The following is a 144179-nucleotide window of genomic DNA, read 5'->3' as shown; positions in this document are numbered from 1 at the left end:
TTTGATTTTGTAATTTGCCCAAATGGCAAAGTCTTAAGTGTGAGAGAATTTGATGTAACATAACCACCAAAATATATCAAGATCTCAAAAATTTATTTTGGTGTAATGGAATAAAAAAGGATGTAGTTAGATTTATGTCAACCTGTTTATTATTTCAAAAGGCTAAAATATAACATCAAAAGCTTGCAGGATTCTTAACACCCTTAGACATACCAAAATGGAAGTGGAACAATATTTCCATAAATTTTGTAGTTGGTTTACCTACAACCCTGGTTGGACATAACTTAATTTGGGTTATTGTTAACAGATTAACTAAATCTACTTATTCCTAGCTATAAACATTAGGTACTCTATAGAAAAACAAACCCAAATGTACATAAGAGAGATTGTCATATTACATGGTATACTTTTGAGTATTATATCTAATGAGATCCTAGATTTACTTCAAGATTTTGGAGAAGTCTTCATGAATCCTTAAGAACCAAGCTAAGACTAAGTTTTGCATATCACCCACAAACAGATGAACAAATTAAGAGGACCATCCAATCTTTAGAAGACTTGTTAAGGGCAGGTGTCATAAAACACAAAGGGAATTAGAAGCAATATTTGTTATTAATAGAGTTCACTTACAATAACAACTATTACTCTAGCATAGGAATACCTTGTGTTAGTTACAAATTTGAGAGAGGTTGTTCTTAGGACCAATAATAGATAAGCAAACCACTGAACAAATGGGAACTCCGATTTGTATTACTGAAAACTGGAAATTTTTGCCATAAGTTTAGCAGATTTGGATAGGGGAAAATATTTTCCCAAAAATTATTAAGTCAAAACTTCCTATGTTGTGATGGAGCCCATGGGGAGCATGACAAACCATGCATTCACCTTTTTCGTAACAGAGAATGGGAAAAGGCGAAACTTAATAGCATCAGTGGTGACCTCGTTATACTTTATAATATATATGAGCTAGAGGAATTTTATGAGATGGAGGTTGGGGTCTTCATTAGGCATTCCTCCAAACTATGTAGAGTTATGAACCATGGTAATAAATGTTTGCTTCAACTCAAAATTGTTGGCCTCTACATTAGGGACCGCGATACTTCTAGAAATACCTCTAACAATAGATGTGATGAAATCTTGAACTGATCTCCTTCCCTCTGTCATTTTTTTCTTTCTCAACTCTTTCCTTTGTCTTCGCATAGTTCTCCCAATCTCTGGATCAAATGAGTAAGTTGCTAAAGATTTAAAATGAGTGAGTATACACTAAAGAAAAATTTATAAAAGTAAAAATAAATAAAACAGAATAAATAATGTAAAAAAATAAACAAAACAAAATTACAATAAAACAAAACAAGAATTGTTCAAATAAATTAAATACGAGATTTTCTTAATATTGGAAAAATAATCCCTAGCAACTACGCCAAAAACTTGTTCGTGTACAAATGTACCTGTCAAAAAATAATAAATGGTTCTAAAAATAAGTTCATAAAATATTATCCACAAGGATTATTTCTAATACTAAGAATTTCTTAATTTAATTGTTTGAACTTAAATGATATGAAATTAACTAAAACAAGAATTTAAATATGAATGTGATTAAAATAGAATTAAAAATGACGCGACCTTTGACATTAAACTAATTAAGAAGAACCTAGAGTGTGTGGTTTCATCTTCACAATTCTTTATGTTCTCTCTTAGATTAATTATAATTTCAGTTTCCCTATAATTTTCAATCACTCGTGTTAAAGCTATTACCACCCAATAGTAACAGTCTTTTTCCAAAGCTATTACTCTCATAGTCATGTAAGGTAAAAGAAAGAAAAAACATAAAGAACTTATGATCTGTTAATTTAATAATGATTGAAAGAGAAAGATTAATTTGATCCACCTAATCATTTGTCTCGTTTTACCATATCGATCCAATAACTATACGTGGTTCGATCGACTATGATATAATTAATTATAATATATTTAAGAGTTGTTAATTTCAAATATTCAAATATAATTTTTTTTATTTTGATAAATTATTTCTCATATGCCCTATTTTAAACATTTGTGAGATAAAAGAAATTATCTACTTTAAATATATATGGATCACAAAAAATGACTTTCATTACCTGAATTATCTTCTTACATCATTATCTATTTTAAAATTTGATAAAATACTTTAAATGAAAGTTTATTTCATTCTAAGTATAAAATACAATCATCTTATTAAAAATGTTTGATCCATAAACGCTTTTTTCTTTTATATAATTTAATATGGGCTTTACGAATTCTATATTTTATAATTAATTCAACAATTGAAAGTAAAAAATAAATAAATACACGAAATTAATATTATTTATTTATCCGTTGTGGTTCATATATGATATCCAAAAAAGGAACCCCGGTTGAAATCAAGGACAAAACGACCTCTGTGATGTCTTGTCCAGCGGTAGTGCAGTACTCCACAACCAATTTACTCAATGTAACAGCCAATCAACTACTAGACCCAGTAAATAATTGGTAGATATCATTCATTATATGATATTTTCTCCATCCTTTGATGTCGACCAAGGCGTAAAAGGCTTACTCATAGACCCGCCACTCAATTATCATAGCCAGCTAAAACTAGCACTCATTCCACTTCGACCATTACAATGCTCTTCTAGTGTAATTTATTCGATCATTATCTGTTAGATAAAAGGAAACAATACAAGAGACTAAAAACTATCTATTGTCACCCTTACATGTTTACTGTCTTTTTTATTTAACTAATCTTTATTTAAAATATTTTTCTTATTTTTAGTTAATCAAATTAATCATAAAATATTTTTAAAAAATGATTAATATAAAAGTGGTAATGGGCATGTAAGAGTTACAATAATCACTCTTAAGAGATTAATTATATATCATTTAGATGCTTAAACTATCTTAAAACTCACTAATTAATAACTTCAATATGGCAACTATATGGAAATATACCAGAAATATACAATATGGGTCTAATCAAAACTTGTAAGTACTCCAACAAAATGTGTGCGCGTGGTTAAAAGTAAATCATGCTCTTCATACATTGTGGTTGTGGTTGCTGGTAGGACATATATGGGCACTAGGGGTTGAACGAGACTAACGAATGAAGAGGAGTGCAGGATTGTTTACTTTCGAAATATTTTTTTATTTTAAATTATAATGTTAATATCTTAATTAATTGGTACTAAAAATAGTGAAAATAACAATTTCATTATAAACGGCAGCAGGCAGTAGAGGCTGAGTAGCGATGTATCTATATTTTTCATTCCCGATTCTTATTTCAACGTACAAGTCTTTTTCTCATAATAAGCCCACCACTAAAAATTCAGTTAACATATATATATAAATAAATAAGGGTAAAATCTTCTTACACGGATGTAAGTTTAAAAATTCTAATACCTAAATTTTTATTTAACTTACATTTAATGGGTTATAATTTATTACTTCATTGGCCGTTAAATATATACGTGTGTGTGATAATTAAGTATTTATATCTCTTACATATTTTTAATATTTTTTGTATCTATGCATTTAAAATATATACCCCCAAAATTAAAGAGACAACCTTTTGCTATCCAATTTTTGTGTTCAAAGAATATTTTCCTTTGTCAATTTTCACTTGAAATTAGTTTTCAGGCATTTCCTCTAGAGAAAGGACAATATTGATAACCCTACAACTTTTGTGAACATTGTATTAATCTTAAAAATCTCTTCAACGGATAAATAATATTTGTACATTATTAAAATTGTGACTTCGAAGTTGTTTAACTAGTATTTCTTACCCCCCGACCATATAGAAAGAAAAGTTCAAAAAACAAGTTGTGCATGAACCAATTCTTTGTGGAACAAGCACTGACAACCAATATCCAATAAGACGACAAGGGTGAAATACTAAGGTAGTGACTAATGAGGATGAAGAAAGAAATAGGCTCATAATTTTAGGAATGTTGCTCCCTGGGCCTTATATGGATGCAATTCGCCTTTTAAGTGGAAAGTTGTTTTTCAACTCTTATCCACCAGACCCAGAAATGGGGCATGGCTTGCACCAAGGATAGAGGACGACCGTGCTTCCACTTTTACTATGTGCCATCAACCATGTTCTTCCCAACGCACTTAATATTTTCTTTCTTTCTTTTTTATGCTATATAATACCTTACCTAAAATTGGTCCAAGTACTGCCTTGTGAATATAATTAATGGTATCATTGTACAAGAATTTGAGGCCAAAAAAGGCAAAAGAAATTGAATCCAGAACTAGTTGTTTTGGTTGTTGAAGACTAGTTTGGTTGAGTTCCATTCTTACCTATGATTTACATCCCCTTCGAAACACAAGGATGATAAAGAAGTAACATTGAAATTGGATATAAACATTGAGAAGGATGATAGTAAGAGTGCTTTGACAAGGATATCAACAATTTAAAACTAGGATGGTAGATGAATTACTGAGTTTGTTCTCAATTAATTTTTCGCGTACAAAATAAATACAAAGTTCAAAATATTTTGTCACTGATAAATGCTTTCTATACTTGATCCTCTATTGTAATTCATGAATGATAATTGAGAGTTTTAAGCTATTCATTGAGAAAATTTACTATTATTAATTTCATTTTATTTATATTTTAGGAAAAAGGATTAAGAAGTGAAAACTTTAAAAGATATTAAGAATTGAAACACACAAAGAACGAGAGATATACACGGGCAAGTACATACCCGTGTATATGAGCGTGTATCTCACTGATCGCGTCAATTGAAGTGTATCATCAAAACTAGAGATATACACGGCCAAAGTACATGGCCATGTACATGGGTGTGTACTTTTCAAGAAAGCTGTGAAGTGCAATTATTAGAGACCAGAGATGTACACGGCCAAAGTACACGGCCATGTACATGAGCGTGTACTTTGTGGAAAGCTTTGAAGGGCGTCTTTTAGAAACCAACGATGTACACGGCCAAAGTACATGGTCGTGTACTTTTAACGTGCGTCAGAATTTAAATTTCTGTGAGAAGATGAGCCCTTGGGCCACTCATATAAAAGGGAACTTGGCATAGAAACCTAAGGGATGCAGTTTTGAAGGGAAGAAAGACTCAGAGATGGCTAGAGGATGGGATCAAGCATTGTATTTCATCTCTTTTGTAATTTTAGTTTGAAGATGTTTAGGTTCTAATTTTATCTAGACGTAATGAGTCCTAATTGACTAAATTTTCTGGAATTCTTCTAATGTTATTTCATGTTCTTTTCTCTTGGGTTTAATTGAGTAGTATCAATTTTCTTCTATCTTGTTTTCTTGTTTGAATTTGAGTAAACTTCCTGCATGAATTTAACATTGCTCAATTAAAAAGACTTGAATGTATTTCTAGAGATAGAAAGACGTGAGTTTTCTGTATTAGGATTAACCCTAATTATGGAATTCATAATGAACTTAATGCAACCTAGGGGTATTAATTAAGGAAGAGATTCCGATTGATCAACTGAGGGTTAGGAATCATTATCCTTGAGAAAGGTATTGATTTAATTTATAATTTCCTGTAGCGATAAGGGTTTGGAACTAAGTAGTTGAAGAAGAATTTCAGTTATTTGGACACTTAGGAGGATTTACAGTCTAGATACTTGCCTATTTCCCTTAAATACCTTTAGTCATACTTTTCTATAATTTATTATTATAAGAAATCTGTTCCTTTTAATTTATTATTCTTTTATTTTTAGCAATTTCATCAACAAAATTTATTTTTCATATTCATTAACAATTGCGCAATTAAGGAAGTAATTCTTAATAACAGTCCCTGTGGATACGACACTTGGTACTCTATTTTTCATAATATTACTCTGACAACGGGTACACTTGCCTAGTAATCGATTTTTACACATCAGTCACTCTATGAAGTATTGGGTTACCCATAAGGAGAACAATTATAAGATTGTCACAAAATACCTTTGATAGACGATGCTGAGTCATCAAAACAACTAAGTTTTCTCAAGATTCTGCAAATATAGAGTTAAACCTATATCGATTCATAGAGACATATTTTCAGTTAAATTTAATTTTAGGTTTTCATTTAAGGAATGCTTTAGTAAAATTTTGGGGGTTTGAAATCTACAAATTAATTAAATTAAACTACAAACAGAATAAAATTGAGTAAAAACAAATGAAGAAATATCAATTTATAGAATACCAAATGCATGTAACTCCAATTATCATAGAATCTAAAAATTTTAATATGAGTTTGAACGTTTACTCAATTTAATTATTAATTTAATCGAATAACCTAATTGAACTAGATCACGAATTCAATTAAATTATCATTTAACCTAACATGAATTAATTATCAAATTAAAATGTTAGTCGAATCTTAATTCGAATTCTAACAACAGAAAAGTTAATCATGATCGTAATAAACAAATCTGAGGTTAGAGAAAAAAGAGAATAAACTCGGAACAATTTGACCTAGAACTCAAATCGGAATTACAGCGTTTGGATTCTGTAAATTGAATGGGAGGTTTAGCCTTCCAAATCCAGCAATCCATATATGACTTTTGAATTCTTAGATGTGTAGAATCCAATGCGATTAGAATCAGCCAAAAATGATATTTGTAGAAAATGTAATGGCCAAAAGGGTAGTCAAAATTCAGAATAATCGAAAATACGAAATTAAAACATTTCTTTGTAATAAGCCCAATTTATTCAAATAAGTAGAAAATGGTAAAAACTCTAAAAGCAAAGCATATTAAAAGTGTTTATAAATTAAAATAAAACTCTAAATATAAACCTAAAATATGTTACATCAACCTCAAGTGTCTCAAACTTAATGCCAAGTCTAAGTGAGAACAACACTAGTATTTGATGAAATCTCTTAACAACAAAGAGCTCTTTATGTTTCTGAAAGGTGCCATTAGCATTAAATTCGGATATGAAAATCCATTTGGATCTACTATAGTCTTATTAGGTGGTAGTTTAACAAAGAACCAAATTTTACTATTTAGTACTCTATCATATTCACCATTCATTATATTCAACCATTTAGGTCGAGATAAGACCTCTTTTAAAAAATGAGGTTCAATAGTATAAGTGAAAAGAGTGAAACAAGTCTAATGTGCTTGGAGTTTTTCGATACTAACTTTAGATTTAGTGGTCATATGATGAGTATTAAGAGGAATGGTAGAGGAAAATGAAAGAAGAGAAACAAACATGGTTATTAATAGGATAGTGTTTGTTGAAGAACGAAAGTTGATGTTGTAGACCTTGAAGAGTGTCTTATAGCTTCAACAAAAGAGGATATATATATATATATATATATATATATATATATATATATATATATATATATTGCCCTTAAAAGCTAAGCAATGATATATGAAAAGTCTTTATTTTGACATGCTTTTGTGATATATTTTTATGTACTTAATCCTTAGTTGAATGAAATTTACATTGATTCTATTAATTGTGCAGTTTAAGATAAGGTCACAATTGAGTTTTTGGTGCATTTTGAGCCCCAATTGGAATTAAAAAAATAAAAAAGGACAAACATGTCCATGCTTCGAAGCATATGCACCATACATAATAGTGTGCACGATTGTGCTCTTTATTGGGAGAAACAAATTTAGAAGAACTTTTAGGGTTTTAAGACATTCTGTAAAGAATCTTGTGGGTTACGATTTGATTATCTTGGTTTTGACCAAGTGTTGTGGACTTCTAGAACTTTGGGAGCATGTCTTAAAATAATAATAAAAAAACTATCTTTATCTCTTCTTAATTAGAGATTCTTTTAGCTTGCATTTACTCCTCTAATGACTATGGATTGATTTATTATTATTTTATGTTTCTATTACATTATGTCTAGCTAAATCCATACCTATGGCTATATTGTATCCTTTGTATGACTTTATGTGATTTTTATGATTAATACTAATTTTAGTTTTCTTTCTTGATTAGTGTTTATTCTATTATGCTATAATTTGTTTGTTCAGAATTGACAACTCTTAAACATATCATAATTTATATCATAGGCGATCATATCACATATAGTTAATGAATCTATAAGATAAAACAATACAAATAATTGAGTGGATTAAACTTGGTTTTTCTCTTTAAATAATTATTAAAATAACAACCTCATAGGCTTTTTATGTTTTCTCTTTATTTTGCCTTGCATGACCATTGGAGGTAATAGCTTAAGGAAAATATTGTTAACATTGCATGACTATTAGATATTAATAGATTTAGTATGAGTGATTGACAATTATAAGAATATCAGAATCAAGATTAATCTAAAAGTGAACATAGAGAAGTGTAAAGGTACATATATGCCTAGAATTCATCTCAAACAGTTTATTGTCATAGGTTGTGTTGTTTTATTTTATTTGAAACACATCTTTTTAGTTAAAATAATTAAATTAAAATATTCTTAGTACGTGGGAACAATACTTATAGGACAATATTCTGGAAACTTATTTTAGTACCTTTTATAACTTTTCAACGGGTATACTTGTAACGCCCCAAATTTTGTAATATTGATTATTGATATATATATATATGTATATGTGTGTGTGTGTGTGTGTGTGTGTGTGTGTATGTGTGTATAGTGTGTATGTGGCTGGATTTGGAAAAAAGGCTGAGTGCCTGGTGCAGGGTGCTCTTGCTGTAACGAGAGGTTCCTAGGAGGAAGGGAGTTAGGGTTCGAGAAAGGTTATTTCTCATCCTCCCTTCAAAATTTCTTCGATTCTCTTGACCCAAAACCCTATCCCACCGATTAAATTGCCTCCAAAGCCGTTTGAAAGCTTGCTTGAAGGTTGAATTCGTGTTGAAAACGCTTGAAGGTGAGTTTTAATGGTTCAGGGTTTTCGTTTTTCATCCCCTTTCTCTATTTCTCGGTTTCCTTGGATTCTCATGGAGTTTTCCCATGTATTTAGGTCGAAATCCGTGTGAAGGAGCACTTCCATGATTGAATTCGAGTGTGGGTTTTCAATCCAAGGTAAGGGGGACTCTACCCTACTCTATTGTGTGTGAATTGTCATTATTTTGTTGAATATTGTGATGTGGCTAAGTTAGAAAATAGGAAATTCTTGTGAAATGTGATATGGGCCATGTGTCGTGAGAGGTGAACATTGTGTGTGTGGATGAGAGAATGTGTGGTTGCCCGAGATTAATGAATGTGAATTATATATATATATATATATATATAATGTCGTATGATAGGATAAGGACATGTATGCCAAGCATTGTGAATAGGTGTGGGTCCAAGGGCCGTGTAATATATATGAATATGGGCTTCATGTCATGCACTGTAAACGAATGTGGGCCTAGTGCCATGTATTATGAATGACTGTGGGCTTTGTGCCGTATACTGAGAATGAATATTGTAATGTGTGCAAATAAGGTGTGATTAACGCCGATGTAATGTGTTATGAATGGTTCAGCGATACACTGGGGGTGTGGAAGATGAGGACGGTAGAAATACCTTGGGGAAGAGAGAGTGGTGGTGACACCAGCAGTGGAGCAGGTGCACCATGGGCTACACACTCTCTTCCAGACTAGACCTCTGACCACTACCTTTACTGAGCGACCCGTGACTGCCCACGTGGTATCCGTGAGGCAGGGGTAACCAGCGACCATCCATAGTGAAAAGCTGTGATCACAGTGCCACCGTGAGCGTGGCTAGCGTGCCATGCGTGCACGGAATTATTGTTTCTTAATTTTGTGTGTGTATAAACTGTTTGATGTCGTGAGTGCATCGGTGTTTGAATTAGATTGAATGGAGTAGTATTGCTGCCTGTGAATATATTTCATGAATTGTGTTAGAAATGATGTAGAATAGGTGCAAGGTGAGATTCTATGCTTGTCCGTGTGTTTGATAGTGTAGAGCACGGGCCACACACTCTCTTTCTGACTAGACCTCTGACCACTACCTTTACTGAGCAACCTGTGACTACCCACGTGGTATCCGTGAGGCGGGGGTAACTGGCAACCATCCATAGTGAAAATCTGTTATCGTAGTGCCACCGTGAGCGTGGCTGGCGTGCCGTGAGTACACGGGATTATTGTTTGTTAATTTTGTGTGTGTATAAATTGTTTGATGTCGTGAGTGCATCGGTGTTTGAATTAGATTGAATAGAGTAGTATTGCTGCCTGTGAATATATTTCATGAATTATGTTAGAAATAATGTAGAATAGGTGCAAGGTGAGACTCTATGCTTGTCTGTGTGTTTGGTAGTGTAGAGTACTCACCCTTACATTCATTTTTCAGTTAATTAAAACGATAAGTATCAAACTCAGTGAAGGGTTGAATGGAACTGCTATAGACTTAGGATATTATTTTAAAAATGTTGTATTTGAAATGGTTCTGTAGCAGTTAATTGATATAAACTTGTAACCCTTTTCTTCATTTTGAAATATTTGTGAAACCATGTGATGAGAAATTTTAATATCCTTAATTTTTGTGAAATTTATTATTTGGAAATTAAATTGAGGTGTTACAATACTTGTCTATGAACAATATCCTTTGTGCTAAGTATTGTAACCAAGATATAGCTATTGGGTTAATCGGAGTTCAAATTTAGAGTAAACTCATAAATTAGTCCCTTAGGTAGTAACAATTGTACATATAGTCTCTCACTTAAATTTTTTTATTAGTCCCTCACATAGTAAGTCATTTGACAGTTAGTTCCTCACATTAACTAACAACTAAAAAATGTTTTTTGTCATTAAGTAACACATAGATACTAAAACAATGTGGTTTCATACAAAGTCAAGGACTATTTTAACTGATTTTGCATAATTGTTAGAAATGACAATGGGTAAGGTATGGAGAGGGTACTATATTACCCATCCCCATACCTTCGTTTTAAAAAAATACTCATACTCAGTCCCACACTCACGTGGGTAGTAACTTTAATCCTCATAATTGTCTCCTCTGAGTACTCGCATACCCATACCCACACCTATTACCCGCAATTGTTTAGGAAAAAAAATTTATAAAAAGAAATTGCTTATATAACTTCACATAAGTAGTATAATAATACAAATATTTAATGCGTAGTTACTTAACAAAGTCCAAACGTAGATAAAGAATAAATATTTAAAGATCACATCAGCTTTCTAAACTAAAGCACTTAGAAATTATAAGTGGAATTAAACACGTTATTTTCCAACGATGATCTTATCTCGCGTTAGATCTGATCAAACAATGATGGAACTGAATTGGGCAACGACGAAATGGATATGTTAAATGAGTGGCTTTTCGTTTGGGATATGGACATTGGTTGACCTCTTGTGGTGGTTTCGACGACAAGCTTTGTCCATTCATGGTTGTTGCAAGAAGTTTCAATGATTCAGTATTTGAAAATGAGAATGGGGTTAGGGCAGATAAGCTTAAGTATTAAACAATAACGAAAAGAGCACACACAACATTTTTTTTAATCTAAAATTGAAAAGAAATAATAAAGTTAATATATACACTAGTATTTTTATGTCGTGCATTACATAAAAGTATTTTATCAAAAATAAAAATTTATTTGAAAAATAATTTTAATGAATTAAATATGTATAATATATATAAATTTAAAAAATTTAAAAAAAAGATAAACAATTACAATAAAATCTTGTAAAAAAAATTAAATCTGTATCTCAGAAAAATTATACTCTTTTATCCAAAGAAAAAATTATTTAACACATAAATTATAATAAAAATATATAATATACTCAAGAAAACAAAACAATTAATAAACAATACTTTTATAATTTATATTTTTTCAAAAGCTTCTTTAAATGTAATAAATGATCAGAATAATATTATTTATATTTAATAAATTATATTTATCCTTGTTATGCACATGTTGCATAGAAAATATTATTTTAAATTAAAATATAAAAATAAATTTAAATATTATTAATAAATAATAACTGTAGGTGATTATAAAATTTATAAAATATTTATAAAATATTTATTATTTATTATTCATTTTATGATTTAAATATTAATATAATTTTATTTAAAGAAAATATTTGTGTAAAAAATATTTTACATGTGTGATGAAAAGAAATTTATCGTAAATCCTCATCAAAATATAAACAAAAATTAATGTAATACTAGAGTGCTAACCTAGGTCGACTCCAACGATAGCGGTTGAGAATATGCATCAAATATGTTAAAAACATTAATTATAAAAGCAGTTAATTAAGGGGAGTTTGTGTAGTTCCAAGGTTGAAATTAAGAACAAGAAGCAGAATTACAAAGTTCAATCAATAAAAAGTATTAATCCATAGTTTATTCATATGGACTCTATCCTCATTACTCTCAAGATTTTAATACTTTTCCTTTCCTCCTAGAATTAGGTTAATTTAACAAGTGAAAATCAACCTTATGTTTTCATATGAATTAAGCAATCCAATGAACTCCAACCTCTCATTCCTTCTTTACGCAATCTTAGAATTAAACAAGAATTAAACAATTCAAATTTAAAATTTCATTAAAACGAATTAGGATTCATTACGCAATGCTCCCCTCATTCACTCATTAATTCAATTCAAGATATTAGGAAGAGAAAATTCATGAAAAGAAAAGAATTATATTAACATTCAAAACCCAAGAATCACTACAACAAAATCATCATTTAGTGACTATTTTTAGTGACCGAAAATTTTGTCACTATAGTGACCAATTTAGAGACCGAATATATTATTAATAAGGATAATTATGGTTTGTCTTTTAACGACTGAAGTAGAGATTGATTTTCTTAAAAATTTAGTGACCGATTTATCTGTCTCTATTAGTGACCAATTTAGAGACTAAATACATTATTAATAATAATAATTATGTTTTGTCTTTTAGCAACCAAAATAGAAATCGATTTTCTTAAAAATTTAGTAACCAATTTATCTGTCTCTATTTGTTACCAATTTAGAGACCGAATACACTATTAATAATAATAATTATATTTTGTCTTTTAGCGACCAAAATAGAGACCGATTTTTAAAAATTTAACTAATAATTTATCTGTCTCTATTAGTGATCAATTTAGAGACTGATTTCATATAAATTTTAAAAATATTATTAAATTTTATTTACTAACAAATATAATTTTTATTTTATATTTCATAATTTATATTATTTAAAAGTTATACAAATTTTTTTTGTTAATCAATAGTTTTATTTATTTTCTTAAAGAGTCTTAAGTTTTCTATTTTATTTTATCAAAATATTAATCTTAATTTTTAATAAAAATTTTAATCTGTGAATTATTTCACTTAATAAAAAGTCATATATTAAATGTGTAATTGATACAAAAAATGTTTAAAAAATTAAAATAAAAAAATGCTTTAAAAACTCATGTTATTTTTATAAATATATTAATTTATTTATTATTGTGTTGAATAAATTATTATAATAAAATAAATAATTTAATATATACAATTTTAACTTGAAGTAAGACAACTAATTCAACAAAAATAATCAAATAAACATGTAATTAATATAGTACAATGTATGAATCAAATATTTTAATACAATTGATTAATAAAAAATTAAAGTAATTATTATTTTTTGCTTTTTAAATTTGATAAATGAGTTTTTTTATTACTATTTTATTTTTATTTTTATAATTGTATTATTCAAATATCCAATAAAATAGAACAAAATTATAATTAAAATTATATAAGTAATACTTTTTTATAAAATGAAATCAAAATAAATAAATTATCAAATTTAATTTTTTATTTTATTTTTCTCTAAATACCTATCTAATAAGCTTAGATAATTAGTTTGATTAGTATAAAAATTATAAAATATTTCAAATTGCAAAAACGCAGTAACACTTCTTAAATTATATTTTTTATTTTAAATTTTAAATTAAAATAGTATACCTATACATCCAAATAAAAATTTTAAATTAAGATGTGTATAATATTGAAAGAAAAATCAATGAATTAAATTTGTTTTATTATTATTTTTAGATTAAAATTATAAATTATTTTAATTTTTACTCTTATTATTTTAATGTTATCTTAAAATTTTCATTTGTTTATAGATCCAATAATATAGAACAAAAATATACATTTATAAAATAAAACTTTCAAACTTAACTTTAGTATAATTATAAAATACAAAAATTATTCAAACAAAATTTAAAAAAATTAGTAATTTATAATTAATAATATTAAATTAATTAAAAATAGGGTAAGAAAAATATTAAAAAAGTGAAATTTATAATTTTAGATGATTTATTATTTAAATAATTATAATAAAATAAAATAGTATAATAATTATATAGAATAATATCTTTTTTTTTACTTACCAGCCTGAACCCTATGTCCCAAAACTGATGAATCCTTTGTCCTGCTATCCTCCCGCTGCCCACTTCGTCTTTTGCGTTTACTCCATTAGCTTTTCAGGCAGCAATCAAGGTTTCTTATTTCTCTTTAAGCTTATCACTGCATTTCTCTTTAAGCTTATTGCTGCTACCCATTTACCAGCACTCTCTTCATTCTCAATAGGAGTTCACAGTTGGGAAGTAAGTTTCATCTCTCAATATAAGGTAATAAGATTATACCTTGTAATAACATCGCTCATCCGTCTTAGGGTTCTCTTTGTTATTCTCTCACGTCCTTTACTCTATCACTATGTTCTTCTCTCATGTCCCCTACCAGGTACATACATTGTTATTTTTTTTGCTAAGAATCAAAAGAACAATGTTTGATAAATATTTTGTACTTATGAAATACATATTTCTATGTGATTGAAATCAGATTTACACAGATTTAACTCTGCAGAACTTCATTTTGGGACTTTGGGATTTTACATCAGAGTGGTGCCTTGAGTTGATTGACCCGTATTAAGAGATTTTAGCAGGTAAACCTTTTATTTTATATTGAACACAAAGTTGTTCTACTGAATACAAGTATGATATATTCTCAAAGTGAAACAATTCCAGATTTTTGGTGTTCCCATATGAAGTAGAAACGCAATGGTTAGCTCTTATGGTGTAGTTTTTCCAAGATTCTTATCATGTATGTATATTAATAGAACTATGATATATTCTCAAAGTGAAACTAATTCATATTTTTGGTGTTCCCATATGAAGTATAAACGCAATATGTCTGTCATTTTTTGGAGTCAAACTCTATTATTTATATATTTCTCACTTGACGTTATATTTTTAAGAGTTTTAAAAGTTAGAATAGCATTTTATAATGGCAACATAAAACAGTGTTATTTTCTTGTATTTAAGTTGATCATCGGTGTTTCTTCTTATTGTTTTGGCATTTTAATTGAATTCATTTTTAGCAATCATATTTCAACCAGCGTATGCTGTAAGAATGAATAATCATATTTTACATTGGAGTTATCTTTCTGTGTTAAAATGTGTATTTGAATCAATAGTTTTGAGAAGAATGAATATACATTGGAGACTCAGCTTTCTGTGCCTTGATGAGAATATTAATATAATTAGTATCACAATTTGTTTCTAATCTATTGGTATTTCTTGTATAAATGAAGTTGACACGATAATTACTTCCCCTAAACCCAATCCCAACTGCTGAACTTCTTACTTTTCCCTTTATTCATTTAACAGCCACTGAATTTCCCTTTTCGCTTATAAAGTTTGTTTCTTCTACCATTATATTGATAAATAACTAATCATCATTTATCAATCACCATGTTGTGTAGCCTTATTTATGTTGCCACTTCTCTATCCCTCGTTTAGAAACAAAACAAATTACGGAAGCATCTCAAATGCAACATTTTACATAGGAAATATCATACAATATTTGCTTCGCACCTTTTTATGTTGTACAAATTTTATGGATCTCCTAACTTTGGTTTAAGATATGAATTTTCTGCTTTCTTCATGATGATTGTTTTGTTGCATTTATCTCCAAATAATTAATTGATTCTTCTTTCCTGAAGTTAAACTAAAGAATGTTTAACTTTCAAGTGATGTGTTCATTCATTTTGGTGGTTGTGTTGTAATATCTCATGATGATTGTCAACTCTATGTTTAGAGTGTTAACTCTAGAAAAACCTTTTTAATTCAACTCTATGCATATGAACATAAGTATGTTTCAAACCTTAATATATACTTTTCTGGCATGTAGGATATTAAGAGAAATTTTGAAAACGAAACAACATCAGCCAATGTCGTGATAGTAGCATTGCATACCCATTCATTATCAGATCCCTTAGTTAATTCTGACCAGACAACATACTCCCTTGTAAGTGTATTATAAGCAACATATGAGCCGTAGATTCATAGTTTATTTTAAAACTAAAAAAAATAATAGTTGTTCAGGAAATTATGAATATAACTTGATTTATTGTTCATATAAATTCTTATTGGTTACATTTTTTACAATTTAGCAACAAGGATACAATGACATCATCTAAATTAAGTAAAAATAAATATTAATTAAACAGAATTTCAAGTTTACAAACATGTGTAGATTACTAAGATTTTTTGTTGTTAAATGCATGGTTGTTTGATATAATTATTTTATGTGTATTTGAGACAGAATTTCAAGTTTCAATAGAACTTAAAGGGAAGCTGAAGAGTTGTATTATATTGTACATGAGGAGATTGTTCTAAAAGGTTAGTTATAATATCAATTTTACCTTATTATTTAGTATAGTAAAAAACGTGTTTATTAAACATATTTATTATAATATCATGATTGTATTTGATTATATGACAGAATATGGATATTGACAAACATCGTAGTTTGATGTATAGTAGACTTTTGCTAGGACGAAAGGGATATACTAATGTATTTTTAAATGGGATGGCTGAATTTGTGTCTTTTGCATGTCAACAAACATACTTGTCCAATGGAAATATTAGATGTCCTTGTTGTAAATGTAAAAGTCTAAAGTTTTTAGATCCTAAAGAAGTTAAAGTTCATCTTTATCAAAAGGGATTTATAACAGATTATTGGTATTGGACATGTCATGGAGAAAGTGACTCAACTTTATGTCAAGTATTTAACACTTATCCTCACACTACAAATAATGTGGAAGATGGTCATTATGAACACTTGAGTAAATTTGAAAGCATGATTTATGAAACTATTGGTTCAAGGTATCAAACACATTTCAATGAAGAAGTGAATGAGTCCTAATATTGATGCTAAAAATTTCTATGATCTACTAAATGCAGTCCAGAAGCTGTTATATGGCCAGGACGTAATGATCACATTGAATTATCTGTTGCTATTAGGTTATTGACAATTAAATCAAAAGGAAATATTTCCCAACGATCTTTTAATCAAACAGTGGCTCTTATGAAAGATACACACCTTGCAGATAACATTATTCCTAAAGATTATTATAGGACAAAGAAAATCATTTCAAAACTTGGTCTTACTGCCAAAAAAATAGATTGTTGTTCTAAGGGTTGTATGTTGTTCTACATTGATGAAGATATAAAATTAAAACAATGCAAATTTTGTCAAAGTCCTCGTTACAAGTTGACAAAGGTTGGTAGGGAAAAATACAAAGAAGTACCTGTCAAAAGAATGCATTACTTACCTCTTGTTCCTAGACTTAAAAGGTTGTTTGCCTCAATGAGTTCTGCCCCGTATATGAGTTGGCATTATGAAAATAGACGAGCAATAGGAGTGTTATGTCATCCGTCTGATGGAGAAGCTTGGAAAGATTTTGATCAAACATATCCTGATTTTGCAGCTGAACCAGGAAATATAAGATTAGGTTTATGTGCTGATGGTTTTACACCGTATAATCAATCTGCATCACCTTATTCATGTTGGCCAGTAATTATCACCACTTATAATCTTCCCCCAGAATTATGCATGACAACTCTCTATATGTTTTTAACTTTGATTGTTTCTAGGCCAAATAATCCAAAAGGTAAAATAGATGTGTATTTGCAACCATTGATAGATGAGTTAAAATTGTTGTGGAATGAAAGTGTGTTGACATATGATATTTCAAAGAAACAAAATTTTATCATGAAAGTTGCATTAATATGGACTATCAATGATTTTCCTGCATATAGAATGTTGTCAGGTTGGAGTACATTAAGAAGATTAGCATGTCCATATTGTATGAATCAATCAAAGGCTTTTTGGTTAGATAAAGGTGGTAAATGTTCATGGTTTGATTCTCATCATCAATTTTTGCCTATGGATCATGTATATAGAAGAAATAAGAATGCATTTTATAAAAATTGAGTTGAAAAGTCTCAACCTCTACATAGGATGTCTGGGGATTGTAACACCTTAAATTTAATTTCAAATAGATAATAATTTCGCAAAATTTGAATAATAAATTTCCATAAAATATTTCAAAAACGAGGAAGGATTACAAGATCATATCAAACAACTGCCACAAGGCTAGTTCAAATACAACAAATTTCAAAATATTATCCTAAGCCCTATAGCAGTTCATCCGTCCCTTCACTGTATTCGGTCTACCTGAAAAATGAATGTAAGGGTGAGTACTCTATACTACCAAATACAATCAAACATACAGTCTCACCTTCAAACCATTTAAATATATTCAGCAAGTAGATAGTACATTCACCAGCAGCATTTCAATACAATTCGTTTCAATTAAAATACTGGTGCACTTACTGCACCTACAGCAGTTTATACTCATCATTCACAACATATTCCACCGATGTTAGCACACCCCCCTTCACAACACATTACGTCGGCAATTACTCGCCCCTTTTCACAGCATTTATATCGGCGACAACTCGCCCCATCCTGAGTGTTTAAACCGGCGACAACTCGCCCTATTCTTAGCATTTATACCGGCGGTTACCCGCCCCATTCACTTTATTTCACAATACATAGCTCTAGGCCCACATTCATTTATAAAACACGGCACATAGCCTACCATTATCCATAACACACAATAATTTATCCACAGTTATGTCATACCATACGGCACCTAGCCTATGTTCAGTCATAATTCACGGCACGTAGCCCACATTCGATTCTATTATACGGCACTCGGCCCACACTTGCTCACACATCATCAAGCACAACAAATTTCATCAAATACTAATATTCTCATCCATGCACATAATATTCACAAGCCCCAGCACATGGCCCTCATGACCTTCTACGACCATTTCCCTTCCCTATACATTTTCTACCCTCCAACTCAGCCACATTTTCATATTCAATCAATTTCGCAGTTAATTACACATAAAAAGAGTAGGATAGAGTCCCCCTTTACCTCGGATTGAAGATCCACACTTGGATTCAATCTTGGAAATGTTCTCCACATAGATTTCGACCTACACACATGATTAATTTCATGAGAACCCCCGAAATTACCCCAAAACAGAGAAAAAGGAGAAAAAATGAAACCCTAACCATTAAAACTCACCTCCAAGCATTCCCCACACGAATTCAAGCTCCAATCTCACTCACAAACGGCTTTGGAGGCAATCAATCGATGGGAAAGGGGTTTGGGGTCGAGAGAATCGAAGGGATTAGGGAGAGGATTTTAGAAATAACCTTCAAATCCCTAAGCCTTCTTTTAAAACCCCTCAGATCACGACACTCTCACTACAGTGAGAAATTCTCGCTACAGTAAGACATCTCTCGTTGCAGCGACGTCCTCTGTCGCAAACAGCAAAAATCTCAAACGAAACTGCATCCTGGTTTTTGCAGAATCTCGCTACAGCAAGCCTTCTCGCTGCAGCGAGCCTACACCCAGAAATGCAGTCCCTACTGTCGTTCTCTCGCCATAGCGAGACACCTCTCGCTACAGCGAAAAGGCGACAGTTTAGCCCTCTTTTTCCCAGGGCACTCTGGCTACAACGAGAACACTCTACACCAGCTACTTAGCCTATTCTCGTATTCATTCACATACACATACATATATACTCATACATTACTATCACACATTAAAATGTCATTCGCATTCCATCATTTCGCACTCGAGTGCACATTCCAACATTCATTCATATAAATACTCACATATCTATCTACATCAACAATAATGATTAATATTATCAAAATTCAGGGCGTTACAGGGATAATGTGTGGAAAAAAGTTGCTCATCTTCCAAAATAACTCAAGTCTATCCTTGTGTTTATGGTTATGGTAAAACTCATAATTGGACAAAACAGATTATTTTTTGGGACTTGCCATATTGGAATACCAACTTAATAAGGCATAATCTTGATGTAATGCATATTGAGAAAAATGTGTTTGATAATATCTTTAATATAATGATGGACATCAAAGATAATATTAAAGCAAGAATAGATTTGAAGAAGTATTGTCGGCGAAAAGAATTAGAATTGCAAGAACTTCCAAATGGAAAAATTGTTAAGCCTAAAGCAAAATTTACTTTATCTAAGGACCAAAGAAGGGTTGTATGTAAGTGGGTGAGTGACTTGAAAATGCCTGATGGATATGCATCAAATTTGCATAGATGTGTAAATATAAAAGAATGCAAACTATTTGGAATGAAAAGTCATGATTGTCATGTATTTATGGAGCGCTTGTTACCAATTGCTTTTAGTGCATTACCAAATCAAGTATGGAAGCCTATAGCTGAGTTAAGTAAATTTTTTAAGGATTTGTGCTCAACAGTATTACGAGTGGATGATTTGTTGTTGATGGAACAAAATATCATTATTACAACATGTAAACTGGAACGAATCTTTCCACTTGGATTCTTTAACTCCATGGAGCACTTACCAATTCACCTGCCTTATGAAGCAAGAGTAGGAGGTCCTGTTCAATATTGATGAATGTATCCATTTGAGAGGTAAATCTTTACATAACTAACTTTGTAAATTTTTTATATATTTTTTTAATCTTGATGTAATCTTATGATGTTATTTTAGGTATTTAAATAAGCTTAAACGAATGGTTAAAAACAAATCGTGTGTGGAAGGATCCATTTGTGAGGCTTATCTATGTCAAGAGATTTCTCATTTTTGTTCATATTATTTTGAATCTCATGTGGAATCACTGAGAAATAAAGTTCATCAGAATGATGACGGAGGTGAAGATGATGGATTAGAAAAAATCTTATCAATTTTGAATCATTTTGGTCGTTCAGTTGGTGCTTGTATGAGTCGATACTTAATGATAAGGAATTAGCTGCTGCACATTTACATATCTTATTGAATTGTGAAGAAGTTCAACCATATATTTAGTAAGTAGTTGAAATTACTTTATTTAATTCTTTGATTTTTACATCATTTAACATTTTATATTATTATTATAATCAACTATAGATACTTTGTGAATCATATACAAGTTGTTATTCCAAATATTTTTCAAACAAATGTTGATGGTATAATTGCATCTGAACTTCCAATTTGGTTTCGAACATATATAAGTGTCTTCTTCTTCTTGTTGTTGTTGTTATCATTTATATAATGACAAAGATAATAAGTTTTAAGTATTTGTCAATGATTTAGATCCATAATAGAGATAACTTGGTACACAATCAATTTTTGCACCACTTGGCATGGGGTCCTAAGAGAAAGGCTCATACTTGGCCTAAATACTTTATCAATGGTTTCAAGTTTCATACAAAAGAATGGAGTGTTGGAAAGAAAACTATAAAATCTGGAATTTGTGTTAAGAGTGATGATGAAGATGATGAAAGTTATTATTATGATGTCATTAAAGAAATTATGCAGCTTGAATATCCAGGAGAACCAACCAAACAATTAGTTTTATTTAATTGTGAATGGTTTGATGCTATAATAAATTGTGGTGTGAAGGTTCATAAAGAATATGGCATTGTGGAAGCTCATCATTCTAAAAGGTATTCAAAATATGATCCATTTGTACTTGCAACAAATGCAATACAAGTATATTTTTTGCCTTATCCTGAAAAAATAAAAGACAAAGTTGATTGGTGGGTTGTCATTAAAACCAAGTCAAGAGGCACTGATGATGATAGATATACATTAGAAGTTTCATTTCAAGATACAACAACAAATGCGAATTTTGTACTTAATGATAAACTACTTGACCACTTAAGAGATGAAGAAGGTGAATATGAGGAAGTAGCAATTAACATTGATATGAATAACATTGATGATATAGAAGAAGATGACATAGAAGAGGACAAAGAGGAAGATGACTTTGAAGATGATTGTAAAAATTACTCTGATTCTACTAATAATTATAAATCTGATGATGAGGAGTTAAGTTTTGGAGCTAATAGCAATGATGGAAATGATAGTGAAGATAATAATTATGATATGTGATGTTTGAATTCTGGTTTTCATTTCTTACAATAAAATGTAAGAGATTTTTATTCTTATTGTATTTTACTTTCATTAGTAATTTCATTATGTTATTTGTTTTTTATGATATTCATTTTTGTGTTACTTATAAATATCAGACAAGGATTGAGATAAAGCAAAATCTTCAAAAAGTCATCCAACAAAACAACCAAGATGACTACCAATAAAAATTGCTCCCACTACTTTTCTGGCATCAATTTCATCACCTGTTGTCTCTCCTACTACAACTTCATCTCCTAGGGCATCTCCAGTCACTCCACCTTTCTTGCAACCATCTACTTTTAGTCAATCTACTAATCATGGAGTCTCAAGCACAAAATTCTCCACATAGTTTTCAATCTTCTATCCCTTCAACATAGAGAAGTTGCGCCTGAATCAAGTGAAACTCATGATGTATCAGAGACGCAAAGTACTAGTACCAAGCTAATTTAATACCTTGATGGATAAGGGTAAATGTTAACTTTTAAGTTATTCTAATATGTTGAATAAACTTGTAATTATATTTATATAATATTTGTTCCAGATTTTTACCTTCGCACCCTGCAGCTAATGGTATAACTGATATCTTCAAAAGTCATTACACTAATCCATGGCCATCATGGAAGATGGTGCCATCTTCGATAAGAGACATGTGGTTTACAGAGTTTATGGTAAGTGTCTTATATGAATTGTTATGTTCTAAATTTGATGTTTGTATTTATTCTAATTTGCTATTCATATTTTATTATTGTAGAGAAAATTTTCTATTTGTTCGCCGGATGATAGATGGGCTATAAGAAATTTTGAAATGCGAGGTGCAGTATTATTGAAAAATTCTCTAAACAAGGTCCGTGCTCCAATGAATAAACCAAATTAGCTTGGAAATCATGTTTGGGATAGACTATGTGAACATTAGAGAAGTGAACAATTTAAGGAAAAAAGCACACAAGCAAAAATAAATCGAGCATCTGATTGTGGAGGATTTGGAGGGTCACTCCACAGTAGTGGTTCCATTACGACTTCTCAACATAGAGCTAATTTGGTTAAGTTTTGTCTTTATACTTTTAAACTTTATTATAAAATTTGTTTTGTATCATGAAGTAATTAGTATTTTATCTCTATACACACTTTGTATTAATATGTGTTATTGTATTTGTCTTAAGCAAAGTTAACTGGAAATGCTCCTACTCCATCAGAGTTATTTCGTCACACACACCAACGTAAGAAGGATAAGACATGGGTGAATAAGAAATCTGCGCATATAGATGTAAGTCACACTTTTGTGTAATTCAAATTTGTTTTTAATGTATGATTTTAAGGCTTTTATCTTATATTATTGTTTCTAATAGGCAGAATTTACATGCACGTGGGAGGAAGCGACACAAACATCATCTTCTCAAGGAACCCCTCCACCAAGTGAGTTAGATGTGTGGCATGACATAGCTGGAACAAAAAAAGGAAGCATATATGGCCTTAGATTGGAGTCCATTATGATAGCTAGGAGACCTTTTTATCATGGTTCAAGTTGTTCATCATTTGTGTGGGTACGAAGAGAGGAACTTCAAGAATTGAAAAAAAATTAGAAGAAGTTCAAACTAAAAAGGATGACCTTCGTACTAGGTGGCAAATACTGAGAGAGATATTCAATTAAATAACCAATTGTTATGAAAAATAATGGAAAAGATAGACTTCCAACCTTCTGGTTTACAATCAATGCAACCTAATCGTGAAGAAGCAACAAATGGAGAGTTAGAATCAGAATCAGAATGAAATATTTAATGTTTGTTACTTTATAGTACTTGACATATATTGTGTATGAGTTAGAGACTTATGTAATCTGTATGCAATTAAAGACTTTAACAATTTGTATTGTGTTTTAGTTATTTATTATGTATTATTATGTATAGTAAAGATGTCCTTATGTTTATGAAAAATAGTGATTATTATTGATAATATCTCTCTGCCTATCAGGTTTAACTATGATTAATCAGTTTACATATTTTAAAATTAATAGTATATTATTAGTGACCAATTTTGACACTAAAAATTAGTCTCTACACCAATTTTGAAATCGGTTGCTAAATCAGTCTCTAAAATCCGTCACTTAATCAGTCTCTAAAGTTAGTCTCTAAATCAGTTTCTAAAGTCAGTCACTAAATCAGTCTCAAAGATTAGTCACTAAATTCGTCTCAAAGTTTGTCACTAATTTCATCACAGAATTAGTCTCTAAATCAGTTGCTAAAGTCCGTCACTGGTTCAGTCTCTAAAGTCTGTCACTAATTCAGTCGCTAATTCGGTCTCTAACTTCAAAATATCCTCTTACAAAGAAATTGCTAATTGTTATTGTGAACAATGAAAAATAGTAAGTCTTCTCAGTCTTATCAAATTTCTTAAGTTTCTTGCTTAGATACATTATTAAAATTTCACAATTTTACAATGGATTTTTGTCAAAGAATTCATCACAAACCTATTTGTAATGGATTTTCTGACTGTCGCAACCGGGGGCACGACGGGACGGCGATGACAAGGAGTCGCCACCAAAGTTTATTAAAGAAAAACATTGGAAAAACTTTTAATAAAATAATCTTTGAAACCATGTTTGGGCTCGAGAGTTGTTTACACATAGGGAAGGTATTAGCATCCTAAGACGTCCATTGATTAAAACGGTTACTTTCTAACTAATTGTGCAAAAATCATTTCAACTTTAAAAATTATTTATTTCATTTTTTAAAAAAAATTATTGATGCTTTTTTTATTTTCTCATTTTTCATTTATTTTTTTTATTTTTAACAATTTTTTTTAAGTTTTAATTTTATATATATTTTTTAGAAATACAACAACAACAAAAATTGAATTAAAGAAATGAATATATATAAAAAAAATACTATTTTTCTTTTATTTTCGTATTAAATAAATTTAAATAAAATATGACATGATTTATTTTTTTATTTTTCTTAAAGTAAGATTTTCCTTTTTTCTTTTTTATATTTTTTCATTTTTGAACAATGAGCTAAAAATCTAACAGAGAAAGTGAAATATATATAAAACATTACTTTTTCATTCTCATATTAAATAAATTTGAATAAAAATCAACCTCATTTTTTATTCTTAAGTAAAAATACATTTTTTGTATATTTTTTGTAAAGAACTAAAGAATTTAGTTTAATTGGGAAAATGGATTATTTACAACATATTATTCTCTTTTTTATTTTTTAAATTGGATAAATTTAAACAAAATTTAATTTAGTTTTCTCTCTTTTTTTTAGTATAAAATTCATTTTTTTATATTTTTCTAATAAAAAATTAAAAAATTAATTTAAATTAGGAAGATGGATTATTTATGAAATATTATTCATTTTTTATTTTTTATATTAAATAAAATTTAGCTTGATTTTTTAGTAAATATTTATTTTTTATTTTTTAAATAAAGAAACATAAAAATTTTAATTTGAATTGAGAGAAGGGATTAATCATAGGATCTTATTGCTCCCTCTTTTTTCTTTTTCTTTCTTTTTTTTTACATTTTTGGCATTAATGAAAATAATCTTAAAACATTTTTATTTTATTTTATTTACTTATTCTCCTTTTTTAAATAAACATAGAAATTTTGTTTTCCTTTTTTATTATATTTGAATTGCTTATAGTAAAAAAATTTAAAATTGATTTAAAATTAAAAAAAAATTAAAAATTTTTTGGACTTGACAGGTCAGGTTCCCGCTCCTACATATCTCACGTATGTAACAAAAGAATCAAAGCTGTCACGTAGTTTTTTAAAAATTAGGTTTGAAAGAGTTTTTTTCAAAATTAGGTTTGAAAGAGTTTCAAAAGTGTTAATTTTTTTAGCTTGATTTTTACTTTATTATTATTATTATTATTATTATTTTTTAAATCCACTCTTGCACGGGGTTCAAGTTAGTACACGACTACTCAATAAACCCTTACGATCCAAGCGATGTTGAAGGTGGATCGACCACTCTATCAAAATTACTTGGCCGTTGCGTAGATTTAAAAGCCTTTCTTTTTTTTATATATATATAACCAAAAATGTCTTATCGATATTGGATTTTTTTTATATATATACAATAAGAAATAAATGAGAAATATAAAACAATAAAAACAAACACAAGAGCAAACAATATAACAAGAAAATAATTATTGTTTGATCTAGGAATTATTATTATTTTTAAATTTGTAAAGAAATTGAAATTTTTAAGATTTACAAAGAAAGAAATAATTTTTAGGGTTTGAAAAATTTAGACTTTTATAATATGTGAAATGGTTAGGGTTTAAAAAAAGGTTCTTTTTTTTTTTAGATTTTTTGTAAAAAAGGAATACTTGAGATTTGTAAAATTTTATTTCTAGGGTTTTCAAAAAAAAATAACACTTTTAGGTAGAACATGCTTTAGGGTTTGCAAAAAGATACTTTTAAAGTTGAAAAAATGTTTAGGGTTTGTAAAAAAGGAATACTTGGGATGTTTCAAAAAAAAAAATCTTTTTAGGGTTTGCAAAAAGATACTTTTAAGGTTAAAAAAATGTTTAGGGTTTGTAAAAAAGGAATACTTGGGATATTTCAAAAAAATAAATAAATAATAAAAAAAATTATTTTTAGGGTTTGTAAAAAAGGACACTTTTGGGTAGGAAACACTTTAGGGTTGGCAAAAGGCAAAGCAAACAATGCTTGTTTTTTTAAAATTTTTTAGGGTTCGCAAAGACTATGGTTTGCGAAAAAGGGACAATCTTTATTTTTAAAAAAATGATACATTCAATGTGAACTAACCAAATAAGGAAAAGATAGAGATGCAAGCAAAGTACACGTAATAAAAACAAAGAGATTTTTGTTTAGAAATAAAAATTTAGACTTTTAATATGAACAGAAGGAAGAAATGAGAACAATATAATAGATGCAGAGGTATTTCATTTAGAAACAAAATTCGAGACTTTTAACACAAAAAATATATACAAGCAGAAACGAGAGCAAATAATAGAGGAAGAACAAGCAACAAAAGGAAATCTTACTTGATTCGGAGAACAAGAATTTTGTTAGCTTTAACCTTTAACTCTTTAGGTTTACTCTCTTTATTGACCTCGGGTGCACCTTGGTATGCTCTCGGTTGATTTCTTTTCAGCTTTCTCTTCTTTTTCTTCATTTCCCAAGCTCTCTCTCGCTAGAATTCTCTCTTTTTTCTCTCTATGCTTTCAAAGTGTCACATAAAAATATGAAGTGTAAAAGTGCCCTTCTAAAGACCTAAGATTCCTATTTATAGCCTCACCTCCTAACCCTAGGTCTTATTTAATCTATTTATTTTTTATTCTTTTTATTAAAAAAAAAAAAAGGTTCCACCTTCTTATTTTTCTGATGGCCACCTCTCACATTTCCTTAAACATCTCACCCACTTCCCTTAAAATCTACTCACTAACCTAAATATCTACATATTTAAAATTTGAAATTTAAAATTTAAAATTTTAATCTCTTATAGGCCTAAAATTTAAAATCTTATCTAAATTTTTTTTATTATTTATTTATTTATTTATTTATTTTAAGAGGGGACCCGCATAAAATTGGGTATTCACAGTTGCCCCTCTTTACTTATTTCTTACTCAATGATATGAATAATAAAAATTTCATATTATTATGGTAAGAAATGGGTAAAGAAGTGAATCAATTTTATCTGTGGTCCGAAAAAGAGGGCCAGTCAGATCCTAGACTTTTAACAAAGAGTAGACGTGTCAGTCAGATTCTGGACTTTAGACAAAAGGTAATTATGCCAATCAGGTTCTGACCTTTAGCAAACGATAGACATGCCAGTCTGGCTGTAGACTTTGGACAACAGATAAACATGCCAGTCAGGTTCTGGACTTTTGGCAATAGGTAAACATGTCAGTCAGGTTCTGGACTTTAATAAACGGTAGATGTGCCAGTCAAGTTCTGGACTTTTGGCAACAGGTAAACATGCCAGTCAGGTTCTGGACCTTAGTGAACGGTAGATATGCCAGTCGGATTCTGGACTTTGGACAAAAGGTAGACGTTCTAGTCAAGTTCTAGACTTTAGCAAAACAGTAAGAGTTCCAGTCAGATTCTGGACAAGAGTGTTTGCCCATGCATAATGGTGCATCATATGAAAAGTGGTATAATGATGACGCAAGAGTAATGCATGATGTGAGACTTTTGAAAGCAATGAAGACGCGTGATGCGAGACTTTTGAAAGCAATGAAGATGCATGATGCAAGACTTTTGAAAGCAATGAAGATTCGTGATGCAAGACTTTTGAGAGTAATGAAGATGCATGATGCGAGACTTTTGAAAGCAATGAAGATGCGTGATGCAAGACTTTTGAAAGTGATGAAGATGAAAGTCTTTTCAAAATTACAATAATATTTTCATTTTGAATTTGGGATCTGTCATCCTTACAGAATCGTGTGTCTTCTAGTTCGAAATGAGATTAGACTTTCTGACTCTTTTTGTTATTCGAATTCTTATCAAAGTGTATTCCAATTTGACTGCAATTGATGATCCCCAACAATAGTTTGTAGGGAGATTAAAGCTATGGAATTTCAATGAGCTTACTGCAATTGCTAGATCTATCAAGACACCTTTGATGCCCATTTCTTTCTTTCTCTGATCATTCCCTTTTGTTTTTGTTTTTTATTTTCGTTTCCTTTTGATATGTGTTTAACAAAATGCACAATGAATTAACCATGGTTAGGTTTAAAGAAGATAACTCTATTTACTCAATAAGGAGAATGTATTTACATGAACAAGCTTTGTTGGATGAGTGGAGAGGGTAAGAGTACATAGCTATTTTGATGAACACTTTCTAGATGAACAATGCTAATATCGTACATGAATAACTTTGACTTCTTCTTTAAACAAACCATGAATTGCCCCAGTTTAAAGCTTCAAATATACGTTTCTCCCAGAGCTGCAAGCACATGACTGTCATCATAGTTGTGAATGACCCTAACCACCCTTTTAGCCAACCATAAGTTACCCCAATTTAAAGCTCGAGGCACATGCTTCCTAGAGTTTCAATTTTTCATTTTGGAACCTCAAAGGTTTGGATGACGCTTCAAATGTTCGTTTAGACTACTTTTTTGGGTTACAGCTTAATGGTGAGTTATCTTGCCCTAATTTTTGCTTAGACCGCTTGCTTGGATCGTAAGGGTTTATTGAGTAGCCGTGTGCTAACTTGAACCCTGTGCAGGAGTAGATTTACTTAAAAATGATAATAATAAAGAAAAATCAAGTTTTTTTTCACAAAAAAAAGAAAGAAAGAAAATCTTTGAAACTTATTCAAAACATAATTTTCGAAAAAGAACTACGTGGTAGCTTTGATTCCTACGTTACACATGAAGGATACGTAGGAGCGAAAACCTGACCTGTCAAGTCTATTTTTTTTTTTAAATGTTTTTTCAGGTTCAAAATATTTTTAAAATTGTTTTAAACTAAGATTAATTTCTAGCACATTTTTTTTATAAAGATTAAAAAAAGAAATTTTTATTTTATAGAAAATAGAAAATAAAAAATAAAGTGTTAAGATAAGTTTGAGTCACGACGGGACGGCGATGACAAGGAGTCGCCACCAAAGTTTATTCAAGAAAACATTGGAAAAACTTTTAATTAAAAAAAAATCTTTGAAACCAGATTTGGGCTCGGGAGTCTTTTACGTGTAAGGAAGGTATTAACACCTTACGACGTCCGTTGGTTAAAATAGTTACCTTCTAATTAATTGTGTAAAATTTTATTTTAACTTTAAAAATATTTATTTCACTCTAAAAGAAACTAATTAATATTTTTTTTACGATTTTCAAATTTGTTATTATTATTATTTTTAGATTTATTTTTAAGTTTTACAAATTTTTTGAGAGATTTTAATTTTATTTTTTTAAAATGAGGAAATACAATAAAAATTATTTGAATTAAAGGAATGAGTTATTTGTAAAAATATTATTCTTTTTTTTTCATTTTTTGTATTAAAGAAATGTATAGTAAAAAAAACTTATCTTAACACTTTATTTTTTATTTTTTATTTTTTATTTTTTATTTTTTATTTTCTATTTTCTATTTTCTATTTTCTATTTTCTATAAAATAAAAATTTCTTTTTTTAATCTTTATAAAAAAATGTGCTAGAAATTAATCTTAGTTTAAAATAATTTTAAAAATATTTTGAACCTGAAAAAATATTTTAAAAAAAAATTGGACTTGACAGGTCAGGTTCCCGCTCCTACGTATCCTCCATGTGTAACGTAAGAATCAAAACAACCACGTAGTTCTTTTTCGAAAATTATGTTTTGAATAAGTTTCAAAGATTTTCTTTCTTTCTTTTTTTTGTGAAAAAAAACTTAATTTTTCCTTATTATTATCACTTTTAAGTAAATTCACTCTTGCACAGGGTTCAAGTTAGCACACGGCTACTCAATAAACCCTTACGATCCAAGCAATGTTGAAGGTAGATCCTCTACTCTATCAAAATTACTTGACCGTTGCGTGGATTCAAAAGACTCATTTTTTTATAATAATGCAAAATTGATATACCTTTTAATATGAGATTTTTGCACGCAAAAAAAAAAAGAAACAAACGAGAGACATACAAAACAAATAAACAAATACAAGAGCAAACAAAAATGATGAGGAAATAACTCTTATTCGATTTCGTAATTAAGTTTTTTTTTTTTAAGGTTAGGATATGCAAAGAAATTAGGGTTTTTAGAATTTATGAAAAGAAAGAATTTTTAAGATTTAGAAAAATTAAATTTTTATAATTTGCAAAATTGTTAGGGTTGAAAAAAATGGTTTGTTTTAGACCTTGCAAAAAATTGAATGATTTTGAGTTAGAAAAACAAATATTCTTTTTAGGGTTTGCAAAAAAAAAAAATTAGTTAGAAAAAAAATAGTTTATTTTTAGGGTTTGCAAAAAGGCAATACTTAGATTTAGTAAAAAAAAAAAAAAATTTTATGGATTTGAATTTTTAATATTTTTAGGGGTTTGACTGAGAGAGAAGTAATTTAAGGTTAGAAAAATTACTAGAATTTATAAAAAGGAAATTTTATTGAATTTTCTCATTTCATATATTTATTTATTTACTACACTTGCAAAAAATGTTAGATTATGAAGAAGAAGAGACGAATGTATAAAATAAATAAACAAAGAAGGAGAATCCTTAATAAATATAGGGAGGATGAAAAATGAACAAAGAAGAAAAATTCTTATTAGAAAAAGAGATGATGGAAAATGAACAAAGAGGAAATTCTTTATTAGATAGAGGGGGATGAGAAACAAACCAAAGAATAAAATGTAGAACACTTGATGAAAATTTTTCTTTTTCCCCTCATGGTTGAATCTCTCCTTCGATTTGTTCTTTCCAATTGATCTTTAGGACTATGGTTTAATCTTTTTAGCTCTTTCCTCTTTCTCTCTGTTTCTCGAGCTCTCTCTCTCTTGAATATCCTCTTTCTCTTCATTTCCTGAGCTTTCTCTCTTAAATTCTCTCTTTTTTCTCTCTGTGCTCTCAAAGTATCTCCGTAAAAAAAATAAAAGGTGTCTACTTGCCAAGTCCCCTCCTCTAAAGACCTAAGCTTCTTATTTATAGGCATTTTCTAAAACCCTAGATCCTAATAAAGGCTCCCTTATTTTCCGATGACCAATAATTAGTTTTTTTTCTTTTTTATCCATTTTTCTAAAAATCTACTAACTACTTTGACCATTTCAAATCTGATTTTACATTTAAAAATTAAAAATTTGAATTTAAATTTTAAATTAGTTTTTTTTATCTATTTTCTTAACCTCTTAAAAAAGAAATTATTATATTTAATTTTTTATTTTAAAATTTATTTTTGACAAGGACCCGGATAAAATTAGGTATTCACACTGACTAAACTTACTTCTTAGTACTACTCATCTCAAGAACATTGTTTATAGTGAACTTTATAATTACTAGATATATTTTATTAGAATGAGCCCTATAAAGGCAACGGAAGATTCAAGTATGGAAACTTTAGGCTCATTCTCAGTAAGAGTAACATTAACACTAGAAAATAGCAAGGAACAATTTAACAGAGTTAACTCAGTCCTCATAATTAGTCTTGTTCAAAGTTTTCACCGAAGTGGGTATAGATACTAATGTGGGAAACAACAAAATTTAATGTATGCAATTAATTCAACTGCAACAATAATATGCCCATCACAAAATTTTCTTACTCATTATGATCCCGCCTAAGGGTCCCAGATCATAATAAATAAGAAAGACAAATACAATGCACAAAGCTTCATGTCACAATAATTCTAATACCGATAGGGTATCAGTACAAAATTCATATAAGTAAAACACAACTGCATGGTATTTTCAAAACACATTAATAACAATACATCAATAGGATATAATTACCAATGTAATATATAATTATATAATTTACACAAGTCATGTATAAATGGTCTCACGATAGGTGGGATGACATTTATATAGAACAATCATGCATTCAGAATTAATTTAAATATGTATGTTATGCATGAAATCATAATTATACCACAATTACATCAAATAGTTTATATAAAACCAAAAAATAAAATTTAACATATATAACATTCAAAAGGAAAGTGAATAGTATAAAAATGTCATAAATAATAGTATAATCATGTATATATAAAAAAATTTGGACCATAATTCCATCAATACAGTATCCATTTTTTTTTTAGTACCCGAAAAAACTTATAAAAATTGTCCAACATATCTGAAATTTAATTTCAAAGGGATTAAAAAAAATTGGGTCCAAAAGAGCCCCTAGAGCATCCTTAACGCGCCACACTCTCTTAGCCCCGCGAGTAGGCTTTGTGCACCCAGAAAAAACCCATCAACTGCAAAACGGGTCCAACAAACCCAAAAATATGACCCAGTTCAATCTTCCATTCTAGAGCACCAATTCATGTCATTCTGAAGACGTTTCAATCGTCCATGAATGCTATGAAGAAGCCCCATAGTAATTGTTCCAATCATTCAGCCATATGGGTGTATTTTGAACAAAAAAGGAGAGTTTTGAAGGCTAAAACCCATGCAGTCATAGAGGACTCAAAGTAAGAATTCAAGCAACCCAAACAATTTCTTTCAATGAGTAAAGATCCACTATGTTCTTTGTAATGTGTACAACAAAGGCTCTATGGCTATTTGTTGAAAAAGATTTTCATTTAAGGGAATTGAATCAAAACAAAAATAGGGCAATGACAAACGCAAAAGGAAAAAAGAACAAATTCTTAATCTAAATTGAACAAAATAATGAATTAATTATTAGGTTATGTTCATCTTCAATTTATCAACAAATTTCCTTAATCAATTTTTTAAAAAAACTTTTTCCCTTTGAGAGAATTTGAAAGAAAATGTTTATAGGGTTCATAATTTAAAAAATTAAGAAACTGCGTAATTCTCTTAACATACTAAATGAAAATTAACAATTTTTAGATATGATATTTATGAATATAAGAGGAACAAAAGCCCTAAATCATTTTCCAAATCCTTACACAAAATTATAGCGTTTTGGTTACTCAAAGGTGGAAAACTACGACGTGTATTAAGTGGGCTTCCATGCCAATTGCAGAATTTTAAATATAAAATTAAAGATACCAATGATCATATATAACACATATCATAACATCTCAATATAATTCTAACAATATATGATTGAATAATTACATTAAACCCGTACCTGATAAGAACCCACGAGTCATAAGCAAACCTTATTTTTAAGTGAGCGTGTACTACTCTTTTATTCTTTGATTGCTATTATCCCACACTAGTCACCGTCTAATGGGGTAACAGTTATAAATAAGCCTAATCATATGAGAGTAGGAACCTCTCACTAGGCACACAGAATGGCCTAACCAATCACAAGCCATTTACACGAAGAGCCCGGTCACAAAATTTATATAATTAATAGTAATTATACACATTTATTTTATGTCATAATTAATAACAATATAGTTATAATCATTTAATAATTTTAATCCATAAATTAATAAAAATATTAATATTAATGTTAGAAAATCTAACAATCTAAGGAAAAAAGAGACCCATTGTGGTTCATGATTAGTTTGTATGTGTTCCATTTGTGGTGGGTGTGGATGAGTATGTGCATTCAATTCGTGGTAAGGGGGTTGAGGAAGATGATGGAAACAACGTCTTTAACCTACAATTTGTGATCTCTTTTTAGCAGTTAGACGGGGTTCTTATGTTTTGGGTCTTGATGGTAGTTGAAAAGGATAATAAGAACACAAAGAGAGAGAGAGAGAGAGAGAGAGGAGTTTGAGAAACAGAATTGTGAACCACCATGAGGAATACACTAGTGTGGCTACAAGGAGAGGGGTAAAGAGATATAAATATAGAAGCTCTGAGGGTGTTGACTACTGTGAGTAGTAAAGCAACAAGGAGATGGGAAGAAAGAGAGAGGAGATGGTGGAGACTTTATAAGTGTCAACTACTATGAGCAACGTAACTCTAAGAGAGAGAGAGAGACAGAAGGAGGAGAAGGTGTGAAACAACATCGTTTTAGCATTTATATGTCACTTAACAGAAAAAGTTAACATTTTTTAAGTGTTTGTTAATAGCAAAGACTTAACTGTCTAACGACTTACTATGTGAAGAACTAACAGAGTAATTTAAATAAGTAAAGGATTAACATATACAACCACTATTCTATCTAAGAGACTAATTTGTGAGTTTAAACACCTAAACACCTTTAAGAAATGGTTGTTTGGAGATTTTTTATATAGTATGTAGAAAAGACTTATATTGTTCAAAAAATGTTTAAGAATTGGATTAATTAAAATGTTCTAAGGAAAGCTTCACCCCAAAACTTTTAAGGTAAAGAGGTTGCAACTAACAAAGTAAGTCCTACCTTATGACATGGTAATACTTTCTTTCAAGGTTGTCATTCTCTTGATGTGTATATGAACATGTAAGTTTGTAAACAATACCATGTTAGTTAAGATATGTTGTAAATTTAAAATATTCTTTGGCATCATCATATTGCAATGCATTAATTTTAGTGTTAAGTTATAATTTGATAATATTCTTAAATTGAATAACTGCATAAAAATCTTATGATTTGAATTGTGGTAAATAAATCTAAGTAAACTTTGAAAATGCAAAAGTATATTTATTGACAAGTAGTTGACGATACTTTTTCATGACACTTCTTAAATTTAAAATATTTATTTTTTGATTTTTGCAATTTTTTAAAAGGTTTTAATTTTATATTTTTTAAATAAAGAATGCAATTAAAAATTTATTTGAATTAAAAGAATGAATTATTTATAAAAATGTTAGTCTTCTTTTTATTTTTGTATTAAAGAAATGTATTTAAAAAGGAACTTGTCTTGATACTTTATTTTAAAAAAAACATAATAAATTCATTTTTTTAGTAAAAAAACAATTAAAAAATTAATTTGAATTGAAGGAATGAAATATTTATAAAATTCTATTCCTTTTTTTCTATTTTTATATTAAAGAAATTTATAAAAAAACAAATTATCTTGATATTTTATTTTCTTTAAAGTAAAACTCATTTTTATATATTTTTTATTTATTTTTAAATAAAGAAACACAATTAAAAAAATTAATTTGAATTGGAAGAATGGATTATTTATAAAATATTATTTCCTTTTTTTTTGCATTTTTCATATTAAAGAAATGTATCTTGAAAAATTTTATATTTGTATTTTACTTTTTTACTTTTTTACTTTTTTACTTTTTTTTTCTAAATAAACATAACAATTTCTTTTTTTAAAAAAAATAATTATTTGACATTTCCTTTAGTTTAAAATTTTTTTAAAAATAATTTAGACTTGAAAAAAAAATTAAAAAGATCATGGATTTGACGGGTCAGATTCCTCTGCTCATACGTATCCCCCGTGTGCAACGAAAGAATCAAAACTACGTAATTATTTTTTTTATATATAAAATTTATACAAGTTTCGATGATTTTTTTTTCTTTTTTTTTTTAAAACTTGATTTTTACTTTATTATTATTTTTATAGTAAATCCACTTTTGCACATAATTCAAGTTAGCACACGACTACTCAATAAACCCTTACGATCCAACCAACGTTGAAGGTAAAATCGCTTGGTCGTTACGTGGATTCAAAAGGCCCATTTTTTTTTTACATAATGAAAAATTGATGTACCTATTAATATGGAATTTTTATACTCAAAAAAGGAACAAATAAGAGACATATAGAATAAATAAATAAATAAATAAAAGAGCAAACAAAAATGACAAGGAAATAGCTCTTATTTAATTTAGGAATTAACTTTTTCTTTAAGTTAAGATTTAAAATTGTGAAAAGGAAGAATTTTTAAGATTTAGAAAAATTAAATTTTTATAATTCGCCAAATTGTTAGGGTTGAAGAAAAAATAGTTTGTTTTAGAACTTGCAAAAAATCAAATGATTTAGGGGTTAGAAGAAAAGCAACTATTATTTTTAGGATTTGCACAAAACATTTAGAATTAGAAAAATTAGGTTTTTTTTAGGGTTTGCAAAAAAAGGGAATACTTGGAGTTAGAAAAAAAAATATTTTGAAGGTTTGCAAAAAAAGGAATATTTCGGGTTAGAAGAAAAAAAAATTCATGGATTTGGATTTTATTTTTTAGGTTTGATAGAGGGAGAAGAAATTTAGGATTAGAAAAATGAAAAAAAATTAAAAAGAAAATTTTATTAAATTTTCTCTTTTCATTTATTTATTTATTATACTTGCAAAAAGTGTTAGATCATGAAGCAGAAGAGCACGTACAAAATAAATAAACAAAGAACAGAATGCAAACAAATGAGTAAAAACAAGAAATTTTTCTACATAAAAGAAGGATGAAAAACAAATAAAGAACGAGAATCCATATTAGATATAGGGAGGATGGGAAACAAACAAAGAACGAGAATCCTTATTAGATAAAAGGAGGATGAGAAACAGAGAGAAAATCCTTACTAGATAAAGGGATGATGAGAAACAAACCAAAAAATAAAAAGGAGAACAATTACTTGATAAAAGTTTTTTTTTTTCTCATTGTTGGATCTCTCCTTCGATTTGTTCTCTGTAATCGACCTCGAAATGTGCTTTAGGATTTTTGACGCTGTCAAATAGCTTTCTCTTATTTCCTCCCCTCTTTTTGCTTTGTGTTTCCCTAGTTCTCTATGAAACTCTTGCTCAAAGAGGTTTCAATTCTCTCTTTTTTTTTCTCTCTCTCAAAGAGGTCTTGATTCTTTCTATTTTGTTTTCGTATTCAAAAGTTGTCCTCCTTCTTTAAAGACCTAAGCTTTCTATTTATAGGTATTTTTTGAAACCCTAGATCCCATTTAATATACAATTTTTTTTTATTTTAATAAAGATTCCAACAACTCATGACCCCTTATTTTTCGATTTCTTCCTCATCCACTCTCCTAAAAATCTAACTACTTTGACTCTAAATTTGATTTTAAATTTAAAAATTGAAATTTTGAAATTTAAATTTTGAATCTATTTTCTTAAACTCCTACAAAATCGAATCATTATATTTAATTTTTTAATTTTAAAATTTATTTTTGAAAGGGACCTGTATAAAATTGGATATTTACATAAATGAAAAGGTGTCATAGATAGATGAGGAAGAACAAAATATAGATTTGTCAATATGAGCAATACATAAACCTAAACCATTACCAATTTTTACTTTGTCTAAACCATTGTAAAAGGTCTTGCTAGTGAGATTTTCATCTAGACTAAGATGATTGAAAGCTCTAAAGTTTAGGTACCATAAAGGATCAAGAACTGTGGTTGGCATGGCTAAGAAATTATGATTGATGTTTTAATTTTGAGAATTAAAACTAAGTGCTATAAACCTAAATAGGTCTAGAAAAGTTCTCATCGAATCTATGCCAACATGTAGTATGACATTTTGCTTTTACATCCAAAATTTTCTTTTAGCAATACTATTTTGTCGAGGGATTTCTACACAACTTCTTTGGTGTAAAAATCCCTTTAGCTTTTGCATCTAGAATGCAAGCCCATTGTCACTCCTCAAACATTTTAGTGTATTTTTAAGTCGAGTTTCTATATAAAAGGTAAAATTGATTAAATTGTTGAGTTTCTCCTTTGATATTCATAAAAATAACCCAAACAAATCTAGAATAATCATCAACCAAGGTCAAAATGTAATACCCCCAAATTTTCACCACTTTTTTATGATTATTATATTAAATTAATCTTAATGAATTAGAAATAAATAGTGCATAGAGACTTGAAGATTAAAATAACCTTAGCAAAAATTAATTGAAATGAGACTTATCAATGAAGAATCGAGTAACATAAGTAGATATTAAATACCCAAAAAAAATTAATAATAATTTTAGACCATCCAAAATGGAATTATAAAAACTGTGTGAGGTCTAAAAATATATTAAAAAAATATAATTGCAAAACTTGACCAAAATGATCAAAATATCCTTAGAAGGACTTACAATGAAGGCCTATTTTGGACAAGTAAATGAATGAAATAAAATATAAAGTTTTTAAGATAGTTAGTGCATATGAAGAGCCTGTTGGACAAGCCAAATGGGAGCCTAAAAAGCAACAAGAAATATTATCCAAACGTCTCTCAAAATAGCCAAAAAAAATCACGTGAAATAGGTAGAAAAATGGCTAGAAGCCATGCAATCCATTAGAGTCCAAGTGCACCTAATCATGCTTAAGAGATAAGTTAAGTACAAGATAATTATGGCCAAACCCCAGCTGGACAAGCATATTCTATGAAAATCAATCAGGTCAAGTCAAGTCAAGTCAATGGTGTAATGATTAGGAATTTGCTAATGATTCAATTAGTTCTAACCCAAGGAAGCCATTTGAACTATGACATGCCCCATCCAAATGGAACTATAGTGGCTTTAAAAAGCAACTAAGGTAGTCAGAAAGCAACTAGGAAAGTTGAGATGCAATTGGATAAGAATCAAAGGACAAAAGTCATGATGGAGGACATTTTTTACTTTTGCAAAAGGAACACATGTGTAAGCTTGTGAGAGAAGTTTAAAATGGACCAAAATAAAACTCATATTGTTAGACCTATATATTTTTATATGTATTATTCCTTTTAAATTGTGTTGTGTATGCTTCAATTATATGCATTTTCATATGTTAGAGTATATATATGAAAGTTGTATGATTGTCGAATAAAGAGTTGTGTATTCGTAGTGCTAAGTGACGATTTTGTTGAATATGATTAACAGAGCAGGTTGTGATCAATCATTAAGTGAGTTACATATGTAATAACCTAAGAATTATAGCCAAGGACTTGTATTGCCTCATTAAGGAGTTCTGGGTGCAGGGTGTCTTGCACAGGCGAGGTAGTTCTCGCTCAGGCAAAACTGAATTGTGCTAAATTGGGCATTCTAAAGTGTTCTCGCTCAAGCGAGATCAAATAAGACCATCCAACTATCCTATTCGCCCAAGTGAAAAGGGATCTCGCTTAGGCAAAAAATGACCTCGCTAAGGTGAGACAAGCTCGTTCAGGCAAGGAGTCGCAGGAAAAATGGGTAGCACTCTGGACCCATTCTCACTCAGGCGAGAATGCTGCTCACTTAGGGAATAACAGAAATTTAGGTAGTTCCATAATCTAGTTTCCTCGCCTAGGCGAGGATGAGCTCACACAGGCGAGAGCAGAGATCGCTCAAGCGAGAGTTGGCTCGCTCAAGCGAGAACACACAGACCTGGAGAGGTATTTAAAAATCCTCAACGCAGAAAAACCTTCATTTCTCACCAGACAATCTTTCTCTCTCATTTTGCCTCTGTTCTCTCACCTTTATTCCTTAGAGAAAACCTTCTCAAGGCCAACCTTCTTTCTGATCCAAGTGGAAACCTCCATTTAGTGCAGATCTAGGTGAGCTTCTGGGACCTTGTTCTTCGACTCTACTTCTTACTTCTTGGGTTTCTCTTCTCAAAGGTTTCTATTTTCTACTAGTGAGGAGATTTGAGTTAGCCTTATATGCTGAGATATTTATATATATAATTTTGTTTTAGCTGAGAATGAGTTGATGTATGAACAAACCCTAAGGTAGAACACCAAGTATCTATGTGCTTGATTTTGAAAGTTGGATTGTTGTATTGAGACATGTTATGCTAAAATATTTAATAAAGGTTGTGAAATGTTTAACATGTATTGCAAACCTCATATGCTGAAATAAATGAATATGTGCTGATATGATGCTATAACAAAAGTTGTAAATGTTGAGCAATTGCTATATTCCGCTAAATATTGTTGAGATTTTAAATGCATAATTGTGGATGAGTTGTATTATCATGAAATATCATTATTTTAGAACCTAGTTACATGATTAGGTAGGATAGGCATGTATCGATTAGATAACACACTGAGCTGTATTATGTTGTACATTAGGATCCAAGTACCAGGATGAGTCACTCCCAGACCAAAAAAATGTAGGTTCCTTCTATATTACTAGGGTTGTAAAACTAGTTAGAACAAAGTCATTGCATTTTGCATTAGATGGACTACATTGCTGCATTATGTGCTGAAAAATATTGAAATAATAAGCTATATAAACAGTTATATTCACATTCTTTTTTTTTTTTTATAACCGTGATTGTTATTTCGTAAGTTCACCCTTACGTTTTGTTTATCTTGGTGTGTGTGAGTGTGTTTTGCAATGATCGTAAGGTGGTATGTGAGTAGATGTGACAGGTAATGCGTCAACTTCTCATATTAGGAGGTATAGCTAGGGAAAAGAAAGAGCATAAGGAGAGAAAGAGGACTCCACAAAGATCAAGTTAGAAGGGTATCACTCATAATAAAAAATGATACTATGCCTAAATGATTTTTGAGTCATAGGGAAACCATTAACCTTTTTTGGTGTATTAAACTTGCATGAATTTAGTAGATCTATGAATATGATCTTGATTAAGACAAGTAACTACTTGAAATTTAAGATAAACCTCAAAGAGTGATGCATTGGTTGATGACTTTGCTTGTTATGTGTTATTTTCATGAGATCATTATGTATTCATGTTGATATATGTTTTATGACTTGATTTTATCTCGTCTAAGTTGGATCTATGATTATTTCTTTGATTTAAATCATTTTTTAGTCCAAAAAGTATTTTTGATGTTTTTAATAATGAACTTTTAAAAAGAAATGGACTAAAAATGAAAAATGACTATGAGAATGAACTTTGGAACCTTGAACATATTTGGACCCTTGGACTATATGAAAAACATGATGAGGACAAAGTTCTAAGAATAAATTTGGAAGATTGAATCTAAAAAAGGTAAAGTACCATGGACTTCGCTCAAAATTTTCCTTAGAACTGCATGACACTTGACCACATGTGTGGTAGGACCAAAACGATAATTTGAACCTTATGGAGACATGAAATAAGAACCATAAAATCATAAGACACTTGCTGGACAATCTAAAATTTACCAAATTTATAAAAAATGACATTTTTGCAAAAACTGTAAAGTTTAAGGACTAAGCTATAAGATTTGAAAAATATAAAGATTTCTTTGTAAAAAATTTGTTAATATATTATTCACATTGATAGCTAGTTTATGAGAATTTTCCCATTGGTCTTGCTTAATTTTAATTAACTTGAATTATTTGTGATTTTTTTAATATTCTATTGCATGAAAATGGTTTTCTGGAAACAACTTGTACTAAATTGGTTTTGTTTTTAGATATATAAGTGAAGTTATTTTATTTACATTTTTTTCACGAACAAATATTCCTTAAGAGAAATATTCTCACTAGTTTCACTTAATTTAGATCTTAAATGAATTACTTATGATTTTTTTCAATATTCTAATGTGTGAAGATGACGTGTTTGTGTATAGTATAATGAAAAGTGTTTTTGATTATACAGGAATGGTTTTTTTATTTGTATTTTTTTATAAAAATAGATGTTATAAGAAAGATATCCTCACTAGTTTTATGATTTTTGGACTTAAAATAAAATAGTTATGATTTTTTCATTTAATTGTTATAAGAAAGTAAATTTATATAAATAACAAAAAGGAAAATATAAATTGTTTTGAAATCTATGGATGATTAATTTTCAATTGTATTTTATTGTGAAATTAAATGTATAAAAGAAAATAATGCCACTGATTTCATGAATTTTGGTATTGAATTGCATCATATATATTTTTTCTAATATGTTGTTGCTGAAGTATGATCATTTGTCACATACAGTTAAAATTTTAATCTTGAAATTATATCTACAAGTATCTGAATCATGAAGTATTTTCATCTAAAAAAAACATATTAAAAAGAATAATCTCACTGGTTTCTTGTTAGAAATGAATTTGTTATGAATTTTTCTGCGTTGGTTTCTAAGGAAGATGATTTGTGAATAGTAGAGAAAATTTGAGACTCATGTAACTCTCTGAAAGTGTCTGAATTTTGCTTGTATTTTTATATTATAGTATACACTTAAAGAAAGAAAAAATCTCAATGATTTCATAATTTTTGTACTTATATTTATTTAGTTATAAATTTTACAAGTTGGTGCATGAAATCTAAAAAATTGATTTTGGCTATGTTCATATGATTAATTATTGTCTTGATATGGAGCTGTGATAATGAACTTGTTGGACAAATGATAGTTGTGATATTGTTGTGTTTGTTATTTGTGAATATGAAAGAGGTTGAATATGCTACAATACAGGAGAAAGACAAAAAGTGTTGGTCGGTCCACATAAGATAAGAGAGTGCCCAACGCTCATCCGCTGCAACTAGTGAGGGTTCAGTTGGAGCAGTTACTATAGCATTTGTGGTTACAGGTGATTGACTCTTTACTAAATGAATAGAAGAGAGAGTCTATACTTGTTAGGGATAGGAATATGAAAAATAAGTACTTCCTCGTAGATGAGCTACTTCTTCTTATAAAGCAGTTTCTACTCTAGAAAGTCTTCTTCTTTGGAGCATATCCATTGCGAATCCCTTACTCATTGGCCCAGACTCTAAAAGAGAAGTATAAAAGCAAGTTAAGCAGGCTAGTCAAGTACTTCTGTAAGCCATAAAGTAAGGAATGACTTACCCATGCTAACTTTCAGTCGTCTTTCTCTGTTTACATTCTCGTTTGCTTTCATTTATTCCCATCTCTCTTCATTCTTGACATACTATTGTCTATATAGGTGATTGTTGAGACTTTTCAATCGAACATGGCAAGTGTACCAGATCTGTTGCAAGTAATAACCGGTAGAGTACCGAAATATTGTCCTCAGATAGCAATTCAAAATGTATTAATTGTTAAGATAAAAAATTAATTGAGCTTATATACAATAAAATAGATTGATGATTTTTATGAAATTTTGAGTAACAATTATAATATAAAACGATAAGAGGGAGAATAAGAGGGAGAAAGAAAAACCAAATAAAAAAAAAAGACCTACCCTTGACTCATTGTACAGATTCTTGACTGAGTGAGAGTGAAATGTGAGTGACTTTTGGTTAGGAAGAAGACTTGAGAGGATTTAGGGGAAAAGGGAGGGTTTAAAAATGTTAAAATGGCCCTCTTCTCTGCAATTTAAAAATTGGGTCACACAACTCTAGCTACAGCGACGTCTTCTCGCTACAGCGAGAGCCTTCTTGCTGTAGCAAGAAGACAACAGTTTCACTAGTTTTTTAGGGGGCTCTCTCACTACAGCGAGGAGTCTCTCGCTGTAGCAAAAATATCATAAAAGTGTGTGCAATTTTATCTATTTTTTTAGCTGTAGCAAGAGGAGTCTCACTATAGCAAAAGTGTTCTTGCTACGACGACAGCCTTTTGTCTCGCTATAGGGACATGCTTACAGTCTAAGCTACTTCCTTCGCTCATTTCTTCTCGCTGTAGCAAAAAGCACACATAATGCTTCCCCAGACTTATTTTTACACTCATCTAACCTTAACATTCTCTATTCTTTTTCACCCTTTAATTACTTCACCTTTCAAAATCAATTCATCTAACATCCAATGCTCAAATTCACAACAAAACAGGAATAGATACATTGAATCATACGCAGAGTCACAAAATACCATATTAAATTCCTTAAACAGCTAATAAATTCTGAAAACAAACAACATACATGATAGAATTGCACAAACAAACATTGGGTTGCCTCCTAGGAAGCACTTGTTTAAAGTCTCATAGCTTGACTCCTGTTTCTTTAAGGATTATGCAGTGAAACAAACTTATGGCCTAACACTACGGCATCAGTCACCATAAAATGACATTTTTTCCAATTGAGCACCAAATTTGTTTCAACACACCATTTCAGTACGGTGTCCAAGTTTGTCAGGCAATCTTCAAATGATGATCCAAAAACTGAGAAGTTACCCATGAATACTTCTATGCATTTCTCCACTAAGTCTGAGAAGATGGCTAACATGCATCTTTGGAAAGTAGCTGGTACATTATACAATCAAAATGGCATCTTTCTATAAGCAAAAATACTAAATAAACATGTGAAGGCATTTTTCTCCTGATCTTCTAGATCTATAGTGATCTGATTGTAACCGGAGTATCCATCTAGAAAGCAGTAACAGGCTTGTCTAGCTAATCTCTCCAGCATTTGATCCATAAATGGTAAAAGGAAGTGATATTTCCTAGTAGCTTGATTAAGTTTTCTGTAATCAATACACATTCTCTAACCAGTAACTGTTCTTGTTAGAATCAATTCATCCTTATCGTTTCTGATCACAGTCATTCCTCCTTTCTTTGGGACTACCTAAACTGGACTAACTCAGGCACTGTCTGAAATAAGATAAATCATTCTTACATCCAACAATTTCATTACTTTCTTCTTCACCATCTCTTTCATGTTAAGATTTAGACGTCTCTAAGGTTGAGCTATTAGTTTGAAATATGCTTCTATGTAAATCTTGTGCATGCAATAAGAAGGACTAATACCTTTAAGATTTGATAAAGTCCACCTTATAGCTCCTTCATTTGCCTTCAACATTGAAATCAATTTTTCTTCATCTCTTTTTGGTAATGCACTGCTAATCACTACTGGCTTCTTCCTTCCATCTATGAGAAACATATATTTAAGATATGATGGTAACATTTTCAACTCTAATTTCTGCTCCTCTATCTTCTCTTCCTGAAGCAAATTTTCATGATGAGTTTCATATGGAGGTAGTTCTTTAGAGGATCTAGATTCTTGAAACAATCTTCAATCTCCTTTTCCTCTTCTTCATTTAAATCTTGATAAGCTTCAATTCAAGCTTTTTCCAATGGACTGGCCTTGTGCAATTGTGTCTTTTCCACCAAGCATAACTCATCAATTACATCTATCCTAAAACATTGTTGTTTATCTTTAGGATGGTGCATGGCTTCAAAGACATTAAAATTGACTTCTTTATCATAAACTCTCACCTTGAGTTTGCCATCATCTACATCAATAATCACCTTGGCAATCTTCATGAAAGGTCTTCCGAAAATTAGAGGGACTTCCACATCTTCTTCCATATCATGATTACAAAATCAACAAGAAATACAAATTCATTCACCTTCACTAAGACATCCTCTACTACACCATAAAGAAATTTCATAGATCTATCTGCTAGTTGCAAAGTCATTCTTGTAGGTTTGATCTCCATCTCCTCAATCCTTTTCAACATGGATAGTGGCATTAGGTTGATACTTGCTCCGAAATCCAACAAAGCCTTTCCCACAGGCAATACACCTATGGTTACTAGAATTGTGAAGCTACCTGGATCCTCTATTTTTTGAGGTAAAGATTTATGAATTATTGTATTGCAACCTGTCTTTAACTCCACTGTCTCTTCTGATAATATTCTTTTCTTTGTGAGCAACTCTTTCATGAATCTAGCATAGGTTGGCATTTGCACCATAGCCTCCATGAAAGGAATATTAATTCGTAATCTTTTAAAATTGTCCATGAATCTAGCAAATTATCTTTCCTTGTCTTTCTTAGAAGGAATCTTAGGGTACGGTAGGTCTTTCAATTGTGGGAACTCACCCTTATCCTTCCTTCTATCACTCTTATTTTTTTTCTTTTTCTTTCTTTTTCTCACTATATACACATCTCTCATTATTTTTTTCAACTTCTTCACTTCTACTCTTTTCTTTTTCACTCCCTTTTCTCTCCTTCTCTTCTCTCTCCTTCACCTCCTCTTCATTTACTAAATGATCACCAATCCCTCTTCCAATCTCCTTACCACTTCTTATGGTAATTGATTTGTAATGCTCCTTTGGGTTGGTTTGTGTGTTGGGGGAGGTGTCCTGATGTTTGCTGCTCTAAAAGCTGTTTTGTCAACTTGGTCATTTTTTTAGTGAAGGCTTCAATCTATTGAGTCAAGATTTTATTTTGAGCAAGAATAGCATTAGATGTGCTCAAATCTAAAACTTATCTTCTCTGCACTACCCTTCTATTATGCTAAGCTTGTCTATCATTGGATGAGAGAGCATTAATTATTCTTGTGGCTTGCTCTGCATCTACTGTCATCATTCTTCCACCAGCAGCAGCATCCAAAATCATTTTAGTGTCAAGCTGTAGATCATTGCAAAATATGTTCAACTGATCCACATATTCAAACCCATGGTTAGGACATTTCCTAAGTAAGAACTAAAAACATTCTCAGGCTTCATAAAATGCCTCATCCTTACTTTGTCTGAAAGTGGAGATATCTGATTTTGCACTTATATACTTGTAAGGTGGAAAGAATTTAGTAAGAAATTTCCTTTCCACATCACTCCAGCTTGTCAAACTCTGATTTGGATGTGATTCTAACCATTACTTTGCTTCCCCAATAAGAGAAAATAGAAATAGCTTCAGATATGCTACCTCCTCCTCCTTATCATCAAAACCCATAGTAGACACCAATTCATAAAAAGTATCAAGATGGGCATAAGGATCTTCATAGTCCTTTCCTGAGAATTGATGTGAATTAATCAAATTCAGGAAAGCGGGTTTAATTTCTATAGCTCTTGCATTGGGTGGCACTACTATACTTGAATAATGCCTTGGACCTTGATGCATGACATAGCCACCGAGAGTTCTTCTTTGTGGTAGATTTTCTCTTGGTCATCTATTCCTTCTTTGATTTCCACCATTCTCATTTCCACCTTGGTTATCTTCCCCAGCATCAGTCATTTATTCTTTCTCTGAGTCTGAGTGAATTTCCAATGGTTATGAAGTTGAAGATGCTTCTTGTTGTACTTGCTTCTTTTTCTTCCTTGTTACGCTATTATTTCTTCTGGATGTCTTTTCAATCTCTAGATCAAACAACAACTGATCTGCAGGGGCTTTTCCTTGCAATATCATAAACAAGGAACTTGAAACAAAATTAGTAACAAAGAGTAATCAAATAAACGAATATTGAATAAAACTAATTATAATACTTAATTAACTATACTTAAAAACTAATACAAATTGCACATTACTCCCTGGCAATGGCGCCAAAAACTTGTTAAGACTTTTTCTTCAAACACAGCAAGTGTACTGGGTCTGTTGCAAGTAATAATCGGTATAGTACCGAACTATCATCCTCAGAGAGCAATTCAAAATGTATTAATTGTTAAAATAAAAATTAATTGAGCTTATATACAATAAAATTGATTGATGAGAATTTTATGAAATTTTGAGTAACAATTATAATGTAAAATGATAATGTAAAATATAGTAAAATTCAAATTAAAGAAACTGAGATTGAATTTTATCTATCTCCCTCTCTGTACTCTAGTAATTCAGTGACAAATAAAGTAATCATTTCTAATGAATTTGATGCAAAATACAAAAATCATATATTTCAATTCCTTGAAAATATATTTCTAAGATAATTTCTTAAATGTTGATTCCTCAAACAATTAACAAATTATTTAGCATTAAAATCAGGATTTAAAAGCAATCAATAACTTAAAACTTATTCCTAGAGTAACCAATTATTGAGTAATCTCAATTAGATATGAATCTAAGTAATACTTTTTCAAATATAACTCAGATTGGAGCTCAAGAAACTATCAAATAGATAGATTCAAATATTAACATGAATTGAAATCACCAAATCAATAGAAATGAAGAAGAAACAGTTATATTTATATAAATTATTAAGAATACATCAAGTTTGAAGATTTACAATTAATCCTAGACAAATTCTAGCTGCTTATTGCAACCATAGTATCAAGAAATGAGATACAAAAGGTGTAGAACATCAAAACTTGAGTATTCCTACTCTTTTCCTCTGTCCTGCACTGCTCTCTCTCTCTGAAATTATCAAATAGAACAGTGTCCCTCAAATACATAAAAGTCGTCTTTTATACTGGTCTGCACAAAACTTCTCTCGCTACAACGAAGAGGTGTCACTGTAGTGAGACATGGAGATAAAAATTAGGTTGTAGTGAGAGGAGCACAAAATCTCCCTCATTAAACTTAAGCATTCTCGCTGCAACAAGGATATTTTGCTACAGCGAAAAACCTCTAGAAGCCAACTTTTTCTGCAACTTCTTACTTTATATGCTCTTTTTCTTACTTTTCCAATTTTCTTCAACTTTGAGTGATGTTTTTCTTTTGATTCCAACTATAAAATAGATTAAAAAGGAACAAAAACTCTTACAATTGCATTCTTTTCCTGAAATATACAAGTAATTGTAAAAGTTCCAAGTTTAGGAGGAATTTAACAAAATAATTTAAACTTTTAACATGAAAAGTGCTCAAGTCATCATCTAAAATTACTCATTTTATACATTTATCGGTGATGTTGTAATTTAAGGGTTTAGGATAAGGCCTGGAGTTAGCACTTTCTAGCTTTTAGAGTTTAGAGATAGAGGTCCTTAGTTTGCCTTTGTCTCATTTCTCCTTTCCTTACTACAAGTTTAAGCCTTCCTCGCTCTCTCTTTTGCTTACTTCTAACTCCTTGCTTATGGGTACTGGCTTAAAGGAGAATATCCCAGCCTTACTAAAAACTTTCTTAGCTCGCAGGACTGACTTTAAGCCTTTCTCTCAGATTCTGCTTGAACTAAGAATGAAATATCCCATAGGACAAGACTTATAGGGAATCAAGCATGGGTAACTTGTGTCATAAACAGTGGAAACTTTGCTAGCTTATCATGACAAGCATTAGAGCATAACAAGATTGGTTTAAGGCTACTAGTAGTGATCATAAAAATAAAAATTATGAACTTATGTTTTGTCTTCGGTAAAAGGAGAAGATATACCTATGACACTAGCCAGATTGCAGACACAACTCTTAATTTCAACCCAAAATTGATAATATTGGATAATTAATTAATAACTCTATGGAGAATTTACAAACAAAGACCTTGAATTGATTGATTGATTATTGTGTGATTATATAATTTTTTAGATAAGAATTATTTCATTTATGCATAAATATTGCCTTATATAATTTTTATAAATGTTTGTATTTACCCTTTTTCTATGTGGTGTGTCCAATATGAGTATATGGATGCAAAATGAGTGGAAATACTCCAAACACTCTTATGCAAACCTTGACATTTAGTATAGGAACAGAAGAATCTAGTGACTCCAACCAAACCATTATATTTATGGATTTTATTATTTTAACTATAATTGTTGTTAATAATTCTAATGTTAACTTAATAGTCATACAAGGAGAAGCTAGAATGGAGGTACCTTTTTCTCTTTGCTTTGTAGTTGCTTATTTGGGACTTGATGATGACTCTCCGTCAGATGGATAGGATGATTAAGAAAGGGATCAAGTGGAGAAAGAATTCTAACTTGTTTATATGTCCATGTGTTTGTTTTCTTTAGTTGCCTTCTTTTCCTTGTAATGTATAATATTTAAATAGGAAAAATTTTGAAGGTTTGTAATAATTATTCATGCATTGTGGACATGATGCCTTTATGGCTTAGTTATGTAATATATTTATGTTGGTGTGTCTTAATTGGGATAATGTGTTTGTGAAAATGTTTTAATTTATCCCTCTTTCACCATGAGACTTTGGGATGACAATTGAGAAAGAACTATTATAAAATAAGAACATCTCACAAAACATATTTATGACCGAAAAATGAAATTAGAGAGTATGAACCCCAAATGTTAGCATGCAAAATGAAGAAATACCATTCACAATTGGGGTTCTTGTAAAGACCAAATTTATAGCATGCTACTTAGTTTACTTTGACTACTTTAACAGCACAAGAACAAGATATATAACACTTACAATGTGGAATGAGTCTTAGATTCTCTAAGTCCTCCCATAGAGTCTTGAGTTTGGTAAGATACCCAGTGACATCTAAATCTCCTTGTTGCAATCTATAAGTTTCTTTTGAATATCAAAATTCAAAATATGTCCCTAAGTACAAAGCGGTCTTTCTAATATTTCTGTGTATCCAAAGCAAGTTGTATCCAAAGAATAGATTTGAGGATTAATTCTTCCACTAAATTCTAATCAAAGAAAGAACCATGTTATTACATCTTTTCTATGGACTAAACAAGGAATAAGTCTTGGATGGTTGTTTAAGATTTCTATTGATGAAATCAACCTTATTCTTGGTATCCAAGGGGAGTCTCATGTTTGGAGCCCAAATGTGATAATTTTGCCACTTAAGAGTGGCAAGACCAAGACAAGAGTTGGGTTCTCATTTGGATGCAAGTAAAAAAAGTTTGAGGGGTTTTTGTTGTAATCAGAATAATCTAAAAAAGACATGATTGCAAGAAGGAAGAAGGAGGATAATAGAAGTATAACGAACCAGAAGGCTCACCATACTATCTTGATGAATTTCAAAAAGAGAATCCCATTTTTGGAAAGCTTTTGAGAGAGGTTTTGAAAACAAACAACTGAAACTAACTTATATCTACAAAAACTTAAACAATACAACAACTAAATCCTTTATATAGCTAGGAGTTAGATATTAACTACCCACCTTCGAAGGAAACAAATAAAAAAGCGAAGCTAACAACCAAACTAACAAAAACCAGCAACAAAATTAGCATGCAACAATTACAATTCATTCTTTTTTGTGTATCTTAAAATGCTCTACTTAAGCTAGAGTAGAGCTTCAATCTCATCAACTGTATATGGATTGAATTTTGATGTTATTGATGTAACAAAAGGATCATAATCTTTAGGGAGCCCATCAAGAACGACGTTAATGTGTTTGTTGGCAGAAATTGGTGCTTCCACCGAAGCAAGAGAGTCTACAATTTTTTGGTTTGTAATAAATAATCATTGATCGAGTTTTCTCCTTTCTTGATAGTTCTAAGTTGTAACTTCAACTTGTTGACTTTTGCACAGATTTGAGATGCAAAATATACTTGTAATTTCTTCCAAATCTAGTATGAATTATCCAGTCCAACCATCTTAGTTAGAACTCCTTGTGACAACGATGTCAAAAGCCATGCAACAAGGAGTTGATTACTTATTATTCAGGTAATCTTGACTAATTTCTTTTTCCTTTTTCTGTACTTGTAGATTTTCTTGATTGACATCACCTTGGGAGAGATATTTCTCTCTTAATTATATGGATTCAACAAATATGTATTTTGAAAATTTCAATATTTTGATTGTTGCTAACACTTGTTATTTCCATGTTAGAAAAATATTATCATCGAGTTTGATCTATATTGGGCTATTGAATGTCTGAATTAGAACAAACCACGAGCTCTATTTTCTAAAACTGAGTCCTGTGAAGTAATTTTTTAGAAGCCATGGATGAGCATAAGAGCTCTTATACCATCTAAGGTATCATGCTCATAATAAAAGAGAATTAAGAAATGATTGTAAGACTAAATTGATAATGAAGGTTGAAAAATGATTCATATATTGACTTTTGTATATCTTATATATATACTGTACAAGATAACTAAACAAACTAATGTCAGAGGTAGTGTTGTAACGAAAACTATTAGCTATGGTTTATTGGGTCAATGCAAGGAAAAATGTACTTAGGTACCAATTATGAAGCATGATAGTGTAGTTAATAATGAAGACTTAGAAGAAATACCTTGTACCGTAAATAGTAACTCTTTTATATTTAACTCTTAATCATTATGATTATAGTTGGAGTCAGATCGTAATATAAAAAGTAAAAACGTATATTAGTCATCAGAAACAAAACAATGATGTCTAGTTTAACGGAATAAATATTACTGCCAACCTTCTGAATCAATAAAAAAATCAATGTCGACATCGTTGGAGTGAAAAAATAAAAATGTAAATAATATAAAAATGTAAATAATTCATGGTAGAATAAGTTATAAGGAAGGTACTTCATTGTTAGTGTAGTTTAATGCACTTGTTTCTTTCTTATGCAAGATTTAATAAATAATTATATAAATAACGTGGGGACTTCCTTGGCTCCACCAATGACCCAAGTGAATCAGTTAAACTCCCCCTTCCAAAGAAATCATTGATTGCTTTGTTTCATGTGGGATGTATGTGCAGTTCCCACTGGGCTACTCCTACTAATTCATTGATTACAAAGCTAGGCAGAAGCAAGCATATGGGTAGAGAGTGAAACAAAAAGTTCTTGTTATATTTAAATAGAAAAAAATAATAAGGTGATTGCTGATAATAATTATGAAGCATATATAGATACACCCCAAGAGGTGGGTCACCCCAGTTCAATTGGCTCAAGACCAAACCCATACTAATGTATGCTACATGGACAACCGCAGGTGGATGATATCAGCATGAAGTGTGATGATGACCCATACCATCAAAGTCTTCACTTATCCTTATATATTCATACACACACTTATATATAACTGCAAAAATTAAAAATAAAAATGTGTTGTCACACTACATTGAACACTCTCCCACCAGCCACCCTCCAAACACACTGTTGAGATCCCGTTTCTTGAAGAAGTATCTATCCATTCCAATTTCCATCACGTTTACCGTTATCCGCCGCCTTGGGTGCTATTGCGTTAAGTCTTTCCGTGCCAAAAAAAATATTATGAAATATTTTGATAAGATATATCTGTTCTGTACGTGATAAAAGCCATTTTCTATTTCACGTCAAACCCTGATATATATCTATCTGTCTATATTTATTCCTGTTCTCCCTAAGTCTCTACCTTCTCTATCTCTTTGCACTATAAATACCGTCCTTTCCAAACCCACCTTGAACATTAACACCATCTTCATCCTCATCGATCCCTATTTCATTTGTTGTGCCTTCAATGGGAGATAACAATGTTAATCTTCCACCCGGGTTTCGCTTTTATCCCACAGATGAAGAACTTGTAGTTCATTTCCTTCACAGAAAGGCATCGCTTTTACCTTGCCACCCTGATGTCATCCCTGATCTTGAGGTCTACCCCTATGATCCATGGGAACTTGAAGGTACGGTACCATTCTTTATTTGTTTTGGTTTCAACTTTCAATACAGCTATTTGTTTCAATTCATTTCATGCATGCCAATCAATTTTAACTGTTAGGATATATAAATGGAAAATTGAACGTTGGTATATTGTATTATGTATATTATTGATGGACAGGTAGAGCTTTGGCAGAGGGAAACCAATGGTACTACTATAGCAGAAGGATACAAAATAGGGTCACTGGCAATGGGTATTGGAAGCCAACGGGAATGGAAGAACCAGTGGTTTCTAGCACAAACAACAAGAGAGTTGGCATGAAGAAGTATTTTGTGTTCCATGTTGGAGAATCCCCTTCTGGTATCAAAACCAATTGGATAATGCAAGAATATCGTCTCTCAGATTCTGCTTCCTCCAGCAGATCATCCAAAAGAAAGCCACAACAAAAAATAGTTAGTATTTATAATGTATACGTATGATATAGTTAAGAAAAGTTTCACCACAAAAATATATACAGTGACAATTTGAAAACAATCGTACAACACTTTGATTTGATTGCTGATTTTATTTCCTCCCCTTTTTTGTTTGATTCAGGATCACAATAAATGGGTGATATGTCGTGTTTATGAGCGCAATGGAGACGATGACAATGGAGCAGAACTGTCTTGTTTGGATGAAGTTTTCTTGTCATTGGATGATCTTGACGAAATAAGCTTACCAAATTAGATCATCATGCAAGGGATTCAATTAGCTTTCTAGCCAGCTAGTTGCAGTATCCAAATGGAAAATTAAGTAAAATAATTGTTGCTTGTTACTTATCGTTAATGTTGTTTACTGGGTCTAGTTAAATCTAGTGTAGCTGCCATTGTAATCAGGGAAATGGGTGTAGCTAGATCTCCCTAGTAGCCCTTCAAGTGGGGCACTATATGTAAAAAATTCATGGACAAACGATATGCAGAATGACGTCATGCTTTCAAAGATCCAATTCACTAATCACTACCATAGCCCCTCAAATTTGTTTGCCCCTTATTCTGTATAAGAACACGTGGATAATCGCCAGCACAGTGTCCATTCTCAGCCATTAACATGGGTCAATAACCCAGTAAATCCAGATATGGTGGCGCTTAATTTACGTTTCATTACATTATTTTTTTGCATCACCACTGTCGCATTAAAGTTGGTGCACGTGAGGGTATTTTCTTAATAATAATAATAATAATAATAAACCCATTAACCCGTATACCAGAGTTTACTTTCAAAAAAAAAAAACATTTCCGTTCTACAAAAAAAAAAAAAAAAATCTTCGTAATTCGTTTGTTATACACCTATTCTAAAACTTTTTATCTTATTATCTTATATAAGTTTTTATATTGTTCGTAAATATCTTTTATATTTATAAAATTATCTTATTTTTTTCATTTTTTCAAATTTAAAATTTAAGAGTCTCATCACATAAAAGTTATTAATATATATTAATTATTGATATTTAATAAATCTTTTATACTGTACAATAAAAGTATTATTTTAAAATGTTATTAATTTTTATTATTTGATACATATTATTCATAGTTATAGAGTTAAGTTAAAATAAGTTAGTCAAAATAATTTGTAAAAAATTATTGTTCAAAATATTTTTATTATTTATATATAATTATTTCAAAATAATTTTTTTAATTATTAATTATATGTATATTTACTATATAAAATAAAACACGTGGACATTTTACAAGCTACTAAACTAGTAATAATAATAAAGTGGTTTTAATGAATCAAATAGTTGGTTCATGTGATATCTATTTAATTCTCTTTAAGTAAGGTCTTGAGTTCTAATATTATATATAGAAAAAAATATTAAAAAATTAGTTTATCTGAATGCTGATGTTATTGATTCTATGAGAACTACATCTTAGCTAGGAATGGTATTTATAGTTTAGAAGAAGAAAAAAGAGAGAGACTTTAATGAGAGAAATATTATGCTAATAATACTTTTTTTTTTGTTTAAAAATTACAAGCTTATTTGATTTAAATTAAAAAAATGAATTTTCTGATGAAAAATTTATTTTAATAGGAATTAATGTGTAGTTTATAATAATTCAATTTATATATTTATCTCAATTATATTCAATGACTCAAAATTAATTTTATTTAACTTTAAATGCCAGCTTTATGTACGAATTAAAGGTGCATTCAAATTGTTTTAAAAAAACACAGGTGAAATTTCACTGAATAACAAAAAAAAAAAGTATTAAAAACATGTGAAATGTCATCCCTACAATTGGGAGTTGGGGCTCTCATGTGCAGTGATCGTGGAGAGAATAAAGTTATAATATTCACGAAACGTGAGAAGAGGAAGAGGACTGTGGAGCCCATTGAGCACTGTAAGGGAAGCTTGCAACTGAGCAATGGGCAATAAACCTATTAAGCTTTATAGCTTTTGCCTACAGCGATTGTTTTTGGTAGCTAGTTGTCTTGTGTCACAATGCTAAGGAACATTTTCTCTTCTTTCTTTCTTCTTTTTTTTTTTTTTTTTGGTTTAATTTTTTAATAAATATGGGTGGCTGCTTAGGGAAGCATCAAGTCATGTGTGATGCAAGCATTGGCATGCTTTCAAGCCCCAGCGTGAGCACTATATTATATGCACATATTGTCACCAAAGAGTGACAGACCATTACATGATGCTTACCATATTCGCATGGGGTTCTTTCTCTTCTCGTATATATCCACTAGCACACACTTGATAATGATGAGGAGCATTGTAATTTAATGACAAGGCTGCTCGTAAATTGGGTGAAGTAGGGATGAAAAACAGAAGAGTCCAAGAATTTGGGTTGGCTATCTTTGTCATCAGCATCTAATCTAATATCTAATATCAAATACAGTACACAATAATATGCAAGAGCTAATATAATATTTGACATGATTAGACACCATAATTGAGCCTAGTAAATATTTGGGCCACAGAACGAAACGAATCATATCCGTTCCATAAAATTTGAACTTAGTGTGTGTAGATTAGTTTTAAAAAATAGTTTATCTAAGCAGGTGATTATATATAATAATTAATTATATAAAATGTTTTTTATATTTAAATATGTGAAATGAGAAGTATTTTTAAATATTTAAATATATTTAAATTTTACAAAAGAATCATTTTTCGGTAAAATTATAAAAAAATAAAGTTATGTGTAAAATTGATTTTGTATCTAAAATAATTAATTATTAAGAATAAAATGAGAAAAAATAAAATTTAACTAGAAAATAAGTAGTTTATAATCTAAAATGCTCAAGTTTCAGCATATTAAATTATTTCTTTTTGAAATAATCATGTACTTAAGTTTTTTATGCAACAAAACTCAATATAAATAAATAGTACTTTTATGATTTTTTCATACGAAAAAACTTTCAATCTGCAATAAAAGTAATCACACTCAAACACATACTTAGTTTCTAGATCGAAATTAAACCATCATACAGTTGCTAAAATATTTATACACATTTCAAACTTTTAGTAAAAGAAGGAAGGGAAGTAAATAAATGCTGAGATAAAAGAATCCATACGCTATAACATTTTTGTTGCTCTCTTATATAAATTCAATTTATTATCAACTTTATGGAATGGTGAAGATAATAAGTTCTTATTTTTTGTATTTGTCAGTGAATTAATGAATGCGTAATTTTCGCAGGGACATGACCCTCAGGATGTATTACTGCTCGTGAAGAGAGACACATTCACACAGGGAAGAAAGAGCAACAGATTAATTAGAATGAATGAAGATGCTAACAATAAAATTGCTGTACCGGGTTAATGATAATCTTGGTAAAGGCTAAAGGTGTACTTGATAATGAATAACATAGATGAAAGTGGATTTGTGGATGACAAAAAAAAGTTACAAAAACGATTGGTGTGCTTTTAATGTGAACAAAGAGAGGTGTTTTGTTCTATCATCAATAGATTTCTTTCAAAATTTGAGTAGAAAAAAAAGATGAAACAGAAAGGTCCATTTCCTTATAAATTCCTCAACATGATCATGCCAAATTATAAGTGAAACTTTATTTACACTTGATTCCAACACATACATGTAACTGAGAGTAGGATAATGAATATATTCACTGCTCCTAATTAAGAAAAATTCATTCCACCTGTGTTTTTCCTATTTTGCATTAACCAACAAATGACATTAATTTACTCTCCATTTTTCATTTCCTCTTAATTTAGTAACCTTCTTTCCTGATTTGTTGCGTAAAACAGGTCCCCCATGTAACGTATATGAAGAACTGAAGAAGCATGAATTTCTCAGTGATTTTGATAAAAACAAAACAAAAACCTAGTACATCACTGCATTAAAAGGCAACGTTTCCTAGTAACTAGGCAGTCCAGAATGCGTTGTTCCACAATTCCTTCATTACAACTTGGATAGTAACATTCACCATTTACGAAGAATACAATTTACGTAAATCCTTCGCTACCAAGTAATATCATAGATGTATTTCAATTCATTATGGTTCTTTTATTAATTAACAGTCACAAGTCCCAAAAAGATGCAACTGATCGGTAACACTTCTCTTCCAAGTTATTAGCTCAAGTACTTTTTATAAAAACTAAAAGACTAAATTACTATGACTAAGAAAAATAATTAAATCAGTTATATTTTTTATAAATATAAATTTTATTTTAAGAATATCTATGATATTAAATGATGTAGTTAATAATTTGTATATTTAATAAAATTAATAAAAAAAGAGTATAAAAGAAATTTAATATTTAATACATCTTGAATCTATTATAATAAAGATTGGAGGTAGTATATATTAAACAACTGAGATTTCAATTTAAAATGATATTTTTCATTTTTATATATTAATTTCAAGTCAAATGCCCTTTTCACATTGAGATTTTGAAGATTGAATCCATCTAATTGAACTTAATTAGTTGTATATAAAATGATATATAGCAACATTTTAGTAAGTTTGTGTTTCTGTACAAAAATGAATATCAAAGTAAGAAGGAGAGAAATGGATTCATATTCTTGAAATGTATGGGAATGAATAAGGAAGAGGAAAAACAAAATTTAAGTAAAATAAGTGAAATAGGTAGAGAATGAATGGATTCTATTGAACTTTTCATGTGTTGTTTTAAATTATTTTTTAAGTACATTTTGACCTTGTATTTATAGTTGTGTATTCAAGTTTAAACAAAATGCACATTTATTATGTTCATACAAGTTGAACGACATTATAATATACTGGAATTAGACTGCATCCCAATATTTGACTTCGCTTTGTCTCTAATCGAATGTATCCCTTTTTTCCAAGAAATAATGGGTATGACCTTTTGTATCATTGTATATATATGCAAAGCATGCTGCGATTTGGACCTTTAATTGTGTTATTGTCCATGCGAGTGTATGTCTATCACAATTAATTAGTACGAAAGAACTTCAACCCCCCGGGTCCCCCTGCTTTTCAATTGTTACTTATAATAATATTATTATTTCATTGCTTAATCGGATTGTAACCACTGAGCCTCCTAATCATCTCACTCGTGCTTGTTTGTTAACATGCCACATGCGCCTTCAGAGACAGAAAGAGAAGTGCGCATGTGATTTTGGCAACTTCAAAGAGCCGAAAAACCATTACTCAAAACACAATTAGATTCTAGTTCCCAATCCCACATAAAATATGTGCTACCGATTGACTTGGAAAGTTGAAAATGCCAAATCAAATTGGAAGCTATAATGATTGCCAAAGTCATGACAATGGGCCTAATTTTCAACTTCTTCATAAAGCTTTGGTTGTTTGCAACAAAATTTATGTATATAAAGACATAAAAGGGAAGGCAGGTGTTTGACATGTAACCATCCATCCCAACCCTCTTGCTCTCTAGCTTGCTTGTTTTCTTGGTATGATGATGATGATGGTTTTTTTTAATTGCAAAAAGGGCAACTAGTGAGAATCATTATGAAGCCAATACCTATGTAGCTTTTGAGTGAAGCTAATTACACTAATCGATCCATGCAACCATCAAAGGTCAACAAAAAGTTCCAAATGAGCCAACCTCACACAAAAGGAATCGAAAGGGAAAAGGCAATCGAAGTTGAAAATGCTGAGTTTGGGTGTGCCAAAGGAAGAGAACTTGTCGCACAAGTGATCAAATCTTAACATACAGAGGAAAGAATAAGTGAAAAAACTGCCTTGTGCGCTATGCAATGAGAATTCAGGAACTAACCCACACGAGGGCCACACATAAAGGATTAAAAGATATAGAACAGTGAAGACAACTTTAAAATATTACTTTGTCTCTTGCCATACCGGAGTAATTAACATATTATACAACCGAAAACATTAGATAGATATAAAAATTGCTTCGAGGGGGGAAAATGTCAATCGATCATTGCTTTTTTAAGCGCAATATGGCAAATAAAGACTAATATGGATGATGCAACTATGCAAGGAGTGACCACGCAACTCAAAATCCAATTACTTTTGTACTTGAACTCAAATAATGATGCTGATACAATACATAATTAAACATGTGATCTCTCTATCTATACGAATTATTCAAATTAAAATGCTTGATTATTATAAAAATATCAATAATAAATATAATTAATTACATTTTATGTAAATGATTTTTTTAAGGTAAACGTGAGTTTTTTTTAAATGATAATGCAGGGTTAACTAACTTTTATTCTTAACTATTCATATATTAATTACATGGTTCAAATTTATCATTTTTATAATTTTAAAATAAGACATTTTTTTATAGATACATTATCATATGTGCTATAAGTTATGCAATTGTATAAATATAGTTAAATGGTTCTCATTTTTATAAAATTTTAAAATATATACTGCAACAATCTTGATAAACATCAACGGGTTAAAAAAAAAGAATTTATATAATATTTTATAGATGTAATTTCTATAAAAAATTTTTATTTGATAGTAAATTTTATAATAAAATAATTTTATAAAAAGCACTTTGTTTGTTCAACATAAAAGCATGTTTTCAAGTATGTTTTTTGTATAAAGAGTAAGTTTTCATTGGGCGAGTGCTCAGATAGCGAGATTGGTTGCAGTCCAACAAAAGTAGTAACCACATAGCCCATTTGTAGTTCATACTCAATCTGGGGCTCGCCTATTGGGCCTTTGTCAATTTTGATATAAAAATAAAATTTAATACATAACCTTAATAACCATTAATTAATTTTTAAAATTAATATAATTGATTGACTTGAATCTTAAAACATAGTTAATTAAACTTATAAATTTAATAATTAATTATCAATTCGACCACTTAAAATATATATATATATCAATTTTATTGACGAGCCTGTTCACTTCCCAAATAAAAAGCTACAATCAATTTTGTCGAATTAATAAAAATAATAAATTTATATTCTTATAACATTAATAAGTAAATTTTGTCAATTTGGGAGACTAAATTAATTATTTCACTCGTTTGAAATTGAGTGAAAAAGTAAAACTAATTGATTTTAATTATTATTATTATATATATAAGATAAAATTCAAATTTAAAAATTAAACAAATATAAAAATATGAGTGAAATATAGCTAAAATTTTAAAAATTAAATATTAAAATATGAAATATAGAGAGTTTTTAAAATTTATTATAGCTAAAAAATTGTTATTAATGATTTTAAGTTTTTATATTTATGTAATATTTTAAAATCTCATTTTTTGAAATATATTATTTTTAATTATCATGTAAAAAAAAAATAACTCGATAATGTTTGACGTAAAATTATAATTTTAAATAATAATAGTAGTACGGGATTGTATTTTTTATTTATTAAAAATTCTCAATTTCATAACTTTTTAAAAACACTTGACAGATTTGAAAATTTAATCCTCTTTCCAGGCGAATAGTACTTCTTCTCCACTAAGAAAAAGGAGGCATAAAAGGACAAAATAAAACTACAAAAGGTGGAGCGCATTTGGAAAAACTAGAGATTCAACGGCGTACTGAGTTGAACATTGAATACTCGCAGACGCTCACTCCCCTAAACGCTCAACACACACTCTAAACGAACGGAATAAACCGAAACAGTCACGAGAGTGTGACTGCGCGTGAGATGGGTCACCATCACTCCAAATCATCATCGTCTTCAGAAAGGAAAGGATCGCTTCGTGCTCGCCTCAAAGAGCGTCTTCACCATCGCCATTTCCTTCATCACAGAAGTGGTAGCTCCTCTTCCCCTCACAAGCTCCTCTCCGCCGATAACTTCGCCGGAATTGCTCTCCTCACCCTCCTCAGCGTATGCTTCTTCCTTTCCTTTCACCATTTACAGTTATTTTCTATTTTACTACAACTTTTGTGTTGAATTTTTGTAGGCGGAGCTGAAATTCAAGGACAAATGGATTGCGTGTCTTTCTCTCGGAGAACAAACTTTCCGCACAAACACCTCTGACCAGTTAAGCTCATCTCACGCTTCGTTCTTTTAACTCAAAAACTGAAATATAAAATAGAGGATAAAAGAGAATAATCGTGTTGTCTTTAGTAGTTAATCGATCGTGTATTGATTTTGTGTTGTTGGTGGTGCAGCACAGACAAACCAGCTTGGAACTCTGTGAGTACTCTAAACCATTACATCTTTTTGCATTGATGATTTCCTCGTGATTCATGTAGATTGACGGTTTTGATTTAAAGACATACTTTCATATTTATATACGTAAGTAACTCAAAGGATGTTTTGCAAGACTTATACCGTACGTACTTGAAAACTGTTTGAGTATTTGGACTAAACATCTTGAGGATAATAATGCATCCATGGATTTTTATTTATTTTTTTGGTAGGACAAACACTTCTGCACTGATGATTTAGTTTAAAGTATTGTGCTATTATTTTGATTTTCATGGATATAGTTAATTCGAGATACTTTTATGACTTTCTATTATTTTTAACGATAAAAGTTTACATATTTCCTTTTAATGTGAAAATTTGAATCCATTCAGATATAGGAGTGGGTGCGAGAATTAATTTTCTATGGCAAAGAAAAAAATATTTGCTGTGATCTTTAGTTATTCACTTTCATCTTTGATATTTTATGATTGATTATTTTCCTGTTTCTTAATGACTTTTGAGTAAATGATCCAGTAAATAGGATAGTTTTTCTTCTGTGTGACTAATTTTCTTCCACAGGAAAAGAAACTTCTTTTGGAACAGAACGGGCCTCATGTTGTGAGAATTTCTGTCTTCGAGGTGTGCTATAAGAATTATGAACCTTTTAGTTCTTTCTTTGATTATGTATTACCCTGAAATAAGCTTTTTAAAAAAAAAAAAAAAAATTGCAATCATTTGATACTCACCTAACCTTTTGATGAACAAGATTTCTGAAAATTTGATTTTTTACCAAGCTTGGTGGCATTATATGATCCATGTAGCTGACCTCGCCTTGAAAGATAAGGCTTGGTTGTTGTTGTTTGATACTTACCTAAGTTTAATGTTTTTTCTCATGTAGACCAACAAACTGTCCAGCAATACTCTTGTTGGATACTGTGAGGTTGATCTACTTGAATTTCTGACCAAGGTGAGGTAACTTAAAAAAAATGCCAATTTTAGAATTGTTCATCTATTGGCTAATTCTGTTCCCTTAGGTTTCAGCTTTATTCATTTTATACACTTTTGTTGTGAATGATTTGATGGTGCAGGATTCTGATTCTGAAAGCCAGAAATTTGACCTTTTAGATCCATCTGTGCCAGGAAAAGTGGTTGGCAACATTTCCATTTCATGCTCTATAGAGGTATATGACATGTGATGTTAATTCTCTAACTGTTTAGGTGTGATAAAAATTTCTAACAATAATGAGTAAAAACTAACAGGATCCAATTGAAACGGAGAAAGGCTTTGTTAGACGCATTTTATCTATTGTGGTAAGTTTGATCTTCCTTTGTTTTCTGATAACCTGTGCCAAGTGTCAGCTTAAATAAAACACACATGATGGTAGCTGAAGAAGTGGCAGTGTATAATCTCCTTCCTTTACATGAGGGTACTGATATAGTGTATAGTCTCCAATAGTAACACACATTTGTCACATGTACAAATTGCTAGGTGATTGTAGATATTGATGAGTGATTAATCCAGTTTATTCCTGCTGTCTCTTTTCTAGCTATCTGTGTTGAAGGCTTTTTAAACTAGATGAAGTCTATATAAGTTGCATGTAAGAATAATTGAAATCTATGGGCCATGGAGAGTACAATCTAGATTTCATTAGTTTTCTTGATAATTTAAATTTACTGATCTTCTCCGCACCCTCTAATGTTTAATACCAACTTGAGAAGTTATCTTTTATGTAGGACTACAATGAAGATGGGATGCTTTCACTCTCTGAATTTTCTGACTTAATTGATGCCTTTGGCAATCAAGTAGCAACCAGCAAGGTTCAGACTTGAAAAGTTATTTTGCATATAATAGTTTTCTGTTACTTATTGTGTTTGAATTATTTTCTTGCTAAATCATGTTTAGTTTGGTTATATGCCTGCATTTGGACTTTGATTCAGATTTTATTACCTTCTATGTTATATAAAATAATAACATCTTGATTGTCAGAACTTAGAGAACCTTGAATTTGGTTCACTACAAGCACGTGTGGTACTCATTGGTCAAATAACAAATCATTACCTTGTGAATGCTGAAATGAGTTACAATATATGTCTAGTTTTATATACATGTTTTTACCATCTCACCAATCCGATTTATTTTTCAACAGAAAGAAGAGCTGTTCAAAGCAGCTGACAAAAATGGAGATGGTGTTGTGAGCATGGACGAGTTGGCTGCTCTTCTTGCTTTTCATCAAGAAAAGTAATGACTCATCTGGATTACAAGAGATAAAAACTTTAATTTTGTAAATGTATTGTTGTCTTTTGCTACAAGTACAGATGTATTTATTTAATTGGTGTTGCTATATCAGTTTCAAGATTTGATGATTTATAATTATGATTGTGATTGACTTACTGTGAAGTTTGTGAGGAAGACTACAAGTAGGGATTTCCATTTTTAAACTGTAGTTTGATTACATTTGTTTCATAATTCTTATTTGCTTAGCTAGCATCTGGTATTGCAGGGAACCATTACTGAATTGCTGTCCTGTTTGTGGTGAGGTTCTTCGGATTTCTGACCAGTTGAACAACATGATCCACTTAAGTCTTTGTTTTGATGAAGGGACAGGAAACCAGGTGATGACTGGAGGGTTCTTGACTGATAAACAGGCTTCATATGGGTAAATTTCTTCAAATTGCTGCTAATTTAGGCATTGAAAGGCAGGGTACGAGAGAGCATAGCCTTATTGACTAATGGATTATATAGTTTTTAGTGCCACATATATGGACTATTGTTATGTAGTGATTGTATGACATAAGAAAATACAAAATTTATTTATTTTCTGTTTATCTAGGTGGTTTTTCAAATTGAGTGAATGGGCCCATTTCTCATCCTATGATGTTGGTATTCGATCTGGATCAAGTGCTTCCCATATTCTGGTATGCAATATGTCCCACTTTAGCAACTGAGCACATTTATATTTATATGATATACATCAAACATGAATGTATGTTGCAAGTCATATCAGGCTGTACAGCACCACTTTGAAATTCCTTATTTTTAATGCTAATGACTGAGTTTGCTCAGTCACATCCACCATAATTAGAAGAAAAGCTTCCGAACTTTTTGCTAACATATATCAATCTTAGCACCCCATCTGTGCTATTACCAACTGTCAGCATTTGTCATGCATAACACTTCTTCAATTCTTGAGGATTTGAATTGCATTGGCTTAACATTTACATCAAGGTAGAGAATTAGAGATATCTTTAGGGTATGTTTGGATGATGGAATTAGAATTGTAGTTCAGAATTTTAATTTCAATTCCAATTCTGACAAAATTGGAATTGGTTCATAATTATAGTTTGTTAGAGTTTTGCAAAGAATTAGACATAGAAATAAAATTCTAAATTCAATTCCAAATTTCTAATACTACGGAAGTGATAGTGTAGGTGGTGGCGTTGGTGATAGTGGTGTGGTGAGGATGGCAGAAGTGATGGTAGAGATAGCAAAGGGGGGGCTGCAATGACTGAAAACAGGGAGAGCAATTGGGTCAGTAAGGGAGTGAGGAATTGATGTTGGTTAGGCATTTGAAATGACTCGAGCTAGTTATTATGTAATTTCAAAAGATTATGATTTTAATTCTAAAAGAATTTCCAAACATAAAAATTGGAAATAGTATGACCAATTCCTATGTCCAACACTATGGCTCAATTCTAGACCCCAAATGGACAATGAGGTAATTTGAGGAAATTGGAAAATTAATACTAAAATACTAGTATTTTAATCCTATATTTGTACTTCTTTACCCACTCAGCATGTTATTTATTTATTTTAATTTTTTTTGGGCATCAGGTATATGATCGGAAGTCTCAAAGGCTTGTTGAAGAAATAATTGATAAAAAGATTGTTTTGTCAATGAGAGCCATTTATCAGTCAAAAATAGGTCTTGGCCTAATGGACATAGGTATGGGTGTTTATTTATTTATTTTTGAGTAGTTGAAAGAAGCTCTAGGCTACATTTATATGTACCTTGATCAGTCACCACCCTCTGTTGTGGCAATTGCTTATTTGGTGATGTTAGTAGAACTAATGCTATGTAACAAATCAAGAGCCCAATTCAGACCATGACAAGCACAAAACAACACACGCCAACAATTGTACAACACCACCACATTCTTGTATATTAGAAAAAGGTTAATTATTTATAGGCTATAAATATTTGTTAGCTTCTCGAATAGTCTAAGCTATATATAGACTATTTTCTTTACTTTTACTTTTGGTATTATCCACGAGTCATTACTCTATATATTTGTATACATTGGATTCAGTAATATACATTGATTTTATCTTACATCATTACTATTCAGTCTTTGTCTTTTCCCTTTTATGGTATTAGAGTTCCCACCTAAAGCTCTGCTGATACCCAACCGTTTATATCATGTCAGACACAGCCTCCACCAATTCTAATAATGATTCTAGTCCTATGCTTACTGATACTCCAAACGATGACCCAAGCCAAAACCCTTTTAGTCCCTATTATATCCATTTTAGTGAGAGCCCTTCATCAGTCCTTGTTACCCTTGTTCTTGTAGGTAACAACAATCATTCATGGTCACAATCCTTCAAAATGCCTCTTGTTTTCGAAAACAAGATGAGATTTTTAAACGATTCCATACTCATTCCTGCTACCACGAACCCTCTGTTTTCCTCCTGAGAAAGATACAACACTCTCATCATGTCTTGACTCTTGAACTCGTTGTCTCCATCAATTGCTCATAGCGTTATTTATTTCAATTGTGCACTAAATATCTGGACAAATTTGCGAGAACATTTTTCACAAAGCGATTTGTCACGCATCATAGAGCTACAGGAAGAGATCTATGGACTAAGATAAAACTCTTGCACTGTCACATATTACTACACCAGCTTGAAATCCCTCTAGGAGGAGCTGGATAATTATTGCCCAATTCCCGTTTGCACCTGCTTAGCAAAGACATAACTCAAAAAAGATTTTATCATTCTCTTTCTCAAGGGATTTGATGACCGTTTCTCTGTGGTTCGCTCTCAAATCTTGCTCATGGACCCATTACCCACTGTCAATAGGGTGTTTTTCATGGTCCTTCAGCAGGAACACCAACAATCTCCAGCCCTTGCTCTAACGAGCCCAATTCGTTTATAAATGGGGTCTTTCGTTGTCTTCTTTCGGTAAAAGGTGAGCTTCACCACAAACTAGTACTAGAAACTCACAAACCAGTGCTGGAAAAGAGAACTCCAACAAGAAATGTTCATACTATGGCCGCACTAGACATTCTATTGATATTTGCTATGTCAAACACGGCTACCCTCCTAGACACCCTCGCTATCTTGGCCGCCCAAAATACCATAATTGTGCCTTTGGTTCGACCTCCATCAATAGTGTCGTGAAGGAAGAGTTGTGCGAGGAAAATGAACCCTCAAAGGAGCACTCTCCACTTGGACTGAGTCTTAATCTCACCCAAGCCCAATACCAGCATGTCATAGATTTACTCCAACAACAGCCTTCTCTTACTAATGGTGTGGGCCCAGATGATAATATGCAGCCCACTCGGGCTAACTTTTCCCAAGTTTCCAAAAAGGGCCTAACTTGTTTTCTTGGTCCAAATTGTGGTATTCATTTTGCTTTTTGCATCACCAATTATAAAATGAATCACAGTGTACACACACTTTCAATTAATTCCTCACATAATGCACCTTGAATTATAGATTTAGGAGCCACTGATCATATTGCCTCATCTTTGCGCTATTTTCAAGCTTATTAAAAATTAAAACTTGTCAATATTAATTTGCCTAATGGTGCTACTATCATAGCTTATTTTTCATGAACTGTCCAATTTAACTCAACCTTTGTTATTCATGATGTGTTTTATGTTCCTGGATTCAACTTTAACCTTCTTTCCATATTCAAATTAATTTCTGCCCTTATATAAACTCACTTTTTTTTATGTTTCTTGTAAAATACAAGAAGTGAACTCATTGAGAATGATTGGTTTGGCTAAACTGAAGTAAAGTCTATATCATTTGCTAATTAACAAAGAAGAGCAATTTCTTGCATTCAGAATCTCCCATGTTAATAATGCCTTTATCACTCCCCTTGTCACTTCCTCCAATCTTTGGTACTAATACTATAGATTAGGAAATCTATCTGGAAAACGTCTTAATGTTTTACATGAACAGTTTCCTTTTATTGTTAAACATATCAATGAAGATTTGATATTTGTCATTTAGCCAAGCAACAATAGAGCTTTCAAAATTTTTTATTTAATTCATATGGATATTTGGGTCCTTTCTCTAAAACCTCTGTTTATAGTCATAAATATTTTTTACCATTCTTGATGATTATAGTTGTTACACTTGGGTTGTCTTATCGAAATCAAAGTCTAAAGTAAAATTAAATGTGCACAGTTTTATTGTTTTTTTGGAAAATTAATTTGAATCAAAGGTTAAGTGCATTCATTCTGATAATGAACCTAAATTTTTTCTAAAAGATCTTTTTTCTTCAAAGGAAATTATTCATCAAACAAGTTGTGTTTATACTCCCCAACAGAACGGGAAGAAGAATTGAAAGAAAACATCAACATATTTTAAATGTAGCAAATGCCCTCATGTTTCAATCTCATATACCCAAACATTTTTTGTCTTACACCATTAAACATTTTATTTATCTCATCAATTGTATTCCATTAGTATCACTAGTCATTAAAAACAAAACGCATTTTGAACTGTTGCATCAACAAACTCCTGATTTTCTCCATGCTCAAAATTTTTGGTTGTTTAGGCTATGCATCCACACCAATTCATCATCAAAAATTTGATCCTAGGTCACGATGTGAGTGTTTTCGGGTTTTCAAAATGGTATAAAAGGGTACGTTATTTTTTACTTGCAAACTAAAGAAATTTTCATCTCTAGAAATGTTTTTCTAAGAAATGATTTTCTAAGAAATGATTTTTCCTTTCCAACAAAAGGATTTTCAAAATGTTTTTTCTCACCCATTTAATTCATCTCTTCCTTTGTCACATATCACTCATGATGCATTATTCTCTTGTACTCTAAAGCCCAATTCAGCCCAAAATCCTCAAAACCTACCCGAAATTAGTACACCCAAAATCACCCATTATAACTCGTACTCTTCATCTCCCTCACACAATTGAACCAAGTCTTCACATGAACAGACAAAGCAAACACTAGAACCCCTTCCCTTGCGTCATTCCAACTGTCCTAGCAATTAACCTCTTACCTTGATGGCTATGAATCTAATGCTTGCTCCAGCAAGCCTCCCCAATCATCCACTAAATGTTGACATCCCATCAAGTCGATGTTAAATTACTCACGCCTATCTCCTCCTCAGCATCATTATCTAATGTGTCTGTCATCTGAGCTTGAGCCAGCTAGCTATCAGGAGGCTGTCAAGCACCTTTGTTAGAGAGAAGCCATGAACACTAAGATAGGGCACTTGTTTTGAATAAGACCTGGGACATTGTGGATATTCCTTCAAATGTCAAGCCCATTGGTTGCAAATGGGTATACAAAATCAAGTGCAGACCCGATGGAAGTATGGAGTGCTATAAAGCACGTCTTGTAGCAAAAGGTTTTGCTCAAATTGAAGGAATTAATTACTTTAAGACTTTCTCCCCTGTTGTTTAAATGGCCACCATTCGGATTGTTCTTGCTCTAGCTTTGGTTAATCGTTGGCAATTACAGTAGTTGGACGTTAGCAATGCTTTCTTGCACGGAAATCTTTCAGAAAATGTCTACATGATTATTTCTCCTAGTGTCAACAGCCACACATCATCACAATGTTGCAAACTCAAGAAGTCTTTGTATGTTTTGAAGCAGGCCAGTCGCAAGTGGTATGAAAAACTATCAGTTTTACTCTTATCTTGTGGGTATCAGCAGGCTCAAGATGATCATAGTTTGTTCATAAAGGCTGAAAATGATGAATTCATTGCTTTAATTATATATGTCGATGATATTGTGATGACTGGAAATTCAGTCAAAGAAATTGCTAACCTCAAAGACATTCTCCATTCCAACTTTTGAATTTGGATTGGAAGTTGTTCACTCTGAGGTAGGAATTTCTCTCTATCAGCGCAAATACTGTCTAGATTTACTGCATGATTCTGGTCTGTTAGGCTGCAAGCCATCTCCCACAGCTATGGACAATTCACTTCGTCTTCATCAAGATTTGAGTGAAGCTCCTACTAATCCTCTTTCCTACAGACAATTAATTAGTCACCTTATATACCTCACTAGCACTCAACATGATATTGTCTTTGTTACACAACAACTTAGTCAATTCATGGCCAATCCGACACAGCACACCTCTGAGCTGTCATGAGAGTCATTCATTACCTTAAAGGCTGTCTAGGAAAAGGATTACTCTTTTGCAGATATTCCCATATTCAACTCCTTGGTTTCAGTGATGTAGACTAGGCCACTTGTGTTGACTCAAGGCAATCTGTGACTGCCTATTGTTTCTTTCTTGAAAATTCCTTGATTTCTTGGAAGAACAAAAAACAAAACATTGTCTCTCACTCATCATCTAAAGTTGAATATCATGCTCTCGCCTCAGCTACTTGTGAGTTACAATGTTAACTTTTTTGCTCAATGAGTTGAAATTTCCTTGTTCTAAGCAAGTTGTTTTGTATTGTGATAACCAAAGCGCTTTGTACATTTCTGCAAACCCTACTAAGCATTTGGAAATTGATTGTCATCTTGTTCGAGAAAAACCTCAAGTTGGTTTGATGCATCTACTTCTCATTTCTTCTTCTCGTTAGCTTGTGGATATATTTACAAAAGCTCTGTCACCTAGATTATTTCATTCCAATTTATCCAAGTTGGAGTTAGTCTACATTTTCCTACCTACAGCTTGTGAGGAGCTAACAAATGAAGAGCCCAATTTGGACCATGACAATTACAAAATGACACACCAACAATCGTGCAACAACAACAGATTCTTGTATATTAGGAAAAGGTTAATTATAGGCTGTAAATATTTGTTAGCTTCTAGAAAGTCTGAGATATATAGAGGTTAGTTTCTTTTTTTTACTTTTGGTATTATCCACGAGTCATTACTCTATATTTGTATACATTGAATTCAGCAATATACAGTGATTTTACCTTTCAATCATTACTATTCAATCTCTGTCTTTTCCCTTTTACTATGAAAACGTTGCTGGTTAAAAATTGCCTTTAGAATATGTTAGATCTAGCTGACATTTCTTTAAGCTTAAAGTAGTTTAGGAATAAGGAATAAGGAAAAGTGTAATTAGTTAGAAATTGTTTTATCATAATGTACCCTTCTAGCATATGGGTCACCCTTACTTGAAACCTGGGTTGTGAAGTCAATATGAGATTCAAAATGGATCTGAATAAGATTTTCCTTCTGTGTTGAGTTAGTTTGTGTGTTTACATTGGTAAACCTATCATATGCAGGGGTGAAGGAGCTCTTGCAAAGCATCTCTGAAAAACAGGGAGCACGAATGGATTCACCTGAATCGTCTGCAGATATACCAAAATTTATTGAATCTTTTAAGGTATGACAATGGTTCTCTTAGTCTTGTGAATAGCACATTTTGATTTTGACATGTCATAGGAACTTCTAAGTTTGTAGTTATGTGGTGCCCCTTGATTGAGGGTTTTGACCATAGTTTCATTCATTGTGGTGGTCCTACTTAGGTTCTTTATTTGATTTACTTGTGGGCCTGTAATTACACCCTTCTTATAAAAGATGTAACTATTGTGTTGTAGGATCAAATCAACTTAGCTGAAGTCAAGTATCCACTGGAACACTTTAAGGTGGGTCAAACTTTGTATCAAGTTTGAGTTTATTTGTTATTGATGCACAATTGCTCATGAACATACTTTTTGATCCTGTTAGTTATTTAGAATGCTTTACCAGTTCAATATGATTATGCTTAAACTAATGGTGTTTATTCATATGCATACAATCTTTTGTCTTAGTGTTAATGACCTGCCAAATTTTTTTTGACAAACATTGACTTTCCTCCTATCCTTAAGTTACAGCCAATGCTTACTTTGCAACATATTCTTAAGCTTGGTGCCTGTTTTTGAAAATAATCTGATGACTGTCATTCCTGTTGTTAAAGGCTTTCATTCTGGATACAATATGTGTTTTAGTTACAATATAGCATTTTTTTCCCCATTAAACTGAGAATTTGATCGACAGGGAACTGAGAATTTGTATTCCATTAAACTATAAAGTAGCAACGACTGTTTTGTTTGTACAAGTAATTGAGGAAGATGAGCGAAATTTCAGAGCAGTGCTCATACTGAAAATGATATAGAACTTCATAATGGTAGTGATTATCTTGTTAGACAATGCCTAACTTAAATTATGTTCTGGGCAGACATTCAATGAATTTTTCATTCGAGAGTTGAAGCCTGGTTCAAGACCAATTGCTTCTGCTGAACGTGATGACATTGCTGTATGTGCTGCTGATTGCCGTCTAATGGCATTTAAATCAGTTAATGACTGTACAAGATTTTGGATCAAGGTATTCATTTACATCTCTTGCATTTGGAAAGTTTCTGATCTCAAGAATGCAGTTTTTTCATATTCAAAATTGGAAATCTGCACTTAAGACATATTTATCATTCAGAAGCTGGACACTATTTCTGATGTAAACCAAAACTTTTCAGTTTGGAATTAAATAAAATGATAAAATTATGATTTTACTCATTGAACTTGGACACAGAAGTTGGGAGAGGGGCGGGGAATAGGAAATGGTTTTGCAAATATGAGATTACGATCTGAGGTTTATTCTTCTCATATTGCAGTTTTGCATGAGATCAAACTTGAGATGTAACATATGAAACAATTTAGGTGCTTAAACAATTTTTAATGTTGAAATGACCCTATGATTTGTAACTTACACTCTGTTCACTGCTTTTTCTTTATGATATTTTGTCTATTTCATCTTTTTAAATCCAAGAGATTGTACTATAATATTCAGCAAAGCTAGTGATTGAAATTGTTGCCAGCTAGAGGCAAGGAAATTTAGATTCTCTAAAACTTTAGTATATTTCTTTTTCTCGTCCTTCAATCTTTTCAAATTCATTTATATATGCCAAATGAAGTGCTTTTGGGATTATTTGTGGTTACTTTTAGGGTCGTAAGTTTTCGGTTCAGGGCCTTCTGGGGAAAGAAATGTGTTCCAGTGCTTTTGTTGATGGAACAATGGTCATTTTCCGTTTGGCACCACAGGTATTTGTTTTTCTTTCAAAGTCACTGATTTTGTACATAATGTGATTGCAATTTTAATTTTGACATTTACTTACTGCAGGATTATCACCGTTTCCATTTTCCAGTATCTGGAATTATTGAGCAATCTGTAGATATCCCTGGATGCTTGTATACAGTATGTGTAACAATAATTTTAGTAAAATAATATTTCATATATATACTCTGTCTATTTTCTCTCTGTTAATTCTCATTTGCATTTCTTATCTGGTGTTCTCCTTATAGGTCAATCCCATCGCTGTAAATAGCAAGTACTGCAATGTCTTCACAGAGAACAAGAGAGTCGTTTCAATAATTTCAACTGTAGATTTTGGAAAGGTTGATCATTGCAATTAATTTCTCTGTCTAAGTGCATGAGTTTATAACTCTAACCTGTTGAAATTTATGCATATGAATTTATTGGAAAATATGATTTTGGGGACAACACTTATAAACCACTTCACTTCACTTGGCAATTGCTAATCATATTTTGTTTTTTGGAGAGCTACCCTTTGCTTCAGTTGTGAATTTTTCCTTTTTTTCTTTTCTAATTCTCTATATAATGTTTTAATCTGTTATTCCTCTTCCAATTTGCTATGTCTTAGATTGCAACACAAGTTACGACTATTTTCTTACCTTGTATAACTTTATACATAGCTTTTTGCCTGTTCCCTGTTGCATTTTATTCTGTGTTCTACATGTTAAATTTTTTCTTGGTTTGGTTCCTATTCATTTATTAAAAGCATATAATTTATCTATGCAATTTTTTTTACTCATGTTTTTATATCTTTTGCTATAATTTTGAAGTTTTGTTATGTTCCTGAAATGATTTCAATTAGTTGCCTACGATTTCACTGTATTTACTGCTTGTATTTTATCTTATAGCTGCAAAACTGTATCGATTTGAATCTTATAATTTGGATTCAGGTGGCATTTGTTGCAATAGGGGCTACAATGGTTGGTAGCATTAGTTTTACAAAGAAAAAGGGTGACTATGTCAAGAAGGGAGATGAGGTTTGGGAAGTTATAGTTGATGATCGTCTTCCAATCTTATATGTTGTCATTGTTTCTAAGTGGCTTTTCTTTGCTTAATTTACAGTTTGGATATTTCTCATTCGGTGGAAGCACTGTAATTTGCGTTTTTGAAAAGGTTGGTATTATAATTTATTATACTGATTTTTATTTTTTAAATTAATTTTTTGTCTTATTGTAAAATTGTTTGAAATGGTTCTGATTCCTGATTTTACATGGTATGATATGTCTATGGGGTACCAATAATTCATGTCAAATCACAAAACTTGTATATTTTACCTTCTAAAATCTCATGTACTCCCCCTTCTATAAGCCCATGGAATACTTATGTTTATTGGTCATTTGTTAACTGGTGGATGTAGAAATGCTGTTGATTCATGACATGATTATTTAAAGAAAAACTACTGGCCAAAGGCAAAAGAAGTCGATATCCAATATAATTAGAAAGTTTTACTCGAGTCTAAGTATAAACTAATTATAAACCTCTGCATGCATGCTTCTTGGCATTTCTATTTTATACAAGGCCGAACTTTACAGTGTGCTATGGAGATTGACGAGGATTTGACATGATTTTTTAAAGTCCAATTTTTTATAGGATTGTACAGAATCATAATGGAGATTGATGAGTTCTCATCTCGTATGCGTACCTAGCTTAATAGGTCGACTAACATGTAAATAAGAAAACATAGAAATCAAACGGGAAATCAGGCTGGAGGAAGACAGAAATATTTCTCACCATTCAACTCGTTTATGGTAGTTGAAGTATATTTGCGTTTAGAACCAGTTAATGCTTAATAATTATTTCTGTTCATATCAATTATAAAAAACTATCTTGGTTAACTTTTGACAATATAATTCAGAGAACGGCATTACTGAAGTGCATCGTTGCTTTTAGCTACAATTGATGCAAATATATAATTGATGTTAGAAACTTCAATTTATTGCTATTTTAAAAACTTCATCTTTAGAGGGCTTTTAGTTATTTTTGAGAAGACGGCACTACTGAAGTGCACCGTTACTGAGATCGATCGTTTCTTTCTCAGAGTGAAATACACGCAAGCAGTGTGATCCTTTTTTTTGTTTTGTTTTTGTTTACTTATTTTGATTTTGATTTTTTGTACTCTGCAGAATTCAATTGCAATTGATGAAGACCTTCTAGCAAATAGCACCAGATCACTGGAGACCTTGGTTTCTGTAGGGATGAGATTGGGCGTCTCAACGAAGAAATTGTCTTGATGTTGGATTGATTAACTTGGAAATGTTGAAATTGAATACTAATTATTTCAATCATGACATTGTATGCTAATCATGGGAGATGTTTTCCCAATCTGTAAAGTAAACCTTTTTCAACATCATTCTCAAGTATTGCACTATCTGGCTCTATGTTTGAATAGTCTACTGTTTGATCCATGTGGAATAAGCTACGCCTTACAGAAATGCAGTTTCCTAAGCAGAGTAACGATGGATCAACAAACTTACCACCTCCCTGGCACTCCTTGGATAATATTTCCATCAAGTTGGGTAATGATGCATGGGCATATCTACAAGCAAGTCTTTACATAACACCATTGTAGGTTTATCATCCTCATGAGGTGACATAATGGAAGCACTTTTCATCTAGACATGTGTTCAATTGTAAATATTGTGTGGAAAGGGTTATACCATTTCTTTTTCTTCCTAAAGGGAATTTGAGATCCGACATGACGGTATTTGTCACTCGCAAAGTCCGTGACCGTCTCAACTATGTTTAACAATTTTCAAATTTAATTAGCGTATCCCTTTCAAGTTTTTTATTTTCATTCTTTTTTCTCTAAACATTTTTACGGTTTTTTTTTATGAGACTAAAATAAAGAGTAAAGAATAGTCACGATCAGAGATGGAAATAAATTAGGTTATGTTAGATTTTTATAAATAAATTTAACTTATTTAATAATTTTAAAATTTGAGTCTAATATATTAATTTATATTTATATTAAGTCTAATTTGACTTTTTTAAAAATATGCTTTGACTTATTAATTTTTTTTAATGATTTACTTGTCAATAATCACATCTGTTGAATAGAAATATTATGCTAAAATTTCATATAAAATGAACAAAAAAAAAAAAAGAAACTATATGCAGATAATGAAGAATTATATGACTGAATTATTTGAGATGTCCATGCTCATAAGAAATTGTAGAGTCACCCATTAATAGTGATGAGTTATTATCCTTTGATTGTTTATACTACCCCAAACATATGCATTTCCTAATTGAAATAGAATATTACTACTAAAATTGTATTATGCATCCAAAACAGTCTTAAGAAGACATGATTCCAAGTGGATAATAAATATGTCTCTTCTTTTTTTAAGTAAATTTTTAATAGATAATTAAGTTTTTTTATAAATAGGCCATTAAACTATAAATAAGTACATTTTTATAAAGGTCATAAAATTTATATCTAAATAAGCTAAAAAAAATTGTTCAACACCTTAAATATTTGTAATAAAATTATATATATATCTATTTATTATTTTTAAATTTATATTTTTTATTTAAATAAGTAAATTACTAAATGTGTAATAAAACACAAAAGTATATTATAGCATTGTCTACAAAATAGATTAAACAATAGTAACGTAAAAAATTATAGTAAATGACACTTTTTTTCTCGAAGAATATGTAATAGGCGTACTTTCTAACTTTAGTTTTTAATTAAAAATTTTATTTATTTTAAGATTTAATTTATTTAATATATTCTATCAGGCCTAATAAAAAAAAATTTAAGTTGTCAAACATTACCTATTTAATTAAATAAACCTCTTAAAAAGTTTAAATTAAGTTTATTATTTAAAATAAACCAAGTTAAGATATGATTTAAAAAAGGCTAAGTAGTATATCTCCATTAGACAGTCTGACATATTTCTATTCCTAATCGTAATAATATAGTCAAAACATTAAGCATTTGTTTGAATACGTTACTTAATATTTTTTTTTCAAACAATGTCTTATGCTATAAACAAAGTAAAACACTTAAATAGAATAAAGGCTCCCCTCTAGAAAAAGTTTACAGCAAAAGAAATGTTAATTCTATTGTTAATGAAATAAAATCATACGAAAATTTATAAATTAAAATTGCGAATGGATTAAGAACAGTAGGTAAAGGATGGTATTCCAAGTTTTTAAGCTAGGAGGATTAGCAACGAGCCCCTTACGCCATTTGCTTGGTGGATAAATTAATGTCATATGAGCGTATTTGTAAGAGATTATTTGAATTTGTAGAAGCATATTATAATTTTTAGTTTATATAAAAAATAGTCATGAAAAAATTATTAAAATAATTTATTTTAACTAATTAAATGATTAAATTATTTGTCTAAATTCATTTTAAAATCAAATCATGGCAACAAACTCCTATGATACCAAAGTTTCAGTCGGCTCATATTTTTGGTAGTGGGTAATGGACGTTGGGTCAGAATGGGCCTCATTTAATTTTCTAGCAAGAAAACAAAGCCCAGCCCAGCCCTCGGCTCCACGTAACCCTAATTCCCAAAGCCATTAAAGTTCAGGGATTGCCCTTTGGTGTCTCATTTTCGCGGCGCATAACAAAACACTGCCTCTTCCAGACTCCGATCGCACGCGCCGTCACCATGGTAACCTTCTGTCACTTCCTTTTCTTCATTTGTTATTATTCACCAGGAACCATTAACACTGCTATTATCATCTACTCTAATTTTTTTTCCGTTGGGATCAATGGAATTGTGCTATAGCCTTGGCTAAGTGAATTAGATTTGAAATTGAGAAATATGTCTTCACCGTATTGGATTGGGTTTTGTTGTTGTTGTGAATAGGTGAACGTTCCAAAGACGAAGAAGACATACTGCAAGAGTAAGGAATGCAGAAAACACACACTGCACAAAGTTACTCAATACAAGAAGGGTAAGGACAGCATTGCTGCCCAAGGAAAACGACGTTATGATCGCAAACAGTCCGGTTATGGTGGTCAAACCAAGCCTGTCTTCCACAAGAAAGTAACCCATTTTGCTCCTTTTTATATCTCTATTTGTTTCATATAAACCCTTTTTTTGTAATTTATTTATTAATTGTTTTAATTTAATAGGCTAAAACCACCAAGAAGATTGTTCTGAGGTTGCAATGCCAGGGTTGCAAGCATGTCTCCCAACATCCTATTAAGGTTTGTATGATGAAATCAAAGCACGCTTTTGTTGTTTAACCTGGTTGTTTGGCATTGGGTGTGTGGTTAATGGTCAGTTCTTATCTCTGTTGTGCAGAGGTGCAAGCATTTTGAGATTGGCGGAGACAAGAAGGGCAAGGGAACCTCTCTGTTCTAGGTGGAGAATTAGATTTTTGCAGTTTTTCTGTTTCTGAAATGTTGGTTTGTTTTGTTTCACTATGGATTTGTGTTAGTTATGTTTTACTATTTGCAATACATTTTGTTGAGAAATGAAAACTATTGCTAATATCAGTGACTGCCTGTTTCCTTTAATGGTTGAAATCTACATTTTTACGCCTTTATACTAGTATATGTTGTTTCGGGGTTACCTAATTGTCTGGAGCGCTTTGGATGAGTTGTTAAGTTTTTACCTCGCTGATGAACTATTGGGACCCTTTGTAAGGATTGCAGTCTTGAAAGTGCCCTTGTTCTACTGCTATCTAGATTTAAATGCTCAGTTACCGGAATACGTTTGCAAAGTGGGTTTTATGTCATCACTAGATGGTGTTGGGTGGTTAAAATGATTTTTTCTATGATTTGGAAGAGTTTGGTTTGAAGTAGTTACTCTGATTAGTTATAGCATGTTTTATGATTAGTTATTGATTTTACATTAAAATTTGGTTTAACATGATTGTTTTTGGACACATTCCAAACAAGCACTTCATGAACTCCGAAATTTTGTTGTGAACAGTGAGGAAATGATAGCATACCTCTATTTTGCAATTCCATATCACGATGGAAGAAGCTGAAGCGCTGTGTTATTTGTTTACTAATATTTAAATAGTATATAGGAATTGATACATTGGTTTTTGTCAAATTGAAATAACAACATTTTTACAAAATAGGCTCCTTTCAAGTGCAGTTTTTTATAAATTTATAATATGGTTATATAATAACAATAAGGAATACAAAAAGTATTTTGGTGTTGTATGGCACAAGTGTTTATAGGTTCATTAAAACTTCAATGAAGCTTGCCCCAAAAAAACATCAATGAAGAAAAACAAATTTAAACTTGCCAACTTTTTGAAGCTGGGTTGTTTGCATTGTTTTACTATATTAAAAAAGGTCCATTAAAATAAGTGATTGGTCTAATATATGTGGATATTTAAATTTAAACCAAATGGGCTAGTGTTGATTGGCCTTGAGTTCATTACATGTACGAAGTTAAATAGTTTTCTTTAATTAAAATTTTACATGGACGATTTGTACAATAATGTAAATTAAAAGATAAATTCTTAATTTATTATATTTTTAAAATTATTTTCCTGTTTGGGTTAATTAATTTCAATAGTTTTGCATTGGTAAAAGTGTTGAATTTTTTTTAAAAAAAATTGTCACAGAATAATCACTTGTGTTAGTATCTGACATCACAATTTCTTTTAGAACTTTCAAAGGCACGATTTTGGCGCAAATAATATAGCAAATATCAACTTGCTAATAATCTTATTCTGTCATAAAGATGATGTCATTTATACATAAAAAATATTTAAATACAAATATTAACTTCATTAATAATAGTTTATATTTTTACAGACATTATTATTACATCATAATGATAAATTTAAATTTAAAATCATATTATTTATATAAATATCAACTCTATTATTTTATAATTCAATACAAATCATTAGTATTTCTTAAATAAAAATATCAAAGTACTTACCTAATTACAATACAAACTTGAACTTTTTAAATGTAATAACATAACTTAACAAAATTTTATTTATCTTTACATACAAATTATTACGACATTTTAAAAAAAATCAAATTACTAACATATTTAAATATTAAATTTTAAATTTACTAAAAAATTATAATTACATCCTAATTAAAAAATATTTCTAACAAAATTAACTATAATATTTTTTATAATTACACACAAATTATGATTACATTTAAATTATAAAAATCAAATTACTAACATAATACTAGAAAATATTTTTTTATTTACATACAAATTCAAATTACATCTTAATTTAAAAAATTTAAATCACTAACATAATTAAGCATAATAATTTTTATCATTAGATACTAATTATGATTACATTGAAATAAAAAACAAATTACTAACATAATACAAAAAAATATTTTTTATATTTACATACAAATTACTATTAATTCTTCATTTAAAAAAGTCTAAATTACTAACCTAATTACAATACATAATTTAGTTTCGTTAATTTTAATAATATAATTAAACAAAATCTTATTTAGATTTACATACAAATCATGATCATATTTTAAACAAATTCAAATTACTAACATAATTAAACATAATATTTTTTTATATTTACAAACAAATTTAAATTACATCTTCATTAAAAAAAAGTTAAATTACTAACATAATTAAGCTAAAAAAAATTATAATTAGATACAAATTATGATTACATTTACATTACAAAAATTTATATTACTAACGTGGCACCAAGTATCTTTTAAATTTACATACATATTACTAATAGATTTAAATTAAAATCATTTAAATTACTTACATATAAGAATATCGTTATTACATCTTAGTTAGTAAAATTTTTATAAAAAATATTATTTTATTTAAATAAAAAAACCTTATTACCTACATATAAATTAATTAATTTATTACATTTTAAATATTTACAATATATATATATATATATATATTGCATACAAATTATTATTATCACTTATTTAAATAAAATTAACTTTTATATTATTATTAAATTATAAAATTTAAAATTTTTAAACCATACTTAAATAAATAATAAATGGGTGTAAAAAATATTTATTACAATTAAACTTAATATTACTCATTATTATTATCAAATTTTTTTAGTTAAATATTTTTATATTATTCTCTAAATAAATATATAAAAAATATATTATACAACATCATATTAATAAAATTATGCAAACATATATTTAAAAAATATCATTAAATTATTTTGTTTTCTAACAACTAATTACAAAATTACATTTTAGTCAATTACACTACAACTTTATTTCTTTAAAACATTTTAATCTAAACACAAATTAATGTAAAAATATTTAAAATTAACAAACAAATTTTTACTAACATTTTTTTAACCTTCGTTATAATTGTTCCACTAGTCACCAATCATATATAATTTACAAAATTTATAAAATTAATTTTTTTTTCATTTTCAAATTTTTTAAATAAAAAACAAAATATAAAATATATAAAAACAAATAATATGATTAATATCTCAAATAAAAGTCTAAAAATTGAGAAATTTTGACTATAAATATTGCACACCGTACACAAAGTTGAGAGAAAAAATTAGAAGAGAAACTAACGTCTTAAGAAGAAGGAGAAGATAAAAAGAGGAAAGAAAGAAAAAGGGGGAAAAAAAAAAGGCAAGAAACGGTTACTGTATCACTGTCACGTGTCAGCCAATTATTAGTTTCGCCAAAATGTGGCGAAATTGAATTTAGCTATTAACAGAGTGCAACTATCACGGTGTTGCCACCTGTTCAGAAAGCTCTCTACCCATTTATTTTGAAATTTTAATTTTTTTTAAAATTTAATTTTAAGACTTTTGCAATTCTTATAGCAAAATTATTAACGTCACCGTCACGTGTAATTACGCTATGAGTTATACACTGTTGATGGCGAAACTCTCTTAATTTCATCAAAGTTGTGACAAAATCATTGAGTGCATGGCTTGATCTTTATGATTTTGCAACGTAGTGAAGTATATTATAAAAAAATAAAAAAATAAACACTTTTGTCATTAGTGTGGCGAAATTTATGCTTATGTTGCAAATCCACCCCAACAAGAAAACAATTTCAATAAAACCAAAAAATAAAAAAATAATTTTTAAATTTATAATATTTAAATAGAAAAGACACGTTGGTTATTAAGATGAATTTTAATTGTAAAATAATGAATTTTTTTAAGAATACTAATAAAGATTTTATTCCTAATTATGGATATGAATAAAAATATTGTTTGTTCCATAAAAATAGAATATTATTATTATTATTATTATATATATATATAGACAGAGTCTTTTTACATTGTTATAAGTTTAAAAAATTTTACACTCTATTTAAGTCTCTTATTTAATTTATATCTAATATTTTATAATTTATTATTTTATATATAAGTTAAATAAAATATTTAAATTGAATGTAAAAATTTTTAGATTTATATTAGTACAAATTTTTTTTCGTATATATTTAAAGTAGATTTTTATCATGTATGTGTATATATTAGTAGTTTAAATAATAAAATTTTATTATAAGAAGAGAAAATTATTCATTGATCTTTGTACCCTTGAAATGGAGTATTTTTTATTTTATTTTTTTGTTAAGAGATACATTTGGTGTATTGAAAAATTCTCAATTTTAGAAATTGTAATAGTAATTTACTTTTTTAAAAGTGGAGAGGAAAAATTTATGATGGTTTCTTTTTAGTTTGTGCTGTGGGGAGAGAGTTGTTTACAAAAACCTTTTCTGAAGTAGGCACAGAAGAAGAAAACAGTGTCAGTTTGATACCTTTTCTGATTGTCCTTTGAGAGTGATCAGACATCACTAATATTTAATGTCAGTTTTCATCCATGCTCCTAATAAAAGATGGAAAACACGCGTTTCTTTTCTTCTAATGGAGTGAGTAAAATTTACAACCCCTTAGAATGAAGAAAAAGGGAGAAGGAGTGGGTATAAGGCGTCAACTAACCAAAAATCTATCCTAGTTAACGATAGTAATTACCATAGTTCTGTGGATATCCTCCCATGTTAGAATTATTATTATTTGGTTGTAGCTTAGCGAGTGCAGCTTGTCCTTGCATGCCATCCTTCGCATATTGCCGCCACATTATCTGTTCTTCAACTAATAAACTTTGTTTCTTCTCCATCTCTGACATTTGCACGTAAGAAGGAGGTGCCACAGCCAATGAAGCTGCAAATGGATCAACACTTCCTGAATTGGAATCACTCCCTGATGTTGGTGGTGCTGGCAATGCTAGCATTGCAGGCCTTCCAGCTGAACCAAGTGCCATACTACTTGCACTTCCACTCACCCCATAACCTTGTCCTTGCATGGTTACATTCATTCCTGCTTGTTTATACATGCCATCCAACAACAATGTATCAAACCCACCACCTAATGCAGGCTTTTGGTTCGACAAGTTGCTAGCTGATTGTACCAATGCTGTTTCCCAATCTGCTTCTTCATCAAATGCGTGCCATGGAAGTGCTTGTGTTGCACCTGTTGCTGGTGCTGCCCCATCAAACAAAGCCAAGGCTAGTTTGTCCCCATGTTCTTCACTCGTCACCATGTCATCACCTAAATTCAACAAATCACCCTCCGTTTGCACTACCTTTTCTTCCTTTGGCTCTTCTTTCACTACTTCAACTGGTTCCTCATTGGTTTCCTCTGGTGGTGGAAGTGCTTTGATTGCATTCATATCCTCTTCTGGTTCCTGTTCCGGTTCTGGTTCCTCGGTTTCTTCTTCAATTTTCTCTTCTACTTCAACTTTGTTGTTTTGTGCCAAGGCAGACTTGTCCTTGATAAACTCTTCCATGACCTCTAGTTTCTTTGGAGTTACCTTTTCAAGCTCTGGGTACTCAGAAGACCGTGCAACTCCAATGCTCTTAGACCATGCATAGAAGTGTTCTAGCTCATCAAATTGCTTTCCAACACGGCAAAAAATGTCATACACCTTAACACAATCTGACACCTCCATGTCTGGGAATCTGTCAATTAAGATAGCTAGTATTTCTGATATGTCATAATATATATGAAAACTCTCCTTCACAATTGGGTAGAGAGCCACTATCACAATTCGATGGTTCTTTGCCCCTCCTGATGCATTAAAATAACCATGAGAAAATATTGTGCATGTAATGTGTTAACACTAAATAAGAAGGAAATGATTATTCATCTATGTTAAATAATAATGTAAACTGATTGATATACATACTTGATTAAATAAACATGTTTAATCAAGATGAGAGATAATAAATGACACATTTTGAGTGAAAAGATATTTTCACTAGCATATTTTGTGGTCTAGTAATTACAATTACAGACCTGTGGGGCGGCAAGCTAGAAAGCGCTCAAGCAGCAACTGCAGATGCTGCATTTTGGAAAAGAGTTTCTCTGACTTCATGTCACGCATTGGTGTGGATCTTAGAATGATTTCTTTACCCGCTTCTTTTTCTCTTTCTCTTTCCCTTTCCTCATCATCTTCATCAAAACCATACATGCTACGCCTTCCACGCCGGCTTAGCATCTTGTACTCAAGCCTTTCATCTAGATACAATGCATATGTGCGCACAAATGCAGAGAAGTCCCATGAACCAGATTTTGAGTTGTCTCGAAAATCAGACATGTTGAGAAGGCGAGTCCCTTGTCGAGTTGAAAAGAATATTTCTTGCTCGTATGCTGGATCACCATCTAAAAGCAACCTTTGAATCAAAACAAGTGTTTTTAAAGCCACTGTCCAGCTTTTTGTCTTGCTGAGACGCCTTGAGAGAGTATTAACACATGCACTGATGAATGCCCTTGAGTAACATGTTAGGCTTAGAATCTCCCTAATGTACTTCTCTTCAGAAGGGTACTCATCATGCCTTGTTGCCTTCACAATGGCCACATCAAGGTCAGCAAGTGAGGTGCTGCTTCCCACCTTAGCTAGGCCTATGCTTGTTTGATCCTTCACTGCCCCAAGGGCTCTTCTGATTGAGCTTGGAGGCATGCTTTAGTTCTTAGCTTCTAAATATTGTTTTAATTTGCTATGGATGTGGGAGCTAAATGTGCTGATTTTGTTGCTCTCAACTTTGGTTCAACAATATCACCTTATGAAATGTGTTCAAAATTGCTGCACCCTGCAAATCTATTAAATTATTTTGTCAAGTGTCATAATTTTAACACATTTCAAATTGTTCAAATGTGATAAATTTTCATTCTTGCATAAATTTGTAACATGAACTTCGTTTTATATACTTAGTGGGAAAACAAAGTATTTATAGGTTTTAAATTTATGGAGATACCTAAAAAGAACATTAAAAATATTCTGAATGATCCTACCTGCTTGGAGAGCACCGAAGGGCAGAATAAGACTTTTGAACTGATAATTATTGTGGCATAATCACAAATGTGTATGGATTTCTTTTCACATATAGAAATAAAAGGGTAATTGTGATTTGTACCTTAACGATAATTGCTTAGAGGGAAAGGCGAAGGAAAGATAAGGAATGAAAAGATAGATAGTTGTTTCTATCTGTCCTTAGATTCCTCTTTCCTTCCTTCTGTTCCTCTCTCTTGTGCAAGCATTACAAGCTGAGCTCAAATTGTGTAAGCATTGCCCGTTTTCGTAGCATAAAACATTGGAAACCAAAGAAGATTCAATGATATTAATATCTGCATTACCCATTAGAAAGCAATTGACACTAATGATGACATTCTTGCCTTTGCTATACTTGGTAAGACAAATGTTTAGATTGTATTTTCCCTTAACCCGTTGACCTATTCAACCAACGTAAGATTTCTAATTACGGATAAATGCTAAAATTTCCCAGTTTTTAATTTAAATTTTCACCATCCAACTATATATCTTATTTAATATTTTTTTATTAGATTGGTTCTCAACTACCAGAACAGTTAAATACGTGCAAAGCACTTATTATAGGATTGAGGCTCTCTATGATTGAAGATAGTTTATCCCTCCTACATCCTGTGACAACAATTTCTCCACCGGCTGGAACACCATTTTTCTGGGGCATTGCTCCTAAAATTATAGTCGTTCAGTTGTATACAATAGAAAAGTTTCTTAATATAATTTATAACTAGATTTATAAATGTACAAATTTATAATATATTTAATATTTGTATTTCTATACTATTAATTATTTATGTTATTTATTGATTTTTTTAATTTAAATTAGTACATATTTAAGAAAAAATTTAAAACTTAAGAAAAACATTAAATTATTTATATAATACTTAAAAAATTACTTTATAATAGTAAATATGTCTATGTAAATCAGTGGAAGAGATTGGTCAAAGTGACAAGTGACTCAGTATCTTTAAGTAAAGTCTTAGGTTTGAATCTTTGTGTATGTAAAAAAATTTTAGTAATAAACTCACCCACCACATCTATGTGCCTATGAGTTTATATTATTTTTTATAAATCTTATATATTTTTTATTTTCTTCAAATTTGGTAATCTTATAGTACTATCATTATAAAATGTTCAAAAATAAAATGATAATGAATAATTAAAAATTTAGTTTGTAAAAAAATATAAAATATTATCAATAATCACTATAATAAGAAAAAATTAATATAATTTTAATGAATCTATAAAATAAATAACTTTTTATACATTAATATTGACGTGAATCTTTTTTTTTTGTTATTTTGATGTAAATTTTTGTTGTTGATTTTAACGTAGAAAAAAAATTACCTATAATATATACACTCATATATTTATTATAATTAAATAGGAATCATACCTATATAATTTATTTAAATAATTTTTTTTGAAATCTTAGACATTATTTTTTATTATTTTTTAAACAATACAATAAAATTATCCAATACTGTTACTTTTACTTTATTTTTCTTATAAATGATTTAACTAAAATTAAAATATTTTTTAATTAATAATAAATTGTAACTTTAAAATAATTGTTTATACCTTATATCTTGTAATTGAAGTGTTATGACATTAATCTTGTGTTGACTTTTGACCAGTTACTTTTTTTTCAAGAGGAATTGTATGCTAAGACGTTATATAACATATTTAAGTAAAATTTTATGTTAAAATACTTGTTAAGACGTTATTTTCACAATTACTTCTTAAATTTTCAAAGTTCACAAATTAAAAAATACGATAAGGAATTATGCTATAGTCTAATTTTTTTCATAATAGTTATGTCATAAAATTGCAACATGAGATGATTTTTTAGTATTTTTTTGACAAGAATATTTTTTATGAAGAATATTTTTCCTTTCTTTAGTATATCCTTGAACTTATGAGTAATACCCCTCCTTGTTGAAGTATGTATGTAATTTTTCTATAAGAAGAAAAAATTAGTCAAAAAATAAAAAATAAATCAATTAGAAGTTAGTTAATATATAACAACACATAAAAGACAACATAATTAGGATTTGTTAAAAATAATAAATTTATAATAAGAAAACAATATAAATGCTAATACATTTTCAGCAATTACATATCAATACTGATTAACTCTTTCTTACGATATATTCTTAGAGTACTTCAGCACTTTTATTTTTTAATCATCTATTGTTGAATTCAGATTATAAAAAATATCAATTTATCTTTATTGGAAGTTGTTGTTCTCCTACAAAAGTATGAAAAACACAAAAATAAATAGTTATTTGTAATAATATGAAATTCATTTTCAATTAATACGATCAACTTGTGTTGGTAATGAAAAAAATGATTAGTTTAGATATTTTAACTATAATATATTATGAATACTATAAAAATAATTAAATATTTATAACATGAAATTTCATCATTTTTCTTAATCATTTTTTAAATATTTTTATTTATAAATTTTAAAATAAAATATTGATATCACTGTATAGGACTTCATTGGATTAATTAAAAAAAATATTGATAGATTTAATAATATTTAATCCATTAAAGATAAAATTCAATACATGATATCACTTAAAAATACTAAAGTTTTATACTTAGTCAACAAATTAAAATGAAATACAAAAATATAATTTAGTGAGACAAAATAAAAAATTATCAACATACAAATATATGTACTTACTTATATAGATAACTTTTGACCGTTAACATGATTATATAATACAAAAAGTAATAAAAGATAATAGAAAAAACCATAGACAAGTTTTCAAAAGTCATATAAATATTACTCTTATTTAATGATATATAAAAAGTTATAAAATAAAAAATTAATATAATAAAAGTTGCCTTTTTATTTATGTATAATTTATTTGACTTTTTATTGAAAATTTAATTTAATAATATACAATATAAAATAATAATTTTGTAAATATAATTTTTTAATTAAAGGTATATTTTAGTATTTAAAATATATATTTAAATATAGAATATATTAAACTAATTAATAAAATAATTTAAATCAATGACATTTAAATTTAAATAAAACTTAAAGTAATGACATCATTTTATTTTCTATTAAAAAGTAACTTAAGAACTTCATTAGAATTTTACAAAGACACTCTTGTATAATTTAATCAATATTTTTTTTCCTATTTTCAACATTTGATAATGAATTTTTTTATACTTTTAATATATAATAATTATAATAATTTTTTTAATTAAATGTGCAATTTTGTTATTATCGATTTTAATATTATATAACCATCAATTCTAATAAATTTTATTTAAATATAATTTAAAGATAATAAATATGAATTAATTATAATTTTAATTCTTAAGTTATTCAAAATATTATAATTACTTTTAATAAATTTTAATTTAATATATTTTATAATAAATTTATTATAGCACCAAAAACTTTAATAATTATAAATTTCATTATAAATATATAAAATAGTATATACATTTATTATTTATACAGAAAAGTGACTCTGATTATTATAAATTTTAATGAGCATAATTTTTATTATAAATATATAGAGTAATAAGTATGTGCAAAATATAGAAGTGATTTTAAAATTTTTAAATCTTAATAATAAAAAAATTTATAAATTTTGTTGTAAATACATATAGTATTAAGTAGGTACAATCAATTTTAAATATAATTTGTTCATCTAAATTATAATTTTCTTGTCTTTTTATTAAAAAATTAATAATATACAATATAAAATAATAATTTTGTAAATATACTTTTTTAATTTAAAATATATTTTAGTGTTTAAAGTACATATTTAAATATAAAATATATTAAATTAATTAATAAAATAATTTAGATCAATATCACACAAATTTAATAGAATTTATAACAAAAATATAGTTTTATTTTCACTTAAAAGGTAATTCAAAAACTTCATTAGATTTTTGTAAAAATATTTTTTGCAATTTAATCACTAACATTTGACAATAAATATTTTTTAAATTTTTTATTGTGTAAGTGTAAGTTTTTTTAATTCAAAGTATATTTTAGAGTTTGAAGTACATATTTAAATATATAACATATTAAACTAATTAATAAAATAATTTAAATTAATACCATTCAAATTTTAATAAAACTTAAAACAAAGATGCAATTTTATTTTGAATTAAAAGGTAACCTAAGAACTTTATTGAATTTTTACAAAGATACTTTCTTATCATTTAATGAATATTTTTTCTTCTATTTTTAACATTTAATAATAATTTTTTTTATATATATAATATTAGTAATTTTTTTATTAAATTTAATTCATAGCAGTTTTATCATTACTATTTTTTTATTAATATTATTTTTATTTTTAACATTATATATCTATCAATTCTAATAAATTTGCCTTAAATATAATTTAAAAATAGTAATTATAAATTAATTATAATTTCAATTTTATGTTATAAAAAATATTATAATGAATTTTAATTTAATGTAATTTATAATAAATTTGTTTATATAATATATCTTATAATAACTTTAAATATTTTAAATTTAAATAATTATAAATTTTATTATAAATATATAAAATAATATATAAATTTATTATTTATATATAAAAATGTCTTTAAATTTTAAATTTTGAAAATAATAAATTTTACAACATATAAAAGTGACTTTAAACCTTTCAAATTTTAACAATCATAAATTTTATTATAAATGCATAGAAAAATAAATAAATTAATAATCATAAATTTTAAAAATTTTGTTATAAATACATAAAATAATAAGTAAGTGTAATTAATTTTATATTATATATAAATATAAATTATTTAACTATTAAAATAAAAAAATATATAACAATAAGATAAAAACTATGAAGTTAAGAGGCATAAAATAAAAAAATAACACTAAAATAATAAATTATAAGCCTGAAACCACGATTTTTTAAACTGCATAGAGACAAGCCTTTGTCCAAATTATGATTTCGAACTATCCAAACTCAAAGCCAAAATAGCAATAATAGTGCGACTTTTCATTAAGAACCCATTGACCTGTTGAATTACAGGGCAACAATAGATTTAATGAGGTAAGAGATTTACAAGAATCCTTCCACCCCAAAAATAACATAACAGGAAGGCATATAATATTATGATCAAATTGATCATTATTCACTTTAATTGAATGCAGAGCACACACGCCTAATATTCCCAAGGAAACCCGTCTTGACTCCAAGTTGGCCCATCTTCACAACTGACTCAACAAAATCAGCTTCAAAAGAAGGTCCAAAAAATGGACCAAAGGGACTAAAATAGGAGTCAATAATACTCTTGGTGACTATGTCATCATTGAGCCTTGCATCAGATTCTAGCACAGCAAAACCTTCCCTTATGTTCTTCAAGATGCTTATGTCAAATTTCTTTTCACTCCCTTCATCAATGGCTAAGCGAGTGTTAACATCTCCATTCTGAGGGCACTTAGCCTTCAGCTGTGGTAAGAAATTTGGGCTAATAGCAGGGTCTGATCCCCCACCAGCTGGGAAAAAGTTGTACAATCTTTTCGTCATAAAGAAGCATGCTGTGGTTCCAATTGTGTGTGCAGCTGATATACAGCAATGCGTCATCACCATCAAAAGAAATTAACAATATATATGTAACACTTATTTGCAAATGTGACTCCTTTTTACTATTATAGTTGTAAATATTTTGACCTTTTCAATCATGAATCAATTTGTTCTCTACTATTAATGTGCACCAATGGCACATGTCAAGTGGGTTGCCACATTGACTCCATGCTAATACTTAACATGCTGTTTGATACATTTCGTCAGGATAACTGACATACATCATGAGAGAAATCAAATTATCTATAAGTTGTTAAAGTTCTAATAAAATTTGTATTCTTATGATGTAACACTAAGTTACTGATAATGCCAATTTGGGAAACCAAATTAATCAATCACCCTCCGTTAAAAACACCATAGCCCTTGTTTTCCTTACTTGCTTGTTACGCTAGCTTATATTATATGAGTCCCAGAAATCCTGTAAATTGGCTCTTCTGAAGTAAACAAAAAAGCCTAAGGAAAAAGGAAGGGGGGGGGGGGGGTGAGAAACAGACAGACAAACAGAGATCATTGTCAATATCAACCATATGGGTTACAACTGTAACGCTGCATGTGCACCATTTGTAATTTAAGTATTGCCATCAACCATTATTTGGCGTTAGGTTTGATACGAAACCTGAGGCTGTCAACATCTAGTGAATTGGGAAAAGTGAAACCATACTAGCGCACATAGTAATATGATTCAAGGCCAGACTATTGGTCCAATCATTGTTTTTAATAAATTAATAAAATATCACTTAATATCTTAGCAATTCTATTTTTCATTATAATTTAGTAAGCAACAACTAAATTTGATACAAAGCCATGAACTAAATCAAGGTCTCTCATATCATTAATATCACTATTACTAATGTACACCTCTACTGAATAGAAAATCCGATAGATCCTTTATTTTATTTTAATTTTGGACATGGATCGATTCATTCAAACCAACATTATTCTAAATGAATAAATGGAACATATGGCACTGTTCAAAATCCAAAATACTAAGACCCATGTTGTTTTATTAGGTCAGTCTCCGGCTAATTAAATAATAATGGTGGTTGTTGTGTCAACATTTCTTGAATCCTGAAAATTTGTCAGGATTAGATAAAGCGACTTGATAAGATATGATCTCAGTATGCAAATAATTCTCCGGACTTCTCCATCAATTTCCCAAATTGGGTACAAAACATCTTCAATTGCTTTCATTGTGTGACTGTGAACAAAGTAGATTTATAAACATTGTATTTTTGGTAATTTGGCCATTGCATGTGGTGTAGTATGCTTTCCTTTAGACAAGTTCATATTACTTTACCTCTCCACCAACCATGATCTCACCTATTTGGCATGATGCGAGCGCGAGTGTGTGTGTGTGTGAGAGAGAGAGAGAGAGAGTACCACTGAGAAGGACTAGGTCTTTCACTGTGAGGCCCTTGTTCAGAAACTTGACCTTGAGTAGCTGAATTGAATTACTAACATCAGGCATATCACCTGCAAACGAAACATTTGAGACCAACCCATCTCTCCTTCCTGTTGGAACTTGGTATCCTGGACCATTTGCCTGCATATATATAATGTAATATCATCCAACACTTCCTCAGACATAAACATAGTATATAACAACTTAAAAGAACAAACAAATGCAGAGTTCTCAAGTTAACAACAACTTTAATTAATGATAATCATTCAACGATAGAAATATCAAGAAAAAAAGCATGAATTAACTAATTAAGTTAGTTAGGACCATGACTACAGAGTCTCTGGCTGCTAATGCCACTATGTCTGCACAAGAAACCACACCAGGGCAAGAAGCTTCCAATTTTGCCTTGGCTCTTTCTATCACATCAAACCCTCTCACCCCTTGATGTCCAAATGCATGTTTCTCTGATTGTGGACCATTATCGATCAGAATTGAACCATCACACCCCTGAAATGATCCATGTCTTGGAATAAAAACAAAATTGATGAAAAAGAAACATCAACATGTACATAGAAACACAAATTATATCATCATTATTATTATATACAGTAACCTCAACAAAGCAGTCATGAAAATGAAGCCTGAGCAAGACAGCAGCCATATTGTGGTCAGAGAGAACAGCATCTCTAACAACTGCATGGACAATGGACTCCACTTGAGGACATGTGTTGGAGTAGAAACCCACTTGAAGCTGACCCTTAGAACTGCCCATTACGAATGAAAATAAGAGAACCAAAACAAAGGGCATCATCACTACAAATGCTACTGTATATGAAATATCTTCTAGCTCACTACAGAGCACACAAATATATATAATATGATAGATATGTCTACACAAATGGTGACTTTAATTGCATTGCAGAGGATAAATAATGCTTCTGAGGAAGAAAAGGTGAAGTGTGAATGTCAAAATGGGGCTCAAATAAATAGTAATTCATAGCAACTTAAGTCGACGCCTTTGTGACGTGTCAACTACAAGTGCATGAGTCTTGTGATGCCTTTTTTTTTTTTAACTTTTGTTCTCTTTCCTAAGTTATCTGCATCGTTTTCATTTCTCCTTTTAATCTAGAACTGCATGAGTCAGCTGCACGCACTTCAACTTCAATATACAATATAAATTCTTGTTCCTACAAAATTTAGGTGCTGTGGTTTAAATATTTTTATATCAGTTTTTTTTCACTTAAAACTAAAGTTTTAGTGCTTTGATAATCTATAAGATAAAAAATGGTATTAGAGCTTAATTATCGAAGTTAAATTTTAATTAGGAAGAGCAGGACTTGGAAAAGAGAGAAGGAGAGCTGAGACAAGAAAAGAGGGATTTGCTTAAACAAATCTGAAATTATAGAGATTTGCTTATGCAAATCTGAGACTGTAGAGATTGGCTTAAGCAAATCCATTTTCCCGCAGACAGGAGAGAATCCATTTCCCACCAAGAATCGGCATCAGTATTTATCTGTTTTGTACTTTTTCTAGTTTGCTTTGTGCGTGCTTTGGAGAAATGAAAATTTCTCAAATAATAATAAGTTTTTTTATTCAAAATAAGGCTCAATCTAAATGAAGTACATTTAAACTATTTTGGCAGAGAAATATAAGATAAAAATTAACGACTTCTTTTCAAAATATTTATATTGTAGCATTAGATTGTAGCTGTTGTTTGTAACATAAGTATATATTTTGACTAAAATTTTGTAACATTCCCTTTATAAAGTTTTTTTTTTTTCAACATATTTTTATGAAATAAATGATGATCGAAAATAACATATGAAGTTTTAGTGGAAAGGACATAGAATTTTAATCAAAATGAAAGAATTTTCAACTAGTTTTTGTAAGAAAGATATGATCAAGAAAACATAATTTTTAGTCAAAATATGACATTTTAATAAACCTTCAACTGGTTCATGAATGGTTGTTTGCACGTAAAGTTGTACAACACAAAAATGTTAAAATTGGTTGAGAGAAAATATTTTGAGGTGATTTAAAAAAATATTATCATTGTTAGCCGTTGTTAAGAATTAGTTAAAGCTACTTCATCAAGCAAGTCAATTCAAACCATCTCTGTTGTACACAGTCTTCAGAAAAAAATAGAAAATTTGTGTCCAAATTGTAATGCTTTAAAAATAATTATTAGTTGTTGAAGGTGAAAACACACAACAAATGTCGTGAATGACATGCGAAACTGACTTAAAAAATGTGATTTAGGTAGTTATGTTGTAGAAGAACATTTTTAGTAGATAGTTATTTTATATTTTTGTCTATAATTAGGATTTCAAAACATAGTATTAAAGTTACAATTTTACACTCAAATACTTACACTTAGTATCTCAATAATTTTCAATGTTCTATACACATTAGACCCAATAAAAAGAAATCAATAATATTTTGTCTTAGTTGTACATTCATTTAAATGTCATGTACATTTAAACTAGTTGTTTTCTTTAATTTGTTGTTGCTTTTAATATTTTTATATGGCTTTTTTTTTAATTTTTACTTTTACACTCTATTTGCAACATTGATTGATTTACATTAATAATATATTATAAAGAATCTGTTAAAAGAGAATTAAAAATTCAATCTCATGTTACCCTTAATTTTAGGAAATGATTATTATAAATACCGTTGCATAACGTCTTATCATGCCATGGAAGTGATTATTATAAAAAAAATTAGGAAATGATTTATTATTAAATAAATTCTAAAGTAATTTTATGTAGCAATTTACAAAATGCTCCAATATCCATCTCTCTTAAGTAAAAAAAAAATGATAAGAAACAAATACATGAGAAATGAGCTGAAAAATAAGCATTATTTGGATAGATAGAAATAAGAAAAAAATAGCAAAAAATAAAATAAAAATTACTCGTTTGAATGGATGGAAAAAATATATACTTTATATAAAAAATATTTTTATAATAACAATAAAAAATTTATTTTAAAAAATTAAAAATTTTAATATAATATTTTTTTAATAATGTAATTTTAAAATTATTTTAAAAATTATTTTCAAAAAAATACAAAAAATTCCACCACCTTTTTCACACAAAAGCTCAACATTTTGTGTGAAAAAAGTGTTTCGTGAATCTTAAAAAAACAATATGATTTTTACTCACATAAAACAAAACATCAAACACATAAAAATTTTCTTTCTTTACATAATTTTTTTCTTTTGAAACAAACAAAGCACTTTTGTTACTCGGGTATTCTCTTTTACCTTCATTGAAAGTTGAAGAGAATGCAAAATAAAAATAGGTAAAATTGAAGTGCAGAATTCTAACTGTCTTTCATGTTATTTTGTAATTTAAATTAGAATTTTAGGCTAACAACTAGTGTCAGTTTTTAATGAGTTATAAAAATAAAATTGTAATTGTAATTAAAAATAATGCTATAAATACTTAAGATATTATGTTTATATGTTGTTCAGGTAAAAAATTTTAAGGTTTAAATATTTTTTAAAATTTTATAATTTTTACAAAATTTTAATTTTAGTTCTTTTAATTTTTTTTATTGTAGTCCTCAATTTTTTTGAATTTAATATTTTTTTATCCTATTGACAATTAAATAATGATGTAATAAATTAAAATATTATTACGTATCAATTTTTTCTTAAGGATAACAACAATGAAAGAGATCTAAATTTAAGAAAATTAAAGGCTAAAATAATTTAGGCATGTAAGAAAGCAATGATAGTAAGCAAAAAGTGATTGGCATAAATTGGGCTTGTAAGATCTGCATTTGTATTTCACATAGACTTGATAAAATTTATTTTATTGGGTTTGATAAATCACAATTTTCTTTTGATTTAATTAGCCCGCATAAAAGGTTTGGACTTTTTCATGTCTTACGCAAAAGTTCCAAACAAAGTTAATGGAAGTTAAAAATTTTGTTAAGTAATATTGAAAATATTGGAGAAAAAACCTATGTTTTTTAAGATTATATCATAATTAGACTTCAAAATTTAAAATTGGTAAAATTAGTGTTTTCATTATTTAACTTTAAGATGAATTTTGATTTTGTCTTTCAATTTATTTTTTTATTTCATTTTAATCTTTTAATTTTTACAAAAATTTTAAATAAGTTGTTTTTATAAAAATATTTTTTTTTCTACCATGTACACTGTACATTGTCTTCCATTCAAGTTTTTATATTGATCGTTGTTATTTTTTTTTTCTTAAATCTTTGATTTTGCTTTTCTTTTGCTCATAAAACTAATTTTCATTTAGAAGCTTTTAAAATTATTTTCAGAACAACTTCTAAACACGCAAATCATTAAATTAAATAGATTAGATTTCTTTTGTTTTTTTAATTTTTTTTTTGTTTATCTTGTGTTTAGCACTTTATAAAAATGTTGCTAACATTTTCTTTAATTTGATTGTGATGTTCATTATTCCATTTTGCATATTTAACAATACAACTTTTTTATAAAGTGTAAGTATGATAGATAATTTTTTTTTTATGTGTTTATTAGTTTTTTTCTATCCCTTAAGTGACTCCAAATATCTATTTCTAGAAGAATTAGGATTTGAATAGTTCGGACAATGTGAAAATTATAATAGCACTAGAAGAGCAATTCAAGCTATAGATCCCAGACAAGGAAGCTGATAAAATTCATTCCTGTTATCTTGCCGTTGAATATATTTCCAACCACCTATGACTAGTTAACTGACTAGTAATTTTTTCCTATTTGAATCTATGTTGAACTTAAGCGCCGAGGCAATTTGAACCTTTTGTTTACTTTCTCTAGATAATGCGAATCATTCTTAGAAGAGTTTACCAATGAAGAACTAGTGGTACTAGATTTTTGAAGGACCATAATTTCTACTGTAAAGTTTTAATTTTCACCGTATCATTTATATGAACTGCTTTTGTGAATGTCTTGTGGTATGTCTTTAAGCATATCAATTTAACCTCTAAAGTTAGATGTTTTAGACTTGAGAATAAAAACAAAATAAGATATTCAAAAAAAAAAAAAAAAGCAATGAACAATACATAGATTGAAGTTAAACGATACAAAATCATACATGTAGAGATAAAAACAGGTCAGGCCGCCTAACAGGAGCCTGTGGCTTGGCCTGGTTTAAGCCTGGCCTGACCTTTTTAATAAACAAACCAAACTTAAAATTTTTTTAAGAATAAGACAGGCTTAATTAAGCCTGACAGGCCGGCTTGAATATATATATATATTATAATTTAAAAATAAAACTGTCAAAATATATTTAAATAATTAAGTTATTTAATAATATATTTTTTATATTCTTAATTCTGTTATTACTAAAAAATATATTATGTTATAATTTTATTTATTTATAATTATATTAAATAAAAATTATATTTCATTAAAAATTAAAAATATTTATACATTATTACATTTTTTAAATAATAAATTTATTTAATAATAAATTATTACATTTATTATATTTAAATAATTTAAAGAATAAATAAGTCTTTAAACAAAAAATAAGATGTAATCAAAACTAAACGAAATAAAATTTAAAAAATAAAATAATAAAATTATATTAACATATTTTTTATACTTTTAACTTTATTATTATTAATATAATTATTTAATTATTATATTAATATATTATGTTATAATTCTTTTTATTTATAATAAAAAAAATTACTTAAATATGAATTATATTTTATTTGAAAGTAAAAATTTATTTAAAAAATGATAACAAAATAAAATAAAAAATTTATTATAATATATATATATATATATATATATATATATATAATCAGACCATGTAGCAAATAATATAAATAATATAATTATAAATAAATTATATAATAATATATATTTTTGTAACTTCTATGTGTTTAAATTAAATTATTAGTTAATTTATTAATTTATATATAATATATAAGTTCGTATTTTAATTTATTGTATCAGTAATATTTTTTATATTACATTAATGTTATAGTGTAGTTAATTTTACATTTATTTGTTAATTTAAAATAATAAATTAATTAAACAAATAAAATTAAATATTTTGAATTTTTTTTAATTTAATAGTTATTATTGTTGTCAATATATATATATATATATATATATATATATATATATATATAGAGTATATTAAGTTTAAATTTTTATATTAAGTTTTATCACATATTTTTTAATTAAGATAAAAATTTAGAAATATAAATTATTTTAATTTAAATATAAATTTTAATAATTCTTCCTATATTTATATATTATTTTTCTGCATCTATGAATTTTATAATATAAATATTTTTTATCTACAATTTTTATAATGACGATATTTATTTACTTTTTAAAATATAATTTTTTTTAACTGATTCAATAAATTTTGTAAGTGCTATTTTTTGTTATTAATTTTATGTGTTTACTGTGATTTTATTTATTGAATATAAGATGTCTTTATACAAACAAAATATAATTATCATAAAAAATAATTAAAATATTTAATAATTTTATAATTTTATAAAATTAAATTGAGAAAAATAAAAATATTAATTTTATAATAAGAAAATATTTATAATTAATGCTCAAATAATATTTTAAAAATTATTTATAAAATTGTATAAAAATTATTACAATTATTTAATAATTATCAATAACACAAATAAAAATTTGAATATATGTAAACTAATTTGATAATAAAATAATTATATTTTTATTAATATTATTCAATAATAAAAGTTATTATAAATTTTTAATATTATAAAAATTTTATTTTATTTTTTTATCTTTTCTTAAGCAATTTTATTGGTATAAAATTTATAATAAAAAATTTCATTGATTATATTCACTACATTACAACAAATCAGAAACCTATCACAACCACACCACATACCTCTAAGTAAAAGCTGCTATCGCACTTATTTTTTATTCTTATTTTATTATTATCTATGTAGTTACTTTAAATATAAATATAAGGTAAATTATTATATTTGTTTAAACAAGTTGAAAAGCAACAAAATCTTCGAATACGATTAGAACGCAATCAAAATTAAAGAAACTAATATTTAAAAATAAAATAATAATATTATATTAATTTATTTTTTATATTCTTAATTTTATTATTATTAATATTTAATTATTATATTAATATATTATGTTATAATTTTTTATTTATAATAAATAAAAATTATATTATATTTGAAACTAAAAATATTTATACACAATTACACATGTTTAAAAAATAAATTTATTTAATTATAAATTATTATATTTGTTATATTTAAACAAGATGAAGAAGAATATGACACGATCAAAACTAAACGAATTAAAATTTAAAAATAAAATATTAATATTTTTTTTATAAATTTTTTATATATTTAAATTTATTATTATTAATATGTAATTATTATATTAATATATTTTGTTATAATTTTTATATTTATAATAAATAGAAATTGTTTAAATATAAATTATATTTTATTTAAAAATAAAAATTTATAAAAAAGATAAGAAAATAAAATAAAAAATTTATTATAATATATATATATAATCAGACTATGTAACAAATAATATAAATAATATAATTATAAATAAATTATATAATAATATATATTTTTATGACTTGCACGTATTTTAATTAAATTATTAGTTAATTAATTAATTTATATGTAATATATAAGTATATGTTTTAATTTTTTATATCAATAATATTTTCTATATTGCGTTAATGTTATAATGTAGTTAATTTTATATTTATTTGTTAATTTAAAATAAAAAATTAGTGAAACAAATAAAATTAAATATTTTGTAATTATTTTTTAATTTAATAGTTATTATTATTGTTATTATATATATATATATATATATATATATTGCACTAAGTTTAAATTTATTTATTTTTTAAAACAATAATTTTCTTTTAATTAATTTAAGAAATTATGTAAATGTTATTTTTTTATCAATTTTATGTGTTTACTATAACTTTATTTGTTGAATATAAGATGTCTTTAAACAAATAAAATATGTTTCTAAAAGAAAATTAAAATATTTACTATTTATATAATTTTTAAAAAATAAATCAAGAAAAATATAAATATAAATTTTATTAATATAAAATATTTATAATTAATACTTAAATAATATTTTAAAAATTATTTATAAAATTGTATAAATATTATTATAGTTATTTAATAATTATTAATAACATAGATAGAAATTAAAAAAATATATAAACTAATTTGATAATAAAATATTTATATTTTTATTAATATTTTTTTTTTATAACAGGCTTTGTTAACAGGCTTCAGGTCAGGTTAAGCTACTTAAACAGGTCAGACCAGACCTAAAATATAGTCTTTAACAGGTAACAGATCAGACTCAGGCTTAATAATTATGTTACAGGCCAGACCTATTTAGAGTAAAGTCTAGTCTGCCCTGACCTGTTTCCATCCCTAAATATACATGACCAAAAATATTAAAAAATATTAACGAAATTATAAAAAAATTATTTAAAACTTTTGTAAAAATTAAAAGAATAAACTAAAAAACAATTAAAAGATAAAATCAAAATTTACTTTAAAATTAAAAAATGAAACACTAATTTTACCTTTAAAATATATATAAAAAAAGAAAATGTTGTTAAACTTTTTTTAGTACAAAGCTTTTTTATATGAAATATGCTATTAAAAATTAATAAGAAAAATATGCTACTTCCACGTAATTCCATTAAAACTTACTTTAACACCGATTAACATATGATAATTAATTGAAAAACTAACATAATAAAGCAGAAAAAAATGATTAATTTTCACAAATTTATTTTTTTTCTTGATGAAATTATTGTGAACTGTTAGAATATTAACGTTGTTGAATTTAAGTTACACGACTACTTTTTAACTGTTTTCTGTTGAGATTCAATCAATCAACCTAATCACATGCTTTCTATCCCATACTCAAGATCATGATGAAAACTAAATGCATAAGCGTACCTGAATTCGCTATTAGAAATAATGAAGGTTATGAAATTGACAACGAGTATTTGATCTTCCAAATGTAGAGCACCTTAGATTTTTCCTCTTTGAGTTTTTCTTCTGACGGGGATGAAGAAAGAAAATAACTGTAATTGTACGTGTGTTACTTGCTCTACAAATGAGAACCATAACTCCTGTATTGGTAACTGTCATCAGTTACCCCAAAATTGATAATTATAATTTGGCCTCTCATCAAATTATAATATCACTAATGGTATCTACACAATTAACCTTTCATGACATATATGCCTTTAGCCATAAACTTATATTAATAAGACCACTTTAATATTTTGACTAATAAAATAATGGCCCTAACATATTTAAATTATGTAATACATATGTATGATCAAAAATTGCTAACATTTTCTTGACGTAAAAGGAGGGCAAAATGTAGGAATATGATTTAGAGCCTAGTTAGGAAACGTTGATAATTTCATTTGTTAGAATTGAAAACTAATTATTTTGATAAAAAAATATATATATATCTAACAATGTGTACTTTTCAGTGTAAACATCGAAACGACCAAACTTTAAATTTAATACTAAGTTATGTATGTTGGGGGACATTATTAATTTATTATTCTACAGTTAATAGTAGATAAATTGTCCATGGCTTGTTAAGCAATCAATTTTAATTTTTAGGCGTTTAAATAGCGTTAACATTTATTTAATACTTTTATTTCATTTTTATCGCTTCATATTTTTATTATATTTATGATATTTCTTTCTTCTATTCTTTTTAGGTAAAACATCTGTAGCAACTAATTTTATTAAGTAATTTACATAACTTGAATACAAGTTAATTAACTTTAATAACAAATTTTTAAACATTTGTTTACGAATACAACAATAACAATCAAATATTATTTCATTAAATGAGTTCAATAAATCATATTATCTTATTAAATTAGTTAAACACTAAATTTAATTATGTTATATAATAAACATTTATTATATATAAATTTTTATTAAAGTTATAAAATATATTATAAAAATTGTTTTATACCTTGAATATGCGTTTTAAAAAATAACATTTTACAGAAAAATCCATGAAAGACGCCGACCTAGACAAAGACGTTGCTGTAGCGTTGCCTCCATGTTAGAGGAAAAAATCTTCAGGATACCAAGTAATTAATAAGGACAACTTGGAATTATAATTTAGAGATGAAATTAGCCTAGTTTATAAATTTTTTTAATTTTTTATTACAAATTTATCATAAATTAGAAAATACTTATGTTTATCTTTTTGTTTTAGAAATTTTTTAATTAAATTTCCTTAAAATTCTTAAAAATAAGTTGTTTTTAATTTCTGAGAACAAATTATTATTTTTTTCATAAATATTTCTCTTGAAAGTTTAGTCAAACTAGGCTTTAAACTTAAATATAAAATTTTAAATAAATTTTTGGATTTAATATTTTTCTTTATTCAATAATAGTTTTTATTCTATTTTAATTTAAATAAATGTTTTTATATTTTATGGGTTTAATTGGACTTTCGATTTATTAATTTTCATACTTTATCAATTTTAGTTTCTTAATTTTATTTTTAATTTTTTAAAAATTATATTTATCTTTTACTTGAAGTAATTCTGTTTGAATTAAGTATAATTATGATGAGTAATATAATTTTAAAAAAAAAATTAATATAATTATATTTATTGATATTCAAACTCGAGATCACATGTTAAGTTAGAACGATCATTTTATTAATCTACATGTTTAATAGTTTAATTTCTCAATTGCTAATTGCATGATTTTAATTCATATATTTTCTTAATTAAATAAATTTTATTTATCCATTAAATTGTCATATAATTTTTAATTGTTAAATGATACGCTCTATTATGGAAACAATATCATTAAAGAAACCATCAAACAGAACAATGATGTTAGTCTTCATTCTTATTTGTGCTGCTACTCGCTATTGTAGAAAGAAAATTTACTTTTTAAAAATTAAATGTGGCATGATTGAGTATGTCAATTAAGTTCAACAAAGAGAATGGGAGGAGTTAGATGTTACATTTTTCTTTCCTTTTTCTTTCAATCCCACCACTTTCCTTTTATGAAATATCTATTATATTTTTATTTATTTATAATAAATAAATTTGATTAGAACATAAATTAAAATCAATAAAAGTAAATTCTAATAGTAGAATTAGGTTTAATAATATTAAATAAGAATAAAATTATCATGCTATAATATTTAAGAAAACAATTAATCTTAACTATTTTTATTTATTTATATAATATAGTTAAAAATAATTTATAAAAAATAAAATAATATATTTTAATCAATAAAAATATACAAAGTATCATGTAAGAAAAAACAAAAAAAAAAGGGGGCCAATAGTACATAACCTAACTTGGTGAAAATAATATAAATTAAATTAAGCTAAATTGTATTTTGGTCTCCAAAATTTGTATTTGTTTAATTTTAATTATTTATTTTTTAATTGCCTAATTTTAGTCTCTTTATTTTTTTTTCTTAATTAAGTAAATGTGATCTTTAACAGCAATTTTTGTGACGTTCTATACCCAACCATTCTCATTGTTCCCCAACGTGAATACTTCTGGCTGAATCCAAATAGGAGGAAAGAAAAAGTACCATTGATAATGGTGGATTTTGGCAGAAAAAGATCATATAATTGTCATTGAAAATTAGATGATAACTTAAAAAATTATATTTATTTAATTATTAAGAAAATAAAAATATTAAAATTATATAATTAAAAAAAGATTAAAATCGAATAAATACAAAAATTGAGAGCCAAATTTACAATTTAGCCATTAAACAATAAAGATGGAGGATATAGACTTTGAAGTTTGCAAAGAGTTGACTTAGATCAAGTATTTACTTGCAGCTTTATTCATTAACTCCACATTTAAAATTTTGACTTGCCATTTAAGTAAGTTGACTTTACATTTGCACATGCTCTGTTTATTAAACAGCGTGCCCAACTCGTTTTGTTCAGTACTGGGACTATTACTAATTATAAATATTAATATTTTTATTAAATTAAATTAAATTATATTACTCATGGAATCCAAGTATCTAGTAAAATTTAACGCCAGTCAAATTTAAGTAAATAAATCGGCGCGTTTTAATGCGTGTTGGTACATGATAGTAAGAAACTTAATTCTTCTTAAATAATATTTTAAGATTTGAACAAATTCCTCTAATGAAATGATTTTAATGTCCTTTTTTATAAAATATGTAAGTCTCAAATCTTAAATATTTTTAATTTAAAGAAAGCTATTTAAAAAAATTTCAAGCACTTAAGTTTTGTTACTTTACTTTTGGAATTTAACATGTTGAAATCTTAAATATTTTTATTAAAAATATTTCATTAAATTACAGTAAAAGTTATAATTTATAACGTTGAAATACGTTTATGTTTGAGTTGTTTTAATAAAATTAAACACATTATTAATTTATTTTAAATTATTAATAAAATACAGATTTAATTGTATTTTTAATTCATATACTGCGATTTAATTTTTTATTTTAACCAATCACGTTTAATCTTTTAATTTTTTAAATATAAAACTAGCCTTTTTAATTTTAATTACTCACATTTAGTTATTCAAGTTTTTAGGACGTGTGATTTTAATCTTTTCAGTTTTAATTGTTTATATTAAATTTTTTTAACTTTCTAAATGTGTTATATTGGTGTACTTATTTTAATTTTTAATAATTAGACTATTTAATTTTAAATATTTAAATTAAGCCTTTCATTAAGCCTTTTTTGATATTTTATACATTTTATTTTATATTTTTATATAAATATTTTGTATACTTTTTTTTTTACTTATTTCTATAAATCAATAAAATGTCATATCTTAATTAAGGTTTTATTAATTATTAAATAAAATTTTAAGATAGAAGACTTAATTTAAATTTTAAAAAACTAAAGAAATTAAGTGTAAATAAATAAAATTAGGTGCTTATGATGGTATCTTAATTAAAGTTATGGTACTTTAATGTTCGTTGGCTTATATTTGTAGTGATTTTGCCGACAAATATTTATTCACATCTTTTGGCTTGGATTGGTGCTGGCAGTAGCAAAAGTGAACGAAGGTCATCCATCCCATAATTTCTCCAACTGGCGATCACTTCCCGCCTTCGCCTAGCGCCTGGGTGTCACATGCCCACCAACTTCCGCTTGGTTCGTTCTCAAACCACACCGCACTGGGAGAGAGGCCTTTTCTGATACTATTTTTGTAACAGTCTGACAACTTATACGGGATTGATGATTGTCCCCACAAACTAACACAAAACTTTTCAACGTGATTTGTCCTCACTCACACACTTTCCAGAAACTTTCCAGAAGGTCTCTCATCCCATAATTTTTTCAAGTTAAGCAAGCTTAACTTTGGAGTTCTTAAGTGATAGGCCACTGAAAAGTAAATGCATTTTGTTTATGTAGGTAGTCTTAATCAATTCCTTTGAACTATCCTCAATTGTATACACAGTCTCTGAATCCCTCTCATTCTAGTGTAAATTCGACTCATTCATGTGCCTTTTACCGCCAGGAGCTGCTCATTGTTCGTGTCACACATTGCACCGACGATCACTCCCCGCCCTCGCCTAGCGCCTGGGTGTCACATGATTGCCTTTAAAGCCGTTCGTGAGCTAGATTGAAGGTTGGACTTATGTTTGGAACGCTTGGAGGTGAGTTTCCATGGTTAGGGTTTATGATTTCTCATCCCCACTCGCTATTTTCTCGGTTCTCCTTGAGTTCACATGGAGTTTTCATGTGTTTTAGGGACGAAATTCGTGTGGAGGTTCCTTTTCATCGTTGATTCGTGTGTGAATCTTCAATCTGAAGTAAGGAGGGACTCTACCCTATCTTATTTTTGTTAGATTTCATTTAATTGCTATGTGTGACCATGTGATTGAGATAAGAGGTCGTAATATGTGTGTTTTGATAGGAATTTCATGTTAGATATGTTGAAATAAACATTAAATGATGGTTGTGATAGAGTAATTTGATTGTGGTTGGGTTGTCATGCCCTTGATTTATGAATATAGATTATGTTGAATGTTATGTGCATAGAATTGTTATGTGTTAAATGTAACGCAAATAAGTGTGGGCATTTGTGTCATGTACTGTGAATGAATATGGACATTTGTGCCGTGTAATATGAATGAATGTAGGCCTAAGTGCCGTGTACAAATATGAATATTGTGTGCAATGGAAATGTGTATGAATGAACATGTTAAATGCGATTGTAATGATGCTATGAATGGTTCAGCGATACACTAGGGATGTGGAAGATGGGGACGGTAAAAATATCTTAGGAAAGAGAAAGTGATGGTGACACCAACAGTGAGCGTGGGTGCACCATCGGCCACACACTCTCCTCTTGACAACTACCTTTACCGAACGACTTGTGACCGTGCACATGGTATTTGTGATGCGAGGGTAATCAGCGACTATCCATGGTGTGAATCTGTGATCACAGTGCCACAGTGAGCGTGGCGGTGCGCGGTAAGTGCACGCGTGTAAAATGTTTTGGTGTCGTGACTGCATCAGTTGTGAATTGAAATGAATTGTTGAATTTTGTTGTTGTAATTACACTGGTGTGAAATGTATTATGAATAATGTGAAGTATGTGTGAGGTGAGACTCTATGTTTAATTGTGTGTGTTGGGTAGTTTAGAGTACTCCCCCTTACATTTACTTTTCAAATGACTAAGATGATCAGCAGCGGACTCAGTGAAGGATGAATGAAACTGCTATAGAACTTAGGAATTTATTTAAAAAATTTGATGCACTTATTAAGTCCTGTAGCAATGATTTGATGCAAGTTGTAACCATCCTTATTTTGAAATATTTTAATGAACTATGTATGGGAAAAACTATTTTTGGATAAAATCTTATTTTCTTCCATTTTCTGAAATTTGACATTTGAAATTAAATTTAAGATGTTACAATTTTGGTATCAGAGTCTTTGCCATGAGTAGAGCAGAGGCTTCGCAATCTGAGGAGCTGATCCAAGGTAAATGTGTAATAAAAGACAGATTGATTGATGTGTTGTTTGACTCAGGTACGCACTCTTTTGGTTCTATGGACTATGTGAAGAGTCTGAATCTGCATGTAATACCCAGGCGCTAAGCGAGAGCGAGGAGTGATCGCCGGTGCAATGTGTGGCACAAACAAGGAGCAGCTACTGGCAGACTTCAGAATGTAAGGGGCACATAAATGAATCGAATTTACACCAGAATGAGAGGGATCCAGAGACTGTGGGATCCAGAGACTGTGTATACAGTTGAGGATAACTTAAAAGAATTGATTAAGACTACTTATACAAATAAAATGCATTTACTTTTTTGTGACCTATCACTTAAGAACTCCAAAGTTAAGCATGCTTAACTTTGAGAAATTATGGGATGAGTGACCTTCTAGAAAGTTTCCGGTAAGTGTGTGAGTGAAAACAAAACACACTAAAAAGTCTTGTGTTGGTTTGTGGAGACAGTCGTCAATCCCATATAAGTTGTCGGGCTCTTACAAGAGTTGTGTAGTCTTTATGGCTACATAAGAATAAGAGAATTTGTTGGATGAAAGTGATCGTCATAGTCTGTTTATTTGTAGTGTTTTTTGTTGGTGTGTTGGGTGAAATAGAGTTGTTGGATTCTATTATTTTGAAATCTTATTTAAAAGCATAAGATAACTATGCTTATGCTTCTTTGTATTTTGCTTGTTTTTTAAAAATATTAGTTTATTTTCTTTCTTTGTGTAAGGGTTTTGAGTATCTTTTTTATTCGTTTTAATAATATTTGTTTGCTTGTCAAAAAATTAATGGTTGTAATTATTTTTTAATATCTTAAAAATGAGAGAGTATTAATGTATTTTTAATCAAACCACTAACTCCATTGTCTATCAATATAAAATTAACAATAAGGATTGTTTCGTATGGAAGAAAAGATACCAAACCCTTTTAATTACTTGGGAGTATCTTAGATTTTACCTTAAAACTGAAAAAACTAAAATTTCATATTTAAAAAATAAAAAGAGTCAAAATTGCACTTCAAAAATTAAGAAAAAACTAAATGCAAGCAATTAAATTTCCGAAAGATCGCACATATGTTTAAAAAATAAGAATCAAACATGCGATTAAGCTTAAAATAAATCTTGAACCGTAAAACAAACTTTTATTGTATATGCCTTTGCAGTTGCTAGCATAACCTACAAAATTGTTGAAGGTGAGAAGCGGCTTAAGTAACGTAATTTCTTTTCTAACAATCGCACTAGCTTAATGGGAATTAAAAGTCCATAATACACAAAATATATACATATTTTTCAGATAGTACATATGATATTAAAAAATTTAAAATGTTATATGTGGAGAAAGCCTTGCTGTCAAGAATCTGCCCCCTGCTCAAAGGTAATAAAGAATGAGTTTTCGCATGGAGAACACTGTACGTGTAAAATGTATTATCTATATAAAGTATTGTTAACACATGACATGAGTATCATTTAATTTTTAAATAATTATTGTTCAAACATATGTTCAATACTTATTTTAGCCTTACACGTGTTATATGTTGATAAAAGTTAATTAAATTTAAAATTTAAATATTTAATTCAACAGCAATAAATAGAAAGGCTAATATTGAAATTGACAATAACAATCCTACCCAAGATATTATGTGGCATGTCCTAAACAGTTATGTCACGACTTTTTTTTTTTCTTTGCCTTCTTTTTTCCTTTGTTTCTTCTCTTTCATTTTTTATAGTTGTAAAAAAAATTTGAAAAACTTTTCTCTCCCACTCACTCTATTATTGGCCTTTGTCTCTGTTAATAATTTAAAAACAATAGTTGTCATGGTTTAGTATGCAAATTAAAGGTTGAATTTTAAGATATGTTTCTTATTATATCGTATAAATTACATTTTATGAATTTGAGAGATATTTTATGATAAGATATGTTAATGTTTTTTTTAATTAAAAAAACCTTAATTTTGACATGGAGTCTTTTTGTTTTTTATTTTTTTATTTTTCTTTTCAACGAGATGGAAGAGAAAGAAAAGAAAAGAAGTAATCTATTATATGGCACAATCTTAAATAATATCAACAATTTTAATATTCACACTAGCCATGATAGCTTTACATGGGTCTTTTACCCTTAACTGTTGATTTAAATTTTTGAATTTTAAATTTAAATAACTCTTATTAGTATTTGACACGTGTAAAGTCAAAATAAATATTGACACTAGTTAGAATGATACTTTAATTTATAAAATAAAAAATTAAGTATTATAGACAATATTTATGTTATGTGTCAAAAATAATCTTAAAAAAAATATGTTTTACAAATATCATATTTGAATATTTTGCTTTTAAATTAATCCTAAATAAAGAAAAACAAACCCTATAATTATATAATGTGTGTTTGATTTTATTTTTGTTATAATTTATATTGTTATCATTAATTTTTATTTTTATAATTAAATGAATTAAATAGGTTTATTATACTTGAGTGAATTAGATGATTAATAAATAAATGTATTAATATTTACACCAAATTCATATAGATAGAATGACTCATCAAACACTACAAAAGGGAGGTAGAAGAAAATATTAAGGCAAATTATGAAGTCACAACAAACATAGGTATATTAATGAACAAACATTTAATTTTGTCTTTAAATATATAATATCGTTCAAATTAATTTTTTAAAATTAAAATTTATCAATTAAATTAATTAGTATCATTAAAAATGTTAAAATTAAATAATAAAATAATAATTTATCATTTAATTTTGTGTCATCCTTTGATTCTTCCTCTTCTTCGTAGCATTTTTTTTCTCTTCCTTTTTGCTACAACATTAGCGGATTTCACCTTCAAACAACTCCATCATACCTCTTCGTATTTTTCGTCAACTTCTGGTATAGACTAGTGAGGTTGAATGAATGTGTGAAACATGGAGCATCTCTTCAATGCGTATGAGCCACACATTGTCAATTTTATTGGAGGCCGAGTGGTATGAGGTCGCAGAAGAAGATAAAATAAAAAAAGATAAAAAGTTGCTGATCAAAAATTTTAAAAATAAAAATTAACATGATTAAAAATTCTAAAATAGGTTTTTCTGCAATAAATTATTATTCTATTACTTAATTTTACAGTTTATTAATAATAAAGATTAAAATTAATTAACAGTTCTTAATCTCAATAACTAATATTTAAATTTATAAATTTTTAAATGATTGATTTCAATTACTTGGCATATTTCAGAGACTCCTAGATTAACGTGAATGTGACTGCACACTGTTTGGTCAACCAATTGAATAAGAAATTCCCTGCCAAAAATTGAAGAAAAAGGAGAAAGGCAATGAAACTAATATAAGTGAAACAAATGCAGGAGATCAATGGATCCGAGAAATGTGTATTAAACAAATGCAGTTGATTACAAACACTTTGTTGATAAATTAATATATGAATATTTTTTTACCAAAATTGCAGAAAAATACAGCATTATAGTTTTTAATTAAAAATTAATTCTTTAACTAATATCCTAAGAATACTACTTAACATTTTCTTAAAAATATTAATCACTTGCAGATTATGGAAAGAAAACAAAATAACCCAGTAAAGAGCAAAAGCAAATTAAGCAATAATTGATCAGTTTGTGGGGGAAGTTCTGTTAAAAAAAACAATAAATTAATTTAAGAAGAGAAACTGAAGTGTCAAATTTTGTTTCCTTGCAATAAAAATAAGCAATTTTAGCTTTTCGTGTGGGGTGCACACTCCCTTCAATTTATAAATGACACGCTTTACCGTGGGATTCCATCAAGTTTGTTTTCATTATTTTTATAACACTAATCCTGTAGATGACACTCCCGTGTAGGGCATACTACATCTAATATTAGATACAGGTTTTGTAAGACTGAATATAAATAGTAAATAATAATAAAATTTTATTAAAAAATATTTATTATATTTTTATAATTTTAATATAATAATTATATATAAACACTTACTGAGTCCTCTACTGCGTAGCCTATAAAGCTAGCTAGCTTGCTAGGCAGCTGTATACTGATAATAGTTGTTCATGTTGTACCATGATCTTTGCTTATAATATCAAATTATCAATTACTTGTATTGCTTATATGTTGAAAATTTGTTGGAATGACTAAAAAACACAATTTATATTTTCAGTAACTGTCAGAATCACTATTATTCCCATGCCTGAAAGGGTTCGGTAAATGGCTAAATGCACAAGCATATACCCATTCATTATAAAAATATTCTTCTTATTTTCCTATTCTCCACATCTATCAAATTCAAATAATAAACTAAACTATATAAAAAAGATTATTTGAACCACGTATATAATTAAAAATAAGATTAATTGAACCACCTAAGACGAATGATATTAATTAAAATTGATGAGGAATATGTGTGATGAATCCACTTTCAGTGACAAATTGTTAAACGCGAACCGGATTCATTCGTTAAAGTCACCACTCGTACCTAGTGCCCTCCACACTAACACCTTTCCTTGATCATTATTTAAGTCCATTTATTGTGCTAAACATTGCCATCACCCCTCTATAAATATCCTGCATTCGAATATAATACCCACAAGCTCTCAATATTTGTATTCCTCCTTATTTTCTATCTAATAGTATATTCTCCACTTTATTTTACCTTCAATTCGTTCCTTCATGGCTTCCCTTGGTGATCATAAAACTAATGAAATATCACTTAACCATGTTGAGATTCCCATCAATGCAAATGGTGGTGAGCCAAAACCAATCCAAGATGTTGAAGAGAGCAACGTTGACTACTCTCAGAGGGCACAATGGCTCCGAGCAGCTGTGTTGGGAGCCAATGATGGGTTGGTCTCAGTTGCATCATTGATGATGGGTGTTGGAGCTGTTAAGGAAAACATCACAGCCATGCTTCTTGCTGGCTTTGCAGGCTTAATAGCTGGGGCTTGTAGCATGGCAATTGGAGAATTTGTCTCTGTGTATACTCAGTATGACATAGAGATGGCTAAAATAAAAAGAGATAAACAAGTTACTATTGGTCATGTAGGTGAATTAGAAACTCAAAGGGAGAAACTACCAAATCCATTTCAGGCTGCTATAGCATCAGCACTTGCATTTTCTGCGGGTGCTGTGGTGCCACTTCTAGCAGCTGCATTCATTAGGGGCTATAAGATTAGGCTAGCTGTTGTTGTTTCTGTGACTAGTTTGGCGTTGTTTGTATTTGGAGGGGCAGGAGCAGTGCTAGGAAAAACACCAGTGATAAAGTCCTGTGTCAGAGTGCTAATTGGAGGTTGGATGGCTTTGGCCACTACATTTGGCCTTACCAGGTTATTTGGATCAGCTGGACTTTGAATGGGGTTAATTGTTACAAGCCTTTTAGGTTTTGACTTCTAACTACACTTTAGCTAGTAGTCTAGTACTGTGTTTTTTTGTTTCTTGCTTTCTTTTTTCATCTAATTGCCTGGCTAGGTGGATTTCCTTTCTTGGCTTTTTGGGTACTCCTTGAGTTATTATATGTTTTATTAAGAAAAAGTATTAAAGGACTTAATTTGTAACATAGCCACTCTCCAAAATGCATGTGGTGATGTGGATTGGGATTATTTCATGCTGGGATTAAGGTTACAAACTGCACACTCAAATATTAATTATAACCGCATCAGCTGCATTTAATCAAAATTTTATTTTCAATATTAAAGTTTAGACTTAGAAGTTTCCTTAATTACAATTTAAAACATTAACTAGTACTATATGATATTATTTAAGAGAATAAACATCATTCTTATCATGTAAATACTCATTCTAATTTATTATTAAGTCTATTAGTTATATTAAAAGAAAATATTTTTCTTTATTTAATAGATTTATATTATCATTTATTGTTGTTAAGAAAAAATAAAATCAGAAGATCTAAATCTTCCCTTTACTCTTGGTGGGCAGATTTTCAAGCTTTCAAATAAAATCCAAACAGAATCCAACAAAGTATTTGCCTTCACAATCATATGTATTTTCCAAAAAAGATTTAATGGTTCAACTTGTTTTTCTTTCTTTCTTTCTTTGTTCTTTATTTGGTGCATTCCCACATTTATATTTTACCTTTTATCCTATTTTTAGAGGAATAGATAAAATATCAATATTAATATTTTTATTATAATTTTTTAATACATAATTATATTTAAATGTAAAGTTGATTTGTTACTCAATTTTTGACATCAATTTTATCATTCGAATGAAATCATAACTTTTCTATCATAATATAAGTAAGTAATTCTTTATGTTACTTTTTTCTATCAATTAGATATTTTATTTTTTAAAAGAAATATATAGGCATATCTTTTTTTTTTCAACGGTAATAATTTTTTTTATCATATGTGAATTATTATTAGTATTTTATTATTAATAATAATAATAATGATTATTATTATTGTTTATGTATTCACCAAATTAATAAGTTCTATCAATTAATATGATCTTAAACCATAAATAATTTTTGACTTATATATGAATTTTTAATTTTTAAAAAATTTACAATTCTTTTATGTGGTATTTCATTTTTATTTTTTCTAGTCAAGTCTAGCAAAAATAAATATTTGTTAAAATATATATTTAATCTTTATAGTTAATACTCATTTATAAATTAACCCATATACTTAAACAAACTTATATTTTAGTCCCTATATGAGTATTTTATTTTGTTTTACTTTATATTGTTATAACACTAATATCAGTAAAGACTAAAACATAAATGACATGGATTAAAATATGAAGATTTTTAAATATAAAAACTAATTTGTAAACAAATGTAACTATAAGAATTAGTGTATAATTGAACAAAAAAATTATCATAATTTCTGAACTTCATAGATTTGGAACTATTCAGGGTAAAGAGTTGCGGCACTGCCTTATGTGTGAGAGATATTTTAATTGTTTAAATATATCAAAATATTAATTTCAAAGGATTTAATGTTTGAATACTTTTTATTTTTATTTTTATTTTACTTCTTTTAAAAAAAAACTAGTTTTTATTTTGCTAAAGGATAAAGTTTTTTTATTAAGTGGAGATAAGATTAGCTTGAAGGAGTATCCGAAGGGAATAACTTGTCTTAAGGAATAATTCCATGGCCAATGGCTGAATATGTAGTCCCATCTGGCTTCAAGACAAGAATATCGAAGGCACATCATGCTGAAAATAATTTCAAGAAGAAACTAGAAATTGAAAGTGATATATGCAGAAATTTAAGCTCAAGAGGATATGAATCCAAATAAATAGACGATATATGACTGCAAGAATGTTAATATATTTTAGATTCAACAATGACACGGGCATACACACACATATATCAAATAATAAATCATGTTAAAACTTTGTACCTAAAACAAAATAAGTAAAAGTTTAATAATTAAATTTAAAGACTGATTAACTTACGTTGATGTAACTTGCATAAACTTTTTTGTCCTTTCGTATTATTTTTATTAGATAACTTTATCATATATATCACATTCACAAAATTTTATATTAATCCAAATTATATAATATTTTATTTATATATAAAAATTAATTTTATATATTTTAAAATATACAAAATTAAATTTTTTAATTATATTGTTATAATTGTTTATTTTTAACTAAATTTGACATAAATAATTAAGATATTACATGGTTTTAATTCTTTGATTATATTTGTACAGTTCTTCCATTTTTATTTATATTGTACATCTCATTTCTTTTCTAACCCTTTTAAAAAAAAAATTATTTGTCTATTTTTCAAAAATTATAGGTAATATTCATTTTATCAATTTCTCACATGCATATTTATTTTACACACATCAAAAAGAGAGAAAAACAATGCAAGAAGAAACATTAATTAAAATAATAAATAAGAAATTAAATAATTAATAATTAAGAGAGATAATGGATAAAACAAATAAAGAACATATTACAAATTTAAAAACAATTTGTGTATTATAACTTTAAAATATTAATAGAAAGAGAAAAAAGATATTTGGTTATCAAATACTTCATCACAACGAATAAGCCAAAAATACTTTTATTTTTAAAAAAGAAAAACAAAAATATATAATAACTACTAAATACGTAAATTGACTGGTAGAGAGTTATTTTAACTTAATTTATAGTCTCAAGTTTGAGTCCTAGTAAATATAATTATATTAAATACTTGAAAAAAGAATTTTGTCATTTACAGTAATTTTACTCAGCTCAAATTGAATTACTTATTGATAATAATTATTCATGTTAGTGGTCTTAGTTGACTAAAATAAGATTGTCTTTGAGTAGAGAATATTCAAAAAAGAGTTTCATCATTTATAAAATAAAACTACCTTCAGTGGAGGATACTAAAGGCAGAGTTTTATTGTACGGTGGTCCCATATGAGAACCAAACTTTCTCAATGAATGCAAGTGATGACTGCTGATCCTTTATCCTTATAAAAAATAAGGGACCGCAGGATTTACTGTTCCGTTCCAGCAGAGGAGAATTTCTTTTTAAACTCCCCTCTTTTTTTAAGAATTAAATTTATAGAACGTGTTAAAGTCTTTACCAAAAATTAAATTTCAAAAGCAACAAAAAAATGTCATACGAGTGCAATAGAGAGAGAAAAGAAAATGAGGGATGCGAAAATAATGGGTCCCTGCAGAGCTCAAAAGTTTGGTTCAACCAAAAGTGATAGCCATGGCCAACCATTCCCCAACCTTCACACAAGACCTTGTATTAGGTGTTTTGAAATCTGAAAGAAACAGTGGGATATTAAATAGATAAGTAACTTGACAAAGGAAGATGTTATTATCAAAGTGCGATGTTTCGGTTTTGAAATTAAGTATCGCCAACTATGTTAGCTACCAATAGATACGTTGGCTTGCAAAGTTTTCGAAAAGAAAATATTGTTTGAATTATTTGATTATATGTCTATTGTACAAGTGTAAGACCTGACTTCATAGAAGTTATGTAACACTTGGGGGCAAAGCATGAGAAGCAAATCATATTTGTATGACAGATGTGAATGAATACATGTATAGTGCCCATTTTAGAAGCCATATGAACTTAGAGAAATGCTCCAACCTTAGAGATGGAATAGGAAGATAATAGCTCTTAATGCTAATTTTGGTACGAAATATAATAAACAACAGAGATAACCCAGTGTTGCCCAAAATGACTACATTCTTGGATCGCGATCAACCAATTTTAGTTTGTGGCAAAATAAACTTGTCCAATCCTTTACAAGATCCATAAAGAGCTGGAGAGCATTTTCACCATTGAAAGTGTGCACGTAACTATAATTTTAAGTCCTAGTGCTGACAAGACTCAACACTGAGATGAGACAATGGGATAAATGAACGGTTGAGTCAAGCACGAGATTTATAGGAACGGTATAACAGCAACTTCATGAAACAAGACCTACCCATACTATTCAAAAGAAAAGTATTCTTAGTGACCAGAAGAGTTAATGAGATTTTAGAATAGGAAGTAAACAATCTGCTTTAATGATGAGACTCGCGTTACAATCTCTAACCAAGGAGGTTATTAAAAATCCTACTTCTGTGGAGAAGTGTTTTTAAGTAATTGGTGAAAACAGTCAAAAGACAACATACAATCAGAAAGAACCAACATGAGCCACAACTGATCAAATCAGGATAAGAGAACTACTGCATGAGTGTTTTATTAAACAAAAACTGCTTTCATATGATCAAGTTGAAGTCTAAAACTGATTCCTCCCTTGACCCTAATATAGTCAGATTCTATCTTTGATAAAAAAAAGCATCTTCCTTTATATTGCCCCCTCTGCACTACTACTTTTATAGATGTGTGCTTCCTCTTCCTCTCTAGTTTCTTCATTTACTTTAATTTTTTTCTCTTCATCTTGCACAATGTCCTTCCTCTTTCTAGAGCTAGAGGTAATAACAAATTTTTTTTTCAATATTGTTTATTGTCATAGTGTAAGAAGCAGAAATATTGTTTGTTCTCTAGTGTAAAGAGCAAACTTATCAGCACTTGTAGCTTCACCAACAATTCTCCAAATTAAATTATCATCATCAAAGATCAACTTATCTTTAGTAAGATCTCATCCCTATTTTCTCCTTCTCTCATTTTTTCAATAACCACACTCATTGTAATCGTCAATATTATCCAAAGTAATAAGATTAATCACATCACGATTGTTATAATGATCTAATATATTTTGGTTATACTTGATATAGACCAAATCTTGCAATTTCTCGCAGTCTAATTTATTTCTCTTTTTAGAATGAATATAATCATTAATTAAGAAAATATTAGTATCTTTTTTAAACCAATTAATATAAATCTAAAAAAAAAACTATTAATTAAAACTTAGTTACTTACATGTTCAAAAATTTTCTCTCAACTTGATGACCTACAAGTTAAATTCAACACCTTAAAGGGTAGCTTTTACAAAATTGGACCTTGATTTCCATAATTCTTCCACCATTCAACTATAATGCAATTAAAATAATTGGCATTATTTAATTAAAAAAACAACAAACAACATTAAAAGAAAATTAAACTCTTTTGATTTACACTAACTAGAAGTCAAAGTATGCCTTTGTCTTATAGCTACATTCAAACTAAAGATTTCATTAACTCTTCTATACATGGTCTGATCAATTGTAATTTTATCCACCTCTTCTTCAGAGGTACTCCATCTCTTAATGCCCTTGTATAGTACATATGTTAGTACATATGTCGCTTCAGGATCAAACTCAATATTTGGATTGAAATATTAGAATATAAGATCTAAGAAATGACCTACAGCATGTAGAGGGTGATGAAGTTGACATTCTCACATTCTACCAATGATCTCAAATACATACTTATAATTCTCTTCATTTTTATTAAAAGTTCTTTTAATGGCTTCCTTAACTCTATCCATTGTTTCATATTTTGGCATTTTCCATTGTCTACAAGCTTTAGTGTAATGGGCTTTATCACCTTAAGAGTATGCAAGACTTCATTTCAAAATATAAGCATAAAAAACATTGTCAGTTGCCTTCTTATCCTTAGTCTTTTTTGTTATCTTTGATTTCAATCAATCATTCGAAGTGAACATTTTTCTAAGGTTGCTTTTATATTTATGCAACTTTTGCAAAGTGAGGAATGTTATTGCAAATCTAGTGACTCCATGTCTAACCAATTTCATCTTTTTTGTGAACTTCCTCATCAATTTCAAAGCCAAGGAATGGTTGTATATGAATCTTACAAGATAATAACCTCTTTGTATAGTCATTTTGACTTTTGGAATCTTCCTAGTGTCCTCTAACATCAAGTCTAAACAATGCACCAAGAGTTCAAAATAGGTGGTCTCTTTGCTCAGAAATATTTACCTAAGACAAGATTTAAAGAATTTATTATATAAGATAAAAATAATAAAAATAAATTTTTGTATGGTGTATAATACTTAAGTTCAAGTTCTTACTAACCAAAACATAATAACACATGGACAATTAACCAATAAATTAATCAATGTCGTATTTTTTCTATATGACCATCCATTTGACATAATAGAGCAATCAAAGTTCAATCATTTTACCTCCAAAGGTTTCATAATCTCCTTTGTTAGTTCCAATTCCTTTTTCAACAAAGGAATTCTCATTTCATAATAGTTTGGTGGTTTAGGTGTGAACCATAATTTCAAATTGCTTCGATTATGAACTTGGCTTTTAGACTTCACAACATTAAATGAGATTGAATTTCTATAGAAAAATTTTGGAATGTATTGAATTACCATTGCCCTTGCTTTTTCGTCACAAGCATCCTTGATGTTTGTTTGCCTTTGAACTTTTTCCAATTAAATTGATGCTTTTGACTTCTTCATGAGTAGCAAATCCAAAGGGTCTTTTGGATTTCTTCCCTTTTTCGCAGCTGAACCAATACTAATTGATTCAGTTGTAGATCTTTTTCCAACCCGAACAAAGTGCATTTCTTGAACCTCTTCCTCCTCATCTTCATCTTCCTTCAATTCAATAGTTCTATCTTCTTCATTTTCAACCAATTTTTGTTGGTATGCTTTAACGAGTTTCTTCTTAATCTCCAATGAAAGCACTCATATTCCCCTTATCCCCCTTGTTGAGGTTTTTAAACAAAAGTCACATGTAACACTATCTTTTATTGTTAATATCTTTATGGCTCTTCCATTGCCAAACAATGTCAATATTTTTTCCAGTGGACTTCACCAAGCCACAAACAGCAATTGTAGAAGCTCCTTGCTTCTGTCTTGTGAGGAAGATGCCATGGAAGGGGGACTAGAAGTTTGGAACAACAAACAAAGCATGGATTGTTCAAGTCCTGACTTTCCAAGTAACAAGTGTGAACAATGAACGTGAACATGAACAGCAAATCAAGGCATGAAGTCATGAATAGTAAAGTAATGTGTGAACAAAAAAGCAGAGCATGATCAAAATAGAGCTTGAACAACAAATTAGAAGATGAATAGCAAAATAAAGCTTCAAGCAAGAGTGATCAGTGAACAGTATAACAGACCTCAAAAAGAAAAGCAAAGCAGACGATAGAAAAGCTGATTTCTTTGGTGAACAAAAAGCAGAGGAGATGCCGGAGGAGAAGAGGAGCTAAAAAAGCTGATTTCTCCAGCAAAATGATGCGGATGAGCCTCTAGACAAGCTGATTTCTCTGGTAAAATGGAATGGGTGAGTTGGTGAAAAGGGGAGAAACCGCTTGTTGAAGTCCTGACTGACTTTTCATGCAGATAGTAAGAGTGTGGAGGAAGATGAAATCAATTTTATGATATATATATATATATATATATATATATATATATATATATATATATATATAGGTAAAAAACCTTTCTACCCTTAAAAAAGTAATCAAAACAGTGCATTTAGAAAAAATAGAAAAAGTTTTCTTACTTTCCCCAAAATTGCCTGATAGCACACGCGAACTTCTACATGTTTTGGTCACAAACCATCCGCAACCATTGCAACGTGACAAACGCCCTGTGGCAGCAGATGGCCATGCTGCACCGGTACAGTAGCACCGGTATAGTACATTATTAACAAATGTGTTGAAAACAACACCTCCATACTACAACATACAGCCAACAGAAGAACTACTAAAACATTCCCATCCATTGTAAAGCTGCCCAACAGAAATGATATAACTTTTAGAATATGCATTCATCTTGAGTCTTGTCCGTCTAAAATCTTACCTGAACATTTTATGAGGTCTAAAGTCAGCAATATTTCACGAAGCACTGAAAAAAGCAAAAGAAAATGTAAAAGATTTCATAGATTATGCAATCAAACTTTAATAGGATGGCTAAAATCAAGAGAAAAATCTGTTAACAAATTGGGTTCCTTAAAATGCTTAAAACTGTGAACAGGTGTAAGATGAAAATCTACTTTCAGTATGTTATACAGCTAATTTTTCATCAATGAAATTATTAATAATACTTTCTTTTCATTATGACTCTTTCCAGTCTACAACTCTACATAACTTCAATTGTATTTAAAAAATCTTGTTCATTTTTCCATAAGAACAGGCAGAAAGCAGATGAGCAAAAACATCAGAAATGATAATCAACATAAAAAATAACAAAGGCCTTAAGTTTTAACTGGAAGCAAGAAGAGAAAAACTGTCTATATATGTTCCCTTCCAGGATGGCTCTCTATAATATCCACTTTCACAGGCTGATGATTGCAAACAAGCACTAAATGACTGACATGAAGCACTAGATATTGTTCTCAATTCCACAAAACAATTGAATGGAACACCGACAGCCCTAAGTCCTAACTCTCAAGATAAAACTTATAATAACTGGATTTTGAGCTTACAATCTAGATTTGGTTTTAAACCACAATTTCTTCTACTATACTTCAAGAAATAGCGATCTGGTCGCCCATTGCATCTCTCTTCCCTGTGCAGTGCAGAAGAATCTGCTTGCTTGCGATCAAGTTCTATGCCACTATCTTCACTGAAGTTTATCAGTCGATCAGAACAACTACCCTCCCCTTCCTTCAGCAGCTCTTCCCCAATTCCTTCAACATCAAATTCAGTAGAGTGCTCACCATTTTTTGAACCAGTTTTCATGCCACTTCTGCCCATGCAGAGAAGACTCAGATCAGTTGAAGAATCACTGTCCAAAGACCCTACAGAAATCAGAGGCTTGCTGCATAAAGATTTACAGAAGTCATCCAATAGCTTATTATCATTGGATACTTCATGCTTATCACTAGCACTAGCATTCCTTGAGTCAGACGTCTTGCAGGATGAATCAACACTAGAAGCCCACCTCTTTGGAGTATCCAAGTAACTTGTATTCAATAAAAAGCAACCGTTGGAAATCTTTGGCAAGTTATCCAAATGTGGATGCAACTCAAAAGTCAACTCAGAACCATCAAGAACCTTAATAGAATCCATCTTGGGAGGCAGATTCAGACTGCTCTCTTCCCTATTTGCTACTATACTCAAAGCATTGTTTGCCAGCTCAACAGCTCTTTTAGCCACCACAGCTTTCTTCATTGCCTCATCTCTAGCCCTAGCAGCAGCTTCAACCTTCTCCTCCACAGCACGGTTAGCATCTTCAACCACATCCTCCATAGACCTCACCAAATTTCCTCCCCGCAAAACCCTAGAACACCCTTTATCTAGCATAATTCTACCCTTTTTCTCAACCACCCCACTCTTCACTCTTTTCCTTTTTCTTCTTCTTCTAGAAATTGCCAAGGGTTTAGGAATCCAACAATCCACACAAACAGAAAAATCAGAGCCCAAACATGCGTAGGACCACGGAGCAGCGTGCTTGTACTTTAAGAAACAACTTTTGTGCACAGAATGCTGACACTGGACGCAACGAAAAGACTCGGAAGACATTTCAGAATAACAATAGGAACAAATTTGGGAAGATTCAACAGAGGAAAAACAATTTTTGCAGAGAAGAACTACACGCCATTCGCTATAAAGGGTTCGGAGCCTGTTCTTACCAGTGCAAACGTCAACCTTGAAGCCACAACCATGGCATTCAGTTAAGTTGGGCAAATCCCTAGTTTTCTTTTGCGGTGGAACGCAATGTGAAAGGTTTTCAGATGACTCTGTTCGGTTCTTCGATTCAAGGAGCTTCATGGTGGGTGAAAATCTGATTGGATTAAACTGAGAGACGAAATGTTTAGGGTTTTCGCGATTCAGAGATTTGGGGGTGGGCAGGGTGTCAATGTTTCGCTCACATGGGCCCTGGAAATGGAGTGTTCAAATTATACGCGCTATCCTTGCAAGTAATCATATTCGACTTTTCCCTTCCCCTACTCTTTCGAAAAGACAAAAGTAACACGATGATTCTTGGTAAAATAAATCAATACTATTTCAGTCTTCATGTAACCTGACTTTTTAATTTACTCTCGTAAAATTCTATAGATACTTTTTTAAAATAATTTCCGATGTTAATTTTCATTATCTTATATTAAATACCTTTTTATTATACTATATGAAAAAATGTAATTATAAAATAAAAAATTTATTTTATAAAAAATTCATTTAATAATATATTTTATTTTGACATATCTTAATCAATAATTTTTTATTATAATTTTTATAGTTTAAAATTTTTTGTCTAAAATTATTTTATATATAACAACTATAATATAAAAATATTACATATAAAAATAAAATATTTAAATACAATATACGGTGTTATACAACCATTTAGAATACAAATCATTTAGTAACTTGCTTATAAATATTTGTTAGAAACTAAATAAAAATTAAGTTTCATATAAAAATAAAAAATGCATATAAACCATAAAAAAATAATGTCACCATATCTTATTAATATTTAATATAATTTTTTAAACTGAACTATATTTTTATTTTGTAATAAATTTAATATTTTTTAATGAATTTTCTATAAATTATTTATTTATTATCTGATTCTATTGATATGATAAATTTTATTTAATCTTTTATTTTTAAAAAATTACATAAAAATCATTATATTTATGAGGATTAAATAAAAAATTTAAATTTTCTAAAATTAAATAAAAAATTATAATATTTAAATAATTATTTAATAATAAATTATTGAAGTAATTACTGATTAATATAAATATTTATAAAATATTATATAAAATTTATAATAATATACTAATAAATATACTTGTGCATTGCATGAGTTTGTACAAATATATTTATATTTTTATTAATTAATTTTATTTAAAATAATTATTTATTAAATAATAATCAAACAAAATTTTTAATTTAAAAAGTTAAAAAAATCTTTAGTTAACTTTTAAAATAAATTATATATATAAAAGATAAATATAACATTTAAAATAATAATAATTTTAAGTAAATTTTTATTATTTAACAAAAATAATTGATGATGAAAATTAAATTTAAATATTTAAAAATATTAATAATTAAATTTTATAAAAAAATTAAAAACTAATTCAAAGTATAATTGAATTTTAAACAAAAGATGACAGATTCTTATAGATTTTGCAATCCACGTGAAGACAGAGATTTAGATTCTCTCATGTTCGATTTTGAACATGACAATCATGTTCACATATTTTTTAACATTCACTTAAGTGAGTAAAAATTTCATTTAAACTAAAGTTAAAAAATATGCCGGTCATGTTCGATGATTAGAGGATCTGGCGCGTAGGAACTGCCCAGAATCGTTTCACCACACAGAATCGCGCGCGCGTAGTAGAGTTATCAGTTGAAGCGCGTGATAGAATCTGACAACTATAAACGGAGGCATGTTTCACACTCATTAACCTCTTGGCCCCAATTTTTCGCATCTCTCTATCTTTTGTGTCAGAGTCCGACTCTTTTGCCGTCGCACCCTCACTCTCTCTCCTTTTGTCGATTCCCACGCTCCTCTTCTGGTTAGCTTCTCTTCTTCCTCTTCTTTCAGATCTGTTTGTTTGGTTTCGATTTCGTTTTCGCTTGTGTCTTTCAAGCATGTTTTAGCGCGTAATGCATTAATTGTTTTACTGTTTTGTTTTTGTTTTCATAATTGTGGCAGTTACTACTTTATCTCAGTGCTTAGGTCTTAGTTCTATGAATTTGGATATTTTGTGCATTTGATTGATATGCTGCGATTGGATTTGTTATCTGCATCTGCAAAATGCGTGGATTATATTATGCATGTGCTTGAGGAACACACACTGCTCTGGTTTGGGCTTTAGTGATCTCGTTGAATAAGAATTATTACTTTATCTTCCGGAAATTATGCACTCAAAACTTGATCTTTGTTTTGTTCTTGGTGGCTGGGTTCCCATAGCATATCGTTTAGAAATTTTTTAAATATGGATTTAAAGGATAATTGTATGGATCTGTTTATGAAGTGTTGTTTCTGTCTAGGTGCTTTTGTTTTGGCTCATTGCAAAAGTAGTAAAGTGTTAATCATTTCCATATGTTGTGCTCCTAAAATTTTAAAGGAATTGAGAGTACGTGAAGTTTTTCGCATGTGTCCTTGGGCCCATTAATCTTTGCTTTATTTCTGTTTGGACTTTGGTTCTCATTGTTATTATTCGCTCTTGCAATTTGTTTTTGCCAGCTGTTTTTGTGTTGCTGGTACCAAGATGGTTGGAAGTGTTGATGGTTTAGCTAAGGATTTGAGCAGCAATGGAGCAGTTGAACCATTGCCGGAGGATTTTGATGCAACAGCCATAATCAAAGATTCTGTGCCTTCTGCAATTGGCTGCAATGGAAAGGAGGAGGGTCAGACCAATAAGGGAAAAGAGAAAAGAGAAATAGTACTGGGAAGAAATATCCATACCATGTGTCTAGAAGTCACAGAGCCTGATGCAGATGATGACGTTACTGGGGACAGGGAGGCTTATATGGCAAGCGTGTTGGCCAAATACAAAAGAGCTTTGACTGAAAGGACAAAACATCATCTAGGTTTGACAATACATACACTTTGATCTTACTGCTTTCTTGATTGCATTTATGTTATTGTTGTATTTGGGAAACCAACCAAATTCTTCAGATCATTCTGCTGTATTAGACTACTAGGAAGGAGCTTGATTATGTCTTCCTGAAATTGTAGTATTTGATAATTTGTGCCATTATTACCAATATTTTAGCTTCTTTTGGAGGTCAATGGCACCTCATTTTACTCTTACAGAGAAGAAAGTTAATGCAGTGATGTGTTCTCCATGTTGACACCAAGCAAAGCATCTGACTCACTGACTCTGCCCTTGCATACTCTCTTATCTTCTGCTTGGAATGAATATATAACTTCCTCTCTGTGATTTCCAAAATCCAAATTAACCTGCATATCGCCTTGGTGCACCCAACAAGACACATTCATGAAATAATTTTATCACAATTTTGCATAATTTATGAAGCCCACATGCTTCTTCAATTAACATCTGGAGTCCATCTCATGTTTAATTTATGAAAAATCTATTACAGGTTATCCCTATAATTTGGATTTTGATTATGGTGCACTCTCACAACTTCAGCACTTTTCCATAAACAACCTGGGAGATCCATTTATTGAAAGCAATTATGGTGTCCACTCCCGGCAGTTTGAAGTTGGTGTTTTGGATTGGTTTGCCCAATTGTGGGAACTGGAGAAAAATGAGTACTGGGGCTATATAACCAACTGTGGTACAGAAGGCAATCTCCATGGCATCCTAGTTGGGTTAGTTTCAGCTAGTTTTATTTAGTTCAGCATTTTGTGCGTTTGTAAAGATCATCTAATGTGGTTGCATGACTTCTGTAGGAGAGAGGTCTTTCCAGATGGGATTTTGTATGCCTCACGGGAGTCACATTATTCTGTTTTTAAAGCTGCTCGAATGTACAGAATGGAATGTGTGAAGGTTGACACTCTTTGGTCTGGGGAGATTGATTGTGACAATTTCAAGGCCAAGCTTCTTAGTCATCAGGACAAGCCAGCAATTGTAAATGTGAACATAGGCAAGTTTCTTCATAATTTTACTCTCCATGTCACCCCTCCTCTTCACTTTGTTGACTCTGGCTCATACAACTGAAACATTGCAGGTACCACTGTGAAAGGAGCTGTGGATGATCTTGATCTGGTCATAAAGACACTTGAAGAAGCTGGATTTTTGCATGACCGTTTCTACATCCATTGTGACGGGGCTTTGTTTGGTCTCATGATGCCTTTTGTGAAAAAAGTATGTGCAAATATTTCCATTTAATATGTGAGATATAATGATGAAATTTTCTTTTGTTGTGTTCATCTCTTCCAATAGAAAACTCTGATGTGTTATTGTACTACTGTTCTGATTTTTTATTGGTGAGCACCATTTTGGTTCTTCCATGCATAACCTGTCTATTTTTTGGTGGCTCATTTAGTCATACATTTTCACTCTTGCAATGAAGTCATAATTTTTATTGACATAATCCCAAATACTATATGATCAAACCTTGTTCTTTTATATCATAGTATAGATTTGTACGTTTTAATGTTGGTTGATCAACCCAATTTCTATAAAGTATAAGCATGACAATCATTAATTATTTACATGCATATTAAACTGCCATGATTTGTTCCAAGTTCAGTCTGGGATGTTCTATTTATTATAACCTGCTTATATTTAAAAGTGAACGAGACTAAAATATTAAACCCGTCTTATGTTGGCCAAGTTATCTAAGTGGTTGCTAAAACAAGAAATTAGTTCCTGTAGTTATGTGAATCATGCGATATCCTTAATTATTTTGCATTTGTTTTCATAAGCATTGTCATAACTGATTTTTTTAAAAATTGATATATCAGGCTCCAAAAGTTACTTTTAAGAAGCCTATTGGCAGTGTTAGCGTTTCTGGCCACAAATTTGTGGGGTGCCCCATGCCTTGTGGTGTACAGGTAACAAGATTGGAGTATGTTAATGCCCTTTCAAGGGATGTGGAATACCTTGCTTCTAGGGATGCCACAATCATGGGTAGTCGGAATGGCCATGCTCCCATATTTCTTTGGTATACCTTGAATCGGAAAGGATATAGAGGTTTTCAGAAAGAAGTACAGAAATGCTTGCGAAATGCACACTACTTCAAAGACCGCCTTGTTGAAGCTGGGATTGGTGCAATGCTTAATGAGCTGAGCAGCACGGTGGTGTTTGAGCGGCCACATGATGAGGAATTTATTCGCAAGTGGCAGTTGGCCTGCAAGGGGAATATCGCACATGTGGTGGTGATGCCAAACATCACCATTGAGAAGCTTGATGATTTTCTGAACGAGCTTATGGAGAAACGGGCTACGTGGTTTCAAGATGGCAAGTGTCAACCTTACTGTATAGCATCAGACGTAGGTGAAAAAAATTGCCTTTGTGCTCTGCATAAGTAATGGTAGCATCGAATAGTTTACAGCTGTAGTTGGATTTTGGAGTGTGACTGTTCTATCAGAATTTTGATGCAGATAATAACATTTAGAATCTTTTTGCTTCCCATATTTACTTGCCTCTTAAATTTTAACATATTGTTTGGTTTCCTTTTTGGAAAAGGCTTGCTTTAGGAGATGCTCTGATTTATTTCGTTTATTTAGTTTTAAATCAAAGATAAAGCAAGTATAGGGTCGACCACAAAGTCTTAATTATAAATTTTTATTACTTCATTCTACAACTTATACGTGCAGTGGATTTATCGAGATATTGAAACATTTTAGCACAGTTTTTATAATTCAACGGGTTAACAAGCATTCTGCTGCCAAAATACTAGTAAGAACGTTTATTATTTCTTTGATGTTCTCTCGTGAATAGATTTTGAGAACTTTTTAGATTTTAATTTTGAAAGCAAAACTTTGTGACAAATACGTAGAGTGAATGAAGGAATATCTTTAAATAATTCTGAGTTATGAACACCCAACCCAAAACAGTTTCATTACCTAGTTACCACTTCCTCATTTTTTTTCTCTTCCTTTTCCTATTACATCATATATTTTATCATATTTATCACTTTTTTTCTCGTCTATTCCTTTCTATCTTTAAGTGTAATACATTTTCCATCTTTTAAAAACCTTTGCTGTACCAAACAAAAATGAAAAAGAAAGTGCTTTTTATTTTAATGATGTAGAAAAATAATTGCTATAGGTGAAGATTTGTGTGTGAAAAAAATGTTGGAACAAATCCTCTCTTTTTGAGAGAAAAAAAATATTTTGCAATCAATATATAATATAAAAATTAGACTATAGAACGAGAAAATATTTAGATAAAAAATATTATAAGAGTAAATCAACCCTTGATTTAAATTAAAATATTTGCAACGAAAATGTATTGTCTTTGGTATGATTTACATAAAAACTTAAAATCTATGATACTAATTGAATGGTGACGACTTGAATTTATACTCAAATCATAAATTTACTTATTTATGTATTAATCATTTATATAATTAGATATCATGATAGACATATAATATCCCTGCAATGCTTCTTTAGTTTCTTAATAGAAAAATCAATGACCAACTATAGTTTATATGTATATACAATTAATTTTATTTTTTTTTAATACTTCTCTCTACTAGATAATGCTTGTAATTATTAACAGTACCAAAAAACTTGTGAAAACGTCTCTTGATAAAATGATGCACTTATCTAGTTGCCACCGAAGCTACGAAGAACTATCAAATTTTATTCTTATTTGTTGACAAGCTACAATTGCCTCATTGGAATTGTCAAAGTAAAAATGTTCTTTCTTGTGTACTTAGTTATTATAGCAAATTCTTCCGTTTTAAAAATTTCTACATAACTATTTACTTTAAATCATGAGCCAACGCACATTACCTTTTCACTTAAGAAACATTTTTTTTTTTCACTTTAGAGATGTCACATATATATTGTATTACATGATAAATTACTTTTCTACCAATCTATTGGAATATTTCCTTTATCGCAAATCATGAAAAACAACCTATTTATGGCGGCTCATGAAAAACAAAAGTTTTCCCCATAGCCAAATAACAATTCGGAAATGGTGGAAATATGAAATAGGCATAGCATATGTTGTTACGGCCAATTATTAAATATTATAACGAGCCAATTATTTGTTATAATTAATAACCAAAACAATAATAGATTCTCTCTAGGAATAGTAGCATTATGCCTAGGGATAATTTTTTAGCCTGACACTTGAACAGGAAATCCAAAAGTCCACACCTCAAACCAATTCAGAAGTTTAATAAAAATGTCCAGAGCAAAATACATCCTTCAAAACCTTAACGTTTAAATTTGGCACAATGTTCTTATTAATCACAATCTAAAGTCGCCATAGGCTCAAAACTTCACAGTAAACAAAATAGGAACCATACAGGGCATATAGTTTGGTTTTTTATAACATCAAATGTTTAGAAGGAGTTATTTGGGAATGAAAATAGAACAGAATGCAATGATAGTAAGCCTCAAAATCTCCCCTATTACTTCAGTTTCGCGAATAGCTTTGGTGCAACCTGCATTACGGGATTATGATTTATCAGAGAATACAAAAGCAAACCAAATGAATTAAAGGTTATTTAAAACTAAACAGTCATACTTACGCATTTGTCAATACAAGACCAATAATCAAAATATTGTCCAGTGCAGTGTTTCTGCCCAGATTCATCACCATGTATCCTTTTAATGCATGCCTGTAGCAATTTAAACAGTTATTTTTCTCTGCCAAAAAAAACATTATTTTGAAGAAATTAAAAGAAGAAAATGCAGTACAAAAATTTGCCAATATAGATCCTCTTTTTGTTAATTTATTGTTCATTAACACAATAACTCACAACTAACATGTCAAATCTAAGGTAGGCCTACAAATGATATGAGCATTAGATCTCTCAAGTAGAAAGAGGGGAGTCAATGTAAGAGGAAAGCCCCCATTTGTGTAATCTTTTTAAAATTAAGCCTAAGACCTTCACCCAAATCCCAAGTCCCCAAAACTGTAATTTTGAGGCCTTGCTTCTTATGAAGTTCCTTTCACCAACTATCGATAAGTATGTGACAAATATTTATTCAAATGCAAATAATTAATCAGCCAGCAGTTCTTAACAAACTTTCCTTAATTGGGGCAGAATCCTAAAACCCCCCACTGAGGAATACAGCAGAAGTATCACATTTTCCAGAGTATGAGAGAAGAAAAAATTACATGAGATTCAGAAACAAGGAAAAATAAATGGACTACCATGTTGTAGCTCAACATGATAATCCAGTTTCATCACTATTTGACCCATTCATCAGCTATAATATTTACTTCATATAATAAAGATCGTATAACTTAAGCCAAAGGTACCAGATAACTCCTCCAATATTTTCTTCGAAATATTAACTTTCTTTGTTCTCTTCATTTCTTGAATTCTTGACTTTTGCTAATACTCTCTTTGAGTCTCTTCATCCTTTATTTCTTACACACAGAACTCTCTAATTGTTTTTTTTTTTTTTTGGTGTGCATCAATGGTATTTTGTGGTTCTCTCATTGTATGTTTTAGAGACCATATCATAAATTTTACTGGTCCAAAGGGGGACCAATAACTGTGAAACCCAATTACGGTGCCAATCTACTATCAATTTTAAAATCTAGAAAATAAAAAATTCTTGTATTGATCATTTAAATAACAAATAAATCTCATATTTAAATGATCCAGCTTACAATTCTATAGAAAAAGAACACACCTGGTATTCAAGTAATGGTTTTACACATTTTGGTTTGCAAGACTCTTCAAGATATCTCTTCTGATCAACAGGTTCCTCGTCAGCCCTAAATTCATAATAAGATCCAAAAATGAATTAAATACAATAAATAGGAGAGAATATCATAAAAGACAAATTAAAAAAAGAGGCAAGAACAGAAGAACTCAGCAGAAGCTATTAACAGCACAATACCATAGAAGTACCATAATCAAACCAAGCAAAGTCCAATATATGCAATAGTTTTCATACGCAGGCAAACTAATGCTGTGACACCTCAATTATGTTATGGCAAATGTAAATCAGCACTAGCAAAAGCGCTAACATGAAGGAAAAAAACACAAAGCTTATGCAACCAAGAGAAGGGAAATAGGCATATCAAACTGATAAAAGGAAATTGAAAATTAAAGAAAAAATGAGTCCAGCAAGCACATCTGCACACAATTTGTGTGGGTCCTCTTGAGATTGTTTACAAAATCGAGCACAAGCTCAACGTGCATCAAGCTCTTTTATAGCATAATTTTTGGAGAAATTTATCTCACACATCCCGGAACAAAGAGTAAATAAAAAACAAGAGCAAAGGTGGACTATATATCACTAACCCAATCTCTCAAGGGGTCACACCCAAAACGCTGTAAATCAACAAAACCCCATCTTGAAATCACAAAATGCAAAAGCCTCCCTCTCAAGAAGTCCATAAAAGAAATTAAAAAAAAAAACAAATAAATATACAAACTTTTGGATCAAACCAAACAGAAACACCATATCGTGTTCCAATCCCTACAATTTCAATGGCAATCAAGCGTGGGCAACAAAGCCCTTTCTGAATCATTATCGCAATCGATTTTTTACATGCGTTTTTAGAAAGAACACCATAAACAAAAAACAATTGCAGCAAAAATTCGAAACCCTAGATTTGAAAAGCGGGGACACAGTGTTCTGATTCAAATAAAAGATAAATAACAGATCTAGTAGATGATAATCAAAGAAAGAGAGAAGCTTGGAAGCGTACATTGCAGAGTGCAAGAGATTGCAGAGCGTTGGTGGGTGGTGTTGCTGTTGATGTTTGGGTTTGATTAGAAGAACTCGTATTTCGGATCAAATAATACTCTCACTTCCACACTGCTCGGATTCAATTAGGGTTCCGTCCTATTTGCCATTTTTGGTCAAATTATATTACAATTACATTTTTGTACCTCGCTTTTTTATTTTAGAAAATAAAAATTATTCATTGTTTAATAACTATATTTTAATGGTAAGTAATCAAAATAAAGAATGTTAAAAACAGAGAAAAAATATTCTCCCTTTCTTTTTCTTACAAAAATCATGTCTAATTGAGATTTAGAGTGTTTTTTTTTATGATTTTTATACAAAATTAAAATTTTTAGGAATATTTTTCCTTTAAAAAATACAATTTTTAAATAAATTTTTAACTAAAATTATTTTAATAAATAAATATAAACACATTTACTCATATATGATATATAATTCAAAGTTTATTTCTATGTCACGTTATTTACAATTAATTCATTGATTGATAAATTAGTTTTTTTCACTGTTTTGTTTCAAAATCTTTTTTTTTTATCTTTTAGATAATCATTTAAATGTAAATTTTAAATTTTAATTCTAGACAATTTATATATTTTTATTAAAAAATAAATATATTTGTGTACACATGCAAGTATACACGTGTATCTTAATTAAAAATTAATTATATAAATAAATTTTAAAAAAATAATTGATTTAAATGATTTAATTAAATAATAAGTTAAAAAATTAAACAGTTATTGAAGACTAATATTATATTTCAATTAGATAGGAAAACTTTGTCAAGATTATGCTCATTCTTAATCGTATAAAAAAGCTTATATTCTAAAGTGGCATATACAGAAGGCGAGGGAACTTACTTGACCGGTGTGTCTAAATCTCTCGTTTAAAGTTTTTATTTTTTGAAAAATGCTAATTAGTATATTGAGCACCAGTTAAAATTTTAAACTAATTTTTTTAATTGAAAAATATTATTATATTAATACGTATTGTTATATCAATACTTTTATTATTTTTAATGTAACTTAATAAAACTTTATTTTTTATTAATGCACTTAAAACTAACAAAAAGATACTTGTTTAGTAACAAACATGATGTTAGAATATGCCATTGCAATTAAAAAATATATTGGAGGAAAATTCAAAGAAAATATTAAGGGAGTTTTAAAATTTTATTTCATTTAAACTTATCATATTAATTTTCTCAAAGCTACGAAAAAAATAAAAATAGAAAATAAAATATAAACTAAATGAAAAGACAAATATGCAAATTAGCCGGAAAAGCATGTTGTTCATGTAATTTTTGTAGTGAATGAATGGGCTCAAGGCCCAACAAAAAGCATCTCTCTGTACACATGCTACCATCTAACCTTGACCAAAACAACAAACCTCCAAATCCCGATCCAAATTCGTTAATTATTAAAAATTATGTGAATTTAATTCTTAAATTAATATTTTTTGAAATAAATATTAATTAATCTCCCAACCAATTAAAGAAAGTCAACGTACATGTATCGATTGCATCTACCTCTAATAAAAACTACCAAGCTAATTAACGCGAGAATCGGTCCAATATTCTTATGCAAAGACCTTAATCAGCAAAATAAAAATTGTCAGTCAAGTTCCCTCCTCCATCTCCTCCTCCCCAATGACTCACTATATAACTGCTGTTTCTGTCACAATCTAATTGTATTTTGCATGATTTGGCCACGGAAATCAATATCTTATACATATGCTATAATAAAATAACACAATGGCTTGTGGGTTCCGTGTGGAGAACACGTTACTTTATTTAGTTATTTGTTTGTTACTTTCAAAATCCTCATATCTCTCACTCACAAATCACAATTGAATACTGGTATTTGCCATTTGATTAAATTTTGTATATGCTTACATAATGATGGGTCATAGTTAATTAGTTATTAGCCGTGGATTTGTGCCAAAACTGAACAATATTTCAATGCTTAATACATTTGTTCAACTTCATTTGCTAATGCCGTACGTGGGTTTTGAGTCCATTCAATTTAATTGTGGAACCAAACTTTAAGACTCTTCTTTTTATGATAATATCAATAAATAAATCATTCCACTACGTTCTCACAATTAAAATATTTCATTAAAAATATAAAAAATATGTTTTTTTGTCATAATTTTAAACAAAATTTAATATTTATTTATTTCTCAATTATAGTGCATAGGTCGTAGCCGACACTGATGAAGAGAAAACAATTGTTGGGAGCAGTCTTATAAGCACTAGCTAGCTTTAAAAATACCATTACTTTTCACAAGGGGTGTAAAAGGACACTAAAAATGGCTTTATTGTGGGCTCCCATGTTATTTATTTTGGAAAAAGGAAAGAAGATAGGTTCCTTGTCCTTGAGACACTCCACCACCAAAGAAGAATATATTTTCAAGGCAACTACAGAAAACTTTTTTTATTTCCTGCAATCTTTAATTTCCTATTTAATCGTAGCTTTTAAATATTCTTTCATTTCTTGTGATTGACAAGGGAAGAAATCGCCTATCACCTAACATATAAGCTACTTTTTTTGGTACATATAAGTTATCCGGCTTACCAATGTATGATACCATCTTACATATACACGGTCCCTATTAATCACCACAGACGCCTTTTTATATTTCCATTCATTTTTAAAAGATTTTTTTTAGGAAAATATTTTGTGTATTATTAGGAGAGAATACCTTTAAATATCATTTTTATATTTTGGAATGTATTTTTATGCATGTGTAGAAAATAGATTAAAAAAAGGAAGAAATAAAAATATTTGTGATTTTTTTTCACACCAATAATAATATGAACTGTTTCAAAAAGCATCTTATGTATAAGTATGTCGGGTAATTTTTTCAAGAAAAATATAATCACTTATTTGTTTAAAATTCCACATAAAATTAACAAAATCAAATAACTATTTCTCTAAAACAAATTAAACAAAACACATATAATTTATAAATGCGGTAATAAAAGGATGAATTGGCTAACCATTGTTTTAAAACGAAAGGGGATTATTTATTAAATGATTATAATTCAATAAGATTATTTTACATATGTAAATCAGTAGCTAGAGTTATATATTCTCAAGAAATTTGGAGCACACTAGGAGATTATTCTATGGGTTATTCTGCTTGATGGTTCTCGAAACTATTAGCAAATTATATATAACACCCACCTTTCTATTTAGCCAATCATGCCTAACTTTAAAAGCGTGCTCTGTTTGAAAAAAGTGCTTATTGAATCAATTTTGTGACTTTGTCAAATACAAGAGCAAAAATGTACCTGGAAATAACTCCCTCAAAAAATAAAAATAAAAATCTAGAACCATGTCGTGCCACGGGGATGGAGCTCCCGCTCCCGGTTGATTCATGAAACCAAAATTGAACCAAAATTTGAAAGAGATGTAACATTTATTCGACAAAAAATTAATATACAATATTAAATCACTTTATATTAAGGAACTGCTTGACACCATTATCATGCATATTCATAAACATACATCAAACCATGTAACGAAAAAAGAAGAGCAAGATCTAATTAATTAAACCAGATCTAAGTAACTAGCTACGAAAGAGGGGGAAGAAAAAGAAAAGTGTTGGAAATAACATATGACATGGATCAAACTCCAACATGATCTACAAGCTTGGTTAAACCAAAAGTAAGTGCCATGGCTAGCCATCCTCCAATCAAAACCCTCAAAGATGACTTCACAAAGGGTGCTTTCCCTAAAAAAGCACCAAACCCTCCAAATACCAACAAGGCAAGGCTCACAACAGCCACCACTACCCCCAACCTCACCTTGTAGTCTTTAACAAAGGCTGCACCAAGTAGAGGCACACCTGCACCAAGGGCAAAAGCAAGAGCAGATGCAAAGGCAGCATAATAAGGGTTAGGCAACTTCTCCTTTTGTTGTTGATCCACCTTTCCCTCTCTCTTCATCTGAGCCAGCTCAATATCATATTGTGAATAAACAGAAACAAACTCTCCAATGGCCATGCTACATGCCCCAGCAACCAAGCCAGCAATCCCAGTTAGCATCATGCTCTTAACATCCTTTCTCACAGCTCCAACACCCATCATCAGAGATGCTGTTGAGAGCAACCCATCATTGGCACCCAAAACAGCTGCTCTCAGCCACTGTGCCCTCTTTGCATAGTCAAAACTCTTTACCTCTGTCCCCTCTTCCACGTCCAAGTTGAAGACTTTTGAGTCGCTAAGGGGTTCAGGAGCATGGTGAATGCCATCGTTTGCCATGAATGGAAGCAACAGGGAAATTTTATGCATACACGATGAGTTGTGAAATTGGAGTGTGGTGGACACACGCCTTGGGATAAAGGGTATATATATAGATGATAAGACAAGTGGGAAAGAGAATATGGTAGTAGGTGCCATCTTGGACAGGTGGGACAACAAGTGATTTTCGAATCTAATACGTTCATACTCGGTGTTTGAAGGAAGCAATCCCTTAGATATTCGACACGTTAATTAGGAAAAATATACTTTCACATTTTTTAATTTAGTGTAATTAAGTTGGAAGGGGGAATGATAGTGACAAGAAAATAAATAAATAAATAATAAAAATAAAAATAATATGTGAAAATAAGAGTTGAATACATTATACGACAATAAAGATATGAAAACAGAATCGAGATTCTAATATTCTGATCACTGATAATAACTTTAGTTGTTTTCCATGTCGTCAAAATTTTTACCTGCCGAATTTTTTAAACCATGTGTTTTTTATGTCTTAAACCATGTGTTGTTGTGCACCGTACGTGAATTATTAAAAAATAAATAAATTTTGATTAACGTTGACTTGTTATAAAAAAATAACATTATTACGATTTTATCTATGTGTCATAAATTAGTGTATTGGCGGGTGAGTTAAATGTTGAAATAAAAAGTAAATATTTTACAAATGTTATTATAATACAAATATTCATGGTTTGTAATTATACAAATGCTTTTAAAATGATCAATCAACTTCAAAATATGAAAACCAATTAATCGAGATTTATGTTATAAAAAATATAATTTAAAAGCATAATAAATACCTTGAATTAAATATGAATATCATACTCATAATATATGTTTACTTTATAATTTAAATATTAATAAAGTTTTATACAAATATAATTATGTTTTGCGTAAAATAGTCATGTTCGCATAACATACATTTGCCTTTTGTTATGTAGTGAATAATTAGTTTAATGTATAGTTTTTATATTTGTGATGTAGAATATTCATACAATCATTTATATTTTAATATGCCCAAAAAACTAAACAAAGACTTATTCCACGAGATAAAGTATATTATTTGAATTATATGACATTATTGAACTTAATAAAAGCTTAATATTTTAATTTAAATTATTATTAAAATTCTTATAATATTTTTAATATTAATTGAGAAAAACTATAATAAGTATAATTAAATTTGTTTAAGATTAATTATGATGTAAAACTAATTTTTATATTTGGATTCGTTAATTGTAAAAGAAATTTAAAATTATTTAATTTTTATTTAAAACATAAGTATATTGTTTGAATTGAATATAATCATTATATGTGACAAAATTATTTGTATTTAACATGAATTTGATCCAATTCAAATCATGTAGAATTATTATAGGTAATAAAAGTTTTCTTTTAAATATTTAACATAAAATTTAAATTCAAGACTATAAATTAAGTTGGAGTAACATTCTATGAATTTACGTATTTGGTCATCAAAATTGTTTAATTTAAATTGTATAAAAAGTCAATTTTATATGATAATTATTGAAAAGAGTATTAAATAATATTTGATGCTTCATTTTAACACAAAAATTTTACGAAATTAGTTTCCTAGTCTAAGAAAAATCTTATCGTTGATTACAATCGTTTTCATCTATTACAGATTTTAGTTAAAATAAAGTCCTCTCTATAACTCATTAATCTGTCAATTAAATATCCACCCATTTTGAAAGAATTAATTTTATTTTTATAATAAAAAATTGAATCACATTACATTAAACTAGTTCAGAGTCAAAGGCTATTGGCCATTTGGAGGCAAAATCTTCCTAAACCATTGTGGCTCAATTTATAAAAAATTCAATTCAGAGACAGACCCATTGACCCTTTTAATAAAAAAAACTTATAGGAGTTTGCTGTGAGCGTGAGACTACGGCTATAGCAGAAGTATTACGAAAGGTAAATAAATTTTATTTAGTATTTTTTTTTAATAAAAATTCATAATGTTTCGTAACTTAGTTTTTGTCCTTAGTTTTTCTTATCAGTTAAACTATGCAATATGTTAATTTTTTATCTTTATTTTAAAACATGAAAATTATTATAGCTTAACCTTTAATTGTTAATTAATAATGTGTTAAATACAAAAAAATGCCCCCGGTTTGTTTAATAATCAAACTATTTTTCTATAGTTTAAAATCCAACATTTTAACTCTTTGTGACTGACTAAATCGTAACTAAAACAATTTTTTAACTAATAATTTTAAGTGAAAAGATAGAATAGCCCTTACTTTTATGTCTAAAAGTTTATTTATTTGTTATTGCTTTTATGAAAAATTAAAAAAAGTTGCCCTTATGTTATTTCACTATTCTACCTTTATGGCTAAATTAAGACTTTGTACATATAGTTAGAAAATATGTGATCATATTAAAAAGTATAAATTATAAAAATTATTTTAAAAATGATACTGAAATATTATTTTTAAAGATTTCATTTTTTTATAGTAAACAATATTTTCTTTCAATTTCTTTTACTTTAAAGAAATTTATAAATATTTATTTTCTTTTAAAATTGATAATTTTGTTTCAACATTTCTCTTTATCATCCTCTTTTACTTTGGCATTTTTAATCGTTCAAATAACAGATAAAAAATATTTAGACTTAACAGTAATGGTGGTTTCGTCTTTTCACTTGAAAATACTAATTTAGTAATTTTTAATTTGAGTTACAATTTATTCAAAATCGTAAGGAGTTGAAGAGTAAGTTTCTACACTAAAGAAAGTTAATTTGAATATTAGGAAAACCAGGAGGATTTTTTTTTACCATTAATTATTTAATTATCATTTAGATTTTCTTTTTAAAAAAAAATGAAATAATTTTATTTAAATTAAGTTTTCGAAGTCAAGATTTTTACTATGCACAACATTCATATCATGCATTTAAAACGTTCAATGATTTATTTAAAAATCATTACCATTTTCTTGTATTACATTTAATGACTAACTAATGTATATGTTAAACTATTGATGATTATTTCTTATTGTTTATTAACATATGATAGTAAAGAGTAAATGTACAGAAATATAAAAGGAAGCATAGATTGAAACGTGTAATTGTTCTCTTAAGACAATTTGAATCATAAAATTCTTATATTTTTTATTCATTTAAGAGTTTTAATCGTTGCCGTTTTTATTCTAGCTAAGCATCGCAGCATAAATATCCCTCAAATTAAATTAGAGCTGGTATAAGATTTTATCCCAACTAATCACATTTGACGACTTGCGCGAAAAGTACCAGTTATTTTAGTTTAAAAATCAGTCAATACTCCAAAATATATCAATATATTTCCTGTGAAACATAAAGAGATGTTCATATTTCCTTTCGATTCAGCGGTATGTTAAGTAAACCTCTCATTTCAGTTAAATTGTTCTATCTCAAGATATACATACAAACACTTTCCAACCCGACATTAACCAAAAGTGAGGTTTGTCATTTACAGAACAAAGGGAATTCAGCAAACTATAATTATTTTTTAAAATGTAATGAGGTTGTACGATGAATGAAACCTACAGTTGATGTTCAATTTGACTTAACTGGAGCACAAAAGACAAATATATTGTGATTTTTTTTATTTTTTGTATTCAGCTGTAACAGATTGGAAATCCAAAAGTCCAAACTTCCAAACACATTCTTGAACTTTTAAAAATGTTGGATTCGTACCAGAATGCTTTCTTCCAAACCTCAGTTACAATTTTGCATCATGTTCTGATCAATTATAATCTAGAGTCTCCATGAGGTTAAATTCGGGTGTAGTTATTTGGAAATGAAAATAGAACAGGACGTAATGATATTATACTAAAAAATCTCGATCATTACTTCAGTTTGAAGAGTAGCTTTGGTGCAAACTGCATTGCGGGATTACGGTTTATTAGAGAGTACACAAACAAAATCAAATGAGTTGATGGTTATTGACTAACTAAACAGTAATACTTGCACAATTGTCAACACAATACCAATAATCAAAGTATTGTCCAGTGCAGCGTTTCTGACCAGATTCATCACCATGTATCCTTCTGAAACGCGTCCTATTAGTACTCTAGCCTAGCCCGTGGTCCTGAAAAAAGTAATTTTGAGGCCTTGCTTTCTGTGTGTTAATGGATCAAAATCCTCTGTCCCGTTTCCTGTCTTCGCCCCTGTCCCTCCAATCAAATTTTAACACACCAATTAAAATTTCATGTCAGCATTCAAGTCTAAGAAGCGTGGCAGCCACTTCCTCTTCCCTGAAGCACCATGGTACCCTGTTTATGTATTATTCTATCGAAAGCTTGGCCTGCTCATTCAACTGGTCCACCGCCCCCTCTTACTTGAAACAATGGGTGAGGTTACCAATCAAGGTTCAGCTAGTCTGTGCTTATTCATTCTACTAAATTTTCCATCCCAAGTTGATGTCTTGGTTAGCCGCCCCATCATTGGCATGCCTGAATGTGGAGAAATTAAGTATGATGCTAAAGTGTTTGATAAAATGCTTGATAGGAATGTAGTTTCTATCTTGATAACAATTATACAGTTTAGTGTTTTACTAATGAAACCATTACAAGTGGCTTAAGAAACTCATTTACTTTGTGACCCAATAGAATTTGAACTTCTAATATTAAGTATTCAAGAGTTATGCATTCATTTATTCTCTTTCATTTAGTCCTAACATTTTAGTGAATATAATTTGTTAGATTCGTTTGGTGGATGATGTGACAAAATAAAACTTTCGTTAATTACTCAAATAAACATCTGTCAAACCTTGAGGGAGATGAGTGGAAACCTTAATTATTTCATCTTTTATTGTTCCAAATTATTGCATCCTAAAGCTTGTTATCCTATCTTGAATGTAATGTGATTCTTAATAAACTGATTGGCAAAATGAAAGTGTTATGAGACCAGATTCATTGATGCTGATGTTAATAATAATTCCATAACTAAGATAGCCATTTTCGTGAATGTAATGGACTTGTCACTTTCACACTGATCAACTAAGTTGTGCCTCATGAAATTGGATGAACAAGGTATTAACACAAGTGAATCTATGTTGTTGAGTTTCTAATTAATTGGCCATCCTTTTGAAAAGGTCCACTTTACAGGGGCCAGGTAAATCTTATAATTTTGTATTATCAACTTCACCGTATCCATTCTTGATATAATTACTCTATATGGCATTACAGGGAACTTTCTATTTGAACCTCAGGGAGACTTGGCGATATAAATATAGGTATTTTAAACCACCTATATTTGCATCAAACCTAAACCCGAATGCAACGTATAATTGGGTAATAAATACATAAGCAAAATCTAACCATGCCAACAAATATGTGTTTCATTGATGCAGGTCACTGATGAAATTGGTGAAAATCAAGAGGAATTGAAAACAAGGAGGCAACACAGCAAATGAAAAAGCTAAGCAAGAGCAGCTTGAGAAATAAATGAAATATCTATTTGATGAAAAAGGGGTCGATTTATTCTGCAGAAGTTTAATTCAAACTGTGATAGTGATTTGTTTCGCTTTAACAAATGTGTATCATACGGAATAAGATATAAAAACATTGTTCATATGTAAATAGGGTGGGGTGGTATACCAGAGTTGATATGTACTTAGAGTAAGGTATTGCGCATTTGCTGGATATGTAATGACTCATTGCAATATATGTAAATTTATATTTCATTAATGAAATCGATCCAGAAGTTCTTACTTGACATTAAAATTTATTCTGCAAATTTTATATTTCCTTGTTATGTCATAAATGATAACTCGTTGATAGATGACTCTACAATCTTAATTAAGAATGACTAATACAATGTTTGCTTAGCAGAACAACTCACATAATAAACCAACATTCCAACTATACGGTAATTATGACAGTTAAATACCCAAAACTCGTGCAAGACCAATAAAGCCAAGATGCATTGGATTAAGCGAGACAAACTAAAACATGGGAACTTCAAAATATGTATATCAGTAAATGTTAGCCAGTATAAGTTTTGGGTTCTAAAGACAGTGCATAGTTTGCTTTCACATGTGTTGTGTGCCAAATTATGTATAGCACAAGTTACATCATTGTCCAATAATTGTAAGGATGTCGAGCTACATTATGGATGACCTTGTTGACCTTGGCTTTGAGAATTGTTAATATCAAGTGCTTCATGTCCAATGCTTGATAATTGTGCCTGTATATAAATATATGTTTTTGTTAATACTTAACATCTCTTAGACTAAAACAATTATTTACACCCACACACACATGTTGCTAGTTATCTTTGGAGGTATTGCTTGTAGCAAAAGTGGCCAACTAGTTGATAGAAAATTTAAAACGATGAAGAATTAGCATATAGATTAAATTTAGAATTGTGCCTGTATATAAATATATGTTTTTGTTAATACTTGACATCTCTTAGTCTAAAACAATTATTTATACACACACATGTTGCTAGTTGATTCTTTGGAGGTATTGCTTGTAGCAAAAGTGGCCAACTAGTTGATAAAAAATTTAAAACGATGAAGAATTAGCATATAGATTAAATTTAGAATGCAAAGCAAAAAATAATAATAAGACAAATGAAAGAAGATAAAACCTGATTAGATTGATATGTAGACCTTTCACAGTCATAGTTCTGCAAATAAAACTCATCTTATTGCATAGTTTTCTTCTCTTTTTTTTTTTACTTTTTTTCTCAAGAACACCCTTTGGCCTAGTAGATGTTTGTTAGGATCCAATTGCAAAGTATGGGATTGAGTCCCACGTTGCAACTATGAGATTCTAATGTGGGTGTGGTTTATAACACTTTTTTTAATCTCTAACTACAATAGCTAGCTTTTATGGTGTGGTTCTCCCAAGTTTAATGAACCATAAAATCTTTCTTTTGACTTTATTCCCTTCACATTTTTATTGTTAATGGGTGAAGTATCATATGCCTTCCCTGTCTCTACCTTCAAGACATGCATTTATTTCATTATTGTTCCTAATTCAATCTAATCAGATAAGTTTCTTTAGTTATTGCACCTTTAGTTGCTAATTGAGCACGCATCCAACATAAGTCCTTCTATCGGACTCCTACTCTTCCCTTTGGATCTTTTTGGTCAACTAAATGGCTAGTTGTTATACCATTTTCACTTTTTGGGATGTTTTGTCCATCTTTTTAATATATACATTGCAAGAATTTGTACAATCTTGATAAGAGAACTTTGAAAGCATGTGAGCATAAAATTCCTACAAACTCAAACCTTTTACAACTACATTTCACAACACCAATAAATGATCCAAATTGAACAATATGTTGAAATTTTTTCTTAAAAGGAATAACTTTATATTTAGTAACGTCTCCATTTTGAAGAGAGAAATGCATACTACGAACATATGAAATTGATACCTCATTGAATCATCTTATATATTGGAGGGGTATAAATTTTTGCTACATGTTTCACTTCAAATGTCAAAGTTAAACTTCTTTAGGTTACTTTGAAGTCTTCCTTTAATTCCTCGTATCGATGATCATCAACTAACCTCTGAAAATGATGAAAGTCTTAGAAAATCATGCCGGTAACTCATATTTTTTAAA

The 144179-nt window shown here is 29.3% G+C and overlaps 10 protein-coding genes across 14 annotated transcripts; 5 read left to right on the top strand and 5 right to left on the bottom strand.

The window, feature by feature from the left end:
- Positions 1–53340: 53340 nt before the first annotated feature.
- On the top strand, positions 53341–54253 carry LOC113853066 (NAC domain-containing protein 104-like). Of its 2 annotated transcripts, none has more exons than XM_027483513.1 (3): positions 53341–53524; positions 53680–53951; positions 54094–54253. In XM_027483513.1, exons 1-3 carry the CDS (start codon positions 53362–53364, stop codon positions 54223–54225), a joined length of 567 nt encoding a protein of 188 aa, XP_027339314.1. In that variant the 5' UTR covers positions 53341–53361; the 3' UTR covers positions 54226–54253. The 2 variants fall into 2 exon arrangements, with proteins under 2 accessions (XP_027339314.1, XP_027339315.1); XM_027483514.1 differs by having other exon boundaries at positions 53680–53966.
- A 7202-nt stretch (positions 54254–61455) lies between these two features.
- On the top strand, positions 61456–76167 carry LOC113870368 (phosphatidylserine decarboxylase proenzyme 2-like). Of its 3 annotated transcripts, XM_027506966.1 has the most exons (21): positions 61456–61779; positions 61856–61935; positions 62067–62091; positions 62665–62724; positions 62984–63052; positions 63174–63266; positions 63346–63396; positions 63820–63903; positions 64233–64324; positions 64587–64742; positions 64917–65001; positions 65918–66029; positions 71538–71638; positions 71853–71900; positions 72473–72619; positions 73234–73329; positions 73409–73483; positions 73591–73683; positions 74272–74358; positions 74444–74494; positions 75505–76167. In XM_027506966.1, the coding sequence occupies exons 1-21, from the start codon at positions 61597–61599 to the stop codon at positions 75610–75612; spliced, it is 1896 nt and encodes a 631-aa protein (XP_027362767.1). In that variant the 5' UTR covers positions 61456–61596; the 3' UTR covers positions 75613–76167. The 3 variants fall into 3 exon arrangements, with proteins under 3 accessions (XP_027362767.1, XP_027362774.1, XP_027362781.1); XM_027506973.1 differs by lacking the exon at positions 62984–63052 and having other exon boundaries at positions 61566–61779; positions 75505–75775; XM_027506980.1 differs by lacking the exon at positions 61456–61779 and having other exon boundaries at positions 61913–61935; positions 62072–62091; positions 75505–75775.
- Positions 76168–77942: 1775 nt separating this feature from the next.
- On the top strand, positions 77943–78864 carry LOC113852824 (60S ribosomal protein L44). The gene is made up of 4 exons (XM_027483197.1): positions 77943–78012; positions 78211–78390; positions 78480–78554; positions 78652–78864. Exons 1-4 carry the CDS (start codon positions 78010–78012, stop codon positions 78709–78711), a joined length of 318 nt encoding a protein of 105 aa, XP_027338998.1. The 5' UTR covers positions 77943–78009; the 3' UTR covers positions 78712–78864.
- A 4424-nt stretch (positions 78865–83288) lies between these two features.
- On the bottom strand, positions 83289–85292 carry LOC113852021 (putative clathrin assembly protein At1g03050). The gene is made up of 2 exons (XM_027482282.1): positions 84629–85292; positions 83289–84400 (listed from the first exon to the last, which is right to left on the bottom strand). The coding sequence occupies exons 1-2, from the start codon at positions 85290–85292 to the stop codon at positions 83289–83291; spliced, it is 1776 nt and encodes a 591-aa protein (XP_027338083.1).
- Positions 85293–90808: 5516 nt separating this feature from the next.
- On the bottom strand, positions 90809–93468 carry LOC113853005 (peroxidase 43). The gene is made up of 4 exons (XM_027483434.1): positions 93271–93468; positions 92982–93164; positions 92636–92798; positions 90809–91233 (listed from the first exon to the last, which is right to left on the bottom strand). The coding sequence occupies exons 1-4, from the start codon at positions 93466–93468 to the stop codon at positions 90809–90811; spliced, it is 969 nt and encodes a 322-aa protein (XP_027339235.1).
- Positions 93469–112443: 18975 nt separating this feature from the next.
- Positions 112444–113019, top strand: LOC113852811 (vacuolar iron transporter homolog 4-like). Its single transcript, XM_027483185.1, has one exon. The coding sequence runs from the start codon at positions 112537–112539 to the stop codon at positions 113017–113019; it is 483 nt and encodes a 160-aa protein (XP_027338986.1). The 5' UTR covers positions 112444–112536.
- A 3185-nt stretch (positions 113020–116204) lies between these two features.
- LOC113852551 lies at positions 116205–122914 on the bottom strand. 2 transcript variants are annotated; one of them, XM_027482859.1, is made up of 4 exons: positions 121487–122914; positions 120563–120861; positions 119422–120323; positions 116205–116409 (listed from the first exon to the last, which is right to left on the bottom strand). In XM_027482859.1, the coding sequence occupies exons 1-2, from the start codon at positions 122772–122774 to the stop codon at positions 120830–120832; spliced, it is 1320 nt and encodes a 439-aa protein (XP_027338660.1). In that variant the 5' UTR covers positions 122775–122914; the 3' UTR covers positions 116205–116409; positions 119422–120323; positions 120563–120829. The 2 variants fall into 2 exon arrangements, with proteins under 2 accessions (XP_027338660.1, XP_027338659.1); XM_027482858.1 differs by lacking the exon at positions 116205–116409 and having other exon boundaries at positions 119151–120387.
- Positions 122915–124430: 1516 nt separating this feature from the next.
- Positions 124431–128096, top strand: LOC113847260 (serine decarboxylase 1-like). Its single transcript, XM_027476249.1, has 6 exons — positions 124431–124537; positions 125212–125558; positions 126075–126306; positions 126388–126581; positions 126666–126802; positions 127405–128096. Exons 2-6 carry the CDS (start codon positions 125237–125239, stop codon positions 127969–127971), a joined length of 1452 nt encoding a protein of 483 aa, XP_027332050.1. The 5' UTR covers positions 124431–124537; positions 125212–125236; the 3' UTR covers positions 127972–128096.
- A 1719-nt stretch (positions 128097–129815) lies between these two features.
- On the bottom strand, positions 129816–132443 carry LOC113852933 (cytochrome b-c1 complex subunit 6). The gene is made up of 4 exons (XM_027483335.1): positions 132299–132443; positions 131272–131356; positions 130155–130244; positions 129816–130067 (listed from the first exon to the last, which is right to left on the bottom strand). Coding segments are annotated over exons 1-4 (210 nt in total). The 5' UTR covers positions 132301–132443; the 3' UTR covers positions 129816–130034.
- Positions 132444–135964: 3521 nt separating this feature from the next.
- Positions 135965–136600, bottom strand: LOC113852020 (vacuolar iron transporter homolog 4-like). Its single transcript, XM_027482281.1, has one exon. The coding sequence runs from the start codon at positions 136598–136600 to the stop codon at positions 135965–135967; it is 636 nt and encodes a 211-aa protein (XP_027338082.1).
- Between the last annotated feature and the right edge of the window lie 7579 nt (positions 136601–144179).

The sequence above is a fragment of the Abrus precatorius genome, unplaced genomic scaffold, assembly GCF_003935025.1.
Source record: "Abrus precatorius isolate BTA unplaced genomic scaffold, Abrus_2018 Scaffold10, whole genome shotgun sequence".
In the NCBI taxonomy this organism is placed as follows: domain Eukaryota; kingdom Viridiplantae; phylum Streptophyta; class Magnoliopsida; order Fabales; family Fabaceae; genus Abrus; species Abrus precatorius.
This window is presented reverse-complemented; position numbering and strand designations above follow the sequence as displayed.

Excerpts from the sequence above, each read along its gene's own strand:
- LOC113852933 (XM_027483335.1), bottom strand. Across the intron at positions 130,245-131,271 it reads AACCATTACTTGAATACCAG|GCATGCATTAAAAGGATACA; the intron begins GTGTGTTCTTTT and ends AAATTGCTACAG. Across the intron at positions 130,068-130,154 it reads GGTCTTGTATTGACAAATGC|GTTGCACCAAAGCTATTCGC; the intron begins GTAAGTATGACT and ends CCCGTAATGCAG.
- LOC113853066 (XM_027483514.1), top strand. The coding sequence starts at position 53,362 with ATGGGAGATAACAATGTTAATCTTCCACCCGGGTTTCGCTTTTATCCC. Across the intron at positions 53,525-53,679 it reads TGATCCATGGGAACTTGAAG|GTAGAGCTTTGGCAGAGGGA; the intron begins GTACGGTACCAT and ends ATTGATGGACAG. Across the intron at positions 53,967-54,093 it reads AAATAGTTAGTATTTATAAT|GATCACAATAAATGGGTGAT; the intron begins GTATACGTATGA and ends TGTTTGATTCAG.
- LOC113852021 (XM_027482282.1), bottom strand. The coding sequence starts at position 85,292 with ATGCCTCCAAGCTCAATCAGAAGAGCCCTTGGGGCAGTGAAGGATCAA. Across the intron at positions 84,401-84,628 it reads TCTAGCTTGCCGCCCCACAG|GAGGGGCAAAGAACCATCGA; the intron begins GTCTGTAATTGT and ends TTAATGCATCAG.
- LOC113852811 (XM_027483185.1), top strand. The coding sequence starts at position 112,537 with ATGATGGGTGTTGGAGCTGTTAAGGAAAACATCACAGCCATGCTTCTT.
- LOC113853005 (XM_027483434.1), bottom strand. The coding sequence starts at position 93,468 with ATGATGCCCTTTGTTTTGGTTCTCTTATTTTCATTCGTAATGGGCAGT. Across the intron at positions 93,165-93,270 it reads TTCATGACTGCTTTGTTGAG|GGGTGTGATGGTTCAATTCT; the intron begins GTTACTGTATAT and ends GGATCATTTCAG. Across the intron at positions 91,234-92,635 it reads AGACCTAGTCCTTCTCAGTG|CTGCACACACAATTGGAACC; the intron begins GTACTCTCTCTC and ends GCTGTATATCAG.
- LOC113870368 (XM_027506966.1), top strand. The coding sequence starts at position 61,597 with ATGGGTCACCATCACTCCAAATCATCATCGTCTTCAGAAAGGAAAGGA. Across the intron at positions 72,620-73,233 it reads GTACAAGATTTTGGATCAAG|GGTCGTAAGTTTTCGGTTCA; the intron begins GTATTCATTTAC and ends GGTTACTTTTAG. Across the intron at positions 73,684-74,271 it reads CAACTGTAGATTTTGGAAAG|GTGGCATTTGTTGCAATAGG; the intron begins GTTGATCATTGC and ends ATTTGGATTCAG.
- LOC113852824 (XM_027483197.1), top strand. Across the intron at positions 78,391-78,479 it reads AGCCTGTCTTCCACAAGAAA|GCTAAAACCACCAAGAAGAT; the intron begins GTAACCCATTTT and ends TTAATTTAATAG. Across the intron at positions 78,555-78,651 it reads TCTCCCAACATCCTATTAAG|AGGTGCAAGCATTTTGAGAT; the intron begins GTTTGTATGATG and ends TCTGTTGTGCAG.
- LOC113847260 (XM_027476249.1), top strand. The coding sequence starts at position 125,237 with ATGGTTGGAAGTGTTGATGGTTTAGCTAAGGATTTGAGCAGCAATGGA. Across the intron at positions 126,307-126,387 it reads CTCCATGGCATCCTAGTTGG|GAGAGAGGTCTTTCCAGATG; the intron begins GTTAGTTTCAGC and ends TGACTTCTGTAG. Across the intron at positions 126,803-127,404 it reads TGATGCCTTTTGTGAAAAAA|GCTCCAAAAGTTACTTTTAA; the intron begins GTATGTGCAAAT and ends TTGATATATCAG.
- LOC113852551 (XM_027482859.1), bottom strand. The coding sequence starts at position 122,774 with ATGAAGCTCCTTGAATCGAAGAACCGAACAGAGTCATCTGAAAACCTT. Across the intron at positions 120,862-121,486 it reads TTTAAAACCAAATCTAGATT|GTAAGATTTTAGACGGACAA; the intron begins GTAAGCTCAAAA and ends TAAAATGTTCAG.
- LOC113852020 (XM_027482281.1), bottom strand. The coding sequence starts at position 136,600 with ATGGCAAACGATGGCATTCACCATGCTCCTGAACCCCTTAGCGACTCA.